The 138,252-nt window shown below is 55.7% G+C and overlaps 8 protein-coding genes across 13 annotated transcripts; 5 read left to right on the top strand and 3 right to left on the bottom strand.

Annotated features, from left to right (window-relative positions):
• Window positions 1-50,842: 50,842 nt before the first annotated feature.
• Window positions 50,843-53,541, top strand: CIMAP1A (ciliary microtubule associated protein 1A). Of its 2 annotated transcripts, XM_060017588.1 has the most exons (6): window positions 50,843-50,951; window positions 51,122-51,322; window positions 51,803-51,904; window positions 52,048-52,169; window positions 52,995-53,135; window positions 53,452-53,541. In XM_060017588.1, exons 1-6 carry the CDS (start codon window positions 50,843-50,845, stop codon window positions 53,539-53,541), a joined length of 765 nt encoding a protein of 254 aa, XP_059873571.1. The 2 variants fall into 2 exon arrangements, with proteins under 2 accessions (XP_059873571.1, XP_059873572.1); XM_060017589.1 differs by lacking the exon at window positions 52,995-53,135.
• Window positions 53,542-54,990: 1,449 nt separating this feature from the next.
• On the bottom strand, window positions 54,991-60,621 carry BET1L (Bet1 golgi vesicular membrane trafficking protein like). 3 transcript variants are annotated; one of them, XM_060019638.1, is made up of 4 exons: window positions 60,092-60,621; window positions 57,825-57,916; window positions 57,527-57,583; window positions 54,991-57,400 (listed from the first exon to the last, which is right to left on the bottom strand). In XM_060019638.1, exons 1-4 carry the CDS (start codon window positions 60,120-60,122, stop codon window positions 57,233-57,235), a joined length of 348 nt encoding a protein of 115 aa, XP_059875621.1. In that variant the 5' UTR covers window positions 60,123-60,621; the 3' UTR covers window positions 54,991-57,232. The 3 variants fall into 3 exon arrangements, with proteins under 3 accessions (XP_059875621.1, XP_059875623.1, XP_059875622.1); XM_060019640.1 differs by having other exon boundaries at window positions 60,116-60,621; XM_060019639.1 differs by lacking the exon at window positions 60,092-60,621 and adding an exon at window positions 59,123-60,015.
• Window positions 60,622-60,951: 330 nt separating this feature from the next.
• On the top strand, window positions 60,952-66,542 carry RIC8A (RIC8 guanine nucleotide exchange factor A). 2 transcript variants are annotated; one of them, XM_060019633.1, is made up of 10 exons: window positions 60,952-61,139; window positions 61,417-61,464; window positions 61,551-62,141; window positions 62,632-62,723; window positions 63,193-63,343; window positions 64,201-64,296; window positions 64,382-64,526; window positions 64,602-64,746; window positions 65,166-65,285; window positions 65,686-66,542. In XM_060019633.1, the coding sequence occupies exons 1-10, from the start codon at window positions 61,056-61,058 to the stop codon at window positions 65,804-65,806; spliced, it is 1,593 nt and encodes a 530-aa protein (XP_059875616.1). In that variant the 5' UTR covers window positions 60,952-61,055; the 3' UTR covers window positions 65,807-66,542. The 2 variants fall into 2 exon arrangements, with proteins under 2 accessions (XP_059875616.1, XP_059875617.1); XM_060019634.1 differs by having other exon boundaries at window positions 60,954-61,139; window positions 61,962-62,141; window positions 65,686-66,540.
• A 136-nt stretch (window positions 66,543-66,678) lies between these two features.
• On the bottom strand, window positions 66,679-83,723 carry SIRT3 (sirtuin 3). Of its 2 annotated transcripts, XM_060019637.1 has the most exons (7): window positions 83,629-83,723; window positions 78,870-79,055; window positions 78,555-78,787; window positions 76,759-76,859; window positions 70,869-71,030; window positions 69,480-69,689; window positions 66,679-67,907 (listed from the first exon to the last, which is right to left on the bottom strand). In XM_060019637.1, exons 1-7 carry the CDS (start codon window positions 83,709-83,711, stop codon window positions 67,878-67,880), a joined length of 1,005 nt encoding a protein of 334 aa, XP_059875620.1. In that variant the 5' UTR covers window positions 83,712-83,723; the 3' UTR covers window positions 66,679-67,877. The 2 variants fall into 2 exon arrangements, with proteins under 2 accessions (XP_059875620.1, XP_059875618.1); XM_060019635.1 differs by lacking the exon at window positions 66,679-67,907 and having other exon boundaries at window positions 67,919-69,689.
• Window positions 83,724-84,463: 740 nt separating this feature from the next.
• On the top strand, window positions 84,464-94,890 carry PSMD13 (proteasome 26S subunit, non-ATPase 13). Its single transcript, XM_060019632.1, has 13 exons — window positions 84,464-84,632; window positions 86,259-86,337; window positions 88,200-88,234; window positions 88,318-88,373; window positions 88,604-88,647; window positions 88,833-88,919; window positions 89,873-90,044; window positions 91,029-91,108; window positions 91,189-91,314; window positions 92,854-92,916; window positions 93,505-93,585; window positions 93,769-93,885; window positions 94,452-94,890. Exons 1-13 carry the CDS (start codon window positions 84,538-84,540, stop codon window positions 94,545-94,547), a joined length of 1,131 nt encoding a protein of 376 aa, XP_059875615.1. The 5' UTR covers window positions 84,464-84,537; the 3' UTR covers window positions 94,548-94,890.
• A 2,540-nt stretch (window positions 94,891-97,430) lies between these two features.
• NLRP6 (NLR family pyrin domain containing 6) lies at window positions 97,431-110,283 on the top strand. The gene is given in 13 exon segments (XM_060019747.1): window positions 97,431-97,448; window positions 102,319-102,425; window positions 104,725-105,005; window positions 105,253-105,289; window positions 105,564-106,417; window positions 106,420-106,656; window positions 106,659-106,766; window positions 106,769-107,309; window positions 108,174-108,263; window positions 109,305-109,457; window positions 109,536-109,561; window positions 109,564-109,702; window positions 110,145-110,283. Coding segments are annotated over 13 exon segments (2,730 nt in total).
• Window positions 110,284-112,685: 2,402 nt separating this feature from the next.
• PGGHG (protein-glucosylgalactosylhydroxylysine glucosidase) lies at window positions 112,686-120,255 on the top strand. The gene is made up of 14 exons (XM_060019630.1): window positions 112,686-112,960; window positions 113,204-113,487; window positions 113,806-114,016; window positions 114,093-114,528; window positions 115,360-115,479; window positions 115,918-116,049; window positions 116,268-116,379; window positions 116,587-116,659; window positions 116,752-116,888; window positions 117,029-117,162; window positions 117,289-117,384; window positions 117,459-117,556; window positions 117,631-117,842; window positions 117,945-120,255. The coding sequence occupies exons 2-14, from the start codon at window positions 113,229-113,231 to the stop codon at window positions 117,998-118,000; spliced, it is 2,076 nt and encodes a 691-aa protein (XP_059875613.1). The 5' UTR covers window positions 112,686-112,960; window positions 113,204-113,228; the 3' UTR covers window positions 118,001-120,255.
• An 860-nt stretch (window positions 120,256-121,115) lies between these two features.
• IFITM5 (interferon induced transmembrane protein 5) lies at window positions 121,116-123,139 on the bottom strand. The gene is made up of 3 exons (XM_060017587.1): window positions 122,807-123,139; window positions 122,368-122,656; window positions 121,116-121,761 (listed from the first exon to the last, which is right to left on the bottom strand). Exons 1-3 carry the CDS (start codon window positions 122,977-122,979, stop codon window positions 121,549-121,551), a joined length of 675 nt encoding a protein of 224 aa, XP_059873570.1. The 5' UTR covers window positions 122,980-123,139; the 3' UTR covers window positions 121,116-121,548.
• Window positions 123,140-138,252: the final 15,113 nt, after the last annotated feature.

The following is a 138,252-nucleotide window of genomic DNA, read 5'->3' as shown; positions in this document are numbered from 1 at the left end:
CCCTCACCTGCACCCTAAACCGTCCCCGTCCCCTAACCCTAACCCTAGCCCGAACCCTAACCCTAACCCTTCCCCGAAGCCTGACCCTCACCCGTCCCCTAATCCTAACCCGTACTCTAACACTAACCTGCGCCCTCACACGCACGCTCCCCCTAAAGCGTTGCCGTACCCTCACCTGGACCCTAAACCGTCCCCGTCCCCTAACCCTAACCCTAGCCCGAACCCTAACCCTAACCCTTCCCCGAAGCCTGACCCTCACCCGTCCCCTAATCCTAACCCGTACGCTAACACTAACCCGCGCCCTCACACGCACGCTCCCCCTAAAGTGTTGCCGTACCCTCACCTGGACCCTAAACCGTCCCCGTCCCTTAACCCTAACCCTAGCCCGAACCCTAACCCTAACCCTTCCCCGAAGCCTGACCCTCACCCGTCCCCTAATCCTAACCCGCACGCTAACACTAAGCCACGCCCTCACACGCACGCTACCCCTAAAGCGTTGCTGTACCCTCACCTGGACCCTAAACCGTCCCCGTCCCCTAACCCTAACCCTAGCCCGAACCCTAACCCTAACCCTTCCCCGAAGCCTGACCCTCACCCGTCCCCTAATCCTAACCCGTACACTAACACTAACCAGCGCCCTCACACGCACGCTCCCCCTAAAGCGTTGCCGTAACCTCACCTGCACCCTAAACCGTCCGCGTCCCCTAACCCTAACCCTAGCCCGACCCTAACCCTAACACTTCCCCGAAGCCTGACCCTCACCCGTCCCCTAATCCTAACGCGTACGCTAACACTAACCCACGCCCTCACACGCACGCTCCCCCTAAAGCGTTGCCGTACCCTCACCTGGACCCTAAACCGTCCCCGTCCCCTAACCCTAACCCTAGCCCTAACCCTAACTCTGACCCTTCCCCGAACCTGACCCTCGCCCGTCCCCTAATCCTAACCCGTACGCTAACACTAACCCGCGCCCTCACACGCACGCTCCCCCTAAAGCGTTGCCGTACCCTCACCTGGACCCTAAACCGTCCCCGTCCCCTAACCCTAACCCTAGCCCGAACCCTAACCCTAACCCTTCCCCGAAGCCTGACCCTCACCCGTACCCTAATCCTAACCCGTACGCTAACACTAACCCGCGCCCTCACACGCACGCTCCCCCTAAAGCGTTGCCGTACCCTCACCTGGACCCTAAACCGTCCCCGTCCCCTAACCCTAACCCTAGCCCGAACCCTAACCCTTCCCCGAAGCCTGACCCTCACCCGTCCCCTAATCCTAACCCGTACGCTAACACTAACCCGCGCCCTCACACGCACGCTCCCCCTAAAGCGTTGCCGTACCCTCACCTGGACCCTAAACCGTCCCCGTCCCCTAACCCTAACCCTAGCCCGAACCCTAACCCTAACCCTTCCCCAAAGCCTGACCCTCACCCGTCCCCTAATCCTAACCCGTACGCTCACACTAACCTGCGCCCTCACACGCACGCTCCTCCTAAAGCGTTGCCGTACCCTCACCTGGACCCTAAACCGTCCCCGTCCCCTAACCCTAACCCTAGCCCGAACCCTAACCCTAACCCTTCCCCGAAGCCTGACCCTCACCCGTCCCCTAATCCTAACCCGTACGCTCACACTAACCCGCGCCCTCACACGCACCCTCCCCCTAAAGCGTTGCCGTACCCTCACCTGGACCCTAAACCGTCCCCTAACCCTAACCCTAACCCTAGCCCGAACCCTAACCCTAACCCTTCCCCGAAGCCTGACCCTCACCCGTCCCCTAATCCTAACCCGTACGCTAACACTAACCCGCGCCCTCACACGCACGCTCCCCCTAAAGCGTTGCCGTACCCTCACCTGGACCCTAAACCGTCCCCGTCCCCTAACGCTAACCCTAGCCCGAACCCTAAACCTAACCCTTCCCCGAAGCCTGACCCTCACCCGTCCCCTAATCCTAACCCGTACGCTAACACTAACCCGCGCCCTCACACGCACGCTCCCCCTAAAGCGTTGCCGTACCCTCACCTGGACCCTAAACCGTCCCCGTCCCCTAACCCTAACCCTAGCCCAAACCCTAACCCTAACCCTAACCCTTCCCCGAAGCCTGACCCTCACCCGTCCCCTAATCCTAACCCGTACGCTAACACTAACCCGCGCCCTCACACGCACGCTCCCCCTAAAGCGTTGCCGTACCCTCACCTGGACCCTAAACCGTCCCCGTCCCCTAACCCTAACCCTAGCCCGAACCCTAACCCTAACCCTTCCCCGAAGCCTGACCCTCACCCGTCCCCTAATCCTAACCCGTACTCTAACACTAACCCGCGCCCTCACACGCACGCTTCCCCTAAAGTGTTGCCGTACCCTCACCTTGACCCTAAACCGTCCCCGTCCCCTAACCCTAACCCTAGCCCGAACCCTAACCCTAACCCTTCCCCGAAGCCTGACCCTCACCCGTCCCCTAATCCTAACCCGTACGCTAACACTAACCCGCGCCCTCACACGCACGTTCCCCCTAAAGCGTTGCCGTACCCTCACCTGGACCCTAAACCGTCCCCGTCCCCTAACCCTAACCCTAGCCCTAACCCTAACCCTGACGCTTCCCCGAAGCCTGACCCTCACCCGTCCCCTAATCCTAACCCTTACGCTAACACTAACCCGCGCCCTCAAACGCACGCTCCCCCTAAAGCGTTGCCGTACCCTCACCTGGACCCTAAACCGTCCCCGTCCCCTAACCCTAACCCTAGCCCGAACCCTAACCCTAACCCTAACCCTTCCCCGAAGCCTGACCCTCACCCGTCCCCTAATCCTAACCCGTACGCTAACACTAACCCGCGCCCTCACACGCACGCTCCCCCTAAAGCGTTGCCGTACCCTCACCTGGACCCTAAACCGTCCCCGTCCCCTAACCCTAACCCTAGCCCGAACCCTAACCCTGACCCTTCCCCGAAGCCTGACCCTCACCCGTCCCCTAATCCTAACCCGTACGCTAACACTAACCCGCGCCCTCACACGCACGCTCCCCCTAAAGCGTTGCCGTACCCTCACCTGGACCCTAAACCGTCCCCGTCCCCTAACCCTAACCCTAGCCCGAACCCTAACCCTGACCCTTCCCCGAAGCTTGACCCTCACCCATCCCCTAATCCTAACCCGTACGCTAACACTAACCCGCGCCCTCACACGCACTCTCCCCCTAAAGCGTTGCCGTACCCTCACCTGGACCCTAAACTGTCCCCGTCCCCTAACCCTAACCCTAGCCCGAACCCTAACCCTGAACCTTCCCCGAAGCCTGACCCTCACCCGTCCCCTAATCCTAACCCGTACGCTAACACTAACCCGCGCCCTCACACGTACGCTCCCAATAAAGCGTTGCCGTACCCTCACCTGGACCTTAAACCGTCGCCGTCCCCTAACCCTAACCCTATCCCGAACCGTAACCCTAACCCTTCCCCGAAGCCTGACCCTCACCCGTCCCCTAATCCTAACCCGTACGCTAACACTAACCCGCGCCCTCACACGCACGCTCCCCCTAAAGTGTTGCCGTACCCTCACCTGGACCCTAAACCGTCCCCGTCCCTTAACCCTAACCCTAGCCCGAACCCTAACCCTAACCCTTCCCCGAAGCCTGACCCTCACCCGTCCCCTAATCCTAACCCGCACGCTAACACTAAGCCACGCCCTCACACGCACGCTACCCCTAAAGCGTTGCCGTACCCTCACCTGGACCCTAAACCGTCCCCGTCCCCTAACCCTAACCCTAGCCCGAACCCTAACCCTAACCCTTCCCCGAAGCCTGACCCTCACCCGTCCCCTAATCCTAACCCGTACACTAACACTAACCAGCGCCCTCACACGCACGCTCCCCCTAAAGCGTTGCCGTAACCTCACCTGCACCCTAAACCGTCCGCGTCCCCTAACCCTAACCCTAGCCCGACCCTAACCCTAACCCTTCCCCGAAGCCTGACCCTCACCCGTCCCCTAATCCTAACCCGTACGCTAACACTAACCCACGCCCTCACACGCACGCTCCCCCTAAAGCGTTGCCGTACCCTCACCTGGACCCTAAACCGTCCCCGTCCCCTAACCCTAACCCTAGCCCTAACCCTAACCCTGACCCTTCCCCGAACCTGACCCTCGCCCGTCCCCTAATCCTAACCCGTACGCTAACACTAACCCGCGCCCTCACACGCACGCTCCCCCTAAAGCGTTGCCGTACCCTCACCTGGACCCTAAACCGTCCCCGTCCCCTAACCCTAACCCTAGCCCTAACCCTAACCCTGACCCTTCCCCGAAGCCTGACCCTCACCCGTCCCCTAATCCTAACCCGTACGCTAACACTAACCCACGCCCTCACACGCACGCTCCCCCTAAAGCGTTGCCGTACCCTCACCTGGACCCTAAACCGTCCCCGTCCCCTAACCCTAACCCTAGCCCGAACCCTAACCCTTCCCCGAAGCCTGACCCTCACCCGTCCCCTATCGTAACCCGTACGCTAACACTAACCCGCGCCCTCACACGCACGCTCCCCCTAAGGCGTTGCCGTACCCTCACCTGGACCCTAAACCTTCCCCGTCCCCTAACCCTAACCCTAGCCCGAACCCTAACCCTGACCCTTCCCCGAAGCCTGACCCTCACCGGTGACCTAATCCTAACGCGTACGCTAACACTAACCCGCGCCCTCACACGCACGCTCCCCCTAAAGCGTTGCCGTACCCTCACCTGGACCCTAAACCGTCCCCGTCCCCTAACCCTAACCCTAGCCCGAACCCTAACCCTGACCCTTCCCCGAAGCCTGACCCTCACCCGTCCCCTAATCCTAACCCGTACGCTCACACTAACTCGCGCCCTCACACGCACGCTCCCCCTAAAGCGTTACCGTACCCTCACCTGGACCCTAAACCGTCCCCGTCCCCTAACCCTAACCCTAGCCCGAACCCTAACCCTAAACCTTCCCCGAAGCCTGACCCTCACCCGTCCCCTAATCCTAACCCGTACGCTAACACTAACCCACGCCCTCACACGCACGCTCCCCCTAAAGCGTTGCCGTACCCTCACCTGAACCCTAAACCGTCCCCGTCCCCAACCCTAACCCTAGCCCGAACCCTAACCCTGACCCTTCCCCGAAGCCTGACCCTCACCCGTCCCCTAATCCTAACCCGTACGCTAACACTAACCCGCGCCCTCACACGCACGCTCCCCCTAAAGCGTTGCCGTACCCTCACCTGGACCCTAAACCGTCCCCGTCCCCTAACCCTAACCCTAGCCCGAACCCTAACCCTGACCCTTCCCCGAAGCCTGACCCTCACCTGTGACCTAATCCTAACGCGTACGCTAACACTAACCCGCACCCTCACACGCACGCTCCCCCTAAAGCGTTGCCGTACCCTCACCTGGACCCTAAACCGTCCCCGTACCCTAACCCTAACCCTAGCCCAAACCCTAACCCTGACCCTTCCCCGAAGCCTGACCCTCACCCGTCCCCTAATCCTAACCCGTACGCTCACACTAACCCGCGCCCTCACACGCCCCTCCCCCTAAAGCGTTGCCGTACCCTCACCTGGACCCTAAACCGTCCCCGTCCCCTAACCCTAACCCTAGCCCGAACCCTAACCCTAACCCTTCCCCGAAGCCTGACCCTCTCCCGTCCCCTAATCCTAACCCGTACGCTAACACTAACCCGCGCCCTCACACGCACGCTCCCCCTAAATCGTTGCCGTACCCTCACCTGGACCCTAAACCGTCCCCGTCCCCTAACCCTAACCCTAGCCCGAACCCTAACCCTAACCCTTCCCCGAAGCCTGACCCTCACCCGTCCCCAATCCTAACCCGTATACTAACACTAACCCGCGCCCTCACACGCACGCTCCCCCTAAAGCGTTGCCGTACCCTCACCTGGACCCTAAACCGTCCCCGTCCCCTAACCCTAACCCTAGCCCGAACCCTAACCCTGACCCTTCCCCGAAGCCTGACCCTCACCCGTCCCCTAATCCTAACCCGTACGCTAACACTAACCCACGCCCTCACACGCACGCTCCCCCTAAAGCGTTGCCGTACCCTCACCTGGACCCTAAACCGTCCCCGTCCCCTAACCCTAACTCTAGCCCGAACCCTAACCCTGACCCTTCCCCGAAGCCTGACCCTCACCCGTCCCCTAATCCTAACCCGTACGCTAACACTAACCCGCGCCCTCACACGCACGCTCCCCCTAAGGCGTTGCCGTACCCTCACCTGGACCCTAAACCGTCCCGGTCCCCTAACCCTAACCCTAGCCCGAACCCTAACCCTGACCCTTCCCCGAAGCCTGACCCTCACCGGTGACCTAATCCTAACGCGTACGCTAACACTAACCCGCGCACTCACACGCACGCTCCCCCTAAAGCGTTGCCGTACCCTCACCTGGACCCTAAACCGTCCCCGTCCCCTAACCCTAACCATAGCCCGAACCCTAACCCTGACCCTTCCCCGAAGCCTGACCCTCACCCGTCCCCTAATCCTAACCCGTACGCTCACACTAACCCTCGCTCTCACACGCACGCTCCCCCTAAAGCGTTGCCGTACCCTCACCTGGACCCTAAACCGTCCCCGTCCCCTAACCCTGACCCTAGCCCGAACCCTAACCCTAACCCTTCCCCGAAGCCTGACCCTCACCCGTCCCCTAATCCTAACCCGTACGCTAACACTAACGCACGCCCTCACACGCACGCTCCCCCTAAAACGTTGCCGTACCCTCAACTGGACCCTAAACCGTCCCCTTCCCCTAACCCTAACCCTAGCCCGAACCCTAACCCTGACCCTTCCCCGAAGCCTGACCCTCACCCGTCCCCTAATCCTAACCCGTACGCTAACACTAACCCGCGCCCTCACACGCACGCTCCCCCTAAATCGTTGCCGTACCCTCACCTGGACCCTAAACCGTCCCCGTCCCCTAACCCTAACCCTAGCCCGAACCCTAACCCTAACCCTTCCCCGAAGCCTGACCCTCACCCGTCCCCAATCCTAACCCGTATACTAACACTAACCCGCGCCCTCACACGCACGCTCCCCCTAAAGCGTTGCCGTACCCTCACCTGGACCCTAAACCGTCCCCGTCCCCTAACCCTAACCCTAGCCCGAACCCTAACCCTGACCCTTCCCCGAAGCCTGACCCTCACCCGTCCCCTAATCCTAACCCGTACGCTAACACTAACCCACGCCCTCACACGCACGCTCCCCCTAAAGCGTTGCCGTACCCTCACCTGGACCCTAAACCGTCCCCGTCCCCTAACCCTAACTCTAGCCCGAACCCTAACCCTGACCCTTCCCCGAAGCCTGACCCTCACCCGTCCCCTAATCCTAACCCGTACGCTAACACTAACCCGCGCCCTCACACGCACGCTCCCCCTAAGGCGTTGCCGTACCCTCACCTGGACCCTAAACCGTCCCGGTCCCCTAACCCTAACCCTAGCCCGAACCCTAACCCTGACCCTTCCCCGAAGCCTGACCCTCACCGGTGACCTAATCCTAACGCGTACGCTAACACTAACCCGCGCACTCACACGCACGCTCCCCCTAAAGCGTTGCCGTACCCTCACCTGGACCCTAAACCGTCCCCGTCCCCTAACCCTAACCATAGCCCGAACCCTAACCCTGACCCTTCCCCGAAGCCTGACCCTCACCCGTCCCCTAATCCTAACCCGTACGCTCACACTAACCCTCGCTCTCACACGCACGCTCCCCCTAAAGCGTTGCCGTACCCTCACCTGGACCCTAAACCGTCCCCGTCCCCTAACCCTGACCCTAGCCCGAACCCTAACCCTAACCCTTCCCCGAAGCCTGACCCTCACCCGTCCCCTAATCCTAACCCGTACGCTAACACTAACGCACGCCCTCACACGCACGCTCCCCCTAAAACGTTGCCGTACCCTCAACTGGACCCTAAACCGTCCCCTTCCCCTAACCCTAACCCTAGCCCGAACCCTAACCCTGACCCTTCCCCGAAGCCTGACCCTCACCCGTCCCCTAATCCTAACCCGTACGCTAACACTAACCCGCGCCCTCACACGCACGCTCCCCCTAAAGCGTTGCCGTACCCTCACCTGGACCCTAAACCGTCCCCGTCCCCTAACCCTAACCCTAGCCCGAACCCTAACCCTGACACTTCCCCGTAGCCTGACCCTCACCCGTCCCCTAATCCTAACCCGTACGCTAACACTAACCCGCGTCCTCACACGCACGCTCCCCCTAAAGCGTTGCTGTACCCTCAACTGGACCCTAAACCGTCCCCGTCCCTTAACCCTAACCCTAGCCCGAACCCTAACCCTGACCCTTCCCCGAAGCCTGAGCCTCACCCGTCCCCTAATCCTAACCCGTACGCTAACACTAACCCGCGCCCTCACACGCACGCTCCCCCTAAAGCGTTGCCGTACCCTCACCTGGACCCTAAACCGTCCCCGTCCCCTAACCCTAACCCTAGCCCGAACCCTAACCCTAACACTTCCCCGAAGCCTGACCCTCACCCGTCCCCTAATCCTAACCCGTACGCTAACACTAACCCGCGCCCTCACACGCACGCTCCCCCTAAAGCGTTGCCGTACCCTCACCTGGACCCTAAACCGTCCCCGTCCCCTAACCCTAACCCTAGCCCGAACCCTAACCCTGACACTTCCCCGAAGCCTGACCCTCACCCGTCCCCTAATCCTAACCCGTACGCTAACACTAACCCGCGTCCTCACACGCACGCTCCCCCTAAAGCGTTGCTGTACCCTCAACTGGACCCTAAACCGTCCCCGTCCCTTAACCCTAACCCTAGCCCGAAACCTAACCCTGACCCTTCCCCGAAGCCTGAGCCTCACCCATCCCCTAATCCTAACCCGTACGCTAACACTAACCCGCGCCCTCACACGCACGCTCCCCCTAAAGCGTTGCCGTACCCTCACCTGGACCCTAAACCGTCCCCGTCCCCTAACCCTAACCCTAGCCCGAACCCTAACCCTGACACTTCCCCGAAGCCTGACCCTCACCCGTCCCCTAATCCTAACCCGTACGCTAACACTAACCCGCGTCCTCACACAGACGCGCCCCCTAAAGCGTTGCTGTACCCTCAACTGGACCCTAAACCGTCCCCGTCCCTTAACCCTAACCCTAGCCCGAACCCTAACCCTGACCCTTCCCCGAAGCCTGAGCCTCACCCATCCCCTAATCCTAACCCGTACGCTAACACTAACCCGCGCCCTCACACGCACGCTCCCCCTAAAGCGTTGCCGTACCCTCACCTGGACCCTAAACCGTCCCCGTCCCCTAACCCTAACCCTAGCCCGAACCCTAACCCTAACCCTTCCCCGAAGCCTGACCCTCACCCGTCCCCTAATCCTAACCCATACGCTAACACTAACCCGCGTCCTCACACGCACGCGCCCCCTAAAGCGTTGCTGTACCCTCAACTGGACCCTAAACCGTCCCCGTCCCTTAACCCTAACCCTAGCCCGAACCCTAACCCTGACCCTTCCCCGAAGCCTGAGCCTCACCCATCCCCTAATCCTAACCCGTACGCTAACACTAACCCGCGCCCTCACACGCACGCTCCCCCTAAAGCGTTGCCGTACCCTCACCTGGACCCTAAACCGTCCCCGTCCCCTAACCCTAACCCTAGCCCGAACCCTAACCCTGACCCTTCCCCGAAGCCTGACCCTCACCCGTCCCCTAATCCTAACCCGTACGCTCACACTAACCCTCGCCCTCACACGCACGCTCCCCCTAAAGCGTTGCCGTACCCTCACCTGGACCCTAAACCGTCCCCGTCCCCTAACCCTAACCCTAGCCCGAACCCTAACCCTAACCCTTCCCCGAAGCCTGACCCTCACCCGTCCCCTAATCCTAACCCGTACGCTAACACTAACGCACGCCCTCACACGCACGCTCCCCCTAAAACGTTGCCGTACCCTCAACTGGACCCTAAACCGTCCCCGTCCCCTAACCCTAACCCTAGCCCGAACCCTAACCCTGACACTTCCCCGAAGCCTGACCCTCACCCGTCCCCTAATCCTAACCCGTACGCTAACACTAACCTGTGCCCTCACACGCACGCTCCCCCTAAAGCGTTGCTGTACCCTCAACTGGACCCTAAACCGTCCCCGTCCCTTAACCCTAACCCTAGCCCGAACCCTAACCCTGACCCTTCCCCGAAGCCTGAGCCTCACCCGTCCCCTAATCCTAACCCGTACGCTAACACTAACCCGCGCCCTCACACGCACGCTCCCCCTAAAGCGTTGCCGTACCCTCACCTGGACCCTAAACCGTCCCCGTCCCCTAACCCTAACCCTAGCCCGAACCCTAACCCTAACCCTTCCCCGAAGCCTGACCCTCACCCGTCCCCTAATCCTAACCCGTACGCTCACACTAACCCGCGCCCTCACACGCACGCTCCCCCTAAAGCGTTGCCGTACCCTCACCTGGACCCTAAACCGTCCCCGTCCCCTAACCCTAACCCTAGCCCGAACCCTAACCCTGACACTTCCCCGAAGCCTGACCCTCACCCGTCCCCTAATCCTAACCCGTACGCTAACACTAACCCGCGTCCTCACACGCACGCTCCCCCTAAAGCGTTGCTGTACCCTCAACTGGACCCTAAACCGTCCCCGTCCCTTAACCCTAACCCTAGCCCGAACCCTAACCCTGACCCTTCCCCGAAGCCTGACCCTCACCCATCCCCTAATCCTAACCCGTACGCTAACACTAACCCGCGCCCTCACACGCACGCTCCCCCTAAAGCGTTGCCGTACCCTCACCTGGACCCTAAACCGTCCCCGTCCCCTAACCCTAACCCTAGCCCGAACCCTAACCCTGACACTTCCCCGAAGCCTGACCCTCACCCGTCCCCTAATCCTAACCCGTACGCTAACACTAACCCGCGTCCTCACACGCACGCTCCCCCTAAAGCGTTGCTGTACCCTCAACTGGACCCTAAACCGTCCCCGTCCCTTAACCCTAACCCTAGCCCGAACCCTAACCCTGACCCTTCCCCGAAGCCTGACCCTCACCCGTGACCTAATCCTAACGCGTACGCTAACACTAACCCGCGCCCTCACACGCACGCTCCCCCTAAAGCGTTGCCGTACCCTCACCTGGACCCTAAACCGTCCCCGTCCCCTAACCCTAACCCTAGCCCGAACCCTAACCCTAACACTTCCCCGAAGCCTGACCCTCACACGTCCCCTAATCCTAACCCGTACGCTAACACTAACCCGCGCCCTCACACGCACGCTCCCCCTAAAGCGTTGCCGTACCCTCACCTGGACCCTAAACCGTCCCCGTCCCCTAACCCTAACCCTAGCCCGAACCCTAACCCTGACACTTCCCCGAAGCCTGACCCTCACCCGTCCCCTAATCCTAACCCGTACGCTAACACTAACCCGCGTCCTCACACGCACGCTCCCCCTAAAGCGTTGCTGTACCCTCAACTGGACCCTAAACCGTCCCTGTCCCTTAACCCTAACCCTAGCCCGAAACCTAACCCTGACCCTTCCCCGAAGCCTGAGCCTCACCCATCCCCTAATCCTAACCCGTACGCTAACACTAACCCGCGCCCTAACACGCACGCTCCCCCTAAAGCGTTGCCGTACCCTCACCTGGACCCTAAACCGTCCCCGTCCCCTAACCCTAACCCTAGCCCGAACCCTAACCCTGACACTTCCCCGAAGCCTGACCCTCACCCGTCCCCTAATCCTAACCCGTACGCTAACACTAACCCGCGTCCTCACACACACGCGCCCCCTAAAGCGTTGCTGTACCCTCAACTGGACCCTAAACCGTCCCCGTCCCTTAACCCTAACCCTAGCCCGAACCCTAACCCTGACCCTTCCCCGAAGCCTGAGCCTCACCCATCCCCTAATCCTAACCCGTACGCTAACACTAACCCGCGCCCTCACACGCACGCTCCCCCTAAAGCGTTGCCGTACCCTCACCTGGACCCTAAACCGTCCCCGTCCCCTAACCCTAACCCTAGCCTGAACCCTAACCCTAACCCTTCCCCGAAGCCTGACCCTCACCCGTCCCCTAATCCTAACCCGTACGCTAACACTAACCCGCGTCCTCACACGCACGCGCCCCCTAAAGCGTTGCTGTACCCTCAACTGGACCCTAAACCGTCCCCGTCCCTTAACCCTAACCCTAGCCCGAACCCTAACCCTGACCCTTCCCCGAAGCCTGAGCCTCACCCATCCCCTAATCCTAACCCGTACGCTAACACTAACCCGCGCCCTCACACGCACGCTCCCCCTAAAGCGTTGCCGTACCCTCACCTGGACCCTAAACCGTCCCCGTCCCCTAACCCTAACCCTAGCCCGAACCCTAACCCTGACCCTTCCCCGAAGCCTGACCCTCACCCGTCCCCTAATCCTAACCCGTACGCTCACACTAACCCTCGCCCTCACACGCACGCTCCCCCTAAAGCGTTGCCATACCCTCACCTGGACCCTAAACCGTCCCCGTCCCCTAACCCTAACCCTAGCCCGAACCCTAACCCTAACCCTTCCCCGAAGCCTGACCCTCACCCGTCCCCTAATCCTAACCCGTACGCTAACACTAACGCACGCCCTCACACGCACGCTCCCCCTAAAACGTTGCCGTACCCTCAACTGGACCCTAAACCGTCCCCGTCCCCTAACCCTAACCCTAGCCCGAACCCTAACCCTGACACTTCCCCGAAGCCTGACCCTCACCCGTCCCCTAATCCTAACCCGTACGCTAACACTAACCCGCGTCCTCACACGCACGCTCCCCCTAAAGCGTTGCTGTACCCTCAACTGGACCCTAAACCGTCCCCGTCCCTTAACCCTAACCCTAGCCCGAACCCTAACCCTGACCCTTCCCCGAAGCCTGAGCCTCACCCGTCCCCTAATCCTAACCCGTACGCTAACACTAACCCGCGCCCTCACACGCACGCTCCCCCTAAAGCGTTGCGGTACCCTCACCTGGACCCTAAACCGTCCCCGTCCCCTAACCCTAACCCTAGCCCGAACCCTAACCCTAACCCTTCCCCGAAGCCTGACCCTCACCCGTCCCCTAATCCTAACCCGTACGCTCACACTAACCCGCGCCCTCACACGCACGCTCCCCCTAAAGCGTTGCCGTACCCTCACCTGGACCCTAAACCGTCCCCGTCCCCTAACCCTAACCCTAGCCCGAACCCTAACCCTGACACTTCCCCGAAGCCTGACCCTCACCCGTCCCCTAATCCTAACCCGTACGCTAACACTAACCCGCGCCCTCACACGCACGCTCCCCCTAAAGCGTTGCCGTACCCTCACCTGGACCCTAAACCGTCCCCGTCCCCTAACCCTAACCCTAGCCCGAACCCTAACCCTGACCCTTCCCCGAAGCCTGAGCCTCACCCATCCCCTAATCCTAACCCGTACGCTAACACTAACCCGCGCCCTCACACGCACGCTCCCCCTAAAGCGTTGCCGTACCCTCACCTGGACCCTAAACCGTCCCCGTCCCCTAACCCTAACCCTAGCCCGAACCCTAACCCTGACCCTTCCCCGAAGCCTGACCCTCACCCGTCCCCTAATCCTAACCCGTACGCTCACACTAACCCTCGCCCTCACACGCACGCTCCCCCTAAAGCGTTGCCGTACCCTCACCTGGACCCTAAACCGTCCCCGTCCCCTAACCCTAACCCTAGCCCGAACCCTAACCCTAACCCTTCCCCGAAGCCTGACCCTCACCCGTCCCCTAATCCTAACCCGTACGCTAACACTAACGCACGCCCTCACACGCACGCTCCCCCTAAAACGTTGCCGTACCCTCAACTGGACCCTAAACCGTCCCCGTCCCCTAACCCTAACCCTAGCCCGAACCCTAACCCTGACACTTCCCCGAAGCCTGACCCTCACCCGTCCCCTAATCCTAACCCGTACGCTAACACTAACCTGTGCCCTCACACGCACGCTCCCCCTAAAGCGTTGCTGTACCCTCAACTGGACCCTAAACCGTCCCCGTCCCTTAACCCTAACCCTAGCCCGAACCCTAACCCTGACCCTTCCCCGAAGCCTGAGCCTCACCCGTCCCCTAATCCTAACCCGTACGCTAACACTAACCCGCGCCCTCACACGCACGCTCCCCCTAAAGCGTTGCCGTACCCTCACCTGGACCCTAAACCGTCCCCGTCCCCTAACCCTAACCCTAGCCCGAACCCTAACCCTAACCCTTCCCCGAAGCCTGACCCTCACCCGTCCCCTAATCCTAACCCGTACGCTCACACTAACCCGCGCCCTCACACGCACGCTCCCCCTAAAGCGTTGCCGTACCCTCACCTGGACCCTAAACCGTCCCCGTCCCCTAACCCTAACCCTAGCCCGAACCCTAACCCTGACACTTCCCCGAAGCCTGACCCTCACCCGTCCCCTAATCCTAACCCGTACGCTAACACTAACCCGCGTCCTCACACGCACGCTCCCCCTAAAGCGTTGCTGTACCCTCAACTGGACCCTAAACCGTCCCCGTCCCTTAACCCTAACCCTAGCCCGAACCCTAACCCTGACCCTTCCCCGAAGCCTGACCCTCACCCATCCCCTAATCCTAACCCGTACGCTAACACTAACCCGCGCCCTCACACGCACGCTCCCCCTAAAGCGTTGCCGTACCCTCACCTGGACCCTAAACCGTCCCCGTCCCCTAACCCTAACCCTAGCCCGAACCCTAACCCTGACACTTCCCCGAAGCCTGACCCTCACCCGTCCCCTAATCCTAACCCGTACGCTAACACTAACCCGCGTCCTCACACGCACGCTCCCCCTAAAGCGTTGCTGTACCCTCAACTGGACCCTAAACCGTCCCCGTCCCTTAACCCTAACCCTAGCCCGAACCCTAACCCTGACCCTTCCCCGAAGCCTGACCCTCACCCGTGACCTAATCCTAACGCGTACGCTAACACTAACCCGCGCCCTCACACGCACGCTCCCCCTAAAGCGTTGCCGTACCCTCACCTGGACCCTAAACCGTCCCCGTCCCCTAACCCTAACCCTAGCCCGAACCCTAACCCTAACACTTCCCCGAAGCCTGACCCTCACACGTCCCCTAATCCTAACCCGTACGCTAACACTAACCCGCGCCCTCACACGCACGCTCCCCCTAAAGCGTTGCCGTACCCTCACCTGGACCCTAAACCGTCCCCGTCCCCTAACCCTAACCCTAGCCCGAACCCTAACCCTGACACTTCCCCGAAGCCTGACCCTCACCCGTCCCCTAATCCTAACCCGTACGCTAACACTAACCCGCGTCCTCACACGCACGCTCCCCCTAAAGCGTTGCTGTACCCTCAACTGGACCCTAAACCGTCCCCGTCCCTTAACCCTAACCCTAGCCCGAAACCTAACCCTGACCCTTCCCCGAAGCCTGAGCCTCACCCATCCCCTAATCCTAACCCGTACGCTAACACTAACCCGCGCCCTAACACGCACGCTCCCCCTAAAGCGTTGCCGTACCCTCACCTGGACCCTAAACCGTCCCCGTCCCCTAACCCTAACCCTAGCCCGAACCCTAACCCTGACACTTCCCCGAAGCCTGACCCTCACCCGTCCCCTAATCCTAACCCGTACGCTAACACTAACCCGCGTCCTCACACACACGCGCCCCCTAAAGCGTTGCTGTACCCTCAACTGGACCCTAAACCGTCCCCGTCCCTTAACCCTAACCCTAGCCCGAACCCTAACCCTGACCCTTCCCCGAAGCCTGAGCCTCACCCATCCCCTAATCCTAACCCGTACGCTAACACTAACCCGCGCCCTCACACGCACGCTCCCCCTAAAGCGTTGCCGTACCCTCACCTGGACCCTAAACCGTCCCCGTCCCCTAACCCTAACCCTAGCCTGAACCCTAACCCTAACCCTTCCCCGAAGCCTGACCCTCACCCGTCCCCTAATCCTAACCCGTACGCTAACACTAACCCGCGTCCTCACACGCACGCGCCCCCTAAAGCGTTGCTGTACCCTCAACTGGACCCTAAACCGTCCCCGTCCCTTAACCCTAACCCTAGCCCGAACCCTAACCCTGACCCTTCCCCGAAGCCTGAGCCTCACCCATCCCCTAATCCTAACCCGTACGCTAACACTAACCCGCGCCCTCACACGCACGCTCCCCCTAAAGCGTTGCCGTACCCTCACCTGGACCCTAAACCGTCCCCGTCCCCTAACCCTAACCCTAGCCCGAACCCTAACCCTGACCCTTCCCCGAAGCCTGACCCTCACCCGTCCCCTAATCCTAACCCGTACGCTCACACTAACCCTCGCCCTCACACGCACGCTCCCCCTAAAGCGTTGCCATACCCTCACCTGGACCCTAAACCGTCCCCGTCCCCTAACCCTAACCCTAGCCCGAACCCTAACCCTAACCCTTCCCCGAAGCCTGACCCTCACCCGTCCCCTAATCCTAACCCGTACGCTAACACTAACGCACGCCCTCACACGCACGCTCCCCCTAAAACGTTGCCGTACCCTCAACTGGACCCTAAACCGTCCCCGTCCCCTAACCCTAACCCTAGCCCGAACCCTAACCCTGACACTTCCCCGAAGCCTGACCCTCACCCGTCCCCTAATCCTAACCCGTACGCTAACACTAACCCGCGTCCTCACACGCACGCTCCCCCTAAAGCGTTGCTGTACCCTCAACTGGACCCTAAACCGTCCCCGTCCCTTAACCCTAACCCTAGCCCGAACCCTAACCCTGACCCTTCCCCGAAGCCTGAGCCTCACCCGTCCCCTAATCCTAACCCGTACGCTAACACTAACCCGCGCCCTCACACGCACGCTCCCCCTAAAGCGTTGCGGTACCCTCACCTGGACCCTAAACCGTCCCCGTCCCCTAACCCTAACCCTAGCCCGAACCCTAACCCTAACCCTTCCCCGAAGCCTGACCCTCACCCGTCCCCTAATCCTAACCCGTACGCTCACACTAACCCGCGCCCTCACACGCACGCTCCCCCTAAAGCGTTGCCGTACCCTCACCTGGACCCTAAACCGTCCCCGTCCCCTAACCCTAACCCTAGCCCGAACCCTAACCCTGACACTTCCCCGAAGCCTGACCCTCACCCGTCCCCTAATCCTAACCCGTACGCTAACACTAACCCGCGTCCTCACACGCACGCTCCCCCTAAAGCGTTGCTGTACCCTCAACTGGACCCTAAACCGTCCCCGTCCCTTAACCCTAACCCTAGCCCGAACCCTAACCCTGACCCTTCCCCGAAGCCTGAGCCTCACCCATCCCCTAATCCTAACCCGTACGCTAACACTAACCCGCGCCCTCACACGCACGCTCCCCCTAAAGCGTTGCCGTACCCTCACCTGGACCCTAAACCGTCCCCGTCCCCTAACCCTAACCCTAGCCCGAACCCTAACCCTGACCCTTCCCCGAAGCCTGACCCTCACCCGTCCCCTAATCCTAACCCGTACGCTAACACTAACCCGCGCCCTCACACGCACGCTCCCCCTAAAGCGTTGCCGTACCCTCACCTGGACCCTAAACCGTCCCCGTCCCCTAACCCTAACCCTAGCCCGAACCCTAACCCTAACCCTTCCCCGAAGCCTGACCCTCACCCGTCCCCTAATCCTAACCCGTACGCTCACACTAACCCGCGCCCTCACACGCACGCTCCCCCTAAAGCGTTGCCGTACCCTCACCTGGACCCTAAACCGTCCCCGTCCCCTAACCCTAACCCTAGCCCGAACCCTAACCCTGACACTTCCCCGAAGCCTGACCCTCACCCGTCCCCTAATCCTAACCCGTACGCTAACACTAACCCGCGTCCTCACACCCACGCTCCCCCTAAAGCGTTGCTGTACCCTCAACTGGACCCTAAACCGTCCCCGTCCCTTAACCCTAACCCTAGCCCGAACCCTAACCCTGACCCTTCCCCGAAGCCTGAGCCTCACCCATCCCCTAATCCTAACCCGTACGCTAACACTAACCCGCGCCCTCACACGCACGCTCCCCCTAAAGCGTTGCCGTACCCTCACCTGGACCCTAAACCGTCCCCGTCCCCTAACCCTAACCCTAGCCCGAACCCTAACCCTAACCCTTCCCCGAAGCCTGACCCTCACCCGTCCCCTAATCCTAACCCGTACGCTAACACTAACCCGCGCCCTCACACGCACTCTCCCCCTAAAGCGTTGCCGTACCCTCACCTGGACCCTAAACCATCCCCGTCCCCTAACCCTAACCCTAGCCCGAACCCTAACCCTGACCCTTCCCCGAAGCCTGACCCTCACCCGTCCCCTAATCCTAACCCGTACGCTAACACTAACCCGCGCCCTCACACGCACGCTCCCCCTAAAGCGTTGCCGTACCCTCACCTGGACCCTAAACCGTCCCCGTCCCCTAACCCTAACCCTAGCCCGAACCCTAACCCTGACCCTTCCCCGAAGCCTGACCCTCACCCGTCCCCTAATCCTAACCCGTACGCTAACACTAACACGCGCCCTCACATGCACGCTCCCCCTAAAGTGCTTCCGTACCCTCACCTGGACCCTAAACCGTCCCCATCCCCTAACCCTAACCCTAGCCCGAACCCTAACCCTAACCCTTCCCCGAAGCCTGACCCTCACCCGTCCCCAATCCTAACCCGTACGCTAACACTAACCCGCGCCCTCACACGCACGCTCCCCCTAAGGCGTTGCCGTACCCTCACCTGGACCCTAAACCGTCCCCGTCCCCTAACCCTAACCCTAGCCCGAACCCTAACCCTGACCCTTCCCCGAAGCCTGACCCTCACCGGTGACCTAATCCTACCGCGTACGCTAACACTAACCCGCGCCCTCACACGCACGCTCCCCCTAAAGCGTTGCCGTACCCTCACCTGGACCCTAAACCGTCCCCGTCCCCTAACCCTAACCCTAGCCCGAACCCTAACCCTGACCCTTCCCCGAAGCCTGACCCTCACCCGTCCCCTAATCCTAACCCGTACGCTCACACTAACCCTCGCCCTCACACGCACGCTCCCCCTAAAGCGTTGCCGTACCCTCACCTGGACCCTAAACCGTCCCCGTCCCCTAACCCTAACCCTAGCCCGAACCCTAACCCTAACCCTTCCCCGAAGCCTGACCCTCACCCGTCCCCTAATCCTAACCCATACGCTAACACTAACGCACGCCCTCACACGCACGCTCCCCCTAAAACGTTGCCGTACCCTCAACTGGACCCTAAACCGTCCCCGTCCCCTAACCCTAACCCTAGCCCGAACCCTAACCCTGACCCTTCCCCGAAGCCTGACCCTCACCCGTCCCCTAATCCTAACCCGAACGCTCACACTAACCCGCGCCCTCACACGCACGCTCCCCCTAAAGCGTTGCCGTACCCTCACCTGGACCCTAAACCGTCCCCGTACCCTAACCCTAACCCTAGCCCGAACCCTAACCCTGACACTTCCCCGAAGCCTGACCCTCACCCGTCCCCTAATCCTAACCCGTACGCTAACACTAACCCGCGTCCTCACACGCACGCTCCCCCTAAAGCGTTGCTGTACCCTCAACTGGACCCTAAACCGTCCCCGTCCCTTAACCCTAACCCTAGCCCGAACCCTAACCCTGACCCTTCCCCGAAGCCTGAGCCTCACCCATCCCCTAATCCTAACCCGTACGCTAACACTAACCCGCGCCCTCACACGCACGCTCCCCCTAAAGCGTTGCCGTACCCTCACCTGGACCCTAAACCGTCCCCGTCCCCTAACCCTAACCCTAGCCCGAACCCTAACCCTAACCCTTCCCCGAAGCCTGACCCTCACCCGTCCCCTAATCCTAACCCGTACGCTAACACTAACCCGCGCCCTCACACGCACGCTCCCCCTAAAGCGTTGCCGTACCCTCACCTGGACCCTAAACCGTCCCCGTCCCCTAACCCTAACCCTAGCCCGAACCCTAACCCTGACCCTTCCCCGAAGCCTGACCCTCACCCGTCCCCTAATCCTAACCCGTACGCTCACACTAACCCTCGCCCTCACACGCACGCTCCCCCTAAAGCGTTGCCGTACCCTCACCTGGACCCTAAACCGTCCCCGTCCCCTAACCCTAACCCTAGCCCGAACCCTAAACCTAACCCTTCCCCGAAGCCTGACCCTCACCCGTCCCCTAATCCTAACCCGTACGCTAACACTAACCCGCGCCCTCACACGCACGCTCCCCCTAAAGCGTTGCCGTACCCTCACCTGGACCCTAAACCGTCCCCATCCCCTAACCCTAACCCTAGCCCGAACCCTAACCCTGACACTTCCCCGAAGCCTGACCCTCACCCGTCCCCTAATCCTAACCCGTACGCTAACACTAACCCGCGTCCTCACACGCACGCTCCCCCTAAAGCGTTGCTGTACCCTCAACTGGACCCTAAACCGTCCCCGTCCCTTAACCCTAACCCTAGCCCGAACCCTAACCCTGACCCTTCCCCGAAGCCTGAGCCTCACCCATCCCCTAATCCTAACCCGTACGCTAACACTAACCCGCGCCCTCACACGCACGCTCCCCCTAAAGCGTTGCCGTACCCTCACCTGGACCCTAAACAGTCCCCGTCCCCTAACCCTAACCCTAACCCGAACCCTAACCCTGACACTTCCCCGAAGCCTGACCCTCACCCGTCCCCTAATCCTAACCCGTACGCTAACACTAACCCGCGTCCTCACACGCACGCTCCCCCTAAAGCGTTGCTGTACCCTCAACTGGACCCTAAACCGTCCCCGTCCCTTAACCCTAACCCTAGCCCGAACCCTAACCCTGACCCTTCCCCGAAGCCTGAGCCTCACCCATCCCCTAATCCTAACCCGTACGCTAACACTAACCCGCGCCCTCACACGCACGCTCCCCCTAAAGCGTTGCCGTACCCTCACCTGGACCCTAAACCGTCCCCGTCCCCTAACCCTAACCCTAGCCCGAACCCTAACCCTAACCCTTCCCCGAAGCCTGACCCTCACCCGTCCCCTAATCCTAACCCGTACGCTAACACTAACCCGCGCCCTCACACGCACGCTCCCCCTAAAGCGTTGCCGTACCCTCACCTGGACCCTAAACCGTCCCCGTCCCCTAACCCTAACCCTAGCCCGAACCCTAACCCTGACACTTCCCCGAAGCCTGACCCTCACCCGTCCCCTAATCCTAACCCGTACGCTAACACTAACCCGCGTCCTCACACGCACGCTCCCCCTAAAGCGTTGCTGTGCCCTCAACTGGACCCTAAACCGTCCCCGTCCCTTAACCCTAACCCTAGCCCGAACCCTAACCCTGACCCTTCCCCGAAGCCTGAGCCTCACCCATCCCCTAATCCTAACCCGTACGCTAACACTAACCCGCGCCCTCACACGCACGCTCCCCCTAAAGCGTTGCCGTACCCTCACCTGGACCCTAAACCGTCCCCGTCCCCTAACCCTAACCCTAGCCCGAACCCTAACCCTAACCCTTCCCCGAAGCCTGACCCTCACCCGTCCCCTAATCCTAACCCGTACGCTAACACTAACCCGCGCCCTCACACGCACGCTCCCCCTAAAGCGTTGCCGTACCCTCACCTGGACCCTAAACCATCCCCGTCCCCTAACCCTAACCCTAGCCCGAACCCTAACCCTAACCCTTCCCCGAAGCCTGACCCTCACCCGTCCGCTAATCCTAACCCGTACGCTCACACTAACCCGCGCCCTCACACGCACGCTCCCCCTAAAGCGTTGCCGTACCCTCACCTGGACCCTAAACCGTCCCCGTCCCCTAACCCTAACCCTAGCCCGAATCCTAACCCTAACCCTTCCCCGAAGCCTGACCCTCACCCGTCCCCTAATCCTAACCCGTACGCTCACACTAACCCGCGCCCTCACACGCACGCTCCCCCTAAAGCGTTGCCGTACCCTCACCTGGACCCTAAACCGTCCCCGTCCCCTAACCCTAACCCTAGCCCGAACCCTAACCCTAACCCTTCCCCGAAGCCTGACCCTCACCCGTCCCCTAATCCTAACCCGTACGCTAACACTAACCCGCGCCCTCACACGCACGCTCCCCCTAAAGCGTTGCCGTACCCTCACCTGGACCCTAAACCGTCCTCATCCCCTAACCCTAACCGTAGCCCGAACCCTAACCCTAACCCTTCCCCGAAGCCTGACCCTCACCCGTCCCCTAATCCTAACCCGTACGCTAACACTAACCCGCGCCCTCACACGCACGCTCCCCCTAAAGCGTTGCCGTACCCTCACCTGGACCCTAAACCGTCCCCGTCCCCTAACCCTAACCCTAGCCCGAACCCTAACCCTAACCCTTCCCCGAAGCCTGACCCTCACCCGTCCCCTAATCCTAACCCGTACGCTAACAATAACCCGCGCCCTCACATGCACGCTCCCCCTAAAGCGTTGCCGTACCCTCCCCTGGACCCTAAACCGTCCCCGTCCCCTATCCCTAACCCTAACCCTAACACTTCCCCAAAACCTGACCCTCACCCGTCCCCTAATCCTAACCCGTACGCTAACGCTAACCCGTCCCCTCACACGTACGCTCCCCCAAAGCGTTGTCGTACCCTCATCTAGACCCTAAACCGTCCCCGTCCCCTAACCCTAGCCCGAACCCTAACCCTAACCCTTCCCCGAAGCCTGACCCTCACCCGTCCCCTAATCCTAACCCGTATGCTAACGCTAACCCGCGCCCTCACACATACGCTCCCCCTAAAGCGGTGTCGTACCCTCACCTGGACCCTAAACCGTCCCCGTACCCTAACCCTAACCCTAGCCCGAACCCTAACCCTAATCCTTCCCCGAAGCCTGACCCTCACCCCTCCCCTAATCCTAACCCGTACGCTAACGCTAAGCCGCGCCCTCACACATACGCTCCCCCTAAAGCGTTGTCGTACCCTCACCTGGACCCTAAACATCCCCGTCCCCTATCCCTAACCCTAGCCCGAACCCTAACCCTAACCCTTCCCCGAAGCCTGACCCCCACCCTTCCCCTAATCCTAACCAGTACGCTAACGCTAACCCGCGCCCTACCACGTACGCTCCCCCTAAAGCGTTATCGTACCCTCACCTGGACCCTAAGCCGTCCCCGTCCCTTAACCCTAACCCTAGCCCGAACCCTCACCCTAACCCTTCCCCGAAGCCTGACCCTCACCCGTCCCCTAATCCTAACCCGTACGCTAACGCTAACCTGCCCCCTCTCACGCACGCTCCCCCTAAAGCGTTGCCGTACCCTCACCTGGACCCTAAACCGTCCCCGTCCCCTAACCCTAACCCTAGCCCGAACCCTAACCCTAACCCTTCCCCGAAGCCTGACCCTCACCCGTCCCCTAATCCTAACCCGTACGCTAACACTAACCCGCGCCCTCACACGTACGCTCCCCCTAAAGCGTTGTCGTACCCTCACCTGGACCCTAAACCGTCCCTGTCCCCTAAACCTAACCCTAGCCCAGACCCTAACCCAAACCCTTCCCCAAAGCCTGACCCTCACCCGTCCCCTAATCCTAACCCGTACGCTAACGCTAACCCGCGCCCTCTCACGCACGCTCCCCCTAAACCGTTTTCTTACCCTCAGCTGGACCCTAAACCGTCCCCGTCCCCTAACCCTAACCCTAGCCAGAACCCTAACCCTAACCCTTTCCCGAAGCCTGACCCTCACCCGTCCCCTAATCCTAACCCGTACGCTAACGCTAACCCGCGCCCTCACACATACGCTCTCCCTAAAGCGTTGTCGTTCCCTCACCTGGACCCTAAACCGTCCCTGTGCCCTAATCCTAACCCTAGCCCGAACCCTAACCCTAACCCTTCCCCGAAGCCTGACCCTCACCCGTCCCCTAATCCTAACCCATACGCTAACGCTAACCCGCGCCTTCACACGTTCGCTCCCCCTAAAGCGTTGTCATACCCTCACCTGGACCCTAAACCATCCCCGTCCCCTAATCCTAACCCTAGCCTGAACCTTAACCCTAACCCTTCCCCGAAGCCTGACCCTCACCCGTCCCCTAATCCTAACCCGTACCCTAACGCTAACCCGCGCCCTCACACGTACGCTCCCCCTAAAGCGTTGTCGTACCCTCACCTGGACCCTAAACCGTCCCCGTCCCCTAACCCTAACCCTAGCCCGAACCCTAACCCTAACCCTTCCCCGAAGCCTGACCCTCACCCATCCCCTAATCCTAACCCGTACGCTAACGCTAACCCGCGCCCTCACACGTACGCTCCCCCTAAAGCGTTGTCGTACCCTCATGTGGACCCTAAACCGTCCCCGTCCCCTAACCCTAACCCTAGCCCGAACCCTAACCCTAACCCTTCCCCGAAGCCTGACACTCACCCGTCCCCTAATCCTAACCCGTACGCTAACGCTAAACCGGGCCCTCACACGTACGCTCCCCCTAAATCGTTGTTGTACCCTCACCTGGACCCTAAACCGTCCACGTCCAGTAACCCTCACCCTAGCCCGAACCCTAACCCTGCCCCGAAGCCTGACCCTCACCCGTCCCTTAATTCTAACCCCTACGCTAACGCTAACCCACGCCCTCACACGCACGCTCCCCCTAAAGCGTTGTCGTACCATCACCTGGACCCTAAACCGTCCCCGTCCCCTAACCCTAACCCTAGCCCGAACCCTAACCCTAACCCTTCCCCGAAGCCTGACCCTCACCCGTCCCCTAATCCTAACCCGTACGCTAACGCTAACCCGCGCCCTCTCACGCACGCTCCCCCTAAAGCGTTTTCGTACCCTCATCTGAACCCTAAACCGTCCCCGTCCCCTAACCCTAACCCTAGCCCGAACCCTAACCCTAACACTTCCCCGAAGCCTGACCCTCACCCGTCCCCTAATCCTAACCCGTACGCTAACGCTAACCCGCGCCCTCACACGTACGCTCCCCCTAAAGCATTGTCGTACCCTCACCTGGACCCTAAACCGTCCCCGTCCCCTAACCCTAACCCTAACCCAACCCTTACCCGAAGCCTTCCCCTAACCTTTCCCCTATCCTTACCCGTGCACTAACACTAAACCATACCCTAAAACGTCCGCTAACCCTCAACCATTTTCGTACCCTAACCTGTACCCTAAACCGTCTCCATTCCCTATCACTGACCCTAACCCTACCCTAACCCTAATCCTTACCCCAAATTATTTTTTTTTTTGTATTTTAAAAAATTTTTTTCTGGGGTTAAAACAAATTAGCACAACAACTAAATAAAACAGAAACTAACCTGAGTGCCCCTCAAATATCTACGTCTTAAATACTTGGTACTTCTGTTCTATTGACTGTTATGTAGCCGATAAAAATGTGAGAGCTAAGTCTGTTTTTCTACAGTGAGAAACATGATGTTCCACATGTAAGGAACACCTGGATGAAATGAGAAAGCTACACATTATGCTGGTCGTTTCAGGGAGTGGGAAAGGACCCATGTGGTAAAATATTATCTTTGCCTTTAATCTTTTTAAATTTCACTTGTTACAAAGAACTTGAAATATAATTGTACTTTTAAAAATTAACAATGGAAATTTGAAAGAAAAAAATATATGTTGTGTGTTTAATTACATTTCATAGAATTATTATCCCTGAATCATAATTCTGTTTGTACACCAGTATAGAGATTATTTCTTAATATTTAGGTGAGAACCATTTCCTTCTCTTTTGAGAATAATTCTGTAAACTCATTTCCAGTAATGGCATCTTCCCCAAATCAAAGGTTTAACAAGGCAGATGCAGGCAGAATAATCATGAAAACACAAAGCAACACAACAGCAACAAAAAATTTCTAACTTTCAATAACAGCTCAGTTTAGAACAGGGTTTATATCTTCAGAACAAAAGCATTCCTCCTTGACTTTCTCACCAGTCAAAATCTGTGTATTCTACAGAAAACTGTGATGTTATTCCCATAAAACTACCCTTTACTGCTTCTGCCTCCTTTAGATTTCCTAAGCACTAGTGTTTTAATGGACAGGTTAAAAACAAAATCCTAATGTGGTTTATTTATAATGTGTGTGTTCTTTGTCTTATCCTAGTGTCTAAAGTCTTCTCCATGGCTGGACCCCAAATAATATTCCTTTACGTGCTAAGTGATATCTGGAGAATGGGACAGGTTTAATAAATACCCTAACCCTAAACCATACCCTAACCCTAACCCATATCCTAACCCATACCCTAACCTGAACCCTAACCCATACCCTAACCCACACCCTAACCCGTACCCTAACCCTAACCTGTAGCCATACCCTAACCCATACCCTAAACCTAACCTGTACCCTGACCCTAACCCGTACCCTGACCCTACCCCTACCCCTAACCCTATCCCCAGAGCTTCTGGTGCCTAAGAATTTATAATGTTAACCGCCTGTTACCTCACCATCAACCAGAGAATTGTGCACCAGCTGATCACATACCCTGCGACACCCCTCCTTAACTTGGCCTTTAAAATTGCTTTGCTGAAATCCTTCAGAGAGTTTGGGGTTTTAGAGCACAAGCCACCTGGCCTCCTTGTATTGGCACTTGTACAATTAAGGCTGCACCTTCCTTCACCACACCCGGTGTCAGACTGGCTTTACTGCACTCGGGCAAGCGGACCCACATTTTGTTCAGAAACACTGGGGTCTCCCACGCTCCCACTCTCCTTGTGCCCCACTGACTGTTGTCTGCTCCTCCAGAGTCGTGTTGCAGCAAAAATAGAAATGAAGTTTTCCCTGCCCTGAGAACAAGGAAAACAAAGGGAACAGCGAACAGGCTAGAGAAGAAACATAACCTGGCCTGAAAGAGTTCATCACTCCTTGTTTTACTTTGTCACTCATTTGTAGTAACTAGATTTGTACTTTACAAGACTAACCTCACTCCATGACACTATGTAATTTACCTTTGGCACCCGTCATCCCTAACTCTGTGAGAGTTACATCCCCTGCCTCTCACTCCCTAACCTTATTATGTCCAGCACTTACATTCTATACGCCCCTCATAACAAATCACCCCCTATAGTTTTTGCATTTCAGAAACGAGGTCACCACCGATAAGCCAGAGGCAAACGGATGCAATTACCAGACTGCTGGACCCCAATTACCACACGGCCTGATGCCAACTGTGACTGTTTTGAAATAATGCAAAGGAAAGGAGGAATGCAAGACCTTCACTACTTTGATCCTTATCCTATACCCCGGACTGCGAGAGCCCCACATATAAAATCTTCCCTGATTTTCAAGGAGGGGATGCCCAGTTCTTGAGGCTCTAGCCAGCTGTGTCTTCCCTTCTGCCTGGCAGAAAAATAAAGCCATCTCTTTTCCTCCAAAACCTGTCTCCGTATTTCTGTTCAGCCTCGGTGCACAGGGAAGCCGAGATTTCGACAACAGTCTGTGGCCAGTTCCCACACTAATTCCCCTCTACGTCCACAGCCCTGGCCCAAGCCTGAACTTGTGCCTGGTTCCTCCATCAGGCCTGACAAAGCTCCCTGCCCGCACGGTGCGTCTCACATCCCACCCCAACCTGGTCTTTCTGAAGCATAAACGAGACTGACTCTCTCCCGCCTGTAATCCCCCAAATGTTTCCCCACTTTCGCTAGGGTATCTGCCGGAAGAGACATCTGCCAAGGCCCTGAGAGTCCCCGGCATCCCCACTAGGCTGCTGGCTCCTGAGCTCCCTGACAATGAGCACCTCAGCAGGCCGGGAGACACGGCAGGAAACCCCAGAACTGCTCACCTCAGGACTGGGCCGGCACTGCCACGGCCTGATCAGAGACAGCAGAGAAGGGTTCCCCAGCTGGGACACAAACTCTGCACTAGTGGCCTCTCCTTCAGCCATTACATCACCTCGAGTGACTTGAGGGAAGGAAGGACTGAAACACACTTGTTTCTTAAGGAGGATGGTATATGCTCAGTCAGGTCCCTCCAAATTCACATGCTGAATCCCTAACCCCCAGGACCCCAGGACGTGGCTGTATTTGGAGATGGGATTTTTAAAGAGGTGATCAAGGTAAAAATGAGGTCACTAGGGTGGATCCTAATCCAATAGGATTGATGTCCTACAAGAAGAGATTAGGACACAGATAGGCACAGGGGGAGATCATGTGAGGACCTGGGGAGAAGACAGCTGTCTAAGCACCAAGGAGAGAGGCCTCAGGAGAAGCCAGCGTGCACACACCTTGATCTCAGACAGCATCCAGGACTGGGAGATAGGTCTGTTACCCAAGCTGCCCTGTCTGTGCTATTTGTTACGGCGGTCCTGAGCAGACTCACACGCAGGGTTAACTCAGGCCTCAGACTGGACACAGCCCACTCTCCATCCCCCTGTATGTGGGTTACAGGAACCCCAGAAACTGAGGAGGGGGTCCCTGAGGGGAGGCACAAGATAGGAGATGCTAGGCATTAACATGGCTGCATTCATGTCAAACGTGCCTGAACTACATTCACACGAGATGGTTTTGTCCTGTACGTACATCGGCACCTTCAGTCTCAACTGCAGATCTTGGGCTTTACCACCTCCACTGAGGGCATTAGCTTCACCTGCTGTGCACCGTCTCCTATAGGATTTCCAGAACCACAAAGCATCGAAGCTTCACAGGCCCCAGAGTCTGTGCACTACCGTCCAGGTGACCCTCACAGCAGGGCCGTACAGCTGCCCATCAGAACCCATTTCCCTTTTTCCTGTTCACAGCTACCCTGCACCTCCCAGCCTTCCCACCCTTTACAGCTGGGGCGCAGTGTCTCGTGTTACCAAGGGGAAAGGGTGGAGGTGGTGAGGGCCTTGGCCAGCCTGCATCCTAGGACGGAGGACATGATGCCCTCCTGGTCACCCCACCCTGCTGGTTGGAGCCCTCACCTGGAAGCAGGGAGGAGAAGCAAGGGGGACAGAGCCTGGGACCCGACACCCACCTGCCCTGGACTCTCACAAGAAAAGGACAGAGACATCTCGAGCTCCAGTCCAGTTTTGGGAGACACTTCGTTCCAGCAAACAAACTTTGCCTTAAAAGTCAAGGTGCTTTACAAACCCCTCCCCAGCTGTCACAGAAAGTCAGCCTTCATCTCATCACACTTTTCTCAAACCCCAGCTCACGCTGAGACCTCCTCTTAGGTGATGGTGCTTCAGAGCATCCCCTTTAAAAGACCCCTGGAGTTCAGCTCTCCCAGCCCTGCCTTCAGTTTAAGGGAGAAGTTTCCTTGACAACCTTGTCAAACCTGCTCAGTTTCCTTGACAACCAAGCTTAGCAATCTCCAAAACTCTTCTCCTTCAAACATTCCTATTATAGGTTTGATGAGCCTAAAGAGACAGTGCTGTCATCATGTGCCAGAGAGTGACTCCTCCAAGCCCGTAGTTATTGGTTACATGATGCTATTGATGATGAAATCCCAGAAGAGCCAGCTTAGCAATATAACCATTTCTGGACTCGGCACTGGGTCCCTTTCCACGGACAGAGTGGAGTGGCTGTTTCCACGGACCCCGTGGTGGAAGAGCTCACCTAATGCAACCAGGACTTCATCCCTTCCAGGTTATTCCAGGGTCCTCATTCTCCCCAGACCACCACGGCCCCACATGCACCACCTACATGGCTGCTGTCTGTGCCAGTCCATACGGGACCTTGATAATCTCCTAAAAGAGTGTTATTTTATACACAGGTAATGGGTTGAATGCTGGCCCCGAAAGATGTGCCCCCCAAGAACACGGGAACAGGACCATATCTGGGAAAAGCATCTTTCTATATGTAGTTAAGGATCTCGAGGTGAAGTCATCTTGGGTTAGGGTGGCCCTCAATCCAATTGAGAGAGTCCTTATGAGAGACAAAAGAGGAGAAACACAGACATAGAGGAGAAACCACGTGAAGACAGAGGCAGAGACGGAAGGAATGCAGCCGCAAGCCTGGGAATGCCTGGAGCCCCCAAAAGCTGGAAAAGGCAGGAAGAACCCTATCCTGGAGCCTCTGGAGGGACTTCTGTCCTGCAACACCTTGATCTCAGATGTCTGGTCTCCAGGACTGGGGGAGGATGAATTCCCGTTATTTTAAACCACCCAGCTTGTGTCATTTTTTATAGAAGCCACAGAACAGTCACACAGACCCTGCTCTGTAGGATCCTGGAAGTGCGGGTCTCATTAAAGGCCGACAGAGGCTGGATTGCAGAACCCATAGAGTCAGCACTGGGCCCCAGAACTCCTAAAGCAGTGACTGGACACCAGAATGTTCAGGGGTCAGTCGGAAGCCAATCCCTAAGGATGCCGGCTGCACACAGCCTCCCCAGGATTTTTCTTTTTTTTTTTTTTTTTTTTTGCGGTACGTGGGCCTCTCACTGTTGCAGCCTCTCCCATTGCAGAGCACAGGCTCTGGACACAGAGGCTCAGTGGCCATGGCTCACGGGCCCAGCTGCTTCACAGCATGTGGGATCCTCCCGGACCGGGTCACGAACCTGTGTCCCCTGCATCGGCAGGCGGACTCTCAACCACTGAGCCACCAGGGAAGCCCCCTCCCCAGGTTTTTACGCCTGTACATGTTGGGGATAAGTATTTCCATCCTGATTCAGGACCTCTGATGTCACCGTTCACGTTGCTAATTAAGAACCCACTAGCTACACAGATGAAAACCTTATCAGAACACTTGCTCCAGTGGTAAAGAATTATGACCAACAGAGGTGGGGAATCATCTCCCATGCAACCAGAAGCCCCCCGCTGCAAGGAGCGTCCTCATTGCAGGGCTGGGGGATGGTGCCGAGGCATCTGTGAGTAAACGTGAGCTGAGCCCCAGGCCAGCTGCTGCTGAACTGTTCCCACCCTTCCCAGGTAAAATACCTGAATGTGTGCAAGGACTTGAAAGCCTAGAGAAAGGACCGTGGAGCCACACCAGCCACAGCACGCAGGCTGAGTTGGTGCCTGCAGGCCAGCCGGGATGGTCCTGGCCCCGGGCGCTCTTCTGGAAGCTTTCCATTTCCCTGCCTGACATACCCCTCCTGTCCCGGCCCCCACTGCTTTTCTCCTTCCTCACCTCTTCCCGGGGAGAAATTCCAGCTGCAGGTATGGGTGACACATCCTCTTCTTTAGCAGGTGGCAGCCCAGCAACTCCTGCGGAAAGTCCAGCAGAGCCCCACTCACACCAGGCCACCCACAGAGCCGTGGGCCCTACTGCCTCCCACCAGCCCAGCCCCGACACTGCTGACGGGGCAGAGAATATGGCGTCAGGCACAGCTGCAGGGGCTCTTGCTGCCTGGAGGGGTGTTTATATAGACGTCAACCCAGGCACACCTGGGGAGGGCTGGTGGGCTGGGTCAGGCTGCCCAGGTCAGCCAATCCTCGCCCCTCAGGGGCTCATAGCTGCAGAAAACGGGCCTTGCTGCACTGGCCAGGTCCAAGGAACAGGTGTAGGGTCCTCAGGGTCAGGATAGACACGGGGCTGCATCCCTGCTTGTTTTCTAATCATTTTTTATGGTCCATGAGTGGGAGACAACTTCAAGACCCTCTCCTAATGAAAGGAACCCAGGAGTCAGGGAGAGGAGGGGTGGTGGGTGAAAACAGAGGCCTGGTGCCCCAGCTGCAGTGGAAGCCTCTGGAAGACCCGGTGGAGGGAGGCCGCACAGAGTGAAGCCCAGGGTCACAGATCTGTCAGAGGTGCTGTTTGTTAGTTCAGGTCCTGCTCTGAGGTGCTCAGGGTCAGCTCTGAGCAACAGGTGAGCTGGGGGTGCTCTGCAATGAGGGCTACATGCATGGTTCCTGGGTGCCCAGCCTTGCTGGGTGCCTGCCCAGGTGAGCTCCATACCTGGGGAGGGGCCTGACCACGAGGGCCCCGTGGGCTGCTGGGTTCCTGCCCAGGTGAGCTCCGTACCCTGGGAGGGGCCTGGCCACAAGAGCCCCGGGGGCTGCTGGGTACCTGCACAGGTGAGCTCCGTACCCTGGGAGGGGCCTGACCATGAGAGCCCCGTGGGCTGCTGGGTTCCTGCCCAGGTGAGCTCCATACCCGGGGAGGGGCCTGGCCACGAGAGCCCTGTGTGCTGGGAGTAGGGCGTGTGTATGAGCGCCCTCTCCGTGCAGCCAGCACAGAGTTGCTTAGCAACTTCCCTGTGGGCAGTGCTGGGATGAAATGAGAACCAGGAGATGCCACAGGCCCCCTGAACCCGTCCATCTAGAGTGATGAGGTGAGTAGGCGGGTGCTGGCCACCGGGCTGCATGAGGGAGGCCCCACGGGTACCTCTTGTGTCTTCCACCTGACACCACAGAGGCCTCCCCAGGACAGAGAGCCTGCCTGGGGCAGGTGGGAGCTCCTGGTGACGCTGCAGGGGAGATGAGAGGGACGGACCAGGCAGGAGGGGGTGGGAGCCCAGGCAGAGCCATGGGGCTCGGGGCCGAGGGGGCCTTTCTGGGTCTGAGCTGAGAGTGGACGTGCAGGTGGTGAGTGTGATCCAGGAAAGCTGCCCTGGTGACGTGAGGCTGATCCTGCTTCAGAGTGACAAGCCTTCCGGGTGATCCCAGAACAGGACAGTGAGACGGATCCTGTTAGAAGAAGGTAAGTGAGTCCCCCCAGGAGGAGGCTCTGTGAGCTGGTCCCGGGAGGGGGTGAAGGGAACAGGCGTGGAAGCTGCGGGGAGTGGGCAGTCCCCCTGGGTGGGCGGCAGGTGCAGACCCCACTCCGTGCCCCCACATCTGTGCTTCCGGCTGGATTACTTGGGTTCTCGGAGCCTCAGCTTCCCGGTCTGCTCGTGGGGTGATGGTAGCATGGACTGACTAGTAATTTGCTCAGAACAGGGTAGGAAGGGGTCTAGTGGAAATTCCACAGAACACCATCAGTATGGGAATCGCAGGCCCTGTTTCCCGCAGGGCTGTCTTCAGGATCAGGAGAGCAAAGCCGAGCAGACTGGCAGCAGAGCCTGGGGACGGGCTCCATTTGGTGGGTCCCCCTGGTTCCCGAATCTCGGAAGGAGCAGCTCCAGCGGGCAGTGGCGGCTTCATCCCACACCTGGGAGCATCCAGACCTCAAGGCCCAGCAGCCCCGAGCCCTGTGTCTGGGCCCCCGGGAGGCAGGCGGGACAGGCCGGCGTCCTCCTCGGCCCTCTTCCTGCCCAGAAAATTCGGGGTCCAGGCCGTCATTAGGGAGAAGCAGGGATGGGGTGTCCCATGTGGGAACAGGACACAGAGCAGCTTGTGCACGTGGACGTGCACGCCGGGAATGGGGGTCGGTGGGACGCGGGCACAGGGAGGGGCAGGCGGTGGGCCTGAGGAAGCAGGGCAGGGCCAGGGGTCCTGGGAGGGGGTGCGAGCTTCGCCTGTGCCAGGCCTCAGACTCCACGGGGCTTCCCTCCCCTGGTCACTGGGCAGGAGGGGCCGAGCAGCACTGGTGGAGGGACCCCTCGTGTCCCCAGGCCCTGCCAGCATCAGCCCTCCAGGCTCTGGGTCGGGGAGTCTGAGGGGCGCAGGCCCAGCTGTGCCCACAGGGAGGCCTGGAGGGGTCGGGCGGGAAGCACGGGTGTGGTCTCGCCTGTGCGGAAGCTCCCGAGCCACTGTCCAGTGGGAGACCTCACCTCGCACGTGGGTTTCAAGTCCACAGCTCAGATCATCTTCTAGCCGTTTGGTTTGTTTTCTACACACAAAGTCCTAATATCTCCTATGTCCCCTGCCTGTGAAAAGGCACGTCTCACCTGGCACCAGGTGCTGCCTCTGGTCCCCCCTGGCTGGACGCCCAGCAGCCAGTGTCACCACGTCACGACTGTCAGCGGTGTCAGGCGTGGGGGGACGAGAGCACACGGTCCAGGCCCAAGAGGGGCCGTGCCGTCCACGGAGCCGGTGCTGTGGCTGTAGGTGTTCCCTCCCCACCCCGCGGGCAGAGACCACCGTCCCCTTACAGACTGTTACCAGGTGAAGTCATGTGGACCCTGCTCGGGCCCCAGCCTGCGAGGTGCTCTGCCCCAGCGGGGAAGGTTTCCTTTTCCCACGTGGGTTCAAGTAGGCAAAGAACAGAACCAAAGCCGAGACCAACACAGCACAGGCTCTACTCAGTGGCCAAAGAATGGAGAAGCGGGAACTGAGTTCACAGATCACCTTCTCGCCCTCCTGGAGAGAGAGGTTTAATTTTAAAGAGTAAAGACAGGGAGGAGGAGGGAGGCTAGTGATGGGATGAAGAGGCCTTCCGGGGAAGGGGCGGGGCTTCTTCCAAGGGGCTGGGGTACCACCTCCTTTTACCCGTTTCTGGTCCTTCATGTCCAGCCATGGCCGCCGGTGGGTGTGTCACCTAATATGCCGATATAGTAAATTCAACACGTGATGAGACTCGGGGTCTGTTGGAGGTCACATTTGTTGCCAGCCTGGTCCCAGCTGGGTCCATCTGTTTGTTTCTGGCTTCCTTTCTTACCTCTGGACCCCTTCACTTAAATACTTAGGTGAACTGCTGCTGAAGGTGGGGGTGCAGGACAGCCCTGTGAAAGGTGGGTGCACGGGGCTTGAGCAGGGCCTGGAGCAGCTCTGACAACAAGAGGAGGCTGAGATGGGCGGTCAGTCTGACGCCCGCCCTGGGACCTGTGGTCGGCATGTGGAGGCGGTCAGCCGGGGGCACGTGTCAGGGAAGGTTCTCGGTGTTCACACAGAAGATGTGAACGTGGGCCTAGATGCAGAGCTGCCTGCAGACGCTGCTACAGAAACCCCTGATTCTTTCCTGAGAAAACTGGTGGGCGGTCATTCAGGCAACAGGGCAAACAGCTTGCTCTGGAGGCTCTTGTGGGGAAGTGGGGACTTAGCAACAGGGGCTCAGCCTGCATAACCCCAGAAGCCCTCCCAGGACAGCTCCAGAACCGCTTCTGGAATGGCAAGGAGAAGTGGGTCTTCCACCTACTAGACGTGCAGGAGAGGGCTGTGGTCTGCAGGGCCGCCCTCACCTTCAGGTATCGGCTGGGAGGCTCACAGGACCCGGCACATGCTTGTGACTTGTGTTCTCACAGCTGAGATGGGTCACAGCACGCAGTAGGGATGCCCGGGGGGGACGGCCCCTGCTCCAGTCACCTCATGACCCTTCATGCCCCCTCCTTCCCTCGAGGGTCTCTAGGATGTCTCTTCCCCCAGCGATGAAGGGCAGAACCATGACAGTTACCACCCCCGTCCCCCCAGGGAAGCTCATTAGCGGCTTGGTACCCGGCTGGGGGCGGTCACGTGGTGTGCTCTGCCCTCACCCCCCAAAATGCCGGTGCCCAGAAGGGGAGCCGGGGTTCAGCACGAACCACATGGTTTGTACAAACAGCACAGGCGCAGCGGGCTGCCCCTAACGGGAGGCGGGAGGGTTTAGATCAGGCCAGGGAGCTGCTCACCAGCTGCGTTAGCTTCCCGGGGCAGCTGTGACAAACGACCACAAACGGAGGCTCAGAGCAACAGAAACATGTCCTGAGACCAGACGTCTGAGGTCAAGGTGTCCCAGGGCTGCGCTCCCTCCGGAGACTCCAGGGGAGGGTCCTGCCTGCCTCTTCCAGCTTCTGGGGGCTCCAGGCATCCCTGGGCTTGTGGCCGCATCCCTCCCGTCTCTGCCTCCGTCTTCACATGGTGTCTCCTGTGTGTCTGTGTCTCTCTGCTTGTCTCTTAGAAGGACACTGTCACTGATTTAGGGCCACCCTGATCCAGGATGACCTCATCTTCAGATCCATAACTAATTATACCTGCAAAGACCCTACTTCCAAATAAGGTTCCATTCTCAGACTCTGGGGGGCATGACGTGGACATAACTTCTGGGGACCCCCCCATTCAACCCACTATAGCACCCAGTTCCCAGATGCCAGCCGACCTTCCTCAGGACAGCATCAGGCTGGTGATGTTCTGTGTTTCCTCACGGAGTTGTCTCTTATTTCTTGTGGTAACAGTGAGGTTGGGTGGGGGCGCTTCTGGCTGACCTCCCGGTCATTCCAGGGACGATGCTGACGTGTCCTTCCCGGGAGGGTGCGAGCATGGCCAGGGCTCCCTGGGAATACTCCACACAGACCGCTCGGTGGTCAGACACCTGCATGGGCTGGACTGGTCCCTGGCACCTTCTACCACATCCACAGCCTGGTGGACTCTGTGTGGGCCTATGACCAGGAGGTGTGGACCGGCAGGATCGGTGGGGGCCCCCCTGCCTGCCATGTGGCCTCCAGCCCACCACAGACCCTCCAGTCCTGCCATGGACACCCCCATCCCATTAGCCCCCAAGAGGCCTTCTGGGAGGGGTGAGAACTTGGCCATGAAGAAGACAGGGCAGGCCCTAACTGCAGCAGGTGGAGGCAAGGACTGGGGGTGCTTGGCTATTTGTCCCCCAAAGACCCAGGATGTGGGCTCTGACTTGATGGGTCCACGTCCACCTGGGCTCACCTGGGGGGTCGTTGCAGGGATAGTGCATCCTTGGGTGATTTCCAACTCTCCCCACATCCGCCTCTCTCCCTGGGCCCCCCTGGGCCCATTAATAGTCTTTAAATAGTGTCTCTCATCCATGAGGCCTGCGTGGGAGATTTTAATATTGTGTGGGAGTCCAGCCACCGGCGCCCATGTGTCCTGTGTGTCCTGGGAGGGGAGGGAGCCTCGCTCTCACATTCCTGCCCCAGTGCACCTGGGGTCGGGAGCAGCAGACCCAGGCTTTGCTCTGGCAGAAGCTCCCTTTCTGTGAACAGGTCTTCCCCCACTCCCGTTATCCTCCCTGGAGACTCAGGAGGCCACAGCATCGGGGCACCTCCAGCACCAGGACCCCACCCTAGGGAATCTCTCAAGAGCCCGGACCAGGCCTGGAGGCGGAGGGGAGGAGGGAGCCGGCCGCTTCAGGATCCCCGGGGCTAGGATGCCTCCTACGCAGGAGGGCCTTGGACTCATCGTAACTACCACCCAGGGTCTCCCACCCCTCCCCTGGTAGGGGGGCCCTTCAGATTCCAGGGCCCCAAGATCCTCCCCACCGACTTCTGCCCCCAACTGCAAAGTCGGGGACCAAGAGACCCCCTCCCCGGCTTCTTTGTCCTTGGAGGCTCCCAGAATTCCCCGAAGCTGTTATACTCAGGGTTTATTATGGTGAAGGATGCAAGTTAAAATCAGCGAGGACAGGGGGACGAGCAGGGTCCAGCCTCCTCAGCTGTGGCAGCCCAGGGAAGCCCACCTGAGTCCTGAGGTGCAGGGTTTATTGGGGTCTGTCACGTCAATGTGGGGACCGCCATGTGCCTGACCTTGGCCTCCAACCCCCGGGGGGAATCGGGAAGCCCCACCGTGTATCACGCTGTCAGCATAGACCAGCCTGGAGCGAGGCCCACGGAGCACGGACACTCCCGTCAGACTCAAGGTGACCTCTGGAGCCAGGACAGAGGCCCGGCCTCTCTGTGGGCAGGTGAACCCACACCGCACGGGCCCTGGTGCAGTGCCCGTTCCGCGTGGTCAGCTGGGTGCACGCGGGTCAGCCAGTGTCTGTGTGTCTCAGCCTGAAACCACAGACCACGCTGCCCTGCTCTGCTCACAAGAGCGAGGCCAATGGAGGGACAACAGGGGTGGGAACAAAGCCGGGTTATGATCCAGCTGGGTGAGAAAGGGTCCAAGGAGCGAGAACCCGGCTGCCCTTGCCTGCTGAGCCGAGAGCTGACGTCCACCCTGTGGGCAGCCCCTCTCTCCACGTCCCGAGGTAAGGCTGCCTTTCCTGCACCCTGGGGCAGGGTCATGCCTGTGTATACAGCAGGACACACAGCAGTGCACGCAGCAGGCCTGACGCCTGCCCTTGCCATGTACTTGGGGGCTTGCTGAGGGTGGAACATCCCGACAGGACACAGGCCGACCCCGGGCAGGATGTAGGGGTGAAGCGTTTGGGAGCCTCTGGAGGGGATCCTCACCTGTCTGCACAGGTGGACTGAGGACACAGACCAAGGGTGGGCAGGCGGGGAGCCCAGGAAGGGTCCTGGGTCATCCCTGAGGCTGGAGGAGGGGTGTGGAGCTGGGGGTGACGACGGTGGGGACGAGGGGCTGATCGCCGGACAGTGTGGAGAGGGACCATCCAAGGCAGCGGGGAAGGTGAAGACTGTGCCGGATGGAAGGACGGAGAGACCAGCAGGCAGCGCTGTAGGGCAGGATCAGGGCTGCTCCCTGCAGGGCGGCGCCCAAGCCCCACAGGGCTGGAAACCACCCAGTGTCCAGCAGGCGGCGCTGTAGGCGCGGGATCAGGGCTGCTCCCTGCAGGGCGGCGCCTAGCCCCGCGCCGCTGGAAGCCACTGGTGTCCAGGCCAGACCCCCGCCAGGAAGAGAAAGGAAACCCTGTCTACACTGCTGAAAACACCAGTGCGGGACGTTTGCCCTCCTCTTCAGCTGGCGGGGAAACAGGCAAATTGAAGTGGAGGTGGGAAATGTGGGTGCTTGGAGCCTGGAGAGGAGGGTTCCTGAGGGGGTGAGGCCACAGGGTGCAGGAGAGGGACAGGGGGTGGGCAGGGGGACGGGCAGTGAGTGTCCAGCACTGGAGCACGTGCATCCTCGCTTGGGCCGGCCCCCCTCCCCCAAAGGCTGGGTCTATTAACACAGGGGACCCTGGAAGGGGGTTCGCTGTGTGGCTGGTTCACTGAAGCTGGGTGTCTGTGGGCACATGGGGCAGTCTTAAGCCCCTGTGAAGACATTGTTCTCTCCAGGGAAATGAGGTGGACACTCAATCCCTGATCTGTGGATGGTCTAGTCCTCTGGGTGTCTTGTCTCTTCTTGGGGGTCACTGGGGCTTTATCCTCACTCCGTGAGGTACAGGAGGGGAGGGATGCACACGCCCCGGGCTCACTGTGCCTGGGCTCCTGGGGAGGACCTCTCTGGCCCACATGTTCACAGCCCTCAGTCACCCCTGCTCGACACCCACCCTCCAGAGACTCGGTAAGAGGACCTGCCCTGTGAAACGCGGCGCCTGGGTCGGGGGGCTTGTGGGTCCCTTCTCAGATGGCCACACTCAGGTCTCGGGGTGGGGTGGGGTGGCCTGTGGCCACTCGCCGAGGTCACCACGCCACTGCAGCTCCTTTCTGCGGCCTGAGGTGCCCCATGGATGGCTGGGTGAGGGGGGAAGGTCGCCGTGACAGGGGTGTGTGGATCAGGAGTCCTGGGCCCTGAGTCCCTCCCCGAGGAGGAGTGGGGGTCATGCCCAGAGCGGGGGCAGCCGGTGATGGTCCTGGGTGTCAGCAAGCACAGCGCCACGCCCCGCAGGCCAGGTGTGGGATTCCTGTGGCCCCCGCACAGAACAGCAGACAGGGGGCGGGGTTGGGACAGGGGACACTTCCTCTCAGGCCTGGAGCCCGAGGTCAAGGTGCTGGGGGCCCGCTCCTCCACGGGTTCTGAGGTCAGTGAGTCCCAGGCCACTCCCAGCCCCGTCTCCATCTCTGCCGTCACATCGCCTTCTCCCCTGTGTGTCTGTGTCCAAATTCCCCCCATGAGGACCCCCCGCACACAGGTCAACCTGGGCAGCTCTGTGGTGGCCCATCTGCACACAAAGTCCCAATCTGAGGTCCCAGGGAGTCCATCTTCCCGGGGGGAGATGTGGGCGGCGGGGGGGCCTCCAAGGCCGGAATCCAGGAGCCTCACAGAGGAAGAGGTATCCTGACTCAGGGAGGACAGATGGACAGGCAGAGGCGGGAGGGAGGCCAAGTGGGCGGTCACCCCTGTCCTCTGGGGGATGAGGAGTCTCTAGAGGGCCGGGCTGGAGCTGGCGGGCAGGATGCAGAGGTCAGAGGCAGGCGGCCTGGTCTGGGATGTGTGGGGTCACATAGGGCAACCATAACCCAGTCCCAGCCCTAATGCTAACCCTTCAAACCACCAACACCAAGCCAAATCTAATCAAGTCACACAAATACGTCATAAAAAAGAAAAGTACAGCAGTACACCTCACAAATATAAACGCAAGGATCCTCCACAAAATCAGAGCAACACGAAACCAACAGAACATTAAACGGATGATGCCATAAGCAAGTATCTCCACACCGGAAATGCTAGGGTGGTCAACACATGAAGCCTAAGCAATGGGGCTTCCCTGGTGGCGCAGTGGTTGAGACCCCGCCTGCCGATGCAGGGGACACAGGTTCGTGCCCCGGTCCGGGAAGATCCCACATGGCGCGGAGCGGCTGGGCCAGTGAGCCATGGCCGCTGGGCCTGCGCGTCCGGAGCCTGTGCTCCGCAACGGGAGAGGCCACAACAGTGAGAGGCCTGCATGCTGCAAAAAAAAAAAAAAACTAAGCAATGTATTGAACAACTATAAAGATGTGAAGTAAAAACACATGATCGTATCAATTACTGCAGAAAAAGCTATAATCAAAATCCAGCGCTATTTCATGATACAAACACTCAAGAAAGTAGGAATAAAAGGAATTTTGTTCAATATGAAAAAGAGTAGCATACAAAGCCACAGCAAACATCATGCTCAATGTTAAAGACTGCAAGATTTACTCCTGAAATCAGGAACAAGGCCAGGAAGCTGGCCTCCACCACCGATAATAGTGTACTGGAAGTTCTACCCAGAGTTTTGAGGGAAGAAACCAAAGGCATCCATATGTGAATGGAAAAATTAAAACTGTGTCTATTCACAGAGCATAGGTCACATCATCTTACATATAAAACTACCTATAATCAGCAAAGAAATTATTTGAGCTAATTAAGCAAAGTTATAGAACAAAATATCAATTCATGAAAATCTGTCTTATATGTATACGCTAGCAAAAAATAATCTGAAAAAGAATTTATGAAAACAATTCCATTTTTAATAATGTCAACATCAATATTTAGGAGTATATTTAATCAAGGTACAAGACTTGTTTTATGTATGTAAAGTTGTACGTTTGAAATTACTGGAAAGTAAATTACTTTTCAAAACATCATGTATGCCAATAGCACGCCAGAAAAGCAGAGAAAACATCAAACTTCCATATAGAAGCCAAGCTTTACCCAGATCCAGTTCACCCAAAGTCCACATGTCATTTAGAGGCACTGGGGGAAGGTTATATTAGGAGCCACTGTCCTCCGTGTTGTGGACGACCTGGATACGGTAGAAACAGTGGGATTTTGGAATTCCAATTTTCCACTTCATTCCACAAAAAAACTATTAGAACTAATAAATGAATTCAGTAAAGTTGCAAAATCAATACACAGAAATCAGTTGCATTTCTAAACACTAATAATGAACCATCAGAAAGAGAAAGAAGGCAACCCTATTTACACCTGCATCAAAAAGAACAAAATACCTGGGAATAAAGTTAAACAAGGATGTGAAAGACCTGCACACTGAAAACTTTAAGACATTGATGGAGAAATTGAAAAACACACCAATAAATGGAAAGACATTCTGTTCTCAGGGGACGGAAAAATTAATATTGTTAAAATACCCAAAGCAATGGACACAGTGAATGCAATCCCTCCCAAAATTCCATGGTATTTTCCCCCAAAATAGAGCAACTCCTCCTAGTATCTGTGTGGAAGCACAAAGGACCCCAAATAGCCAAAGCAACCCTGAGAAAAGAGAACAGGCTGGAGGCATCTCCCTCCCTGACTTCACACTATGTTATGAAGCTACAGTCACCAAAACAGCGTGGAATTGGCACAAAAACAGGCACACAGACCAGAGCAACAGAATAGAGAGCCCAGAAATAAACTCACAGGTATGTGGTCAGTTAACTCACAAGAAAGGAGCCAAGAACATGCGCCAGGGAAAGGACAGTCCCCTCAATAAACGGTGCTGGGAAAACCGGACGCCACACGCCAAAGAACAACTCTGCGCTCTGTCTACACCACATACACAAACTGGCTAAAACCCACAATTTTCCACATCAGCTCCTTCCCCTCCTGGGTCCTCTGAAGATGGAGCCCCTCCGCGGTCAGCCACGCACAGGAACCTTCTCCCCACCTTCCCTCACCTCTTCTCCAGCTGCACTGCTTCCTGGCAGGTCCTGAGGGGACCCGGCTCCTGTCAGTGTCGATGTGACCCCACACTATCCCAGAGCTGAAGCCCTGGATGGCCCTGATGAGACCCAGATCCCATCAGCTGTGTACAAACCCAACTCTGAGTGTGGAACACGGGTCAGCAACGTGGGCTACACGCCCCCATGGGCCATCAGGGAAGTGCAGACCATGCACGCTCCCAGTTCAGCGAGACCCCACTCCCAGTGGGCAGATCGGCTACACACACTAGCCTTTGGAAATTCAAACTGAAATGCAGTCAAATACCCTGCCGTTGAAAGGATGGAGTTACAATTTACAGCCACTGTTCTCCAGATCCCAAGGAGTACTGAGACCATGCAGGGTTGCAATGAAATGCTATTTTCTTTTATTCATGGGAGCATAGCTGAGGATTTCCCAGTTTTGCAAAATATACCTTAGGGGACTACAAGACGGAACAGAGCTCTGATCACCCATACTTAATTATTCACTGTCAGTTTGTGAAATATCAAGCAAACAGCAAACCAATGCAGAACAGTCTCTCATGGTCGCAGTTCCCTAGGCCCAGAAAAGGAGATTCCCAATCAATGGCCCGTCAGTCAGAGACGAAACCAAAGGACCAAGCTTGAATCCAAAGGGGAGAAACCCAACCAATGCCCCATCAGACATGGGGCCAAACGACCAAGCCTTGGTCCCAACCAGTGCTCTGCAGTAAGCCAAGCCAAAGCAATAGGGAAGAACACCCTGGTGTCATCACACGTGAGCTCCATTCCCAGAGACGTCTCAACCGCCCAATGCAAGTCCTGATACACACAGACAACAAATACAACCACACAGACAAGAGATCCGATGAGGCGCCGTCCAAAAATTCCATTCCCACTCCCAGATGGAGGCCTCCAAACAGATTGGCCCGGCTCCTAAAAGACAAACGGGCCCAGAATGGTTCACAACAAGCCCAGGGAGGCTCACTGCTCGCAATGGAATGAACCCAGATGGAACGGGTAGAATTCCCAGGCTGTGCAGGGTGGAGTGAATCAGCCCCAAATGACACGGAGTGTGGACTGGAGAGCTCAGGACATTCCTCATCTCCAGACAGCCTTGGGCCGGGATGGTCAGTGTCTGTCAGGGAGAGTCCCTTCGAGTTCCCTGGAGCAAAATGAGCTCTGGCAGCCGCTGGGGACTCAGGGAAGGGGATGCCCCGGCTGGGGTCCACCCACCATGGATACAGACTCCTGGCTGGCTCGACAGAATTGTTGTCAAACCCAAGTTCATGTGCCCAACACACAGTGAGGACAAACAAACTGAAACGTCAGAGTTTGGAGCAGAGAAAGGTTTATTGCAAAAGCCAAGCAAGAGAACAGGTGGCTCGTGCTCAAAAAACTGGAACTCCCTGATGGTTTGGGGGGAAGAGTTTTTAAAGGCAAAATTTGGGGTGAGGGCTGCAGTGTGTGATTTTCTTCTGATTGGCTGGTGGTGAGGTAACAGGGTGGTGCTCCAGGATTCTTGTGCTCAGCCAGAATTTACCATCCCCCGCTGGTTGGGGGCCTTAGTTCCTGCAGAAGAACTCAGAGACCTATTGTTATGTACATCTCTCGAGGAGGACCCAGGACCCTGCCTTATGCTGCTCTATTATTAGCTGACTGCTCCTCCTTTATTTCTGTACGCCCTCCCCTCCCTAATTAGTAGCTGTTTGAATCTGTCCTTTGGAACTCTGGGAACGTCCAGGAGGCTGAAGCCTTTTTCCTACAAACAAGAAACAGGGGACATGGAGAGGCTTTTGTAGCCAGGAGGGCCCCTCCTGCTTGGTTTCAATATTTTTCATCGTAACTTGATGAATACAGTTATTGATAAAGATATATGTAATTTGAATATAATGATGATGATGTAAAAAAAAAGACTTTTTTTTAGCTTTATTACGAACAAAAATGTTAGCTCTAAACCATATAAGGTCTAGACCATTTTCCGATATGATAGTTACCCAGGGGAGGAGTCCTGCTAAGAGAATTTGACTACCGAATGAACTCTCAGTGTTTCTACAAGAAAAGCAGCCGTGTTCAGTCCTGCCTCATTAACAAGCGAATCAGACAGTCTGACATACTGACTTGTCTGATATCTTCAGTATTTAATAACCTTAGTTTTTCTGTCCCAGAACGGAATGTCACATATTTTCATGAGGGCACCTAAGGTCATAGGGCACAAGTAAATGTTCAAGAACTAGAAGAACAGAGCCTTTGCAGGTTGCGGTGATGAGTTCCATAATTTAACAAATGTGATCTTGGTATTTGCACGTCTCTGAAAATTATGAACCAAACACGTTATGAATTGATAGAACCCGGTGGGTTTTTTTTTTTTTAAGAACATTTTGACTGTAATTTTCCATCAGAACAAGATCCATGACTAGAACGTTAATGAATGCAGAATCTATTTGTCCCTCCCCGTTAGCCAAATGCAACCTGAAGACAGAAGGCTGGGAGCCTCCTGGGGCTCAGGGTGAGATAAAGCCGAGGGGAGCGTGGTCTGAGGACCACGGGGAAGCCTGCAGCACTAGTGCTAGGGGGTGGCTTTTGTTGTGCTGTGTTCTGCTTCCAGATGGGTGACGTTACAGCAGGAGTAGATGCTGGTGATGTTACCGAGTCCAAGCTCGCTCCGCTCACCGCACGACAAGCCAGTAAATCGGAGACGAGGCGCGGAGGCAAGGAGCACGACATCATTCGGAAAGCCTGCAGACGGAGAAGATGGCGGACTCGGTGCCCCCAACCATCTTATGAGGGATCTGGGTGCCACTTTCTTTTATAGGATCAGAGAGGGAGGGGCGGTGAGGAAGTAAAGTCAAAAGGACTATCAGTCTTGCAAAACGGGTGAGGGGATGTGTTACTTTTTCTTTCTTGCGGCCATTCACAGGTAGGCAGGGTCAGATTGCCTCCCTGTGAGCTGAACAGAGGCACTTTAACATTCAGGCAGAGGGTTCCCTGAGGCAGGCCATTATGTATGGCTATAGTAACAAAAGCAACGAAAAGCAAAGGTTAACGTCAAAGAAACAGATCCAACATGGAAACAGAATTGGCTCTTCCCTGTTACACTGAGAATGATGCAGTAGAGATAAAAACATGATACTGCAGAAAGAGATGACAAAGCCTTCATGTGGGGAGAAGTAACAGAGGAGGGTTGCCATTGGTATGCGTGAAGACAGGTCCTCTCTTGCAACAGGAAGAAACACAAACCTGGAAATGAAGGCAGGGTGATAGATTTGGTGATAAGACTATGTGTAGTTTTTTTCTGACCTATTCAGTTTCTGAGGCCCAGAGGGTAAGACAGGAGGCGCAGTGTGACAATAGCCATCTCAAAGTATGAGAGGACACCCATCCTGGGAATCTAGAAGTCGTGGGCAGCACTAAGACCCCACCCAAGGCGAGGTCTTGACATGAGGTCAGCACACCCTGCTGAGTGGGCAAGTGGAGAGGAAGAGGTGGAGTTATCCAGTGTCGGGGGAGAGGGTGGGACAGGAAGGGGGTTTGACCGTGAGCGAGGGAATGTTCTTAACCACGGTGCGGTAGATCCAGGCCAGGTGGACTGGATGTGGGTAGGACTGTGACGGTTGGCCAGAGCAGTTCCTGAGTAACTGCTGCGCACCAGAGGCAGCGAGCTGAGGGAAAGGACATGGCCAGAGGCAGGGGCACCTGCAAAAGAAATTGAGCAGGGAGTGCAGTTATTGGTATTGCAAAGACCAGGGGATAACCTTGACGGTGACTGACTGAAGCGGGTGGAGGGCAACACCACAGGAGGGGAGGAGGCCAGGGGAACGAAGGTCAAGGTGTGGGGTGGGCTAGGTATGTGCATAGCAGAGTCACCAAGAATGGTACCTGGAGGAGTGAGCAGAGCAAGACAGAACTGAGGCTCAAATCCTCAGCAACCATGAGAGATTGTTGGGGATTCCGTAACTGACGGCGCCTGTGAAGGGCTGCAGGAGCAACGTTCAATAGCATGTGATTCCAGGGGCCCGGCGTTTGGGGAAAAAGAGAAAGCGCAATCCAAACGTAGTTAAGGGGGGGCACCCAGCCCACCTCCAGGTGGGGCAGCCGTGTTGTTGCGGGAGGGGGCGGCAGATCACTCTCAGAGACTGAGACTGTCTTTGCCAATAGTTTATTCAACACAGGTTCACGCGGGAGTTACAATAACTGCTCAAGGATAATGTCTCTTTACAAGAAGGCAATAAAGACATAACATAATCCAAGCAAGCGGCAGGTTAATTACACTGTTGTCCCACACAAGGGGAGATGACAGGAATAAAGTCCACATTTAGTCGAGGTGTACCTTTTCTGTGAGATTCTCGAGAGAGTCGGCTTAACCAGCCAGGAGCCGGCATCCAGTGCCCTGTTGCTAGGGAGTGACCCTGACACAGCTCACTTCATTCTTAAATCAAAACAACTTTTCTTCCAAAAAAAACTGTTTTTGGTCTTGGTCATAAAACAACTGGTGGATTAAAACAACTTCACTCAAGTCATAAAAAAGTGCATTTGAAATCATATCAAACCAACACACAGCACTCTGGAGACTGGGAGAAAAGTGCAGAGGAAGGGGAATAAATGCTGGGCGGGCGGTCTCCACTGGGGCCAGAGGGATTCAGAAGGGCAGATATCCAGGCCCTGCCGCCGGAACCCCGCTTCCATGGGTCTGGACTATGTCACAGCCCAGGGACAGCGCCTTTAAACATCTCTCCAGGTGGCCCAGCAAGCAGCCAGAGGACCACTAAGTTAAAGAAGATGATGTGGGTCCATCAAAGCATAATCAGAGCAAGGCCTGTCCCACTGACCAGAACCCCCTGGGCCTTTGGGGACGGGGAGGGGCTCAAATTTGCCGAAAGCAGTCTCACTCGTGAAGCCACAGTGCTTTGTTACAGATGACCTCATTACGCGTTATTTCTCCTACATTCTTGGAATTGTGAGCAGAAGTAGGTTATATCGCCCATGGATTTCCTTTCATGTTAGCAAAGGGGACTACAGACTACTTGTTATAAACAGACACTCAAGTGGACGAGAGGCTCTGAGTACTCAGAGGACACAGGACAAGGGTCTGTGGTCTGTGACAGACTCAGGGACAGCTGGGGGCAAGTGAGGGGCAGGGTGACAAGCAGAGGCAGGGTAACCGATCCGGACAAGGTTGATCTGGAGGTGTCAGTACTGAATGAGGAGCCCCTGGGGGCCAGGTAGGGCCTGAAACCCTGGATCCTCACAGGGGCCCTGTGGAGAGTGGGCCTGTCCTGCAGGATGCCATTGGCCACCAGGTGGCAGCATGGGACAGGAGAAGAGGGCCCACGGCGTAAAGGCCAGACTGCAGCACTGCTCTAGGGGCCGTCTAGTCATGGGCCCAGGTGTTGCAGCCCCCTTTCTCCATCATAGCACTGGACTGTCTCCCCCAGATCCTAGACTCCCCCAGGCTGGATGACCACAGAAGGAAGCTGAGCCAGACTGCAGCCCCTCCTCACTTCCTGCAAGTGACTGTAATCCCACCAGGTCCCAGAGACGGCCCAGCTCCTCGCCCCTCAGTCACTCTCAGGCCCACCCTCCATCCCCTGGAGGCTGCTGCCCACTTCGGGCCTCCTGTGGCCCTGGGCCCATCTCCTACCGCCCAGATCTGCAGACCCCAGGAAGTCCCCCACCCCTGCCCCAGTGGAGACCTCCAGGCTGTCTCAGGTATCAGAGCCCAGCGCTGGCCCACAAAGCATGCTGAGTGCAGGGGGGATCCCTACCCCGAAAGAAAGGCCTGGGCCTAGCCCAAGAGCCTGCCACTCTCAGCCGCAAGCCAAGCGAGGCCAGAGGCCCTCAGCGTCCCCAGCCACACCACCCTTCCTTGCTGACCAGGCTCCCGTCGCCCCCTTACCTCTGTGCACTCACCCCAAACGTTTGCCAAGCACCCCTCACACAGCACCCCAGGCCCCTTGCTGCTCGGCAACCACTGCTGGGCAGGGGGAGAGGACACACCCTCGGCTGCCCCACCGCGGCTCGCACTGGCTGCGTCCTGACGGGCAGGTCGGACCCGCCCCCGGGACAGGTGCCTGTGAGGCGGAAAGCAGGCCCAGGCGGCTCCTGAGGAGCCTGCGCGTCCGCCGTGAGGGGGGGCGGCGCCCTCCTTGCTCGCTACCCGTGCTGAGTCTGTGCGCTGACAGGTGCTTCCAGCACATTCGGGGGGCTGGTGTCGGGGGAAATGGGCGGGAACGTGGGAAGCCAGAAATCCAGGCACTGGGCCCCGCAGTGGTTGGTGCCCACCTTCCCAGGCACCCCAACCCACCTCCATCACAGAACACAGATGTGGACAATGACCCTGTTGCCCTTGGCGACCCCAGTCCCCAGGCAACCCTACCCCAACCCCAGCCCAGCTCAACCTCTCTCCCAGCCCCTGTGTCACCACCAAGCCCAATGTCACCAACCCAGCCCAGCCCAGGCTGACCCTGACCCCGATCCAAGCTCCAGGTCAGCCAACCTCACACGGAGGGGAAATTCCACTGAGTCAGAGGCTTGGCTTTCCTTCCTCAGCGACGCTAGGGAACCCAGAGGGGAAAGAGGCCGCTGAGGTTAGGGTGACGGGAGGGGTCTGCGGGCAGGTGGAGCTGAGGGATGTTTTGGAGGAAGATCTGGGGCAGGTGAGGGGGACATTGATGGGGAAGGTCTGGAGACCGCTGAGGTTAGAGGTGGGAGGTCTGGGGGTGGAGCTGGAAGGAGTCCTGACCTGGCCTCATCTCATCCCAACACAGGACTGGCCACGGGGGAGGACAACAACGAGTTTTTCATCGACTTCCTGCAAATGCTGCTGGTGGGGTCTGCAGAGGAGCTCTGTGAGGGGCCCCTGGGCAAGTACGACGTCAGTACAGATGCCAAGGCAGCGGTAACCAAGCTCAAGTCCTGCACAGATGGCCTGCAGCCCATGCACAAGGCGGAGCTGGTCAAGCTGCTGGTACCGTGGCCGGGGGGGCACCCCACTCCCTAAAGGCCTGCAGCCCTAGCAGGACCCACAGTCCTACTCCTCAGGCCCTCCACCAAATGCCATAGCCCCTCATCACCCACCCAGTGCAGCAACCCCGTACCCCAGCACCCCACAGACAGCCTGACCTGCCTCAGCCAGCAGGGGTGGACATCCCAGACCTCATTGCCTGCAGAGCAGCCCTCAGCCTCCCCCTACATGCACATACATGCATACGCACACGCTCACACCTGACACACACACAAATGCAAACACACATGAGCACACCCCGCTTCCCCAGCTGCTGGAAGGGGACCGGCTGCCATGTCCAGAGCCCACCGTCCCCCCAGAGGCTGGCCTGGGCCTGTTTGCCTGATGGAGCCGTGGCTCTCTAGTTACTCATCACCGGGCACGGGAACCCCAGGCCTCTTGGCCCACACGTGTCTGCCTCCCGGGTGCAAGTGCTGGGCAGTCAGGACGATGCCTAGTGGACCCCAGATGTGGCTCCAAGCAGCCGTAGGACCAGCCGCACAGGCAACCATGACGACGACACCCCTTCCACTTCCCTGTGCATGAATGTATCCTCAAGCCAGCCAATCAACAAAGCCTCCTGCAGCTCAGCCTCCGCCTCCCATCTCTCCCCACCCTCAGGCACACAACTACAGGCTCACACATAGGATCATGTGAGCGGAGCACACACGTATAAGTAACCCCACACAGAGGGCAGACCCACCAACAGAAATCCAGGCAGACGCCCTTGTAGGCAGGTGGACAAAGCAAGACAGACAGATAGGCGAGACATGTAGATGCAGGGAGGCATCAGGACACAAGAAGGCCTGCGGAGGCAGAGGTCGGGGGCAGGGGCTCAGAGCGGGGAAGGGCAAAGAGCCCCAGAGAGAGGAAGTGGCCAGGGCTGAGGGAAGAGGCTGGGTGCTGGCGCTCTGCATCTGAAGGTTATCATTTTGAGACAATAAATGTGCACAATATACACATGACACGGGTCCAGGGGATTGAGAAGTCACCCAAGGAAAGAGCCGGAGCCCCAGCCGGAGCCCCAAGAAGGACATGCTAACGAGGACACTCAGGGTCCGACGGGCGGGCACAGCCAGCGTGATGCAGGAAGGAGAGCAGGGTCAGGGAAAGGGCCCTCAGCAGAGCAGCAGCTTCCGATGCCAACTCCTGCCCCCACCCCAAACCAGGGCAGCCCTACTGCACCCTGGATCCCAGCATCCCCAACAGCCAGAGCCTTCTTGTGCCTCAGTTTCCCCAGCTCAGTCCTTCCCGGGGGCAGGACTGAGGAGGTTCAGCTCTGCCCCTGAGGACCTTACTCCTCGGCCACTCGGACTCTGGGTCCCATGGCCTCACCGTCCTAGTCCAGGACCTAGTTGTCCCCTTCCTGCCCTCTGCGCCTCTGGCCTGCACCCTGCAACAAGGAGCAAAGACCCGGGTCCCGAGCCAGGCATGGGCGGGGGGGCGGGTTCCACGGGCTGAGGCCATTGTCTCCATCACACGGACAGTGATCTAGAACCCACCACCCCACAGAGCCACATTCTAGAGCTCAGGGGCCGGGCCCCTTCCCCAGTTCTCGAAGCCCCCAGGGGGAGAGGAGAGAGAGGGAGAGGCCTTCCTCGCCATGCTCCTTTTCTGGGACTCCCTGGCACCGAGGCCAGTGCGACGGGATTGCCTCTGAGAAGGCTCGGTCCATAGGTTGCTCTGAGCATTTCTCCTGGACTAAGGAGGTGAGGGCCCCTCCAGAGCAGACCCCGGCTCAGCCCACGGCACAGTCTCACCCCAGAAGTTCCCCACCTTTGCCCACTGCTCCTTGCCCAGTCACGTCCAGGGTCCTCTGAGCCGGAAGCACCTGCGCAGACCCCCTCAGAGCCACTGTGGGGTGGCCCGTGAGCGCTGAAAGAGACATGGGCTTGTCCACGAGGCTCTGAGGCTCCTCCCCTTGCGGGGGGACGGGTTGGTGCGGCAGAATCTCCCACTGCTCTGAAGTCTGGGCCTCAACTCAAGACCCCACTGAGGAGGCTGTGGCCTGCAGTTCTGCCCCTCAGTGGGGGCAGAGGCAGTGATGGGGGTGGAGGGCCCAGGCCTCCTAGCACCTTGTCACCCTTCCATCCGTGGACAGAGCCAGGCATGGCGGAGGAGGCATGGGTGGGCACCTGGAGGCCCCATCGCCCCCGGGGACCCATCATGGCCCTCTACAGCAGCCCCGGACCCAAGTACCTGATTCCACCCACCACAGGTAAGCGCTTGGGAGCCTGGGAGGGGGCAGGAGCCAGGTCTGCGGGGAGCCCGGGGATGGCCAGGGCTCATCCCTGACTCCCAGCCCATCAACCCCTCTGGGGTCAATGGGGGGTCTGGGGGAGAAGGGCAGGGTCTGGCTCCAAGCTGCTCAGAGCCCCTGCCCCACAGGCTTTGTGAAGCACACGCCTGACAAGCTGCGTGCACCGGCCTACAGCTTCCACGGGGCCCCCATGCTCCTGGCAGAGAACTGCTCCCCGGGGCCCCGCTACAGCGTGAACCCCAAGATACTGAGGACTGGCAAGGACATCGGCCCCGCCTACTCCATCCTGGGGCGCTACTGCACTAAGACCACGCTGACCCCCGGCCCTGGTGACGGACTCTGGCCCAGCCCCAGCCCCGCCCCGCCCAACCCTGCTGGTGGCCACTGCAGGCCTGGCAGGGCCAGGGTGTGAGGGGTACAGCCATCCTCACCCTCCTGACCCACCTTTCTCCTCATGAAGGGATACCATCAGGCCTGGAGGTGGAGCTGTGACACCACTGCAGCCTCTGAGACCCTAGTGCCCTGCTCTGACCTGGGCCTTCCTTGGCCAAAGTCACCGCACCAGGCCCAAGTCAGACTCGCCCTCCTTCTCAAAGCAGCCCCTGCCTCCCCCCAGCCCCTGCAGCCAGCATTTCCATCATGGACACCCGTGCACAATCCCGGTCGCCACTCACTGGGGCCCAGAGGCCCCAGGCCTGCGACGTCGCAGGTCTTCCTAGAACCGCCCGAGCAGGGCCGGGCACCTGTTTGCATCTGCTGGATGGTCCTCCCCGTCCCAGCACCCACACCATTCCTCCCCCCACCCTCAGGCCACTACTTTCCAGAGAAATCTACCAAGCATGTGTTCGACTCGGCGCCCAGCCACTCCATTTCTGCCCGAACCAAGACCTTCCGAGTGGACAGCACCCCAGGTCCGCCATAGCCCCGATGGCCCATGGCTGACCGGGTCGAGGATCCCGGGCAGGGCGGGTGAAGGGGTCTGGCCTGATGGGGGTGGAGACTCCGGGCACAGGATTCCGTCCAGCCAGAGACTCGGCACTTGTGCCCCCGACAGGCCCCGCTGCCTACATGCTGCCCGTGGTGATGGGGCCCCACACTGTCGGCAAGGCCTCCCAGCCCGCCTTCTCCATCAAGGGCCGCAGCAAGCTGGGCAGCTTCAGTGACGACCTGCACAAGGCAAGGGTCACCCGGCTCGGGCAGAGCACTGCTTACCCCTAGAGAGACGGCCCTCGGGCCCCTTCCCCCAGAACCTAGGACCCACCAGCCTGACCCCCATCCTCCCGAAGCCCCTCAGCTCCTTCATCCTCTTGGAGCCTGCCACACGTCTGTCCCCACCCCCACGGGTTTACATCCCAGAGGTGAGGAGGGGCAGACAGTGGACGAGGACGAAGAGGCCGAGGCTCGGCGTGGAGACCGATGGTGCTGGGGAGAGACGAACACCTCAACACCCAGTGTGTGGGTGCTGCCTGAGTGGGGTGCCGCCTGAGGGGCGAGGAGCAGTGTGAGACACGGTGGCATGCAGGAAGAAGCTGAGAAGAGGAGAAAAATAAGCTGTGACATATTTGGGGGAGGAGGGTTCTGGCTGCAGAAACAGCCAGTGCAAAGGCCCTGAGGTGCTTGTGTACCCGGGAGCTTGGGGAGCCTGGGGAGACTGGCAAGGTGGCATCACAGCACCGCTGACCTCACCAGCCCAAGGCCCTTGAGTCCGCAACTAGGAAGAGTCCTCTCTCACACACACTCATGGAAGGGACAAGTCTGGGGCTGGCACAGACTGGGGTGTCATTGCCACGGCCAGGCTGAAGGGAAGGTGACATCCCACACAGAGAAGGGCCCCACAGCACTAGGGTACTGTCACATGGTGTGGCCATCGTTTGGAGACAGAAGAGTCCCCTGACACACAGTGACTTGGGGCCTGAAACCCAGGGTCTGATGCCAGCCCCTGCCCTCTGGGGTCACACGCCCTGGCAGGCCGAGCCTGTGCGAGCCTCTTTCACCTCCCAGACCCCAGGTCCCGCAGCCTACCGCCAGACCGATGTCCAGGTGACCAAGTTCAAGGCTCCACAGTACACCATGGCTGCCCGAGTGGAGCCCCCGGGGGACAAGACCCACAAGCCAGGACCAGGAGCCCACAGCCCTGAGAAGGTCTGGCAAGAGTACTGCCCCGAGGGGTGGGGTGGGGACGGGTCTGTAAGCCTACAAGGGTCACGGGGGCCAGGCACCATGAGAACACTGTGCGTTCCAGCACCAGCCTTCCCCAGCCGGCAGGCTCTGGGTCCCCAGTGTCCCCAAACACTGGTGACGGTGAGCGCTGCCGAGTGTCACCACACACCAGGCTCTGAGAGGGGCTTCCTGCTGGTCACCTTGACCGGCGGTTTAGGGGGTACAGCAGCCCCAGTGAGGGCAGAGCCTGCAGGGTGGGGGCAGGGGTGCCGGCCCCTCACAGCCTCTCCTCTCCCAGGTGACAGTGACCAAGCCCCGCGCCCCGATCGTCACCTTTGGCATCAAGCATTCTGACTACATGACACCCCTGGTCGTGGACGTGGACTAGCCCTGGCCCCGCCCCACCCGTCACGCTAACTAAGCCTCTGCACATCATGTCCCCCCAACAACAGAGTCCCTGAGCTGAGGGCTTTGGGCGGCTCCTCTACCAGCTGGGCTGCAGCCGGCCTGGCCCTGCAGGGCAGAGCATGCTTGCTCGGACAGTTGCGACCAGCTGTTATTTCTATGCTTTCCCATTTGCTAAACGTGTTTCCTGCTGTGCCCAGATATACAATAAATCACGGATTCCGTTAGCGATGGTTTGCCTTGAGGGACGATTAACATTTTCCAGAAAGGGGCCCCCACGGGCGATCATGCCAGCCCATGTCAGGTCCCATCCTAGCTTCCAGGGCCTGGGGTCTGAGCAGAGAGGAGGGCTCAGGAGCATCAGACGCTGCTATGCCTGCCCTTCTGATTCTGCCTTGAGCGCTGCCCTCCGCACCTTGCTGTATCCTCCAAAGACGGTCACATCTGCATTCGTCCCTTCCCGTGTGGTCCTCTCCCTGTGTGACTGCCTCTCCCCTGCTGAGATGGGGTCTGTGTCCCTCCCCTGGAATCTAGAGCCTGTGACCGTCCTGAATAAAGTGATGCTACGTGACTTCTGAAGCCAGGCCATGCAACATACAAAGAAAACAGCTTCTGCCTGGACGTCCCTCTTCTCTTTGCTCACTGTCACACCAGCCACCATGTTGTAAGGAAGCTCAACACATGGCAACACAGTGAACCCAGCTGGGCCCCCAGCTCACACCAGCAATGACCTATAGATGTGTGTGAGCCTTCAGCAAATGGCAGTGCCAGTCTCTTGTCTCCAAACGGAGACCTTAACATCACAGGGACAACTATCTCCGCTCTGCCTGTCTCAAACTCCAGCAGTAACCATGAGACATAAAGTATTACTGCAACTTTAAGTGACTACATTTGAAGGTGATCTGTTAAACATCAAAGATAATACGGGAAGCATAAGATCTGTGCAGGGAAGGGGGTGTCTGAGCTGTGATGAAGAGGGGCATTTCCAGAGGATGCCCTGGAGTCCAAGGCCAGCCTTGAGGAATGAAGTCTAACCTTCACCCCAGCCCTGGGCAGGCAGCCCTGTCACCCCCGTGGGACTGTGGGCTGCAGCTGCACTAAGCATAGTACAGCTGCTGACCCTCACTCAGCTGTATCCGTGTCAGGCTACTTGTTCTAAACACCTCACCTGCATCCCTTTAATCCTGAAGAGGTAATGCTATCATCTGAGTCACAGAAACTTGCGCAAAGGAAGGTCCAGCAACAGGAAGTGGCAAGCTCACGTCTGCCCGCCTGAGGGGATGAGTGAGGAGGGGAGAAGGGACCCAGGAGAAGGAAAGCAGCAAAGTCCAGACCATTGGTGCCCACGGCCAGTTTACGGAGCAGAGCCAGTTCCAGACCAAGCTATCTGAAGCCCCCAAGGAAATGAAAACACCAAAGGCTTGGGGTTTACTTCATCACGAAGCTTTTTATTCCAAATTTTGATTGCTAAATGTGTTGTCCGTGAATTATGGGGTAGAACCTGGCAGTTCACCCTCACCTGGCACAGAGGGAGGCTCCAAGTCCTTCTGTTTATGGTCTCCGGGATCAACCTCGGCAAACCCCACTTACCCACAGGATTAGGCGCTCAGTGTACAGGGCTGAGCAGGGAAGGCCACACAGGAACCCCTGCCAACGCAGCGGCAGCAGGGGTGCCCTGCTCCCTTCAGGAATTCACCTAACGCAATGAGAGTAGGAAGCAAGAAAGTAAACCAGAGAGAAACTAGAACCCAGACCCCCAAATAGGTGGAAGGGCTGCGAAGAGCCGTGGAGGCGGAGAGGTGGGGAGGCACAGACGGAGACCTGAGGAGAGAACACAGCAGCCGGTGTGCCACCCTGAAGGCAAACCCTAAATTCCTGGTCTGCCTTGGCAAGACAAGGGGGCACACCACATAAAAGCATCTGCGGGGGGAAGGCTGCCATGGCTGAGCCACGTTCTCAGGAAGCAAGGTTAGCAGGCCCAGACAAGGTGGGGGCCACGGAGCTCAGGTCTCGGTGTATCTGCAGGGCCTGTGGCAACCAGATGGAGACACTGCACAGGCAGCAGCTGTTGAGCTTGGTGGCCAGAGGACGAAGCCCCGCGCCAAGGTTCAGTGTGAGGTGAGAAGCAGGCGAAGCCAAAGCCGCAGCGCACAGGGCGCTGGGGGTCAAGGCAGGACCAGAGACCTGCGAAGGAACGTCCAGGAGGACAGGGCAACAGCCAAGCCCCAGAGACACGGAGACAAGCAAGGCAGTCTCACCGGGGGAGACACAAGCACACGCCGGACGAGACGGCGCACTCAGGTCGCAGGTACAGCGGAAGAGAGGGCACCAAGGCAAGCGTGCGAGGTGAAGCCAGCCTGCTGGGCGGAGGACGAGGGGAGGCGCAGCAGCGGCACCAGAGGCGCGGTGCCCGGGGCCAGACACCAGCAACGTGGGGCAGCAGATGCGGCTGGCGCAGGTGACCGCGCGTGGCACGAGCGTGCGGGGAGGCGGACGGTGAGCCAGTAGCCCTCAGGGAGTAAGGGGGGCTGACTAGGAAACCAGAAGGTCGAACAAGGGCAGGGAAGGACACAGCCGGTGACTCGTTTCTTATAAGCGTTTTTTGTGAAGACAAGGATACTGAGGTCTCAGTGGGGTAAGAAGCCACTAGTCTGGCTCGGCCTGTGGTTCAGTTCGAGGTTCGAGTGAGCAGGGGACTGACCGAGTGGGCGCTGAGGGCCCAGGGAGAGATGGGCAAACACCGCAGTGGAAGGGCCAGGCTTGGTGGAAACTGCCCGCTGACCCTCAGAAACTAACCTCTAGGTCCTATGAAGAGTCCTTACTTGGAAGCCTCCTGTCTATACCCACGAAAGTCCCTCCTCACACCCTGCCTGACTCTGAAATGCCAGATAGACTTGTTTCCAGAGATCTGGTCTCCTGGAAATAGATCTCTGGTGCTCTGGGTAGATCTTGAATCGTGAGAAAGTATCACTTTCTGCACCTGGATACATGGCCGGGAGATCACCAGAATGTGAGCCCCATGCTTTCAGCGAAGGCTGCAGTTCCCAACTCCATCCACAACCCCTGCCCTTCCCTGAGGGTCGGGCTTCAGCTGTGGGACTGGAAGGCAGGAAGAGGCCTCCCGGCAGGACCCTTGACTTCCACTGGTCCACGGATGCCCAGCAGCTCTGGGCAGGAGCAACTGCCATCTCTGGGTTGAGAACACTCGGCTGAAGGTGACAGCGATGATTTGAGGTTCACCGCCACACCCCCTTCCTATGTCAGCTCCAAGCATCTCAAATACCAGACGTGGCCTTATCCAGACAAGAACAGCGTAGAAGAGCCTGGAGATGTTCAGAAACCCGAGGGCCAGGGGAAGAGCTGCTGTTCACAGGTGACCGTGTCCAGGGTTCCCAGCTGCTCTGCTTGGACCTGACTCTGCTGGGGCTTCTAGCACCCAAGGTGGCAGAGGAGGTGGGCCTTGGCTACCCCGTGAAGATGGGCCCCTTGCACACGTGGGACCAGCTAACACAAGCTCACTGGGTCAGAGCCTCCCAGCCACACAGGAACAAGATTCCTAAGCCACAATCATCGTTTCAAAGGAGTATTTTGTCGTTAAGTTCTCTGGCTCAGGACGCCAGGCAGAGGCGAACCATGCTTGCCCGAGGCACCCGCAGAAGCCAGCTCCCACTGGCTCACGTCCTTGGCCTCGACAGGAGGTAGGAGAGGATGAAGAAGACCACGATCAGGCCCACGGCCATACCACACAGAAGCTTCCGGTTGTCTCGCCCAGACCGTGCCATTGTGGAAAAGCGCTTCACGCTCCCCGTGAGGAGGCCCGTCACACTCGTGAAATCTGTGTCCTGAGGAAGGAATCCCATCATCATCACACAGGGGCGGTGACCCCACAACACACACACATGTGGGGGCTGCACAGCAGGCGGTGGGGAGCAGAGGTGACCGTGACACTCGCAAAACACGGGCCTTACCATGCCGCCCAGGCTCTGGTTCTGGTCTTCCACGTCCCTATCAATGTCCAGGGCCAGCTGGTCAGAACACAGAAGAGGCAGAGTCAGACCAGGACAAACACAGTGGACAGCACCTGACCCCCAGCAAGACCAGCAGAGGTCAGGAGATCCAAATGCCACCTGGGCCGCACACAAGTGAGTGTGCCACAGACGGGACAAGGATGATGGAACTACCTGAAACCCTTCCAGGTTTTCACCCTCCCTCCGATACCCCCTCCAGGATGCTAGGTGGAGGCAAAAGGAGAGCACCACCACTGACCGATTTGAGCCTGGTGACCTTGGAGGCCAGGCTGTCAGCCATCCGCTTGTTCTCCCGGTCTAGAATCTCCTCCACAGCGCCGGGGCTCTGAGCTGCAAGTAAAGACAGAGGTTGAGGGCATGCATCCACCCACGAGCATCCCCTGCACCTCAGCCCTTTGTGGCCTCAGGGCTCTCACTCCAATCCCATCTGGCCCAGTCGGGTGTCCGGAGGTACTGGGCCCTCCTGAGCCTACTGAGCAGGTCCCGCCCTAACCCAGGATCCAACACGTGGACTCCACACACAAGACAGACTGTATAAACAAGTGTGCGTGAGCACACGTCCTGTGTACTCATCCAGGCTGGGATGCGTAGGCACCTCCAAAGGGCTCAGTCCAACCAGCACTTTCTGACATTCTGTGACAGAACCTGTACCATCCCTCCATGGATATCACCAGCGACGTACACAGAACCTGTTCTCAGAGAAAACCAGTGAACTCTGGTAAAGCCTTAGGAAAGCCTTAGTAACAAAGGTTGAGACTGATCCCAAGAGCAGGGCCTAGGTCTGCTCACTTCTGCACCCCACACAGGGCCTTGTATGACACCCAGAGCATGGTGTTTGCTGAGACCTGGCCCACGACAGGGGCTGGGCTTGGTGATTTAAAATTACCATCCTATCGGGTGGGTGACAACTGCCTCCCCCAAAGTTCAGAGTGCATATCTGCCTTGGCCCAGAAACCTCAATGAGACTCATCTAATAGGAGCACAGCCCTAAGAACCACGAATGTGTACAGACCCCAAAATTAGAGGCGTTAGCGTTCTACCAACTCCTTGTATCCATTAATTCCTTAAAGGTCACAACAGCCCAGCGAAACAAGCAACAGCATTCCACTTGGCAAATGAGAAGAGGGGCTCCCAGGGGGCAAGTGGGGCACCCTGAGCCCGAGTCCGTACGCGGCCTGCTTGGGCCCTCTCATCACGCGCAGCCCCCACTCCGAGGGGGCTAGCCTCCGGGACCCGTCGACCAGGCGGCCCGGCCGAGGTCCCGGACAGAACCATCTCGCAGGGGTGGGGACTGCGGGCCTCCGGACCCAGCAGCTTCACGGAGCAGCTGGGCAGGACCGCCCACAGGGCCCCAGGGATTCCTCCACCGTGCTGCTGGCTGCAGCCCGGCCGCCCTGCCCCGTCGCCGCCCGCCCCGAGGGTCTCCCGGACGAGGCCACCCAGCGGGATGGGGGGCAGGCAAAGGCGGCTCCTGCGGGCAGCGGCGTCGGTGCCGGCGGGCCCCGCCGCCATCCGCCTCGGCTCTCCCGCACTCACCACGAGCCCAGTCCGCCATCCCGTACAGCTCCGACCCGGGGATCCGTCACCGGCTCGGCCACAACCTCCTCTGACGTGGCACACTCCCGGGAAGGGGCTTCCGGTCCCGCCCCTTCCGCCTCAGGGCCTCCGACTTCCGGCCGAGGTCCAGGCCGCGGGGGTGCGGCAGTGGGAAGGGAAGGATCTGACGTTTCTTCCACAGCTTGGCTTGGGGATGGGGCGAGCCCTTTGCTTTTGGGACCCCTGGGTGGTTAGTGTCTTTAATGTCAATTAGGGTGCCGACAAACACTCCCGCAGCCATTCCCGCCTAAGGCGGCTTCAGGTCCTAACTGTGAAGAGCTCACGGGCCCTTTCCCAGGCGAGAGAGGCTCCTCGCCGCGACCCCGCCCGGGTCCTGAGGCCCGACCCGGCCCGCCCGGCTGCGGTGCGGCTAAGAAGCGGACTCGGTGCGAAGGCCGGCTCCAGTTACTGCCGGCGGAACAAAGTGGAGATCAGTGCCTAGAAAGTGCCTGGAACCAGCGAGCAGTGCAGAAGTCGCAGGGGTGAAGCACTCCGAAGAAAACAAGAAACCAGGAAGAGGAGTGGGAGCGTAAGGGGAGTGGGGACGGTAGAAGTCAGTGCTTCTTGACTTTGCACCCGGGCACTGACAAGGGGCCTGACACAAAGTAGATACTCAACAAAGCCTTCTTGCCCAGTGGATGGACTATAAGTTACCACCCAACGTAATGGAGCATTTGCTGTGTGTCATTTAGTCCGCCTGACAATCCACTGAAATGGGAACTTTTATCATCTCTGCTTTTCAAGTAGTAAACTGAGTCCAGGCCAGACCAACAGGTGTGCCTGCTTAAACAGCAAGGAAGTCACCGCACATGACCAGGCTTTGCCTTCATCCTGACCTCCCCTCCCCACTCTCCCCTTTCTCTCAGCCACAACAATGACGTTTCTATCTCCCACCACGGCCATTCCCACCTTTGTACTGGTCACTCCTTCTACCTTCCATGACCTTCTTTCAGATCCTTTCCTGGTTCACTTCTTACCAACCGGTCTCAGCAAAAATGGCACTTCTTCAGGTCTCCCTGCAGTCCATCAAGCCCCTTTTCTTATTCGATCACAACACTATGCCTAAAGTCGTCTCGTTTGCCCGTTTTTCTTGGTCTTCACCTCTGGCACATAAGCTGCACGAAGGCAGGGACCTTTGGGTCCTGTTCACCCGCATCCCGGCTCCTCGCATGCAGTAGGCACTCAAACGCCTGGTTAGAAACCAAGTGGTCCCGGGGTTGCAAAATCCTTTCCACCTCGGCTTTCTCCTGGACATCTCATTCGTTCTGTGCATCAAGAGGAGTGTTGGTGTTCGTGTGATGGAAGGGTGGGGGGCTGAGGTCCTCTCCTACAGGGAATTCCGGCCTAAGAAGCGAGGCTCGCCGCTCGGTTCAGGGGCGATTCGGGCCCAGAGGTCGGACGATCACCGAGTCGGATCTTGAAGCCCAAGTTCACTTGGCGGCAAAGCCTTCGGGTCCTGGGGGGGGGGGGGGGGGGGGCTGTTCCAGGGCTCGCCACTTTAAGGCGCGCGCGGCCCAGACTACGCCGCGCACACCCTGTCCCGGCCTTCCCCGCGCGCCTCCCAGGCCCCGCCCCTCGGCGCCGCGCACGCCTCGTCCCGACCTCCCCCGCGCGCCTCCCAGGCCCCGCCCCGCGGCGCCGCGCACGCCTCGTCCCGACCTCCCCCGCGCGCCTCCCAGGCCCCGCCCCGCGGCGCCGCGCACACCCTGTCCCGGCCTCCCCCGCGCGCCTCCCAGGCCCCGCCCCGCGGCGCCGCGCAAGCCCGGTCGTGGCCACCCCAGTGCGCCGAGCCTGGGCGGGGCAGGCAGACGGAGGCCGGGAAGCGTGAAGCGAGGTGCTTCCCGCTTTCCCGGCGCCGGGTCCCGGGCCCGCCATGGAGCCCCGGGCGGTTGCGGATGCCGTGGAGACGGGGGAGGAGGACGTAGTTATGGAGGCTCTTCGCGCATACAACCGGGAGGTGAGCGGGACGTTTAGGGAGGAGGTGAGGCCGGGTGGGGTCCGCACGCGTGGCCGGCGGCGGGGGCGTGAGTGGTGAGCGTGGCGAGGGGCTGAGGGTGGAAGGGAACGCGGCGGGGAGGAGCGCCAAGTCTCTGAGGAGTTGCTGTGGGGGCTGGTGTGTGGGGCTGGGGCGCCATCTGTTCCGAGCGGTGCCTGCGGCCTCAGGTCCCTATCCACGGAGCCCGGGTTCTGCCGCGGTGGGCCTGCGCCTTCTGAGCCTCTGGGTCTCTCTGCAGAACTGCCAGAGTTTCACGTTTGATGCTGCTCAACAGGAGGACAGGAAGGTGGGTGCTCAACGAAGGGTAGAGGGGCAGGGACGGGTGTCCCAGGTAGAGGAGCCTGGTGGAACCGCTCTTCTCCCTGCCCACAGAGACTGGCGGAGCTGCTGGTCTCGGTCCTGGAGCAGGGCCTGCCACCTTCCCGCCGCATCATCTGGCTGCAGAGCATCCGCATCTTGTCTAGGGACCGCAGCTGCCTGGACTCATTCACCAGCCGCCGGAGCCTGCAGGCACTTGCCTGCTATGCTGGCATCTCCGCCTCCCAGGGCTCGGTCCCCGAACCCCTGGACATGGATGTTGTGCTTGAGTCCCTTAAGTGCCTGTGCAACCTTGTGTTAAGCAGCCCCGTGGCACAGGTGCTGGCGGCAGAGGCGGGTCTAGTGGTGAGGCTCGCAGAGCGAGTGGGGCTGTACCGCCAGAGCAGCTTCCCGCACGACGTCCAGTTCTTTGACTTGCGCCTCCTCTTCTTGCTAACGGCACTTCGCGCCGATGTGCGCCAGCAGCTGTTTCAGGAGCTGCAGGGAGTGCACCTGCTGACCGAAGCGCTGGAGCTGACGCTGGGAATGACCCCTGGAGAGAGGCCCCCTGAGCTCCTGCCTCCCCAGGAGACTGAGCGAGCCATGGAGATCCTCAAAGTGCTCTTCAACATCACCTTCGACTCCATCAAGAGGGAAGTGGACGAGGTGAGGGCTGATCTTAGCCTGTGGGTGGGGTATGACAACTTGGACGTTTCCTGGACGTGCTGCTTTGCCAGGTACCTTCAAATTTCTCCACGTCAGACCAGGAGGAACTCTTAGCCTGTCAAGAGAAGGCAGGGAGATGCCCATCCGGGACAGGGCCCTCAAGGAAGTTTTCTCAGGGCGGTGGAGAGCATAACTGGCTCTTGCAGCTTGGCAGGAGGGCTGTTTGGTGGGGGGAGGCTGTGAGAGACTCTTCACCACGCCTCTGTGAGCATGGACCTAAAGCGCAGAGCAGCTCCAAAGGGATCCGTCAACGTTCTTAGTCAGGAGGGTGCTCTTCAGGTCGCGTGGGAGAGGACAGCATCCAGGTGTACAGTAGAGGTGTGTAATTAGCGCGCGTGGGCTTGCGGTGGGCCAGACGGTAGAACCTCAGCTGGCAGCGATGGGGGCGAGCGGGGCTCTCTCTCACAGGAATCTTTCTCTCTTTGGTCAGGAAGACACTGCCCTTTACCGGCACCTGGGGACCCTTCTGCGGCACTGCGTGATGGCTGCTGCTGCTGGAGACCGCACAGAGGAGTTCCACGGGTGAGGGTGGTGCCTGTCGTGCGGGGGGCGTTCTGCTCGCAGGTCTCCCTGGTGGTTCCTAGCTCTAGTCTTCTTTCACCTGGGTGAGACGGACGTCAGTGTGTTTCCGGGGAGCTCCGGCATTTACGGTACACAGCTAGGACAAGAGCTGAGAGTCCGGGGACAGGAACGTGCCTGGGGACTTTGGGTAGCGTCACGGACAGTATGGTATCTGTAAGGCAGCACGCTGGTTCACGTCCATTGTTGCTAACCTACGCATAGGCAGGTTCTGATTTTTGACTGCGTTGCTTCGACCCAGATGTGCACTAGGTCGGCCGTTCGCAGGGAGTGTTCCCCTCAGCTCTGGTACCTCGTGCTGTTGCTCAGGCCCCCAGCGCTGGTTCATATCGTGGCCCCAGCAGGTGGTGGCAAGCGTTGTACCTGGGCTCGGGGATTGGATTTACCAAATGCCCCTTTCATCTGTCCCCAGCCACACGGTGAACCTCCTGGGGAACTTGCCCCTCAAATGTCTGGACGTTCTTCTCACCCTGGAACCCCACGAAGGCTCTTTGGAGTTCCTGGGAGTGAACATGGATGTGATTCGTGTTCTCCTCAGCTTCTTGGAGAAGCGTCTGCACCAGGTGGGCAGGGGGAGCTGCTGTGGCTCTGGTCCAGGCTTTCCCGAGCAGCTGTGGTCGCTGCGTTTTTGTAGTCCACGCTGGGAGGTGGAGATCAGCCCCCCAGTGTGATTCAGGTGACGCTCCAGCTCCTCCACGGTCCGGCCACGCAGGAGGCTGGACCCTTCTCCCTGAGAAGTATACGGAAACAAGTTTTCAGAGTCTAGCAAAGGACTCATTTTCTTAGATTTCCTTGTGGGTCTTTGAGTGGCCCTGAGAAGCCCGCCCACCCGTAGTCCCTGCTTGTGACCCTAAACTCAAAGTGTCACTGAGCACAAGCAGCCCTTGGTGACGAGCATCGGCCGTGCCTTGGCGTCCCTAAGGGGACCCATAGGGCCTTCAAGCCAGAGGCTCCCTGATTCCTGCGGCTGCACCCCAGGGCATTGGCCAGCCAGTGCTCTAACCAGCCCCCCTGGCGTTCGCAGATGTATCACGCAAGCCAAAGAGATTCTGTAGGGCCCCGGGGAATCCATGTTGCCTGCGTGCCCTGGGAGCTGGTTTGTGTTCTGGCGGTGTGCTAACAGCTTGGGACACTCTGTTTTCCCCACCATTGTGGTGTAAAGGGAGGGAAGTGAGACTCAAAGCAGTTGAGTGATTTGTCTCAAGTTGCAGGGCATGCAAATGGCCCTGAGTTAGGGTCCACGCCTGTCCTTTTCGAAGCTCACACAGACACCCACTGCCCTCTCTTAGCCCCTCAGCTGGGGCCCCTGTGGCGGGGCCTCGTCCCGAACGCCTCCTGCCAGGACCATCTGGTGCATGTGCCTAGCTCCCCTGGCCTCGAGTCAGATGGGCGCAGTCCAGTGACAGAGGCTCCTCTGCAGACGCACAGGCTGAAGGAGAGTGTGGCTCCCGTGCTGAGCGTGCTGACGGAGTGTGCCCGCATGCACCGCCCCGCCAGGAAGTTCCTGAAGGCCCAGGTACGGGGCAGAGGGGCCGCGGTCAGGCCCTGGTCAGAGACCCTGGTCGTTCCAGGCCTGGGCTCAGGGACAACTACATCCCCAGGTGCTGCCCCCGTTGCGGGATGTGAGGACCCGGCCCGAGGTGGGGGAGCTGTTGCGGAACAAGCTGGTTCGCCTCATGACGCACCTGGACACCGACGTGAAGAGGGTGGCAGCCGAGTTCCTGTTTGTCCTGTGCTCTGAGAGCGGTGAGTCGGGGGGCCAGCCCCTCGCCTGCCCCTCCCCAGCCACGTTTGCACACTGACCTGTGCCCTGCCCTTCAGTGCCCCGATTCATCAAGTACACAGGCTACGGGAATGCTGCCGGCCTCCTGGCTGCTAGGGGCCTCATGGCAGGGGGCCGGCCTGAGGGCCAGTACTCGGAGGACGAGGACACGGACACAGACGAGTACAAGGAAGCCAAGGCCAGGTGTGTGCCCCCCACATCCTCGGGCTGCCCTCACTCGGCCCCCATTCCTATTCCCACACCCATTTGGGCCCGTAGGGTGGGCAGGACAGGGTGACCAGCAGGTAAAACCTTATAGAATCAGGCTGCTGTTCCCAAGTGACATGTATTCTGACATCAGGGTGTTTTGTTGAGAACACCGGCTGAAGGGGGCCGAGTAGTGCCGGGGACCAGGTGGTCCAGACGGCAGGAGCTGGTTACCTGCTGCTCCAGGAGGGAGGGCTTTTCTGCAGTTGCCTCGCCTTCTCCGCACCCAGGAAAATGGGTTTCTTGCCATTACAAGCCCAAGCAGGAAGAAAAGGAACTCCACTCACCCCACACAGCCTTCTTTTGTCCTGCAAAGTCACTGATGCGTTCCCCATGCTCCCTCTCTTGTGAAACAGCATAAACCCAGTGACTGGAAGGGTAGAGGAAAAGCCTCCCAACCCCATGGAGGGCATGACAGAGGAGCAGAAAGAGCATGAGGCCATGAAGCTGGTGAACATGTTTGACAAGCTCTCCAGGTATGTGGCCTGGCAGGAGGGGCCCAGCGCTGGGACAAAGGAGAAGGACCCACGTCCTGTCTTGCGAGCCGCAGGAAGTGGGATCAGAGTGGGGGTTAGGTTCTGGCAGGGCTGCGTTACTAATGTTTGAAATCACCTGTCTTGGAGGAAATTCTCTAGCCAGGGGTTAGGGCTGAGGTCAGTATTAGGTCCATCTTTACAGCTGATGAAAACTGAGGCCCAGAGAAATTAAGACACTGCCTAAGGTCTCAGAGCTTAGGTAGCAGTCAGGATTTAGGCCTGACTGAAACAGTTCCCACCCAGGCTTCCCCAGTAAACAGGAGCAGCCTGGTGGAACAGAAGGTCGCAGCCAGGGGTGAGCAGGACCCCTGCCCTTCCCTTCCACGCCTTTTCCCCTCAGGCACAGAGTCATCCAGCCCATGGGGATGAGTCCCCGGGGTCAGCTCACATCCCTGCAGGATGCCATGTGCGAGACCATGGAGGGACAGCTCTCCTCGGACCCTGACTCGGACCCTGACTGAGAACGGCTGCTCTTCCGCTGCCCTTCAGAACTGGTGCTGCTTCCAGAGGAGTCCTGGGGGCCAGGACCTGGGGAAGCCACATCCCTCCCTCCAACTCGGAGACCCTTTTCTCTTTACTCCCACACTTCTATTCGTGATTTGCCTTTGGTCCATTTTCTTCTCTTTAGGGCTGCGAGGGTCTTGTCCTATGAACTCTGGGAACTCAGCCTTGCTTTCCGCAAATGAAGTGGTTTCTTTTATGTGTGCCTGAGGGCAGGGCTTAACCGAAGGCAGAAATGTACGTGGGTTTGGGAGGGCGGGGGCTGAGTGAGGCACAGCACGTCCACAGCTGGCATCAGGCCCAGAGCTGGTGTTGGGCAAGCACCACCTTTCACAGGGGAAAGAACCTGCTGGAGCTTTATATGCTAATGCCAGAAACACACAAGGTAGGATCTGCTGTTTTTGTCCCCACTGAGTGCACGGCTGGCAGCCTCTTGCATTCTCGGTCCTGGCTCAGTGCCCAAGTTCTCTGGTTGTGACAGTTGGGTCTCAATCCTTCCCACTGGTTTCAACCATAAATACATGAAGGAAAATGTCTCTCCTGAAACCATAAGTCTAGATTTCTGTCATGCACCACAGAGCTTCACAGAAACATTATTCTGGAATAAAGAGTTCCAGGCAGGGATGTTTGTGTGTGAATACATGTGCAAGATACCAAGTAAAGGCACGTTAAGCAGAAATAGAATCATGTTTTTCTTACAATTCAGCACTTTTCCCAGGTGCGTATGCGTGTCTTGTTCTTTTTTTTTTTTTTTTGCTGTACGCAGGCCTCTCATTGTTGTGGCCTCTCCCGTTGCGGAGCACAGGCTCCGGACGCGCAGGCTCAGCAGCCGTGGCTCACGGGCCCAGCCGCTGCGCGGCATGTGGGATCTTCCCGGACCGGGCCACGAACCCGTGTCCCCTGCATCGGCAGGCAGACTCTCGACCACTTTGCCACCAGGGAAGCCCGCATGTCTTGTTGTTGAAGAGTGAGGCCACCAGGTCTCCTGAGGAGTCTGTCGGTGAGATCTGCTCCAGCCCAGGGGCCCAGTGGGGAAGACAAGATGCCAGGAAGGAGAAAGCACTGGGGGCAGGGTTGGGGCAACCCCAGAAGAGGCCTGTACAGAAGCAGGGAGACCACAGTATGTTCTGCCCAAACAGGAGTGTGACCTGAGCACAGGTCAGGGAGCTAGGCGAGGTTTCCAAATGAGTACTGCCTTCTGTCTTAGAGGTTAATTCTAGCAGCATTACTGGAAGAAGGCCTGATGGGGGCGAGGAGAAACAGGGAGACAGGAAGCTGCTGGAATGGTCTGGAACAGATGAGTTTCTGGGGGTTGATGTGAAAGGCATCAGGGTCGAGTGAACAGGATGGGATGACCTTCATGAGGGGTGCTGGGTGCTCTGAAAGTCCCGTGGACTTGAACTGGAAGAGGGCACTATGCCCATCTCCGAGATGAATCAGGGACAAATGTTCTCAGTCCTCGGGTGGTTTCAGTAGAGGAGAGACACCCACACACCCCCAAGCTCCCCTTTCCACGTTCATCTTCCCTTTCAGGAGACAAAAATGAAGGGATGCCCAGTTTCTCTATTAGTTTACTTCATGCCAGAAATGAAGGACAATCTCTAAAAATAAACCTACTAAAGAGGCCACCGCGCTAGAAAACCCTAGTGCATTACCTGGGACCCAGGCCCACACTTGGGGTGTGACTGGGGCTGCTCGACCCACGTGGACAGATGCTAAACCTGCCCTTCAGATGGGTCCAGTCTGGGGTTCCAGGTTGTCTGAGTCCAAGAGGTTGACCATCAGAAGAACGCTTGTGGCATTAAGAGCTTCAGCGAAAAGTCAGGCCAGGCAGCTCCTGCACATCTGTGGCTGGGGTGGCCCCGAGTGCACAGACTCATGACCTGGGAAGACACTCCAGGGGCAGCCTCAGGTCGCATGTTCTGGTTCAGCCAAAATTTGTAAGCGTGCCCGAGCTGTTCTTCAGGCAGAGGGCTCGTCAGAAGTGGGCAGTGGCTCCCGTGTAGCCCTTTCTGGTGTGAGGAGCAGCCCTCACTCTCCTAATTTGTCCCAACCATCAAGCTGGAGCACAAAGGAGAGAGGAAACTGGTTATCTGAAAACATACCTGGGCACATCTCAGGGCCTGGAATTGAATTATTTCCTAAAACGGAAGCTTTTCTGTCCGCAAATGCTGCTGTTCAACCAAGTTAAGACGATGCCAGCAGGGCTGGGCAAAACTGGGCGGCTAAATGGAGGGCTTCGCTTAAGTAACCAGTCGAGATGCACTCAAGTACGTTCACTGTTTGGAAAAGTAATCCAACTTAGACTTCAGCTCATCCCTTAGTGTTTATTCTTGGACAGCAACTCTTTTAAAATAAGTAAACCCCTAAAATCGTAACTTTACACGAATTTCTGTGGAACTAGAAAATAGCACAGGTCAAATCCTATAGGACTATAATTCTAAACGTCTATAGAGGCTACTTGACTTTGTCTTGCTGTTATATGGAAGTAGGAAGTCAGCCACCCAAGGCTCCTGTGTAAGCTGCCAGGCGGATCTGACCAAGATCTCTACTCCCCTGTGAGCAAGGCATCTGCTACGGTTCCTCTCGAGGTGTAAAGTGTGAGCATCCGTATTAGCCGGACTCTGCTTCCATTAAGCGACCCAGCAACGTGACTTTAACATTTGATGGTCTTTATTTCCTCCATATAATGAGATGAGAAATGGCACCGTCCTACATCTTATCCCTAAGAGCCAAACTCTGGATTGAAAGGCAGTGATGTCTAATATCATGAAAACAATATAACTGCAAAGTCTTATATCTTTAAAAAGCCTCATATTCTTCTTGCTTTGGTTCAAATTGGTAAGAAATCAGGCTGTAGCCAGAGGCTGGGGGCTTTTGCCAGTGGAGGTGAGAGGAAAGGGCTGACTCATGGCCCTGAGTCCTGAAGCAGCCACAGCCAGAAGGTGAGAGGTTTCCCGAGATGGCAAGAATATAACTTACAGCATTCTAGTGAAGTCCACTTCCAGCAGTGTTAAACCTGGCTGTCATCATAAATAATCCTCTTTGAGACAACTGGACTTAAAATGCTTAATGCTGCCCCCTGTAGAAAAGAACCCCTCACATCAAGGCTACACGTGCTAACTGATTCTCATGGGAAACTGCATCTTCTGTAACCTCACTTGTTCATAGGAGGTTTGACAGCTAGAGAGATCAAGGCTCTCTGACTTTCTACGCTCAGCAGATGATACGTCAACTCCTCTCACTCTGATTATCTCCTAAAAGCATCATCCCACACAGGTTCAGAGAACTTCAGAATCACATCTTATCCTGGAGTGCTCCTTCAGTTTAGGGTACAAAGACAGCTGAAGTGTGACGACTGCAGAACGACAGCCCTGTCTGCCTAGACCCTCATCTCCACTCTGCCACTCAGCAGGAACGAAGCATCAGTTTCTTCATCTCTAAACAGAGGTATTAAGAATCACAGCACCCGATTCATAAGCACATAGATGGCGCCAAACAGTGCCTGGTACAGGGTTAACAGCAATATTACCTATTACTGTTACTGTTTTAGCCAAAGAGGGCGCCACTCCAGGTTGACCAGACCCCAGAGTAGAAGAGATGGCCCCTCCCGTGACTCTCAGCAGTCCCTACCTTTCCAGTTTCCCGCCGGATGAGGTCCCGCATCTCCTCCGTCCAGCCCAGAAGCTCCACCAGCCTTTTCACACCGTGAACCACGTCCCCCAGCTGGACCACATCCCTGCCCCGAGGATGCCTAGCCAAGGACCCCACCAAGTCCCGGTTGATGAGCAGTCGGGGCACCGAGCTCCTCACGGCCTCAGACAAGCTGGCGAAAGGTTCCACCTGAAAAATTGCCCAAACGTGAGGAGCACAGTGCCCGCCCTCCCAAGCCCTCGGGACCTTTCTGCCACAGCCCCTGCAGCCTCGGAGGGACAGCACAGACTGACAGTGAGACCTTGGGTATGGAGAAAACCCAGCATCCGTTTCATTTCTTCAGTAGCACTCCCACCGCTGGGTCTCGATGCCCTTGTTCCCCCAGCCCAGCCTGCCTCTCACCCACGCCCCCTTTCTCTTCCGCCATCTCCTGGGGCCTGTGGGTCTCCCTGCTGAAGTTCATGCACACCACCTTACCTGCCCTCCTCATCCACACTCACCAGTGACATGACAGCTCGTCTGTCTGGTCTCGCTCCCTGAGAGCAAGGGCCCGGCCCCTCACAGAGGGGCCGCCACTGAGCGGGTCCTGACACACACACTGCAAGAGGGCCTGGCACACAGCAGGCAGGTTCACTGAAGAAACACACAGCTCTGGGCCTGACTGGCTGGGGCCCCAGGCACAGGTCTTTCTGGCCCCTCTGCCCCTTGGCGCCTGCGTCCAACCAGACGCAGCCCATTTCAGGGTCCCACACGCCCTTCAGAAGTCTCCTGAGCTTCAAATCCGGAGGCACCTCCCAGGCCCCTCAAACACACGTGTGCAGGACTGCACTCAGCATCCCTGATGCAGATTCCCCTCCCCAGCAAAGGCCCTGACCCCCACGAAGAGACAGACACCTCTCTCCTCGGTCCTCAAAGTGACGCCAGGCTCCGAGTCCAGCCGTTCCCTCTCTGCCGTCTCTCATAGCCCCGCAGTCTGACTGTGCTCAGCCTCCTGGACATCTGCTCACTTCAGTCCCTGTCCCCACGTCTCTCTGGTCCCGAGGATGACCAGCTACATCCCTGGTTTCACTGCCTCTACACAAGGTCGGTCTCTGTGATACGACCTGGGAGACCTGCTCCCGCCTCACGTCTCCCACACCCCTTCCCCTTGCGCACTGTGCCCACCTGCACTCTGGATACCTCCAACGCTGAGCATCCTCCCTGCTCCCCATTCTAGGCCTGGAACACCTCTGCCTCCTCGCATGTTGAATCCACTCATCTTCCAGAGGTGTGGCCCCAGAGCGTCTGTCCCACCAGCCCCACCTCCTCTGCCTCGTCCCGCCAGCCTCCTCCCCACATGTCTGTGCACCGCAAGGCCTGCTGACAAACCTCCAGAGAGGTCCCAAGGATGAGCAGCAGGTCTGCCATGGGGAAGTCAGCCAGATGCAGCAGGAACCTGTGGGGCAGCATCTCCCCAAAGAATACGATGTCGGGCTTCACAACGCCAGTGCAGACCGGGCAGCGTGGGACCGTGTCCACCATCACGTCGGCCTGGGGTGACACAGAGAGAAAGGGGGCCCAAGGAAGCTGTCACAACACACTTTAAACGGAAAAGGCAAAACCAGCTTCTTATTGAGAAACTGCCAAGCGTTCCACAGCCGGGACAGTAGCACAGTGAAGCCCTGTCTGTAATGAAGCCAGCTTCAGCAATTGCTGACACTCTGCCGGTTCATATGGCACCCCAGAGTTTGGGGAGCTTGCAGTATTTGAAAGCAGATCATGGACACCATACGGTATCCAACGCACTGAACACTACGCTCTGCACCTGGGGTGCTTATCAGAGACATGCAGGTGCTGAGGAAACACAGCTGAACTTGGAACAATACAGGGGTCAGGGGCACCAACCCTCCGCACAAATGAAAATCTATACGGAACTTAGAGTTAGTTAACCCCCTGTACAGATGGTTCCTCTGTATCTGTGGTTCAACCAACCATGGATCAAGTAGCCCTGGAGTACACATTTATTGAAAAAAATCCACATATGAGTGGACCCACACAGTTCAAACCCGTGTTCAGAGGTCAACTGTACTATTATATAGTCCTCAGAAGTACTCTGTAGGCATTTGGCCAACAACAGGCATTATTCAATCTGTCCCTGATTTTAGCTGAAGTGATCCTGACATCATCACCTTAGCCCTGAAGACATTCAGGTCGGCTTCAACTCACTGGCTGGAGTTATGAGTCACAACATTTTCCACAGACTTCCTCCTTGCAGGCCAAGGTGAAGCAGATGTAAGCTATTATTATATCCTGCTACACTTGGATTCATGCTTGGGCTAGACATTAGAGGAGGAAACTAAGGAAAAAGACACCTGGCTTCTAAGATAAACCTTTACAGCTAATGGGATTTGTTTTTGCAGGCAGAACCCAGTAAGGAGCAGCAGAAACAACAGACAAAAGAGATGGGCTGGTCAACGACTTCAGATATTCGCAGATACAGATTAGAAACTATATTATGGGTAAATTTTTAAAAAGACAGGCTTGAAATATCTATTGGAGATAGAAAGCTATACAAAATAATGTCATGGATTTGAAAAAGAACCAGATAGAACTTCCAGTAATAAAAAGTAGAGTATCGAAAATTAAAGCTCAGTGGAAGGGCTTTATCCTCTATGACAGAACAGAATATTGATAAACTGGAAAGTAGATCAGGAGAACTCAGAATGCAGCACAAAGAGGAGCAGGATGGGTGTAGAAAAGAGCCGCCAAGGGCTGCGGACAGTGTGAACCCGTCTCAGAGGTGTTTCACCCAAGGTCCACACAGAGAGGACACGACATGGTGGGGCAGTCACTGTCTGAAGGGATCATGACTGAAGATTTTTCAGCAAAAATGAAAGATATCAAACCTCAGATTCAGAAAGCTCTACAATTTTTAAGCAGAATAAACAAAAGGAAATCCATACGGAGACAAACCATAGTAAAGTGCAAAACTCCAAAGAGAAAAGTTTTTTAAAATATGCAGAGAATAGATAGCAACAGACTGATTCTAAAGTTGATATGGAAAGCAAAAGACTCAGAATAGCCAACACAATCTGGAAGATGATCGATGAAAGAAAAATATGGTAAGTCAGGCTTCATTAAAATTAAAGACTTCTCCTCTGTGAAAGACAATAAGAGGATGAGACGACAAGTCACAGACGGGGAGAAAATATGCAAAAGACACATCTGATAAAGAACAATAAGAAAATGGGCAACCCAGTTAAAAACTGAGCCCAAGACCTCACCAAAGAAGATATACAGATGGTAAATGAGCATATGAAACAAGTTCAACATCATATGCCACTAGGAAATTGCAAATTAAACAATGATATTCCACTACACACCTATTAAGAACGGCCAGAATCAGAACACTGACAACACCAAGTGCTTATGAGGATGTGGAGCAACAGGAACTCACATTCACTGCCGCTGGGAATGCAAAATGGGGCAGCCCCTTGGGAAGACACAAACTAAACACAGTCTTACCATAGCATTCAGCAATCACGCTCCTTGGTATTTACCCAGAGGAACTTATGTCCACATAAAAACCTGCACATGGATGTTTATAGCAACTTTATTCATAATTGCCAAAGCAATCAAGATGTCCTTTAGTAGGTGAATGGATAAACAAACTGTGTTACATCCAGCAAATGGAATATTAGCCTAAAAAAAAAAAGTGCTTATCAGGCCATGAAAAGACATGGAGGGACCTTAAATACATAATGCTAAGTGAAAGAAGCCAGTGAGAAAAGGCTGCATATTGTATGATTCCAACTCTATGACATTCCGGAAAGGACAAAACTATGGAGACAACACAAAGATCCGTGATTGCCAACCTAAATGTCCATCAACAGAGGAATGGATAAAGAAGATGTAGTACATATACACAATGGAATATTACTCAGCCATAAAAAATAACAAAATAATGCCATTTGCAGCAACATGGATGGACCTAGAGATGACCATACTAAGTGAAGGAAGTCAGACAGAGAAAGACATATATATGATATCACTCATATGTGGAATCTAATTTTTTTTAATGATACAAATGAACTTATTTACAAAACAGAAACAGGCTCACAGATTTCAAAAACAAACTTATGGTTACCAAAGGGGAAACGTGGTAGGGAGGGATAAATTAGGAGCCTGGGATTAACATATACACGCTACTATATACCAACAAGGACCTACTGTATAACACAGGAAACTCTACTCAATATTCTGTAATAACCTATACGGGAAAAGAATCTGAAAAAGAATGAATATATGTATATGTATAACTGAATCACTTTGCTGTACACCTGAAACTAACACAACACTGTAAATCAACTACACTCCAATAGAATTTTGTTAAAAATCAGTGGTTGCTAGGGGTTGGGGGCAGGAAGGGAATAGGGTGACTGATCAGTGGATACAGGGTTCTCCTTTGGGGCGATGAAAATATTTCGGAATTAGATAGAGGTGGCGGTTGCACGACACAGTGAATGTACTAAATGCCAACAGACGGCACACCTTCAAATGGCTAATTCTACGCGATGCGAGTTTCACCTCAATAAAAAACGAAAGACGGGGTCCTGTGCCATGTTGGTATTTCAGAATTTCATCTGTATTTAAGATTTTCCACCCTATCTTACTCTACTTTAAAAAACCCATTCTAGGGACTTCCCCAGTGGTCCAGTGGTTAAGAATCCACCTTCCGCAAGGATATACAACGGAGAAAAGACAGCCTCTTCGATAAGCGGTGCTGGGAAAACTGGACAGCTACATGTAAAAGAATGAAATTAGAACACTCCCTAACACCATACACAAAAATAAACTCATGGGGCTTCCCTGGTGGCGCAGTGGTTGAGAATCTGCCTGCCAATGCAGGGGACACGGGTTCGAGCCCTGGTCTGGGAGGATCCCACATGCCGCGGAGCAACTAGGCCCGTGAGCCACAACTACTGAGCCTGCGTGTCTGGAGCCTGTGCTCCGCAACAAGAGAGGCCGCTGTAGTGAGAGGCCCGCGCACCGCGATGAAGAGTGACCCCCACTTGCCACAACTAGAGAAAGCCTTCACACAGAAACGAAGACCCAACGCAGCAAAAATAAATAATTAATAAACTCCTACCCCAACATCTTAAAAAAAAAAAAACTATTAAAAAAACCAACTGTATATAAATAAATAAATAAACTCAAAATGGATTAAAGACCTAAATGTAAGACCGGACACTATAATACTCTTAGAGGAAAACATAGGAAGAACACTCTTTGACATAAATCACAGCAAGATCTTTTTTGACCCACCTCCTAGAGTAATGGAAACAAAAACAAAAATAAACAAATGGGACCTAATGAAACTTAAAAGCTTTTGCACAGCAAAGGAAACCATAAACAAGATGAAAAGACAACCCTCAGAACTGAAGAGAATATTTGCAAATGAATCAACGGACAAAGGATTAATCTCCAAAATATACAAAGAGCTCATGCAACTCAGTATCAAAAAAACAAACAACCCAATCCAAAAATGGGCGGAAGACCTAACCTAAATATACATTTCTCCAAAGAAGACATACAGATGGCCAAGAGGCACGTGAAAAGATGCTCAACATCACTAATTATGAGAGAAGTGCAAATCAAAACTACAAGGAGGTATCACCTCACACTAGTCAGAATGGCCATCATGAAAAAATCTACAAACAGGGCTTCCCTGGTGGCGCAGTGGTTGAGAGTCCGCCTGCCGATGCAGGGGACACGGGTTCGTGGCCCGGTCCGGGAAGATCCCACATGCCGCGGAGCGGCTGGGCCTGTAAGCCATGGCTGCTGAGCCTGCGTGTCCGGAGCCTGTGCTCCGCAACGGGAGAGGCCACAACAGTGAGAGGCCCGCGTACCGCAAAAAAAAAAAAAACCCATTCTAGGATAAAGATGTGGTGTATATAGATATATACAATGGAATATTACTCAGCCATTTAAAAGACTGAAATAATGCCATTTGCAGCCACATGGATGGACCTAGAGATTATCATACTAAGCAAAGTAAGTCAGAAAGAGAAAGACAAATATCATAGGATATCACTTATACGTGGAATCTAAAATACCACACAAATGAACATATCTACGAAACAGAAACAGACTCACAGAGAAAGAGAACAGACTTGTGGTTGCCAAGGGGTAGGGAGGTGTGGGAGGGATGGATTGGGAGTGTGGGATTAGCAAATGCAAACTATTATATATAGGATGGATAAACTACAAGGGCCTACAGTATAGCACAGGGAACTATATTCAATATCCTGTGATAAACCATAATGGAAAAGAATGTGAAAAAGAATATATATATGTATAACTGGTCACTCTGCTGTACAGCAGAAATTAAACACAACATTGTGAATCAACTATACTTCAATAAAATTAAAAAAAAAAATTCTATTCCCAAATATTCCCAGAAGTACACAGAGGTGTAAACATGGGTATCATTACTGTATTATTTTTAATAGTAAAAATCACAAACATCATAATATATCCCACAACAGGTGAATTGCTAAATGGAATGCTCTATAGTTACTAAAAACAGTAAGTAGAGCTGTAGTTATTGACACAAAATATCCATGAAATTTTGCTCAGTGACAAAGCATGTTGCACATTAACCTTAATGACCCCATTAATGAAAAAAAATTGTAACTGTGTGTGGGTGTAAGTACCCAGAAGTGTGCATGTATGTTTGTATATACGTATCTTTCTTTTTTTAAGGCCTGGAACATTATACACCAAACTGTTAAAAGTGGGCTACAGGAACTGGATGAAGGCAGATTCATTTTTCCCTATATATTTCTCTATTGCCTTATTTTTTTTTTAATCTGAAAAGATCCTATGGCCCAATAAGTTTATATTTACAGGTACTGGGAGTTAGGACTTGCACATTTTTAAAAAACTGACGTACAGCTGGTTTACGATATTGTGTTAGTTTCAGGTGTACAGCAGAGGGATTCGGTTATACATGTGTCTATATATGTATGTATACATATTCTTTTTTATTCTTTTCCCTTATAGGTTATTAAAGCTATTGAATGTATAGTTCCCTATGCTATACCGTAAATCCTTGTTGTTTGTCTTGCCTTAATTTTTTCCAAGTACATATTAAAAATACTTTCCTAGTATTACTGTTCTGTTGTCCTTCCGACATGCTGCTTATGCAACGCCGCTTCTCCAGCTTACCCCCAGTGAGAAAGGCAGAAGGGAGAGAACTGTCAGTGTGACAACTCACCCAAAAGTCCTCCCCTGGGAAGGGTCTTCGGCAGACGGTGCAGGTGGCAGAGGCAAAGGATCCATGAGCTTCAACGAGCTTTGAGGCAGGGATGCCAGACGCTGAAATTCAAACCAAAGCTAAGTGCTGCTGCCCCCAGCTTGGGCGGAAGCCCCTTAGTGTAACCTCTGGGCTGAGCAGGCCCTCCAGGAGTCACTGCCCTTGGTGGAAGCCCGACAGCCCCGCCTCTGTCACCTACAAACGACACCCACTGATCAGAATAACCTCAGGGGTGAGGCTCCAACATGGAGCCGAACCACAGTTAAAACAAAGCCTGTGAAAACACAGTAGAAAAAACATTTAAGTCCAGATAAAAGTACACCCAATACTAAGAAAAACATTTTCTATGCTACAGACACCTAGTAAAAGTGAGAAAATATTATAAATACATTTCCAAAAACCTGTAGAAAAACAGACAAAAGGTAACTTATCATGAAGTTTTTGTTATCACCGTCAGCTCTGGAAGACTGTAGGTACACAGACCTGGTCCTAGCTGCAGTGGTTTCCCACTGTCCTCACTGTACATACGCCGAAGCTCACAGCCACACACTCCCGCCTTCCCACAAGGCCTGCCCTGCTGCAACTCCAGGAGAGAGACTGTCCCCATGGGGTATTCACGGCTGCCTATGTGGTTCCAAGCTGTAGAGTCCTTCTAGCAAAGAAACATTTTCCTGGAGTCGAGATAACTCCATTTTTCGAATCACAACACACCCACAGCCTGGCTGAGCTGCCGCTGGCTTGCTGAGAGTTGCCTGTCAGCACCTGTCAGCGTCACTGCACGTAAGAAGAGGCCCCGGCAACTGCTTCTCTAGGGTGCACGGCCAGGGGTCTGTATGACAGTATGACCCATGAATCACTGGTTGTGGCCGCCACCTAGGCAGTCAAGAAATCACCACACACTGAGTTTGATGAACTTAAGGAATTATGAGTGATTTCTCTGTGTGACAATATCATGGTTGTGTTTTAAAAGTCTTTATCTTCTAAAGATATCCATTGCTAGATTTATGTATTAAATTTATGATGAGAGGGATCTGCTTCAAAATAGTTGGGGGTGAGAGAGAGGTGGGGTAGGACACAGATTAAACAGGACTAGCCATGATGAGGTGATGAGGACATGAGGATTCATTACATTCTTCTCTTCATTTTTGTGTGCTCGGAAAATCCCATAATGAAAACTTTAAAAAAGAAATCATTAGGGGACTTCGCTTGTGGTCCAGTGGTTAAGAATCCGCCTTCCAATGCAGAGGACATGGGTTTGATCCCCGGTTGGGGACCGAATATCCCACATGCCGCAGGGCAACTAAGCCCACGTGCCACGACTAGAGAGCCTGTGTACCGCAACTACTGAGGCCACGTGCTCTGGAGCCCGTGCGCCACAACTAGAGAGAAGCCCACGCACCGCAACAAAGATCCTGTGTGCCGCAACTACGACCTGATGCAGCCAAATAAATAAATAAATAAATATTTTAAAATATATACATATAAAAAGAAAAGAAATCAACGGATCAGAAGCTCCCAATGTCAACTTTAGTTCCATCCCAAACTCACAGCCCAGAAAATGGGTCCACCAATGAGGTCCCAACAGTGATACTTAAACACACAGAGGACATTTTTTGGGGGGACAAAGGCAAAACTTTTTGGCTCAAAATCAGTCACAAGGATGGGGAATAAGCACTGGGCCTCAGCCCTACCCAGAAACAGGCACCTGAGCCTTCCCTGAAGGAGTGAGAAGATGTGAGACAGGACGGAGGTCTCACCTCTCTCAAGCCCATCGATGTTCTGTGTGTAGAGCCGCAGAAGCAGCCCCTTGTCATGGAGCAGTCGCAGGAAGTAGTGAGTGGCATTAGGCCTATAGTTCCCAGGGTACAGCTCCTTGGCAAAAGTGAAAAACGGCTTGGGATCGCGAAAGAAAAATGAGAGCTCAAAAATGGCCTCGGGGTAGGGGATCTTGTACTGCTGGAGGTTGCTGTAGTATCCGGTCCCTGGAGATCTGCAGAGAGAAGCAAGAGGGTCTGAGCCCTTCAGGAGAGAGCCCCAGGCAGCCAGGGAGGTGCATGGGGACTGCACGGCACCTGAAGTCTGGGACGCCACTGGGTGTGCTGATGCCGGCCCCCACCATGACCACCACCCTCTGGCAGGCTCTGGTTTTAATCAGCTCAGCAATGTCCTGCAGGAGAAACTTCTGACTGTGGCCTCCGCTTCCAGAGACACTTGAGGCACCGGCAGAAAAAGATATGGGCCTTCCTCCACCTGCAACACTGACAGGAAAAGGAGAGCAGTCACGTAACCGATGATAATCCAGTTCATGCTAGCAAGAATGAGCCATGTCTCCCCTCCCCAACCCCACCACAGAGAATGGCCGCACACTTCCCTCCTGCCCCCCAAACGACCACCTTTCTCACCATGGATAAAATACAAACTCAGAAATCAAGACGTATTTCAGGTTAATAGCAACTGTGCAAATAAGGAAAGTATCATTTCACAATTCCTGTTATCAAAGGCTGGTGCTGAAGACTAAGCTCGAGCCAAGGGCGCCCCTTTGCGGGGTCTCCGGGGATACTCTCTGCAGAGCCACACACCTTAACATACCTGGGACGCGGCAAACACTCAGTGACATTTGAAGAAAGTTAAACATCTCAGACTTTACACCAAATATTACCAGGATGATAAGTGGGTTCGAGAGACCATTCCAAAAACAAACATTCATATCCTAACAGTGAGCGATTCAAACTGCTGCAGAAACTGCAACGTCCACAACTACTCAGGAGGCTGCTCATGTTACATGGCAGCCAAACAAGTCACAGAACCCAGGCAAGGCAGTGGGCAGACTGGACCTCGGGGTCTCCCCGCAAAACTCCAGAGACCAGGAGCTGAGACGCTCTCAACAAGTTTAACGGTCAGGGGTGAGGGGCTCTTCCACACACAAAAAGAGCAAGACACACAATAAACAAGTCACAGGCTTCGGAGAGGCATCAGGACTCAGTAAGTGACTCCAAACCCAGGAAAGCACCCGGAAGAAGACGAGGGCAACACAGACAGCACAGAGCCTGGAGCGACACCTGAAAAACGTTCCACTGAAGCAAGTCTGCAGCCACTGGGGGCGCGCAGGCTAGAGACGAGTGCGGGCCTGAAGGCCTTCTGGGTTTACTGATCTGCTCTCGGGGCCCTCATCTGGCAGCTGCCTGAGCTGCACAACTTCATCACCGCCTGGCATCACTCTGGCAGCTCACCCAGAGTTCAAGACGGCCAGCCCCACCACACAGGGCACCTTCCTCACACCCCAAGGGCTGGCAGCTACCACACCCATCCTCCAGGAGAAGGGCCTGATGACCCGCCTCCAGGACATCGCCCTCCACCCTGACAGGAAAAGAGATTAAACCAACTGAAACGACAGCCCTCCCCAAATGATTGATAAATCTAAAGTGAATACAGACATAAAAACAGGAAACAGAGTATTTATTTTACTCATTTGTGATACAAGCAAGAAATAGGCACGCTAAAAGCACATCTTTACATACAGGTCAGGACAACCCAGAGCTTATCTTCCAGGAGTGCGACCCTAACTCACTCCCTTGTTTGCTCTGTCTTTGGTTTTTCTCTTGTTCCTGAAAAATCTGCACAGACCCACCTGCTTACACACGGCTGGTGAGGTTTGCCCAGACGCCCTCTGCCAGCCAGAGCACCCTAACATCTTAGCACAACACACCCCGCCCCAGTGATGGCTTCAACCCCGCTACTCCCTCTCACAGACCCCTCCTCTCCTGGTTCTCGTATACACCCTAAACCCAGCTCCTTTGCCTGAAAAGACCTTTTTCCACCTCAGCGTGTCCAAAGTCTCCCAGAGTCAAGGCCACCTCCTTCATGAAGCCACTGATGAACCCAGTGAGAAGTCACTTCGCCCTCCTCTGAAAGGTGACAGTGCTGGCTCCCCCTCCTCCCTTTAGGGTGCCTGTCACCCCTTCCCTTCCTGCACTCTCACACTCCACTCTGGGGTAAATGACAGTGCAACTCAGGGGCTTGCTGGCCACTCAGTCCATTTGTGATGCCTCTCCTGACACACAAAGCATCATCTTGGTTTTCCAAAGAACAGACCTCAGAAAGGTGTGTGATGAGAAAGAGGAACGTGGCAAGGGAAGGCAGGGCCGAGGGCACCAAAAGGAGAGGCACAGCCCTAGCTCACTGCCTGTCTCACCAAGTCGCTCAAGCACCCTGAGCCTCAGCTGCCGAAGCTAAAAGCAAGGGAGCCAGAGACGATTCCTACAGTCTTTTGAAAAAAATCCATAGCTGTAAACCTCCCAGCAGAAAGTACAGGAAATAGATGCAGCAGGGAAAACAATGCTTCCCCACTCCTCCCCAGGCTCTTGCAGAGAGGCCCCTAGATTCTGAAGAAAGTTCTGCTGCATCAAAGACTTGCATAAAATCACCTGTGAAGGCAGCTCTTCTGAGTGCAAAAGTCAATGAAATCTCCAAAGAGGGTTTTCCGATGAAAACCAGTCAGATGGTTAGGAAGGAAAGAGAAGGTTCTGGTTCCAACCACAGCTATTAAATGCCCCCCTGCACACAGCATCAACAACATCTATTCACCTAAGGTCCTCACCCAAACATTTACTGAGCTCCTCCTAAATGCAAGTTATTATGAGAAATGCAAAAGGAATGAGAGGGAAGTTGTGATACTGTGATTTATAATAAATATATATTTTGGTCTCTGTCCCAGAACTCTCTGAATTTCCTAAGAGCAACGGGAGCATCTTTCGTTACAATATTTGGCCTTTTGGCCTCAGTTCCTAAAATCACTTCAGAGCCGTGAAGGTGAAATGGGTGTCTTGTTATTCATAACAAGCCTCTCACAACTACACTGAGTTTATGTTAATGAGGTGACCATTGGAAATCCCCTAAGGATGGGGATATAGTTGCCAGGGGGACCGACCACAATTAGAGGGTTGGAGCCTCCATGAAAACCCAAAAGGAGGGGGTTCAGAGAGCTGCCAGGTTGGTGAACCAGAAAGCTTCCACGTGCCAGGTCCTAAACTCCACAGGGACAGAAGCTCCTGTATTGAGAACCCTTCCAAACCTCGCCCTATATACATATCTCTCCATCTGGCTGTTCATTCATATCCTTTAATATCCCTTATAATAAACCCGCGATCTAGTAAGTAAACTGGTTTCCTGAATTCTGTGAGCCGCTCTAGCAAGTGAATCCAACCAGAGGAGGGGGTCGTGGGAACCTCCGATTTGCAGTCAGTTCGTCAGAAGGACAGGTGAACCTGGATTGGCGGCTGAAGTGGTGTCAGTCTTGTGGGACTGAGCCCTTAACCTATGGAAGCTGGTGCTATCTCCAGGCTGACAGAGTCAGAATTCAGTTAAATTTGACACCCCGTCGGTGTCTGTGGAAAAGCGGAGAGTTGCTTGCTGGTGTTGAAAAAATACCCATGTTGTAGAAGTCATTACCAATGTTGAGTGCCTACTTGCATGCAAGGTATTACTCAGGGTACTTGATGTGTATTTCTCATCTACATCAGTAAAACGTCTGTCGCTGAAAAACACCCGGCAGAATTTTGCCGAATGTCTAGAACATACTGAATGACTTAAAGTATATGCTACATGGAATGAGAGTTACTGGGAGTAGGGGTGCTCTGAGGGGCAAGCATGGGTGCTGCCTGGGAAACGGCAACAAAGGACAATTTCTTATAAGAGCCCTAAAAAGGCACAACTTCCAACTTGCAGACAGCCTGTGCAAACGGACTGCTCCTCGCAGGCACCCTCCAGCCTTCTGCTTGATGGTGGGAGCAGCGGGTGGGGAGAGTGGGAGCAGGGTTTACTGAATGATGGCGGTCTCCTGATCAGCACCTGGTGGCCCGGGTCACTGTTTAGCCATGCCCCACCCACACAACTGCCTGCAGATTCTGAAACTGGAATAAGCTCCATGGAGGCAACAGTTCGTCTGACCCCGGCTCCATCCTAGCATCTAGAACAGTCTGGTAGATAATGAGTCCAATTAAAAGTTTCTTGGATGAAAGAAAGACTCCTCCTTGGTATTTCTTTATGAAACTCTTCGATATTTTTGGTAGTTGTGTAAGAAGGCATTAAATGAACGTACCATTATTTACGTAAACACTTGCCCATTAGTGGGCATTTAAGTTAGTTTCCTAACTACTCTGATTAGCAACTATGGGCCTTAAGATTTTTCCACTTGTAGGTTCAGTTCCTAGACAAGAACTCAAAATGTGCAATTATTGTGTATGAACCTGTGAAGGGGTATGAACATACGCTGGTGGGAGTATTAACTGCACCACCTTTATGTGGGGCAATAAAATGTAGACGCAGGAGTTCCACTACTAGAAATTTATCCAAAAAGTGAGGTACAAACGAGGTTATTCAACACAGCATTATCTGTAATAACTAAAGATTAGAACCCATTTCAACAAGAGACTCGTTAAAGTATGAAACATCCATATAATGGAATTCTACAGATTAGTATAAAAGGCTCAGAAAACATTTGTTTAGAATGGAAGTAACTCCAAGACATGTTAAGTAAAAAAGGACAGGTACAGAATAGAATCTAACTAAAAAGGGGGCGGGATGTCAAGAATAAACAAGTAATGTTGCTTATACACGCCCAAAATACCCCGGGAAGAAACGAGAAACCAATGCCATGGGTGTCTCCGGAACACCCTTCAGGGCCGCGTGAGCAGGGACTTGCCATTTTCAGGTCCTCCAATCGTCCCGCCGACCACGCAGGGGGAAGCCTGACTCCCCCGCTCCCCTGAGCGGGTCAGTCTCCGCCCTGGGCCCCGCCCGCCACCCCCGCCGCCGCCGTCACCCGGAACAAACCAAGGCCGGCGGGTCCAGGGCCGCGCACCTCCCAGGCCCCAAAGCCTGAGGGCGGGAACAACTGAACAAGCCCACAGCGCCATGTTCCTCCAGAGCCCGCAGCGTCAGGCACCCAGGGGTCACGTGCGCGCTCCGCCCCCGAGCACGCCCCACCCCCGAAAGTCCCTCCCCTGCAAGGCCTTATCACACCCTCGCGCTCTCTTTCCCCACCTCCAGCGCGCCCCGCCCCTCTCGGTGCACCCTCGCCCCGCCCCAGCGCGTCCTTACCACACCCTCGCGCTCTCTTTCCCCGTCCCCCAGCGCCCCGCTCCCGCAAGCCCTTACCACAGCCTCGCGCTCTCTTTCCCGGCCCCGGCAGCCCAGGTGGAGGTGGACGGAAGGTGGGGCCGGTTTCCTAGTCTGATGATCTCCCTCCTCTGGTACCCGAGACCAAACCAGGAACCTGCATTTCTCTACCCTCGCTCCCAGCTTTTTTCAATTGAGATGGCGATGATAACTAACACTTTGGGAGTGCTTTCTATGGACAGGCATCATATTTATACTTAGTCCTCGAAAGCCACTACTAGGAAGGTAGTATTGTTATCATCCCACTTGAATCGGGAACACTGGGTCACAAAGGCCGAGGCCACACAGCCAGTCGATGGCTGGTTCGACCCAGGCGCCCGTACTCTTCAACGCCAGAGTAGCGCGGCCAGCTGCCAGGGGATTCCGGTACAAATCTTGAGGAGAACTCTGCCCGAAGGAAATAGGCACGGTTACCATGACAACCAGGAGCGCCCCACGTCGCGTATGGCGTTCCCGGCCTGCCCCGCGCGACGCGGCGCCGGAAGTGAGTGAGCATTTCTGGCAGCCCTACCCCGCGGCCTGGCCGTCCCCGCAGTACCGCTGTCCCGGCGTCTTCCTCCCGTCATGAAGGACGTACCCGGCTTCTTACAGCAGAGCCAGAGCTCCGGTCCCGGCCAGGCCGCCGTGTGGCACCGTCTGGAGGAGCTCTACACTAAGAAGTGAGCCCCGAGCCAAGGGGACCCGGGCGTTCTGGGATGGGAGAGCGACACGGAGTGGGTACGGGGGAGGCCCGGGACCTTGATGGACTGAGGGCGCTCAGACCCGTGTGGAGAGAGTGGGGACAGGCTAGACCGAGGAGGTGCGCTGAGGACCCCGGAAGGCAGGGCCGACGAGGGAGGGGGTGACATCCCACAAGGACCGAGGAGGAGAGCCATAGGCTGGGTTTTGGGATCTAGGGTTCACTGCCTTCCAGACCGAGGGGCTGTGACTGAGGCTTCGAAACTCCCCTTCCTTCTGGTCTTACGAAAACGGTTCAGGGCTCTGATTTTACCTCTTGATTCCCGTCAAACAAGCAAAACACCCTTTCGGGGTCAGGCTGCCATACATTTTGTATAACAGATACCGGTGTCTTGTACTTAGCTTTGTCATAGTGGCACTGTAGCTACAGTTGTCTTTCTCGGCAGTCTGGAGCAGATAACCCAGAGGCCAGTGCAGTTTATTTTTTTTCCCCCCGTTGATTCTGCCTCAGGTTACACGGTGGGGTGCAACCACTTCTCCCCTCTCCCATGGCCCATACTTTTTATTGCATTTCATGTTGGGCTTTGTGCCCCTAGAGAGGTCTCAGTTTTGCTTAGAAACGGTGAATTTCAGAACAATTAAATTATCAGTTGCTGAGCAATAACCTCTTTTTAAATGAATCGAATGAGTTGCTGGCATTGGTTTAGTGATGTTCCATAGAAAAATACACCTCTTGTAATACCTCCCTGTTAACAACCCTAGCTTTTAGCATAGTGCCTTTCACATGGATATTCAGTATGTGTTGGTTTTTTTGTTTCTGTTTTTGTTTTGCGGTACGCGGGCCTCTCACTGCTGTGGGCTCTCCCGCTGCGGAGCACAGGCTCCAGACGCGCAGGCTCAGCGGCCATGGCTCACGGGCCCAGCCGCTCCGCGGCATGTGGGATCTTCCCGGACCGGGGCACGAACCCAGGGGACTCCCAACCACTGCACCACCGGGGAAGCCCTCAGTATGTGTTTTGATGATGTTCAGCAGCCTTCTGCTATTAGCAATTTTTGAGAGAAAATTCTTAGTTTTTGGCAAATAGTTGCATGTGTAGCACTTTGTATTTTTCAGAGCATTTTATCTGCACTCTTAGAAATTAGCCTTTGGTTTCAAGTGTGCTATGTCATTGTTCTAGAGGCTTTCTGTATTAGCTCATTCAGTCCTTCATCCCGTTTAAAGATGAGGAAGCTGAAGCTCAGTTTAAGCTCCTTCCCTGAGATACTCAGCTAATAGGTAGAAGAGCCAGGAGTTCAAATTAGGTATGTGTGATTCCAGAGTTCTTGTTTCCAGTCAAGCCTCTCAACGCTTTGAGGTAGTCTGGAAAGGTGTTCTCCATTCATAGCTGAGGAAACTGAGTCTTAGAGAGGTTAAGTGATCTCAGGGTGACATAACCACTGAGGGGCAGAGCCAGGGAAAGAACTCAGCTTTAAAACGCATCCGCTTTAGCATTCTTGTATTACACAGTAGAGACTGGTTGGTATTTGTTATTTGATAGGACCATCAAGGGTGAAGATGTCTGTGACTGACGCTAGGTTATAGGTCTTAAGAGCCTTGTGTTTTTCAGGTTGTGGCATCAGCTGACACTTCAGGTGCTTGACTTTGTGCAGGACCCATGCTTTGCCCAAGGAGATGGTCTCATTAAGGTAAATGATTTGCCATGCTAGGTCAGAGTATATAAATGTGTTCAAGTACTTTTTAAAATAATAGGTGGGCTTTACAATAATAATATCTATAACAATAAGCCTATTCAGCCACCACTTTTTGTCAGGTGCCGTTCTGAGTGCTTTACACATTTACTCATTCACCTGTAACAGCATTGGGAGATAAGTACTACTGCTGTCCTATTTCTGTCCTGTTTTTTTTTTATGTAGAGGCAGACACCAAGAGATTAAGTGACTTGCCATAGATCACAGCTAATAAGTGACAGAAGAGGATTCAAACACAGACATTCTGGCTCCTTCTAAAATCCCGACCTAAAATGCTCTCTCTTAGCATGCCCCTGTATCTTATTGTTTATAGATTTTTTTTTGTTAATTTATTTGGCTGCGCTGGGTTTTAGTTGGGGCATGAGGGATCTTCGTTGCCACGTGCGAGATCTAGTTGCAGCATGCGGGCTCTTAGTTGTGGCATTCGGGATCTAGTTCCCTGACCAGTGTTCAAACCCGGGCCCCCTGCACTGGGGACGCGGAGTCTCAGCCACTGGACCACCAGGGAAGGTGGACAACTGTTATAACTGCCGTCACTCCTCTTCCCTCTCCCCCACTGACGCTGCTTGTTTGCCCGAACGCTTTGTCCTGGGCAGTGTGGAGGATGTGCTTCACTGGGGGACAGGAGGCTTGGAGGGGGAATGCTGCTTAGTATCATGCTGCCTCTGTAATAGAGCACTTCTAGAATTTTGTCAACAGAAAAATACACTCTCTGCCCCAGCCTTTCCCAGATCCCCTGACAAACCCACCCCACCCCAGATTTGTTCACTGGTAGCCTACTCTTTGAAGTCTTTCCTGACATCTCTCCTTGTTGTCTTTCTCTTGGATTCTGGATGAATCAGAGGAACTGATTCATGCATTGGAACTGCAAGCTAGTTCATAATGGTAGTTTGAATTATTGGCCCTGAGTACATTACTTTAAATGTGCTCACAGTGAAGCTTACCACTTTGTTATTCCACCGTCTGGGCTTCTAAGATTTTCTTGTGGTTTATATCTACCAGTTTGACATTTTACAAGTTCAGAGGAACTTGTAATCGTCTGTAAGTCTGGAGATTTTGCTGGGCATGCTGTCTTCTGGAATATGTGGGAAAATGATAAATTAGAGCTGTCTTGATATTTGTTCCCTAAGGTTCTGTATCATCGTTATGGATAATTCATAATTGTTCGTCTCTCTTCTTTGGCTTCTTGTCTTTAAATCACTTTCTACTCATAGCAGAATATTTGCAACCTCTCTCATTGGCTGCTCCAGCTATGTGCTTTCTTCTTTGCCTTTTAACTCACAGTGTTGTCACTTATTTGTTTGCAAGTCTCTCTTCTCTACTAGGCCAGAAGCTCCTTAAAAGCTCAGTTTTTGTCTTGTACATTCTCTGTCTGTAGTGCCTAGCAAAGGGTCTGAGTAAGTGCTCAAATGTTTGCTGAATGGCTAAGCTATTTGATAATGGGACGTAATTAGCCTGCCACCTTCTGACCTCTGTCAGGTTAGTGAACCTTTCAGACTGATAGTCTGTTTACTCAGCATACTTTGGAGGACGAATAGAGAAGTTGGTCTTCGGGAGATTCTCACAGGGTAGGGTTCTAATTCCCAAAGCCAGAAAAAAAAAAAAAAAACCATAGCTTTCTTCAGTAATTGATTGGTGATCATTTATGTGAACTTAATAAGCCCCAATATGGGTCTTCTGTCATTCAGCAAACATTTACGCAATGCCTGCTGCGTGTGGGCATCATGGTAGTGTCTGAAGTTTTGCTTTTGCCGAGTGAAAGACGTCCTGTAATTACTCTCCATGTTTTGGTTCTACAGCTTTATGAAAACTTCATCAGTGAATTTGAACACAGGTAAAACTCTTTTGTCAGTTTTTGTTTTTGAAAATGGATACGTTGATATTTGTTGACACTCAAAGATGTGGTTTTTATTTCAGGGTGAATCCTTTGTCCCTGGTAGAAATCATTCTTCATGTAGTTAGACAGATGACTGGTGAGTCTCACTTTGTTTCATAAAGGAATAGATCCTAATGGTAATTTAAATGATCTTGAAGTATAAGTTATTTGAACTTTTGCATTTCAGTAGAAAATGTAAAATTCTAAGTTTTGTATTTTACGGTCTAAACTAAAGATTATCCCACCTAAAAATGTCCTGGTTGGTCGAAACTAATCTGTAAAGATACTCTGTTGGTGGTTCTTCTGACTCTGTTCTCTCTTTTCTAGATCCTAATGTGGCTCTTACTTTTCTGGAAAAGACTCGTGAGAAGGTAAATGTGAAGTTTGAGCCAGATCTTTTAAAATATGTTTGACTTATAGTTTGTGTCTGTGCTTACTGTTCACAACTCTAGAGACCAGTGTGTCTCTAGTCCTGCAGGTTAAATCAGTGTACAGATACCTTCCTTGTTAGTCTGCTGCCCACAGTTCTGAGGCTCCCTTGTTTCTGATTCTTTAGGTGAAAAGTAGCGATGAGGCAGTGATCCTGTGTAAAACCGCAATTGGAGCTCTAAAATTAAATATCGGGGACCTACAAGTTACAAAGGTGAGATTGCCGCAGTACAGACTATCGTTGTTTAAAGTTGTAGGGGGCAAAAATCCTATTTTTCTTCTTTATTTATTTTTAAATAATTTTAAATTACAAGAAAGTTGCAAAAATAGCAAAAGAACTCTCCTCTACCCTTACCTCAGACTCCCATTGTTGACATTTCACCACTTTGCCTTGTTGTTCTGTGTGTATGTGGTTTTTTTTTTTCTTTTCAAAACCACTTAAGAATAAGTTGTTGATACGACGCCTGTTGCCCTTAAACAGAGTTCTCCCCTGTGTGACCACAGCACGCCCATCCAGCAGGAGCCCACACAGCCTCCAGTGGTCCACAGCACGTGGGTTCTCGCCATTCACCATTGACCCAGCCCTTTCTGCTTCCTAATTATCATTGTTGAAGACTCCTGTCTGTGTTTATGCCTTTCTTACTTTCATTTTAGTGTAATTTTGGGGATAGGTGTGAATATGGATAGCAGACCAACTTCTGTGGTCAGTGCATCATACAGACACTCCCGACGCGCCATCCCTTCAACACTTGGCATTTTCAGCTGCTCAGCTCTTACTGATCTGTTGAGATGAGATGGTGTCTCACTGAAAGTTTACTTTACATTTCTTGATTACTGATTACCACTCTGCTCACGTCTCCACTTCTATAAATTGCCCGTTTTATCTTTTCTTTTGCCCATTTTTTTGTGTTGCTTATCTTCTCTTGATTTTTAAGAGTTTTTTACTTAGCCTTGGTCATATTCCCCTATGGGTTGCATGTGCTTTAAATATCTTTTCATAGTCTATAGCTTGTCTTTGTTCTTTTTTCTGTGTTTTGGATGAACTGAAGTTTTCCATTTTAACATAGTCAAATTAGTCATTTGTGGCTTTTGCTTTTCATCTTGTCATATGTTACTTGAAAAATGTTTCAAGTTACAAAGAAAGGCAATTTCACTTCCTGTGTGTAGGAAACAATTGAAGATGTTGAAGAAATGCTCAATAACCTCCCTGGGGTGACATCCGTTCACAGTCGTTTCTACGACCTCTCCAGTAAATACTATCAAACAATCGGAAACCATGCATCCTACTACAAAGATGCGCTGCGGTTTCTGGGCTGTGTTGACATCAAGGATCTGCCAGGTAACGTGGCCAGAAAGTCCATGTCACACGAGGAACTCACTCACACGTCATAGCAGCTGTGACATGCCTGAGGCAGCCAATCTCAGGAATTATTCAGATGTGTTCATTCCTTTTAGAAGAAAGTCCATGTGGTGGGAAGAGTTGTTTAAGCTTCGTTTCTGCATTGTATTTGTCTTCAGCGTTTAATTCAGGTGAAAGTGAGGCTCGCACCTCCTAGCCCGTTTACTGCCCCTTCTCCAGGTCTCTGTGTTCTCTGAGTCAGAGGCCTCTGTGAGAAGGACAGTGATGCAGGTGCCTTAACCTCTCGCAGGATGGAGGGCACGGTGAGATCCCTGAACCTGGGACTCTTGTCGTAAAAAGTGAAATGCTGGACCCAGGGGAATAAATTATGGAATTTTCAAGGGTTTGAGGGTGGAAAGAAAAGTGGCCAGTGACTTTTGGGAAAAGTGCAAAAGGAATATGTGTTTAGAAAAGAAATGTAGCCTATTTCAGCATATTTTAGATGTTTTCCACAATATACTGTTGAAGCTAAGGGGACCAGCAACTCCTAAAATTGTTAGTACAGTTTCAATTGCTGCATCTCAAGAAAAATATATTGGAAAAAGCAACTAATGTGTCAAGAGAATAAGGGAACAGAGTTCTAGTCAAAAGAAGCTAAATGTGGTGGCTTGAAGGTAAATAAGAAGTGGTGCTGCTTCCCACGCAGGCGAGGGGATGAGGGGCACACCCGCCAGGCAGCAGACAGGCTGAAAACGTATAGTTCGGTGAGGATAAGCAATGAGTGCCTTTCCCACAAAAGCCATTTATGTGGTTCCAGGTATGATCTAAGTCAATCCAATACTTTACAAGAGATGGCTGATCATAGGGCTTTGTAATACAACCATTGCACAGAACAGTGTCTTTACATTTTATGAGAGACTCCTAAAGCCAAACGGGACTGAGTCTCGTGCCTGGCGCGTAACCGGAGCTGTGTTGTTGCCGTAGTGTCTGAGCAGCAAGAGAGAGCTTTCACGCTGGGACTAGCAGGACTTCTTGGCGAGGGAGTTTTCAACTTTGGAGAGCTGGTAAGTGGGCCTGGGGTGCAGATTCCTTAACACAGGGGACACTGTGACTTTTTGTCAGCTGACCGTCTCCGTCCTCACAGCTCATGCACCCCGTGCTAGAGTCACTGAGGAACACTGACCGGCAGTGGCTGATTGACACCCTCTATGCCTTTAACAGCGGCAATGTAGAGCGATTCCAGACTCTGAAGACCGCCTGGGGCCAGCAGGTCAGTCACAGGCGGGGCTGGCGGAGTTCATCCGTGTGTCCGCTGTCTGTTGAGCGCCTTCCCTCTACACGCCACTTTGCTCTCATTGAGCAGGTGGTTCGGTCGCTGATTAGTTGCTGTGGTAACTCAGTTACTGTGGCAGTGCTCAGGGCCACAAGCAGAGAGAGCTTCCCCTGTGTTGGGTGGAGGGGGTGTGACCGAAAGCTTCCCCAAAGAAGGACTGCTCTGTGTGTGACCTTAGGAATGAGTAGGAATTAGCTAGTGACGAGTATGGAAGAGCATATGCCCAGCAGAGGGAGAGGAAGCTTTCCGCATGTTGGCAAAGTGAGACAGGGCGCGTGGGGCTAGAGCGCGTGAGTGACTAGAGAGTGGGGAGATCATGGGGTGGGGAGGGGACAGGAGCAGAGGTGCGGGGAGTGGGGGGAGAGGGGTCTGCATGGGGGAGGGGCCGGGGAGAGGGAAGGAGCCTGTGTTGAGTGGGAGTCAGTGAGGAGAGCACTTAACAAGGATTTGAAGTTTAACAGTAAGGTTATTCTTTTTAAATGAAATTATTAGAAGCAAATAATTACTAAAATGTTAATGGTGATAGGAATTATGGTTGTGTTATAGTCTTTGTACTTTTCTGGAACTTTCCATCTTCTCAAAGTTCAAGGTGAACTTGTAGGACTCACACATAAGGGCACAGAGTAGATAACAATGGGCTGTGAAGAAAGCAGATGCAGCCAGCCTAACGAGGCCTGTGTGTTGGCGTCTCAGGAAGGTGTGCCACTCAGAAAGAAAGACGGCTGGCACGGAGATGTCAGGAAGAGTCGGAACTTGAGAGGTGCTTGCCAGCAGTATCTGTCCAGGCAGCAAGAGCTCGTTCGGGGGAGGGGCCCTTTCTGAAGAGCTTGACTTGTCCATGGCTGTAGCAGAAGTGTCACTGTCAGGGCTGCCCGTGTCGGGGTCTGAGCTACTAAACGTCTGAGTCAAGGAAGCCGCTCTCCACGGTTTGGCTCTGTGCTCAGCAAATAGCCTTTAGACACAACTGCAAGGAGATTGTACAGGTTGTGCAGAAGGTGCATTCTGGTTCTCATGACAGTGCCACTTTTCGTGACAAATTAGTAACTTGCTCTTTCAGTTTAGAATAAGTCTCCGGAACTCCAGCGGTGTGTCCCTCAGAGGCCCCATTGACACCCAGCTGACTGAGCAGGCAGTGCACCCAGACCCGCTCAGGCGTCGGCTGTGCCCTCCCCGCCTTTCCTCGCGAGGAGCCCTCCTGCAGCACCTGCATACACCCTGTGGCCCTGCCCCCTGGTGTTGGTGACAGCAGCACAAATCCTACCTTGTAAACTCCTTGTCTTGGAAAATCCTTAGGCCTTCAACTAAGCACTCTTCTAATGATTTCCTGAGAAAAGTGAAGTTCGGATCCCGTGAAGCAAATGATGAGCCTCAGTGATCTAAAGTGTTTGGACCTGCCCAGTTTCTTTTTGTTCAGTTGACGGCTGTAGAAAGAATTTCAAAGCCAGGTCAGGTAACTGGTACCCTTTCGCTTTGCAGCCTGATTTAGCAGCCAGCGAGGCCCAGCTTCTGAGGAAAATCCAGTTGCTGTGTCTCATGGAGGTAAGCGAGGCCCCGCCCACTTCCGGGCCCTCGGGGCGCAGCCTGAGCTGGGCTGCTAGCTCTCCTGTCCTGCACCCTCTCCAGCACCTTTCCTCTTCCTCTGCCACCACTTGCTTTTTTAGTTTGTGTTTGGCTCTCAGCTTAGATGACGCCGCCTCCGAGAGGTATTCCCCGACCACCTGCGCTACGGGAGCTGCCACCTCATTGCACTTGCCGTTCTTTGCATGCTCATCCGGTTTCCCACACTAGAATTTAAGCTTCTTGAGAAAAGGGACTTTGTGTTTCTAGTTCCCCATGGAATCCCCAGCTCCAGGTACAGCCCTGGCACGTGGCAGCCTCAAGTACTTGTTCAGGAAACGAATAGTGACTCTTGTAGAAAACTACCATAAAGCGTGCTTCACCTTCTTATCTAGGAATTGAAAGCTTAGTGAGATAAGATATATGACTAATATTAAGAAAGTTTTAGTATGTGTGGTACTGATAAGATCTGTATTTTCAGAGCACGTATTGACAGACATATCCCTTATCAAGCAGTTCTCTGACAATCTTTTTTTGGAAAAATAGTTAATAAACAAAAATTTTTTTCAGATGACTTTCACGCGACCTGCCAATCACAGACAACTCACCTTTGAAGAAATTGCCGAAAGTGCTAAAGTCACCGTGAACGAGGTACAGAGTTCTTAGACTCGGGACGTGCAGCAGCAAAGCTGCTCCTCGGGGGCGGTCAGGACTCCTGTGTGAGATCACAGAAAGGAACTGCTCCTCGTTCCCCTCGTGTTTCACAGCTGGCGGGGTCCGCAGGTACGTGCGTGTTGGCACCAGGGTGTCTTACACGACCCCCTCTCTGCACAGGTGGAGTTGCTGGTGATGAAGGCCCTCTCGGTGGGGCTGGTGAAAGGCAGTATTGACGAGGTGGATAAGCGGGTTCACATGACCTGGGTGCAGCCCCGCGTGTTGGATTTGCAACAGGTGATGTGCTTGAAATACATAGTTCAGCTTTGCGGGTGTTTTGGGTTGTATCTGTGCTGCCTTTGTTTCATTTGGATGGAAGCCATTTAGGAAGAAAGCATTATTAGACAGGAGATTTCGGAGAATGAATTACTGCTCTAGGGACTAAGGGCTTTTCAAAGAACCTAATTGAATGCAAGCTTGAGATTTGAGCCCTGCATTTAAAGCGTATTGTGACAACAGTGCTGGTTGTGCTGATGATGTCTTTTAATCTTTAATTTGGTGCTCCGATCAAATACTTTCCTGGTTCCGTGATTTGAGCTCATATCCATCTTATTTATATTTGCTGGAAATTTAATCCTGTGGCTTTCCTCTATTCTTGCCTGTTTTCTTTCATGCAAGTTTTTCCTCATGTCCTTCTGATAGAATTGGCTGGGATAATCCCATCTCACACACCCCGCTTTCCCAGCTCTGATGTCCTTTTTATTAATGCTGCCCGAAAGGATTAGCTGGAAATTTAGGACTGCCCCGTCAGGTGCTGTGATTCCCAAGGGCCTTAACACACGTGTGTCCTGGTTTGCCCTCAGATCAAGGGGATGAAGGACCGCCTGGAGTTCTGGTGCACCGACGTGAAGAGCATGGAGATGCTGGTGGAACACCAGGCCCACGACATCCTCACCTAGTCTCCCCTGCCCTGACCTGTCTGGAGAGGTGTTTCACGGCTGATAAAACTGGCAGCTGAGAAGACCTGCCTTTAATTGGGGGTGGGGGTGGGATTCAGTTTGGAGTAGGGACTGTTGTTCTTGCTGTGAAGACTGTCACAGAGCACTGTCATCGATGGGGGTGCCCAGCCACAGGCAGACGCCTCCTTTGTGGCTGTCACCATAGCCTGCAGTGGGGAGGAGCCGCCAGGCTGAGTGATGAGGTAGCAGGATGTGGGCCCCCCGCCCCCGGAGTCACAGGGGGTAGCCCTAGTGTGCAGGGGGCCCACTCCAGGGTTGGCCTCCATTACATCACCTGTGTGAACATGTTTTCCAGCGTGGTTTGAGAATGTTTCTATAACTAATGCCTTGCTCTGTCCTTTTCGTGGTTCTGTTTCCTTAGGCTTAGCGTCCAGGTCAAGCCTATGCCTAAAGTGATGAAAAAGCAGGAGATGGAACCTAGGGAGGGCCTGGTGGGGATTTGGCCTTGGTTTTCCTCACCCTCTGCTCTGAGGAAAGGGCATCCCTGCCCACACAGGGCACAGGGCAGAGCCAGAGCAGAGGGCGGTGGGCACGGCAGCCAAGGAAGCGAGTCCTGCCTTTATTGTTGCTCAGAGAGACGTGGTGTCTAGTCCTTCTGACAGGTGTCTACCCCATTGCCACCTAGTTGGCAGCTTCTGTGGCCTCAGTGCCCGGGTGCTGACAGGAACCAGCCCGCAGACAGCCGGGCGCTGGGCGTCGGGGCGGGCGGTGCGGGGTGGAGATGCACATACACAAAGAATCACCAAGGAAACGTTAGGAGGAAGGATGGTTTAATCCGATCTTCCAGTCTGGGCCTGGAGCGGTGACCGTGAAGGCTTCATGCTATGGAGCTCTTCTTGTAGCTCTCCAGGTGGTACATGACCCAGCCCGCGGGGATCAGGAAGCCGAGGAACATCACAGAGAGCCCGATGGCCTGCTCCTGCGTTGAGAAAACGCATGAGTCCACTAGGCCCAGGCTGACTGCCTCTGAACCTGGGGCCTAACCAGAGCAGGGTGGAGAGCTAGACAGGCTGCCCTGGACCCTCGGCCCAGCCGTGTTCACGCCGTCTGCCCCAGACAGACTTACCGGGTGTCAGGTGGAGAGACCTGCGAGGTGTGAGCAGTGACCCCTGCGGTCATGAGGGAGGACAGCCTACTGGGCTCCAGTCTGTAGGTGGGGCCTCTCATCACAGCCCCACCCCCTGCCCAAGAGCCTGGCCTGCGCCTGGGCCTTGAACTCCTTCCCACCAGGCATTACATGCTCCCTTCCGGTCACCTGCGGACTGCGTGTCAGGCATGTGTTAAGTTGCTGAGTGGCGGTCCTGTTTGAAAGCCTGGGTGGGATTCCCTGTGTGTGTGTGTGCGTGCGCGCGCGTACGCATGCATGCATGTGTTCAGAGGCCGTCCCACCCGCCACCCTGTGTTCTTTCTCAGTGACTGCACCCTCAGAGCCAGGCTCTGAAGCACTAGCTATATTTCACCTTCATTGTTTCTTCCTGAAACAGCCTGGACCAGTCGCCCCACCCCTCCCCCAAGTGAATCAGACACCAGGTTGGAGACCAATCCTTCCTTTAGACTTTCACTCCCAGAGGTTTCAGAGCGACGTTTCCAGAACAGGAAACGTGTTCAGTCCTAGTCCTATGACCTTGGGCAGATGACCTTCTAGACCTTGGTTTGTTTATGCTTAAAATAGAGATAGTTGTTGACTCTCCTGGAGCTCCAGGGTCACAGGTTTGCATTTTCACCTGTACTCTCACAGACCCTCAAACCAGCCCACTCTTCCCCTTTAACGGGTTGTAAACGAGATGCACTGAGCGCCCTCCAAGCCCAGCCGTCAGCACCACTGTTTGCCAGACGGCAAGTAGGGGCCTGAGAACAGAGAGCCTCCCACCCCCCAACTGACTCTGCAGGCTGCCTTGGGAGTCTGGCCTGCAGGTGATGGCTGCAGGGACCCCTTTCTTGGACTTGGGACACTGTTCCAGCCAAGGGAATGAGACCTAGCACCAGAATCCCCTCTACATGCAGGCCTGAGAGGACACCCCTCTCCCCTCTGTGTCCTGCCCCAAACCCACCTCATCCTGAGAACATCTCAGGACTGCCCACTCCCCCTGCCCAGGTCAGGCCACCCCCCCCATCCCCGCCCCCCATGCCCCACTGCCTTGGCGGGACCTACCGTTGGAGAAGTGGGTGTTCTGGCCGGCTTGTCAGAGATGTGTGCCTTGGGGACCACCCAGCCCCCCAGGGGTGCTTTCAGCAGCCTGACGGCGGGAGCCAACCTCAGCATGCTTGCGGGGCCGAGCTCCTCCCTAGCCTAGTGAAGTCCCGGTGTGTGCTTGGCGTGGCCTCTGCTCACTTGCTTGTTGGGGCTTTTTATAGCTCAGGGAGGCAGCCTCAGCTGTCCACTCCTGTCACAGGGCTTGGCAGAAGGAGACCTGCTTGGAACTGGGAGAGAAGGGGCCTCAGACCAGCAGCCTCCAGGCCCAATCCCTGCTGTGGCCCCTCTCCACCCGATGCTGGTACCTGAGCCTGGGAGCCCTTCCCTCATGTTTTCATGTGTTTTCAGGTCATGCAGGCCCTGATCAAACGATGTCTCCTCAGACGTGTCTTGTTTTAGCTGGCGTGTCAGCCCCACAAGGTCGGGGACTGGTGTGTTCACCACGGAGTCTTTGGGGCCTAGATCAGGTTTTCAATGTTGGATGGATGGATGGATGGACGGATGGACAGGTGGGCAGCTAGGAGGCTGAGTGGAGCCGGGGCTCTATGCCAGGCATTGGGTTAGACTGGAGGAATGCAGAGTTGAATCAGACATGACAGGAGACTGCGGGATCACACTCCACCGTCAGAATGACTAAGAGGTTATCGGTGAGAGTGATAAAGGCCACATCCCAGAGCGTGCTCCTCGGCTGTCTCCAGACCAGATCAGCGTCGGGGCGAGCCCAGGAGCCAAGCAGCAGCAGGACATAATGACCACGTCAGTCCTAAGCCCCCAGGCTCAGCCACAGTCTCCATCCTCACGAAGGATGATCACACCCGAGTCAGCCTGCTGGCGAATCGGTGATGTGACTACATTCCGCAAGGAACACCATCTTACCTTGCCCTTCCCTAGAAACCACGCTTGTTCTAAATGCGGGACTCGCTTCTGGGCTCCCAGCCCCGCCTTCCAGGGCCCCAGCCTGACCGTCTTCCTGTGACTTGGTTTCCCAGGAAGGAGCCAAGTCCTGGGAGGCCAGAGGTGGGAGTGTGTCCTGAATGTTAATTCAGCCACGCTGGGCCTCGGTGCCAGCCTCAGGCTGTGGGGGGCTCTCCCGCTCCTCTCGAATAATCCCTTCCGCCTGAACCTTTAATTATAGCTTTGGGGTCCAGTTGGGGATAAGGCTGTGGATCAGAGGGTCAGTCACCCGGCCTGCGGTGTTTCTTCTTTCACAGATAAGACCTCCCGCCCCCTTCACGCAGGCCTGGTTCTGAGGCAGGCCTCCTTCTCCACCCATCCCGGCTTGAGTGGGGTGGGCGTGTAGGCAGGGGTTGGGCAGCAGAGTGCCCACTGTGCTCCGGGGTGTCAGCCCCAGTCTAGCAAGCAAGGCCCTGGCCAGCCCAGCGCTGATGGGTGAGGCCTGGGTGAGCACCAGGACCGGGGAGCTGGGGGCCGCCCTCCAGGGGAGAGAGACTTCGCAGGCCTGTGCTCAACCTAGCCACACCAGCTCCAGCCCCTTCACGTCCACCTCCCTCCCACCAACCTTTCCAAGCGCAAACCTGCCCTGCTCGCCTCCCATTCATGCAGCTTCTGGGGCTCCTACCACCCATGGCAGTCCGCTTCAGGCCACACCCCAACCAGGTTTTTAGTCCCCAGAACCAAACTCTCTGCAGATCCCTGCTGCCCGCACCCACACCCAGGCTGCCAGGGGTGGGAAGCCTGGCCCAGCCTCTCCCTCATGCCCACAGCCGTGCTGACCACCCCCCCAACCAGAGTGCAGCCCTGTGTACTGGACCAGCCTTCTCCACTGGGGTCTGCCTTTTCCTGGAAAGAAAACGATGTGCCCCATGGAGAAAGCAGTGGTGGCCAAGTGGCGGTCACATTGAATAAGGTAGTGAAAGGCCCTGGGGGTGCAGGGTGGGGACGAGAGCCCCCTGTAACAGCTGGACAAACTGAGCCATGGAGAGGGAACAGGGCTTGGGGCCAGCCAGGCCTATTCTGGCCTGTCCTGGACAGGTTAGGGTTAGCAAGAGCTCTCCAGGGCTCTGGTGGACAGAAGTGTCCCTCCTTCATCCTCAGCACGTATGAATGGATCCAGCTCTGATCTAGATCTAGACCCTAGACCTGTCCCTGCTGCCCATGGGTGGGGAGAGGCGGGGATGGGGGGTAGACCAGCCACCGTGCACACCCTCCCCTGCAAAGCTGCGAGGCCACCTGGAAGGTCTGGGGTGGACACTGTGGACACATGGCACCGCCCTGTGTCCACACTCGGAACCACAGAAGCTCTTGAAGAAAGGCACTGACCGTGTGGCGCCGCCCTCTGCAGCAGGCATCTTTAGCGTCAAGGACCCAGAAAAAATGCACCCAAATGCAAACATTCGCATCTTACTTTTATCGCATTGGAAATCTACTTTCACCACATAAAACGCGGGTTCTCAAAGTGTGGTCTCTAGACCAGCAGCAGCAGCATCACCTGGGAACTTGGTAGAAATCAGTTAGAAACTCCAGGGTGGTCCCAGTCATCTGTTACAAGACGTTCCCCCACCCGGGGAATTCTGATGCACAGTCAAGTTTGAGAACCATTTTCATGTCATATAAAAACTTTATGCTTCATAACTTCATTCAAAACTAAATGAGCACTTTCCGAAAAATTAAAATCTCATCCAGGTTGCAAAACTCAGCCCCCTCCTTTAATCTAGAAAAACACACTTCCACTCAGTACTTCTTAGGTTTTGCAGAATTTACCGAAACTGAAGCTCATGGGTAGAGACTCTGCGAGAGGCGGGCTGCCCCCTTCCTCCCCCCTCCGCTTTGCATGCCCCTCCTCTGAAACTCAGCTTCTACCCTCTTCATACGGGACGTGCCCACAGAGAAACATGGAGCCAGTCGGTAGGGCATTTTCACAGTTCTCTCGGTGTGATGGTTAATTTTATGTGTCAGCCTGGCTAGGCCATGATGCCCAGTATTTGATCAAACATTGTTCTGGGTGTATCTGTGACGGTGTTTCTGGGGGAGATTAACATTTGGTGGACTGGGTAAAGCAGGTTGCCCTCCAAAATGAGGGTGAGCCTTGCCCAATCGGAGGACTGAATAGAACAAAAAGTTGACCCTCCCATGAGTGAGAGGGACTGCTGCCCAACTGCTTAGTCTGGGACATTGGTCTTTTCTTAGCTTCAGACTCAACGGAAACATCAGCTCATGTAGGGTTTCAAGCCTGCCGGCTCTCAGGACGGAGCTAATGGTCGGGTGTCCTGAGTCCAGCTCTCCAGCTGCAGCTCTCAGGACTTCTCAGCCTCCATAACCATGTGAGCCGATCCCTTATAATCAATCTCTACGCATATCTATATCCTGTTAGTTCTGTTTCTCTGGAGAACCCTGACTAATACAACTGTATGCTACACTTGTCACGATCAATGAACCAATATTGATACATCATTATTAAGTAAATAAAGTCCATACTTTATTCATATTTCCTCAGTTTCCCTCTGATGTCCTTTTCCTATTCCAGGACCCTATCCAGGGCCCCACATGACAGTCACTCGTCACATCTCCTTAGGCTCCTCTGGGCTATGATAGTTTCGCAGGCTTTCCTTGTCTTTGGTGACCTGGACGGTTTTGAAGAGAACTGTTCAGGTATGTCATAGGGTACCCCTCTATTGGAACTTGTCTCCTGTTTTTCTCAGGATTCTCTGGGGTTATGAGGTTTGGGAGGACGACCACAGAGGTAAAGCACCCTTCTCATCACATCATGTCAAGGGCACAGACTATCAAGGGCACAGACACATCAGTATGGACTCATGGGTATTTGTCTTATGCCTTGGATTATAATCAATAGTACTTCATTTTGTTGCTCAAATGTTTCCAGACTTGGTGTTGGGAGTTCTTTCTTTTGGCTTCTGTGTCCCTTTGGCATACCCTTTTCATTACTGAGTTTTTTGGGTTTTTTTTTTTAATTTGTTTTGAACACTTTCTTACTTACTGGCACTGTAAAATGCTCCAGACTCTCCTTGTATACTTTCTGCCCCAGTGCTAGAATAAGCCAAGGAACCCTGGTCCCTTTTATTGGTGAATGGCACTAGAAACCAGGACCCGGGCACCACGTAGATATACAACATTATGCACCTGTCAAAATTCATAGAACTTTACAGCACGAAGAGTGAACATCAATGTCTGCAAACTAAAAATACCACTTGGGATGTCAGGGGATCCAAGGGTTAACACAGTGTATGTCATGAAAGAATCTAACCATATTACACATGTACGAATGAATCTCAGGGAAGGGAGTGGGGGAAAGGTGGTGACTTAAGTAACTTCAGAAATGAGTGGAGTCTGGGACTTCCCTGGTGGTCCAGTGGTTAAGAATCCACCTTCCAATGCAGGTGATGTGGATTCGATCCCTGGTTGGGGAACTAAGATCCCACATGGCGCGTGGCAACTAAGCCCACGTGCCGTAACTGCTGAGCCTGGGTGCCACAACTAGAGAGAAGCTGGCGTGCCGCAGTGAGGAGCCCTCACGCCGCAACCAAGACCAGACACAGCAAACAATAAATAAATACATAATATTTTTTAAAAATGAGTGGAGTCTGTAAGAATAAAGGCAAAAGAAACTGCAAATAAGCACTGTACTCCAGGTTATAAAGTAGTTTCCCATGGGGGAGTGTGTGTGTATGTTTATATATAGTTTTATATAAAATAAATATATAGGGCTTCCCTGGTGGCACAGTGGTTGAGAGGCCGCCTGCCGATGCAGGGGACATGGGTTCGTGCCCCGGTCCGGGAAGATCCCACATGCCGCGGAGCGGCTGCGCCCGTGAGCCATGGCCACTGAGCCTGCGCGTCCGGAGCCTGTGCTCCGCAACGGGAGAGGCCACAAGAGTGAGAGGCCCGCGCACCGCAAAAAAAAAAAAAAAAAAAAAGAACTCACACTGTGGAGAGAGAAAAGTGAATGTGCTTTTAGGAGAAACAGCCGCGGCCTGTGTGCGAAATCCGTCTGCGCAGCATCTCAGGCTCAACGAGGGGATCAGTGAGGGCCGCCCTGGGTCTTCAGGATGGGGCTGTGGCCAGGGGCCCCGTGATGGCCCAGCGCTGTGCAGGGCCAGATTCTGTCCACAGCTGAGCTCTAAAACATCTGCTTTTGCGGTCTAGGCTGCTGCTTTCCCTGGCAAAGCCCCCTCTGCAGAATCCCAGCGTGTCAGAGGAGCTAAGTCAGGGGCAAGTCGAAGCATCTGGGACCCCACACAGGGCTCACAGGGCTCTGGCAACTGAGGCCAGACGTTGCTCAGGGCTTGTCTCCAGGACCCTAACTCTTCGGAGACCCTGCCCCCTCCTCTGCTTTGCTGGGCGCTGCCCACACTGTGGTCTGGAGGGAGGGTCTCATCCCTGCTCTGGGCCTGGCCCAGGTGGGGCTGCTCCAACACACCAGGCAGGCACACGGCTCCGTCCTCTCAGGCCTCTGTGGGAACAAGAGAGACTTGTTCACGTTCTTTAAAAAGCACAGAGTGCCCCTCCCACCAGGAAGTGTGCTGGCGGTGTGTCCTTCAGGCTCTCCCGTCACCCATCCTGCTCTGTGCCCGGGAGGCTGCCCATGTGGAGGGCAGCAGCAGGAGTTTAGGAGCAGGGAAGAGCGAGGAGGGCGCCCTGGGGGAGGTGTGAGTGCGGATAAACAGAGCCTTCCTCGCCTTCTCCCTGCGCCTTCCTCGGGGAGAGGTGGGGACTGTCTGTCTTAAATAGAAACAAAACTCGTAGGTAGAATGGGAACCTCTGTGGACCCTTTCCTCCTGGGGAAGGGGCAGCAGAACAGAGGCTCCCAGGACTCTGGGTTCCCTCCCCAAGGGCAGCTCTCAAGGCTCCTGAAGGAAGCAGGACTGAACACAGGGATGACCTGTGGAGCCTGAAAGGCAGTGATGATGCCGCAGCCCCTGTTCTTGCAGACACACTCTCACAGAAATGCACACTCAGAGACATACTGTGTTCGCTTCCTGTGGCTGCTTAGCCATTACTACAAACTCGGCGGCTGAAAACAACACACATGTATTCTCTTACAGTCGTGGAGGGCAGAAGTCCAAAGTCAGCTTCACTGGGCTGAGGCCCAGGCGATGGCTCAGCCGCTCTCCCTCTGGAGGCCCCAGGGGAGAATGTCTTCCTTCCCAGCTGAATCTCCAGCTTCTAGGGCTGTGTTCCTTGTGCTCCTTGCCTCGTGGCCCCTTCCTCTATCCTCAAAGCCTGCAGCCTGGCCTCTTGCCTCAGTGTCACACTGCCTTCTGCCTGTGTGCCAAAGCGCCCTCTGTCTCCATCCTATGACACTTGTGATGACATTCAATAATAACTATGCAGGATAATCTCCCCATCTCAAGATCCTGAATTTAACCACACCTGCAAAGCCCCTTTTGACGTTTCAGGGAACATTCACAGGTTCCAGGAACTAGGAGCTGATATCTTTGGGGACTATCGTATAGCCTACCATAGATACGTTTACGCAAACACAGTGTTAGGGTGGCCACACCAGCAGACACAGACATACACACACACCCACATCACACACAGGCAGACGCTGTCAGTAGAAACCCGCGTTCCTGGGGTCCCACGCGGTCACCCATCAGTCACACACATGCCTCACGTCCAAAGCTCTTCCCATCAGCCTGCTTAAGCCAGGTTTGGGAGGCCGCAGAGCACTTCCCTGTCCCATTTTCTCCTGGCTCCCGGGTGACGGCCTTCCTTTCCCCAGTGACACTGTGCATGTCCCTCCTTTGCCCCCTCTACCTAGGAAGCCCTTGCTCACCTCTGCCTTCAGAATTTAACCAATCTTGAGGCCTTAAAGTTTAAGGTCTTGTTCTGAGCCAGCCACCTCCTCCATACAGCCCACCTTGCTCTGCAGTTACCTCTCACAACCATGCCTCGCTGCCACACCCCATGGGTTCTTAGAGAACGTGAACTGAATAAAGGAACAGTAGAAAACCAAAGGTCACTGAGCAGAGCTCTTAAACACCGGTCGTGCGAAGGTGCCACGGTGCCTGAGTTTGGGAGCTTGGTGACTGTCGGACAGACATCTCAGTGTTGGCCAAGCTAGAGCACCTGGGTCTGGGGCATGGACGGGGCCAGACAATGCCCCCAGGCTATGGCTCCAGTCAGGCTAGGGAGGGGTCGCCTCTCTGATCCCCACCTCTGCCCCTGAGTGCTAGACCTCGGGGCCAGACTCTGGAGACCAGCCAGAGGCTCCCGCTCTGGGTGAGTGCGGCTGGCCTCAGCCCTCTGGGTCCTCCACCTCCCCCTGCTGCCTTCCTGGGGCTTCACGCCCCGTGTCGTTCACACATCCTTCCTCCGCCGTCCCCCAGCCTCAGTATTCTAGGGACTCCATCCCCCCAGAGGGCATCTGTGGAGTCTGTCCTCCACCAGGGGCTCAGTCTCTGCCTCTGGTGCAAGGCCCTCAGGCTGGGCCTCACCAAAGGGCCCAGTGAGCACGGATGTCCTGGGCAATTCCGGAACACAGCCTGGACCAGGTGGTGAGTCCAGCTCCCTGCTGAGGCCAACTGCTCCGGGCTCCTGGGTAAGAGAACGGAGGGAAAGGAGGGAAAAGCAGGAAAGGGGAGAGCACAGGCCCTGGTAGACATCTTATCTTGGACGTTTGACCTGGATGCGTGGAAAAGAATGAGCAGAAAGGTAGGTGCGGAGCAGGAAGGCACCCCCTAACTCTGGGGTCAGAGGAGGCCAGTGCCCGCCCAAAGCTTTGGAACGCCTTGGAGCGAAGTCCTCCGTAGGGGTGCTGGGAGGAGAGGACGACCCTCCCGGTAGAGCGCCATTGAGCGTTGGCCTGGAGCCACCTGGATAGATGGGGGCCGCGTGTAAGCCCCTGCCGCTAGTGGGCGCCCGGGGCTGGGGTCCGGAGCGGCGGGGAGGGGCCGGAGTCACCGGGGCACGGCATGCGTGCTAACCCCGTGCGCCCGCCCTCAGCACGGAGGCCCGCGCTGCCGCCGCCCGGGAGGTGCTCCTGGCTGCGCTTGAAGACCTAAGCCAGGAGCGGTTGAAGCGCTTCCGCCACAAGCTGCGGGACGCGCCGCTGCACGGCCGCCGCAAACCGTGGGGGCGGCTGGAGGGCACGGACGCCGTGGACCTCGCGGAGCACCTGATCCATTTCGACGGGCCGGAGCGCGCGCTGGACGCGGCGCGAAAGACCCTGAAGAGGGCGGGCGTGCGTGATGTGGCGACGCTGCTCAAGGAGCAGCGGCTGCGGAGTGAGCGCGGGGTGGGGCTCGCCAGGGTCCCCGCCCTCCGTTCCCTCCCGCCTGGGCAGAGTCCTGGCCACAGGCCTCCATCCTTCCACTTCCCCAGAAAAGCCCCGGAGCTCTTCCGGCCTGGGCGCGCTTCGTCCACAAGTTCGCGGGCCCCAGGGCTCCGATCCTGCGGGTGGCCCCGACCCCTGATTGCGCCCCTCCCCGCACCGCACAGTCGGCGGGGCCTCACAGCAGTCCTCCCTTCCAGGGCTCGGCCTCAGCTCCTAGGCGCTGCTCTCCGCGTCTGATAGGTCTCTCTCGGCGGGAGGCGCAGGCCCCGAGCTTTCCGGGCCTTGAGCCCTGGGTTTGGAGTACGAGTGTCCTCGAAGTCACTCGGAGGTTCCTGACAGCTGGTCCCAGGGAGGAGCGCGGATGGGAGGGGGACTGTGGCGCAACAGGGGAAACTGAGGTCTGAGCCCGGCGGGGAGGGAAACAGGCCCCTGAGAGTCGGCTGACACAGCCCGCCTCCTCCTCGACCCCCTGTTCCCCTCTCCTCTGTCCGGCCCTTCCCTGCCCCCAAGAGTACAAGAAGAAATACCGAGAGCACGTGCTGCGGCAGCACGCCAAGGTGAAGGAGAGGGACGCTCGCTCCGTGAAGATGAGCGAGCGCTTCACCAAACTGCTCATCGCCCCCGATAGCGCTGCCCTGGAGCACGAGGCTCCGGGGCCCGCGGAAGAGCCGGAGCTGGAGCGCGCTCGGCGATCCGACACCCACACCTTCAACCGCCTGCTCGGCCACGACGGGGAGGGCCAGAGACCGCCGACCGTGGTGCTGCAGGGCCCGGCGGGCATCGGCAAGACCATGGCGGCCAGGAAAATCCTGTACGACTGGGCGGCGGGCAAGGTGTACCACGGCCAGGTGGACTTCGCCTTCTTTGTGTCTTGCCGCGAGGTGCTGGAGCGACCGCGCACGTGCAGCCTGGCCGACCTGACCCTGGACCAGTATCCCGACCGCAACGCGCCGGTGCGGCAGATGCTAGCGCAGTCCACGCGGCTGCTGTCCATTCTGGACGGCGTGAACGAATTGCCGGCGCCAGGGCCCGCCGAGGCCGCGCCCTGCACAGACCCCCTTGAGGCCGCGAGCGGCGCGCGGATGCTGGGCGGCCTGCCGAGCAAGGCGCTGCTGCCCACGGCCCGCGTGCTGGTGACCGCGCGCGCCGCCGCCCCCGGGAGGCTGCAGAGCCGCCTGTGCTCCCCGCAGCGCGCCGAGGTGCGCGGCCCCTCCGACAAGGACAAGAAGAAGTACTTCTACAGGTTCTTCCAGGACGAGTGGAGGGCAGAGCGTGCCTGCCGCTGCGCGAAGGAGAATGAGACGCTGTTCTCGCTGTGCTTCGCCGTGTGCTGGACCGTGTGCCCCGTTCTGCGCCAGCTGCTCCAGGTCCTGACCTGTCGCGCACCTCCAAGACCACCACGTCCGTGTACCTGCTTTTCATCGGCAGCGTCCTGAGCTCGGCGCCCGCGGCCGACCGACCCCGCCTGCAGGAAGAGCTGCACAAGCTGTGCCGCCTGGCCTGCGAAGGCGTCCTCCGGGGCAGGGCGCAGGTCTCTGAGAAGGACCTGGAACGACTGGAGCTTTGCGGCTCCAAAGTCCAGGCGCAGTTTCTCAGCAAGAAGATGTGACAGGCGTGCTGGAAACCGAGGTCACCTACCGGTTCCTCGACCAGACCTTCCAGGAATTCTTAGCCGTGCTGTCCTACCTGCTGGAGGACGAAGGGCTCCCCAGACACCTGCTGGCGGCGTAGGGGCACTTCTGCGGGGGCACCCGGAGCTGCGTGGCCACCTCGCGCTCACTACGCGCTTCCTTTTCGGGCTACTGAACACAGAGAGGATGCGCGACATCGAGCACCACTTCAGCTGCGCGGTTTCAGAGCGCGGGAAGCAGGATGTCCTGAGGTGGGTGCAGGATCAGGGCCAGGGCTGCCCTAGGGTAGCACCAGAGGGGACCGAGGGGACCCAAGCGCTCCGGGGCGCTGGGGAGTCAGAGGAGGAGGAGGGCGAAGAGCTCAGCGACCTGCTGGAGCTGCTGTACTGCCGGTACGAGACGCAGGAGGGCGCCCTTGTGCACCAGGCCCTGCGCGGCCTTCCTGAGCTGGCACTGGAGTGAGTGCACTTCAGCAGAATGGACCTGGCCGTCCCGAGCTACTGCGTGCTGTGCTGCCCGGCGGGGCAGGCCCTGCAGCTGGTTAGCTGCAGACTGGCCACTGCCCAGGAGAAGAAAAAGAAGAGCCTGATGAAGTGGCTACAGGGCAGCCTGGGAGGCAGCTCGTGAGTCCCCAGAGCAGGGCGGCCCTCTCCTGCAGGCCCTCTGTGTGCGGCATATGTGCATCTTATGCACTGAAGTGTCCATCTGGGCCTGGGGAGTGTGTCCAGACCTGACGCCTGCTCCCCAGAGGAGAGGCACGACTTCAGGCTGGTTTTCCCACCTCCTTGCAAGGCAGCTCCCAGGGTGTCCTCACCATGCCCCGCACCTCAGCACCCACATCCGAGGCAACCCTCCCAGCAGCCCCCCAGCCACCACGATGCCTTCTCATAAGTCCTGGCGTATACCACGCCCTCTGTGCCCTGAGCCTTTGCTTCTACTGTTCCCTCCACCCAGAATACTGTTCACTGCCTATCCTCAAAGCCTCTCCAAGCCATCCCAGCTGGCCTGAGACCATTTTGGCCTCAGAAATGCCTCACTGACCACCGTATGCCATGACATCTGCCCGTGCCCATCTCCTCCACCAGACCCTCTGCTCCTCCAGGGGCAAAGCTCGTGCCGTTGTTTCTGTGCAGTTAATTCCAGCCCAGCACCTGACTCAGGTGCTCAGCATCTGTTGGGAGAATGAATGTCAGGACGTTGACAGGGGCTGGGGCTGCCCACTGCAGGTGCAAGGACAGGCCTACCTGGTGTGTGCAGGTGACATGCCTCCATGGGACTCACATAGACAGCTTCAGTGGGGAGGTACTTGTGGTCACAGTTGAGTGGTTTCACTCTGGGCTTGAGATGAAGAGGGAGGAGGGTCCTGGCCCAGCTTGTGGGTGAGGGCAGAAGCAGCTCCAATACCTCAGGACCATAGGAAGGAGTCCTTTGTGGGAGTGAGGGATTGGAAGGGGCTGGGGCCTTCACCTTCCTTTCTCTCTTAGTAGCTCTCGAACCACCATGAGAAAACTCCTGGGCTCCCCACTGCATCCACTCTGTGAGTGGACCGACCGACAGTGTGGTCTGAACACCCTGATGTGAGTGAACATGCCCCCAGCCCTTCCCCTGGAAGGGATGCAGAGCAGGACGCCCTGGGCAGGGACAGAGGTGTGGCCCTGTCTGGGGATGGCTGAGAGGACAGGCTGAGAACCTGTGGCCTCTGGTGTCCCTTGCTGGGGTCGACAGGCTCTGCCCACACAGGACAGAGGAGGGAAGAGGGGATGGGGGCAGGGCTCCAGCACCAGCTTAGGTGCTAGTTAGGACAGAGGGCTTGGCCCCAGTCTGAGTGGGAAGCAGAGTCCAGCTGAGCATCCTGGGGGAGGGATAAAGAAGGCCAGACCGTATTTCCCTCCCCAAGGAAGGCTGCTCAGTGCTATTGTGAACTGCTGGGCGGTCCCTCTGGATTCTTACAAGCAGATATGGAAGGCGTTCAGGGCGCGGGCTCTGAGGCCTGTCCGCCGTCTGAGCTTCAGTTTCCTCCCCTGGGAAATGGAGCCAGTAGCTTCCACCTCAGAAGGTTGATGTGAGAATTAATGAGGCAGTACTTAGTACATAATCTTTCCAAGGACTGTTCACCACCACCAAGTAAGCAGAAAGTAAGAAAGGCTGTAGGAACTAGTACCGAAGGGGCATGTGGTGAAACAGGCACAGTCCTGTGTCAGTGGTGACACAGGGTAACTTAACTTGGCATAAACGTCAGGAGCCGAAACAGTGATCAGCTCACTTGGCCCATTAGTTCTGCTGCCCGGCTAAGTGCGTGAAGATGTTCCTCGCAGCATTGTTTATAATGCCCAGCTAACTAAATGAGCTCAGCCCACCTGCACTTGGTGGGTGACTATATGGAGTTAGACATATTAAGAACAAGGTCTCTTATTGGCTCATCCAGAAGCTGGTGGAGAATGCCCTGAGGGAAGAGGGGAGTGCAGTCCAGCAGGGACACACATGGTGACAAAGGGCAGGAGAAGCTCTGTGGGGCCCAGGGAGGCAGGTGTGCAGCCAGCACGTCTGCAGACTGAACCTCAGCCCCCAGGGAGTGGGCAGCTTGCACGGCTGGGGACCCACGTACCTCCTGACCACAGGCTGTCCCGCTGCAAACTGCCCGACTTGGTCTGCAGAGACCTCTCTGAGGCCCTGACGGAGCTGGGCCTCTTCCACAGCTGGCTCAGCGAGGCCGGCCTGCATGCGCTGAGTGAGGGCCTGGCCTGACCCCAGTGCCGGCTGCAGACACTCAGGTGAGGGCCGGCCTGGAAGGGACCAAGGGGGAGACGGGGGCTCCCATGGCAGCTCCTGCGGTCAGCACTGCCCGCGAGGGTGCAGCAGCTGGGCCTCCAGGAGGCTCCCAGTATGTGTTTGGCCTGCTCCAGCAGAGCCCAGCGCTGACTACCCTGGACCTCAGTGGCTGCCAGCTGTTGGGGACTATGGCGACCTAATTGTGTGCCGTCCTGCAGCTCCCAGGGTGCCGCCTGCAAAGCCTCAGGTGGGGGCAGCGCCGGGAAAGGTGCGGGAACACAGCCTCTCCACCCTGGCTTGGGGTGGGCGCCAGGGGCTTCCCCCAGACCTCACAGAGGAGTCCCGCCCAGGGCCCTCCCGAGGGACCCTGCTGAAACTCAGCCCCTGGAGACCCACCCCCTAAATCCCTGGCCCCAGCCCTGGGCTTCAGCCACTCCGCCAGACCAAATGTCCATCTAGTGTCTGGTGCACATGGCCACAGTCTGGACCGGCACGCTTTCACTCCCCTGAAGGCTCTGGCCCCTAGGCCCTACCCGCTCCCCCAGCCTCTGACAGCCCCCTTAGTGGCTGCCTCCCGTCCCTGTGTGCCTTCGGCCTAACCCAGGTCAGCAGCTCCCCATCGCTGCCTCCCCGAGCCCTGGCCTCCTTCCCCCACCAGCTCCACTGCCGTCCTCTGCACACGGCTACAGTCTAACGTCCGTGGAGCTGAGCGAGCGGTCACTGCAGGAGCGGCGGGCCGTGGGGACAGCAAAGGCGGGACTGGCCGTCACCCACCCAGCATTGGACAGCGACCCCCAGCCTCACAAAGGGCTCGGCAGTGACCCCTGAGGCCCTGGGGGAGGGCTCTAGTCAGCCCTACGGAGTAGCCCTCCCCACTCCAAGGGCGAGAGGTTGGTGTTCTCTGCTGTGGGCAACTCTTGAGCCTGAGGGGCCCTGGACAGGCAGGTGGGAGACCCAGAGAGACACGGCCCCTTACCTGCTCCTGGACAGCCCCCGAGACCTCCCCACACCCTGGGGACAGGTATGTCTCTGTCCTCCCCACCAGGAGGAGGGGGTCCCCTCCCCTAACCCCACTGCTGCCCCACCCACGTTCCTCTTCTGGGACCTCCAGCCCTCCCATTGCAGGCGCCCCTCAGCAACAAGGGTGACGCTGAGCGCCCCCGGGAATTGAGGACCTACAGTGTGTTGGCCTTTACCTGGTGCAGGATGACCCATTTGCTGATCCTGTGCCCATGCACAGTATGGGCACCCAGAGCCCGCTACTCGGCTCCAGCCATAGGGCATCAAGCAGGGGCTGACCCGTGGCTGAAGGTAGGTGGGTCACCGTCCCTCCTCAGGAATTTGGGTCTCAGCATTAGGAGTGAAGCCATCCCTGAGGCTGTGTGGTCTGAGCCCAGAGGTGTCCACTCGCTGTCTGAGGACTTCAGGAACAGGCCAGAGGAGAGTGGACAGGAGCAGTAGCCCCTGCTCCGGATGGGAGCTGTGATGGCGCATGTGGTGGGCAGCGCCCCCCTGCACTGATGATAAATTCTCCTTGGGATTTGTTTTTGTCGGTTTCTGTTGCCCTTAGCCAGGCATCCTAACAGGTGTTCATACTCTTTCCTTTGGTCCCCAGCCCATCTCAGTGGGACAGGGTTGTAGCCCCCGTTTCCTGGGTGAGCTCAGGGGAACACCCTGATGCAGGAAGCTCTGACGTGAGGCTTGGCCTCCATGGGCAGGGCCAGCGACTGACAGCCCCCGAATCCTGAAGTCTTCTCTGCTCAACCCTGCTGGACTTGGCCAGCTTCTGGGACCCCAGTCAGCCCCTCCACTTCCCCAAATTCCCTTCCATAATCCAGTTATTCATTCCACAGAACAGACCAAAAATCCCTGCCCTCCTGGAGCTGGTATTCTAGGAGGAAGGGAAAGCAGGGGGCTGGGGGGATGGAGCCAGTGGTTTCCTCTTACATGTAAGTAGTCTGGGAACATCTGGTTGTGGACGAGGCATTTGAAAATGGAAGGAAGGGAGGGACCAACCCTAAGGATGTCCTGAAGAAAAGGCAGTGGGATGGCAAGTGTAAAGGCCGCAAAGGGGCCTGTCTTGGTTGGCTGCTGCTGTAACAAAATACCATACACCGGGTGGCTTGTCAGCAAGATAAGTTTATTTCTCGTAGCTCTGGAGGCTGGGATGCCCAAGGTTAGGATGCCAGTCAACTTGGTGTCTGGTGAGGAGCCTCTCCCTGCAGATGGCTGTCTTCTGGCTGTGTCCTCACGGGGTAGAGAGAGGGCGAGCTCTCGGGCCTCTTATAAGGGCAGAAATCCCGTTCCTGACAGCTCGTGACCTAATTACGTCCCAAAGGCCCCACCTCCAAATACCATCACACTGGGGATTAGAATTCAACGGATTGGTTTGGGGGGATCACATTCAATCCATAACAAGGAGCGAGCTTGGTGCAGAAGCAGCAAGGAAGCCAGGGTGGCAGCAGCGGGATGGGGGAGGGGCTGAGGGCGGGGAGGCGGCCCTGGGTAGCTTGTCCTGCCGGTGAGGTGGGCACCACTGCAGGCTGTGAGAACTTGCCCACTCCTGGGGTAGTTGTGGCTCTGGCTCTGCTGACAAGGGCTGTGGGGCCAGAGCAAGGACTGCACTAACCCAGGAGCACGGCCTGGTGAGAGCGGGCACGCCCTGGAAGGGGGACGCGCCGGTGGATGTAGGTGGGGGGACAGCGGGCCTGAGCAGCGGGATGGGTGAAGTCACCACGGCCTGTGCTGGGCAGGCCACGGCAAGGGCAGGTTTCAGGGACACGTTGAATTCGAGTGTCTCTGGCTGGGCGAGTGGTCAGAGCACAGTCATTCGGGTCAGACCAGGGCCAGAGAGACGAGGTCCAGACAGCCCCAGGGCCTGGAGCCTCCAGCGGGGCAGGGGGCAAGTGGGTAGAGGCTGAGAGACGAGGCTGGGAAGAGCCAGAAAGTGGGGCGGGGACAAAGGAAGGCGGGGCTCCAGGAGGGGGACCTGCCTCACCTCTCCGGGGCGGACGGGGGTTCAGGGAGAGAGGCACGACCCGGCGGCAAGAGAGGGGACACCTAAGCCGAAACCCCGCCCCTCTCAGTTCCACCCTTGGAGAAGACTCAAGGGAGAGTTGGAGCTGGGCTCCTCGCAGCCTCGCAGGCACGACTGGTCGAGGCGGCCCGCCCCGGGGGTGGGGACGTTCCATCCGGCCCGCGCTGCGCGCCCTGGGGCGGGGACCGCGGGGCCTTCCGGTGACAAGGCCGCCCCTGGCTACTTCTCCCTCCGGTCCGGCGGCCACCCGCTGGAGCCGAGGGACGCTGCTGGGCTGCGGCGAGCCCCAGGGACGCGGCCGACGGCCCGCCTGCCCCCCAACCCCCAGCTGCTGCCGGCACCCCACCCCGTACCCAGCCGGCCTCCTGGAGGGTGAGGCCCGCCGGCTGAGGCCTCCTCCCTTCCCGCCAGCTGGACGGCTTCGAGGCAGTGCGCCCGGAGAGAGCTGGAAGGGACTGAGGCCCTAAGGTGGGAGTCCGGGGCCTCTGCTGTGTCCCTGGAGATCAGTATTGGGGGCGAGGGTCTCTGAGGGTTGAGGGTGTTTCCTGGGGTGGCTTGAGAGTGGGGTTCTGGACAGTCGGGGCTGCCCAGGTGGGTCACACACGTCCCTCCACCCGTGGGGGCATTAACCAGGTTCCAAGGCAAGCCTCAGGGTTTACAGAAAAGGGAGGCCCAACCAACGGTGGGGGCCTCTGACTCCCCCTTTTGCAGGCCCCTCCGCTGAGCCAACCTTGCCATGGAGGATGCTGGCAAGGACGCCACCAGATTCACTGCCCATTCTCTGCCCAGTGACCCCCGGCTCTTGGCCACCGTGACCAATGCCTACTTGGGCACACGCGTGTATCATGAGACACTGCATGTGAGCGGAGTGTACAATGGGGCTTGGGGGGATACGCACCGGGCCATTCTGCCCAGTCCCCTCAATGTCCAGCTGGAGGCCCCTGCAGGATCAGGAGAGCAGCTGACCAAGACCTTTGTCCTGGACACTAACACAGGTAGCCACTGCCTGACCTCCCCCTCCCCTCCGCCATTGTTCCAAGTGAGTGGGAGACCCGACAGAGGTTCCATCGAGAGGATGCCGACTCCCAAAGAAAAGGAAGCTCTGAGAGGCCACTTTGTGAGGCCTTCAGCCCGACGGGCCTCCTGGGCTGGCAGGAGCTGGCGGCGCCTGTGCAGCTGTCGCTCCCCAGACAGGGCATCTGGGGCTTGGAGGTGACTCCACTCCCCGCCGGCAGCTTTGGGACTGTCCTCGGCGGCCCTGAGTGGGGTGTGCGAGTTGTCCTGTCTTCCCCTCCCCACCCCCGCCCCGCCAGGCTCCTTTCTGCACACCCTGGAGGGCCCCAGCTTCCGGGCCTCCCAGCGCATCTATGCCCACCGCACGCTGCCTCACGTCCTGGCCTTCAGTGTGTCCATCACCCGCTTGGCCACAGGGAGCTGGCCCATCACCGTGCTGCTGCAGTCAACCTTCTCCCCAGAAAGCCCGGACCTGGACCTGCATCTGGGTCCTGACTTCCAGGGAGCCCGGTGAGGAGGGGGCGGGGGGCCGGCTGGGTAGCCCGAGGAGGGAGCCCGTCCCTGAGACACAGCCGTCCTGTTGCAGGTACCTGTACGGCCACACACTCACCCCCGAGCAGCCTGGGGGGGCACAGCAGGAGGTGCACATGCTGTGGACGCCGGTGCCCCCAGCCTTGACCCTTGGGGAAGGGGAGGAGGATGGGACGTGGGAGTTCCTGACGGTGGTGGGTGGCAGCCAGGCCGAAGCCCAGGCCTGCCTCGCCGATGCCCTGCAGCTGCAGGCCAGGCGCACTCTCTACATGGCCCACGCACAGGCCTGGGCCCAGCTCTGGGCAGGCTGTGGCCTGGATGTGGAGGGGCCCCTGCGTCTGCGCCAGGCCCTGCGTGGAGCTCTCTACTACCTGCTCAGTGCCCTGCCCCAGCCCGGGGCCCCAGGATACGTCTGCCACGGCCTCAGCCCAGGCGGCCTCTCCAACGGGAGCCGTGAGGAATGCTACTGGGGCCACGTCTTCTGGGACCAGGTGCGCGCCACCCACCCTTAACGCACACCTGCTGCAGAGCCGGCTGTACACAGAGCTGCTGCCTCTATCCTGCATGGGGTGGGGCTGTGGTTGGGGAGGCCCAGGGACCGTGGCAGACGGAAGGCTTCCTGGAGGAAGTAGTGTCTCGGCTGAAGGCTGTGTAGGCATTTGGTGAAAACGAGTGATGTGATTCAGGCAAGGGAACCAGAAGGTTCAGAGGCCCAGAACTGAGCAGGTGCGGCATCTGTGCAGGGCATCTGTGCAGGGGGCCCTCACCGCTGCAGGAAGAGCGGTTGTAGAGGGGGCTGAGGAGACTTTAACTGGGGAAGGACATGGGCAGCCGTGGGCTCTGGGAAGACCCCTGTGGCTGCTGAGTGGAGCGAGGGTGGAGCGAGGTGAGGCAGCCAGGACCGGCTGCCGGCCGGGCTTGGGAGGGTCCGGGATGCTGCTGCACATTTCCTGATGCCGGAGAAGCTGCTGCTGTGCTCCCTTCACAGGTGAGGCTCAGAGAGGCCGAGCTGCTCACTCTGGGTCGGCCAGCTAGTGAGCAACAGAGCAGGCACCCCCCCACCCCCACCAGGCTGCCCACACCCAGACTCTGGCCTGAGCCCTGGGCAGACGCAGATGCCCGCTGGGGACCAGGTCTGAGGATCATCTGGGCTGGGGATCGGACTGTGGGGTTGGCAGGCAGAGGGCCCAGGACAGACCCAGATGAGGCAGGAGAGGAGGGAGCTGGGTGTGGCCCGTGGGGAGAGAGGAGTGAGAGCGCCAGGATGAGGGGCCCCTCGGCTGTAGCGCCAGGACGAGGGGGCCCCTCGGCTGTGCTCGCAGGACCTCTGGATGTTCCCCAGTATCCTGATGTTCCACCCGGAGGCCGCCAGGGCTCTCCTGCAGTACCGCATCCGGACGCTCGGTGGAGCCCTGTACAACGCCCAGAACCTAGGCTACCAGGTGAGGGGGACTGAGCACCTACCCTACGGGGCCCCCCCAAGGGCTGACGTCCCATACCACCCCCCAGGTCTTCATCCCTCACCCAGCCCCCTCTGTGGGTGTGGCTGGAATGTCCTGGATTCTCATAGAGGCTCTGTGGCATCCCCCAGCCTGTACTGTACGTGTGGGAACAGCAGCCTGACCGGGACCCCGCAGGACGTCCCCTCACTGCCCTGCCCCAGGGCAAGTACACAGTGGAAACGGGGCAGAAGCCACCTGGCCCACGATGGGGCCACACAGAGGGCACTCAGAGCCCACAGGCCCCCACGAGGTCACGCGGGACAACTGGTGCCCCCGCCTCTGTCTGCCCTCCATGGCTGAAGGCTGAGAGCGTTGAGAACCGGGGTGGGCTACCCCCGGCCCCCCGAGAGCGGAGTCAAGTCTACTCCAACCCCGCAGGGAGCCAAGTTTGCCTGGGAGAGCGCGGGCTCCGGCCTGGAGGTCTGCCCTGAGGCCATTTATGGGACCCAGGAGATCCACATCAACGGGGCCGTGGTGCTGGCCTTCCAGCTGTACTACCACACCACCCAGGTGAGGTGTCACTGTGCCACCACGTGTGACCTCCTACCTAGCGAGGCCACGCCCTCCACACTGCCATGACTTCCTGTCCGGCCGGTCCGGTGGAGCATCTCAGAGCCAGGCCTTCACTTCTGGGCACTCAGAAGGGTAGGCGTTGGCAAGAAATGCAGTGACCAGTGGGAACTAGAATCACAGCCACGGCCTCTGATGCACCACCTCCTGCTCTCCAGGACTTGCAGCTGTTCCGAGAGGCTGGGGGCTGGGATGTGGTCAGTGCCGTGGCTGAGTTTTGGTGCAGCCGCGTAGAGTGGAGCCCCGGGGAGGAGAAGTTCCACCTGAAGGGTGAGAGCGTGGCCATGGTGGGAGGAGTGTGGATGACGGGGAAGGGGCAGGGGGAGTGGATGGTCACAAGTGGGGAAGCAGGTGGTGCTTCTCAGTTCAGCATGTGGTCACCAGCACCTGATGCTGCCAGGCCCACACTGGCGACTGGCATCAGGGGCAGGTCCCTAAGACCCTGCACTGAATACCAACTTGTACTTATGTGCCCAGGAGTCATGCCCCCTGACGAATACCATTCAGGGGTCGACAACTCCGTGTACACCAATGTCCTGGTCCAGAACAGGTCAGATCCAAGAACCCGCCCCACCTCCACCATGCAGGGGGCCAGCCAGGAGTGCAGGGCTGCAGCCCACCTCTCCCCATCTCTACTCCTAGCCTGCGCTTTGCTGCTGCCCTGGCCCAGGACCTGGGTCAGCCCGTCCCCAACCAGTGGCTGGTGGTGGCTGATAAGATCAAGGTGCCCTTTGACCCGAAACTGAACTTCCACCCTGAGTTTGATGGGTACCAGCCTGGTGAGTGGACTTGGAGCTCCTTCAGGGCCCTTCTCCCCTCCCACAGGACCTCGTGTCCGCCCTGGATGCCCCCTTTCCAACAGGGCAGCCCCTGCCCTCCCCACCTCACCCCATCAGCAGCATCTCCCCCCTCCCCCCAGGAGAGGAGGTGAAGCAGGCAGATGTTGTGCTCCTGGGGTACCCCGTCCCCTTCCCCCTGAGTCCTCAAGTTCGCAGGCAAAACCTGGAGATGTATGAGGCTGTGACGTCCCCCCAGGGCCCTGCCATGACCTGGGTAAGGAAACTGCAGGGTGTGGGGTGGTGGTCCCCAGGGCAGCCCCGGCCCTGCCCCACTGGTCTCAGTCTTCCTTCCCCCTGCAGTGGGCCTCACCCCAGCGTGACCTCTGATCTCTGTCCCCAGAGCATGTTTGCAGTGGGCTGGATGGAGCTGAAGGACCCCGGGCGGGCGTGGGACCTCCTGCAGAGGAGCTTCGCCAACGTCACGGAGCCCTTCAAGGTCAGCCTGGCCAGAGCCTCGACCTACACGCCGACCACGCCCACCTCCTGCACTGACTGCTTTGCCCCCTGCAGGTGTGGACGGAGAATGCAGACAGGTCGGGTGCCGTGAACTTCCTGACAGGCATGGGGGGCTTCCTGCAGGCGGTGCTCTTTGGGGTCACAGGATTCAGGTGAGTGCAGTGGCAGGCAGAGGGCAACCACCTGCCGCCACCCGCCTCCTCACAGAACCTTCCCCTCGCCGCAGGATCACTGAGGCCGGTTTGACCTTCGACCCCATGTGTCCAGCGGGGATCTCCAGAGTGTGCGTTTCTGGCATCTCCTACCAGGGGAGCAAGCTTGACTTTTCCTTCTCTGAAGGGTCTGTGACAGTTGAGGTCACTGCCCGAGCAGGGCCCTGGGCCCCCCCGCTGGAGGCTGAGCTGTGGCCATCACAGAATCGGCTCCCCCTGTCCCCAGGTAGGCCGCCACTCCCAGACCCACCCAGGGGTCCAGGGCACGTGACCCCCAAGGTAGCCCCCAGTGTGTGCCCTCACCCCACAATGCTTCCTCTCCCTGCAGGACACAAGGTCTCCTTTCCCTGCTCAGCTGGCCGGATACAGAGGTCACACCTGTAGGAAGCAGGGGCAGCAAGTTCTGCCCCAAGAGTTTCCTGGGAAGATTGTTTGAAGACATTAAGCATCTGCGCAGAGCCCACAGGACCCCCTCTGGGACACCCTTGGGCCCTCCAGCCCCACTGAGTCCCCCCCGCCCCCCGCCCAGTCCTGCCCCCTCCCCCAAAACGACCAGGGCTATTGGCTTCAGGGATGTCTCTCAGGTCCTCCCCCCGGCCACTCCCTCTGCGGGTGCCCCTGCTGGCTGCACCCCCCCCCTCCTCAACGCCCTCCCAGCCTGCCGCCCCCTCCCACCCTCCTCCACACGGCAGCCAGGCTCACGGGTTCCAAGGAAAGTCTGGACTCTTTGGCCCAAGTTCAAGACTCTGCCTCTAGCCTGAGACCCTCCCCAGCCTAACCCCCCATAGATGGTCAGCTTTCTTGCAGCCTCACACAGCATGTCTGTTCCTGCCCTCCCTCAGTGCCCCTTCCCTAGGACCCCACAGGGTGAGGTGGGAGAAGGGCCAGCGGTTCTGCGAAGACAGAGGCAGATGCCGGCCTTGATGGGGAGCATGGCAGGATGAGGGGCGTGGGGGAGACTCAGTCTCCTGTGGGATTACTTGGGACACCGCATCGCAGCTTCACAAAGGACCCTTCTGTGTCACATGAGGGAGCATCAGGTATGGCTGGGTCCAGGTGCTCCTGGGCTGTTGTGAGCACTCGGCATCCTCAGTCCTTGGGTCCTCTTGCCTCTGGGCCACTTCAGTCAAGTCGGATGGTCTCTGTCACATGCCTTTCCTCAGCCAGGAAGGCAGGGGAGTGGGGTGTGGAGCAAGACCCTGCATTTCCTCTGACCAGCCAGAAGGACTGGGGCCGGGTGTGCGTGAGTTCCAGGCCATGGCCCTGGGCCCACCTGTCCTGGGCAGGCTGCCCTCAGCCGAGGCTCTGCCCACTGTCTCTTCCTGGGCTTCAGCCCCTCAGTTGGCACAGCAGACTTGGGTTTCCCCAGGGTGAGGGGAGATGGTGTCTGCCATGGAAATCCTGGCGAGGGCCGAGCCTGCTGCAGCAGATCTGCCTGAGGAATGGGCAAGCTTTGTCTGCTGTGAGGAGCTGGCGAGCTCCCTGCTGAACGTGAGGGTTTCGTAAAGGATCAAGTTTCCCTTCCACGCGGCTGGGAAGCACAGTCACTTGCTCGCGCAGAGCAAGTAAGCGAGTCCCGTCAACGTCTGCGCCCCTCCTTCATCTGCAGACCGTGCTCTCTGTTCTCAGTGGAGAGTTAGCCCGAGTTCTCCAAGAAGCAGACACCAGGCAGACAAACTGTGATGGACTGAAGCCCCATGAGGGAGAGAGGGAAGGGGGTGGCTGCAGGGAGTGTGGCCGAGCTGCAGACCAGCTCCCTGAGGGCCTGTGGCCTCAGAATGGATCCCGCGACTTGGTGGGGCTCCCCCAGGGGCCCACAGGCTCTCGCTCAACCGGTGGCAGTGCCGCAAAGGCCCAGGCAGGTCTGCTGAAGCACAGCATGGTGGCCAGGGACTGTCCCCATGAAGCAGACATTTGCCTTTGCAGCCCTGGAGCCAGATGTGGGCACAGGCATCAGGTGGGGGTGGTAGGTGGCCCTTCACCCACAGGACTGACGTAGCTTGATACGTGTCGCGTGTGTGTGCCGTGTGTGTGTGTGCGCGCGCACGCACACCTACCTGTGCCTGTGGAGGGGCAACCCTCCAAGGGGCCGTGACGGTGGCAGCATGTGTGTGCTGGCCTGGCTGGTCCGGCCCATGACAGCCAATTGCCTGAACCTGACCAGGGTCCTTCAACCTGCCCAGGACACAGGCTGGAAGGGTTTCTGGTGACCTTCTGTGCCTGGCTTGACCGCGTATTCTCCGTCCTCAGCAACTGGGCAAGGGCTGGACAATGTCTGCTCCCCTCACCAAATGTGGAGACCAGAAGACCATCCCCTGCTTGGAGACATGTACCCGGCTACACACAGGCTGACCCCTGCTCCCAGCCTCTGTGTCCAGCATGGGTTGGTCCCTTCCTGGGCCAAACCTGGAGCTCAGTGTTGGAACGCCGTCTCCATCCTAGTCCGAGCGCTGGCCTTGTCCTTAGTCCAATGTAGGGCCAGTGCCCAGGAAGGGGCACTGCTCCATCTCCACCCCAGGCCCCGGCCAGCACAACCTCTGCCTCAGGGGCTGGCTCAGAGCAGCGCACACTCAGCAGGGGGCTGGGGTACTGCCGGCCTGCGGCCGGGGCTCATCTCTGCTGGCACGCTTTAGAGACAGCTGGACCAACTGTTGGCCGTCACAAGAGGGGGGCTACTCTGGGGGCTCCAAGTACAGGAGCTAGACAGAGACCCACGCCCCCAGCCCAGGCAGGGTGGGCAGGCAAAGGGAGGGAAGGGACCATGGGTGGGGTATTCAGAGCCCTGAGCCACCCTGTGGTTAAGGCCCCTGCAATTAGCCTGCCCTGTCATTGGCCCGGCCACAGCAAGGCCCAGGGGCCTCACCCCCAGCCACACAGGGTGTACGTGTGTCTTTGGCAGCCCCCACTCTGCCAGGCTCTGCTGGGGCTGCCGGGGGGTTACATAAGGGAGGTAACTGATGCGAGGACGTGCACCCGCACAGAGGCACTGGGAAAACGCCCTCGCACCCCACGCCTCCCTTTCTGTACAATCGTGCGTGTGCACAAGGTGCTCCTGTGCACCTGTGCGTGATGGACGTGTGCACGGGTGACGGCGTGACCATGTCTGTGTGCCTGTGTGTCTGTGTCCAGCCCCACTGATCCAGGAAGGAGGGAACCCACTGCCGGGACAGATCAGAATTAAAGGGACGCAGGGTCACAAGGACAGAGTGACCCAAAGAAGGAGGTCAACACAGGCCCAGCCACAGACAGGAACGTGCACGGCAAGGACAAGTCTCACTGGTCAGGGACTCCCCTTAGCACGTGTGCACACACGCTGACTCGGGGATGGGCAGGCACGTGGACGCAGAGACACAGCACACACATTCTGAAAGACAGGCCGCTAAACCACAGAGCGGCAGAGATCAAAGCCCGACTTCTCAAACTTCATTCTAAAATACTCAGGCACCTCCACCCAGAAGCCGCAGGCCGCCCAGTGCCTGAGCAAAGGGGACAGTCGGGGCACCAAGCCGACAGGGCAGGGCGTCCACCATGGACGCTGGGGGCAGTCCAGGGGGATTTGGCTGCAGTGGTCCCTAGGGTAGCTCCCCTCAGGAAGATACCCTCCCCCACCCCAGCCAGGAACAGTCCTGGAAGGCACTTTCTGGAGCCAGGCGCTTTTAATTGTGAAACTGAGGCTGAGCCTGGCGGCTGGGGAGGGAGGAGCTGGCCTGGGGGCGGGGGTGGGGGGCGGGGTTAGGGGACTGGGGGCATCGATCGAGGTGAGGGTAAGGCCCTGGGGTCCCTGTGGAGGATCTTCAGGGTCAGTGTTAGGTGCCCAGGCTGGGGCTGGAGGGTGGGCCTCAGGCCCGTAGGCAAGTCAGGGTTCCAGGCGATTAGGATGGAGCCCCTGGGGTTGGGGTCCCTGGGTCAGGGCGGGGACAGGGCCCCGCCTGTCAGTCATAGTCTGAGTCGTCGAACTTGGTGCTGAAGAAGGCGGCGGAGCCCTGGGCCAGCCGGGACAGGTGCAGGGCGCCGGTCACCACCAGCACCAGCAGCAGCAGAGGCGGCACCAGAGCCCACACCGTGGCCAGGATGTTGTAGCGCTTGGCTTTGGAGCCGAGCCGGCGGGCTGCTTCCAGATCTCCAGTCACCTTCTGGTCTCGGGCCTGCGGGCCAACAGCAGGGCCAGCTCTCTACACCTGCCTGGGGCCTGGGTGGGGCCTGCCACCCGGTCCCAGGCAGCCGCTGGGTCCACACCTTGGAGGACCCGAGCTGGACCCAAAATCTAGATGGAGGGGTGTGGCCTGAGAGGATATTGCCCGAGCTCCACCCACTCCCTTCACTGTCCCCAGCTGGGCACATGGGCTTGGCCCGCCCAGGGGGCCTTGGGTCATCAGGGGCTCAGCCTAAAGTGGGGCTGAAAGGAGACCCTGCATCCTCCCACTCCAGCTATGGACCCAGTGGCGCTCCCAGGCCAGCATCAGCCTCCAAGGACCTCCGAGGGTAGGGAGTTCTCAGAGGTGCTGAGAGCGTTTGATGGAAGAGACGCCCTTGGATAAGGCCCCATCGACCCTGGGCTCTTCGGGACAAACTAGACCCCCCATTTCGGTTTTATGAACAGCACCCCAGCCTCAGTGGAGAAGCCCTCATGAGGGAGGGGCTCCCACCACCGTCAGGCTGACGGATGGCCCCGTGGATACTCCTGCACCCCAACTTGATAAGCAGCCCCCGTGAGATGCTCTTGGGCCCCCTCGAAGCGCCCCAAGGCCCACCTTGATGGAGTAGGCCAGCGCCAGGAAGCCGAGGCAGCACAGGTTCAGGTAGAGGGTGCTGAACACCGACCAGATCAAGTGGTCTCGAGGTGGGGGTAGCGGCGCCCCCAGCGTGAGGGCCGTGTGGGCGGTGCCGTCGGCCTTGTTGGGCGTCGGGGCCCGGGGGTCCTCGCGGGGGTACGACGTGTCCATGGGTTCCAGCGCCGTCTCCTCGCTCAGACTCCTGCTTCGAGGGTGGGCGCCCCGGCCGCTTATAGTCCCCGCCGCCGCCCGGCTGACCGGCCCGCCGCTAAATTTAACGACAAATGACAGCCCGGGGCTGAGCGGTCGCCCCGCCCGCCCCGCCGCCCGCCGCCCCGCCTGCGCGAGCCCACCCCCCAACCCCCGCAGAGTCCCCCTCCCCCCCAGAAAGCCCCGCTCCCCGCGGAGAAACACTGACCCCGTAGAGGCTGGGGGCCGGTGCGGGGCCACCAGAGCCCCTCCTGTCCGGGTAGTCCAGCCTAGGGAGCCCCCTGCAAGGCTGCTGGTGGGGCCATGCGGTGGCTGCGGTCTGCCCCTCAGAGCCCCCGCCCCCGCCGACGAAAGGAGGCGGACGCACCAGCTCAGGGCCATGGTGGGTGGGCCGCTGCCTCGGCTTGAGGGCAGGGCTAGGCGGGGCTCCTCAGGACCAGGGCTGCTGAAACCACAGCCCCTCTGTCCCCAGAACTGCCCGCATCACCTGGTCATCAGTGCCCACCCTACCGGGTGGAAAAGAACAATGCTCAGGAGAGAACAGCGGGGAAGAGGGAGAGCGGGGGTGGGGGGGGTGGCCTGTTGGGGGACCAGCTGTGACCTGGACTGTTACTGTGCGGGCGCTACAGTGAGCTCTCCAGGGCCTGCTCTGGGGACTGCCCTCCTCCCTCCCAAGCTGTCAGCTGCTTCTCAGGCTCCTTTGCTGGTTGCTTCTCCTGAATCCAGAGCTAGGGGGCTGGGAGGGCGGGGCTGAGCTTGTGTCCGCACCCCGGTCTCATCTCCCTCCAGAGGGCCCAGCAGCCTGTTGGCTAAAATGCCATCTATGTGCCCGTCAATCACATTTATGTCAAAGGGCCAGATTGCCGTGCTCCGCGGAGGAGGGCTCCCAGGGTCTCCAGCCTAGCCCCTCAATAGGAAACCTCAGGCTCCCCCAAAGCTTCTGTCTGAGCTGGGACTCCCGTAGCAAAGTACCTGGACTAGCGGCTCACAAATAATAGAAATTTATGTCTCACATTTCTGGAGCCTGAAGGTCTGAGATCAGGGTGCCAGCGTCGATGGGTGCTGGTGAGACCTGCTTCCTGGTTGCAGAGGGCCGACTTCTCAGGGCTCCTCACTGGTGGAAGGAGCTGCGAAGCTCTGTGGGGTCCCTTTTATAAGAGCACTGACCCTACCATGAGGGGTCCACCCTCATGACCTAACCACCTCCTAGCACCGTCACTTTAGAATTTCAGCGGGGGAGGGGGACACAAGTGTCCAGTCCACTGCACCCTCTGCCCGGTCTCTGCGGGCACAGCTGGTGGCCGCTCCACCCGGCCAACTGCTCAGGACAAAAGCACTGGCTTACGCCTGCACCTTCTGCCGCTCACACCGGATCCATTTGGTCCCACCTTCCAGAATGTGCAGAATCTCACCCCCGCTGTGACCTCTGAGACCAAGCCACTCTCACCTTCTCCTGGGTTAGCGGGCCCCCCTCCTCGGCGTTCTCACTACTCCAGCCAGAGTGATCCTGTTACAACAGAAAACAAGTTGTGCCCCCTGCGCCCCCCAAGGGCCCCCACCTCACTCCAGATCCAGAGTCGCTGCAGTGGCTCACAGGCCCTGCAGGGTTACTCCAGGCCACGCTCCTGGACTCTGAGAAGGACATTGAATAGGGAGGCTCTTTGTGTGCAACCCTGAAGAAGGGAGGGAAAGAACAGGGTGGGCAGTAGAAGCTGAGCTGCAGTAAGGCCCGGCAAAGGCCTGAGCTGAGCCCGCAGGAGCTCGAGCCGCAGTAAGGCCCGGCAAAGGCCTGAGCTGAGCCCGCAGGCGCTCGAGCCGCAGTAAGGCCCGGCAAAGGCCTGAGCTGAGCCCGCAGGCGCTCGAGCCGCAGTAAGGCCCGGCAAAGGCCTGAGCTGAGCCCGCAGGAGCTCGAGCCGCAGTAAGGCCCGGCAAAGGCCTGAGCTGAGCCCGCAGGCGCTCTGGAGCTTGGAGGACGTTTGAGACGCGCCCAAAGCAGGGCGACGTTCTGCTCACCGTCAGCTACCAGCTCTGCTAGGCCCAGTGGGTCACGGTGTGATGTGGCCCCTTCTCCAAGAGACCCAGGCCTTGGTCACCGTGACCGTCTTGGGGCAAGAGTGCTGCACTTGGCCATTTACCATAACACTGGGCAAGAGGGGGCCCAGTGTGGAGCATCCCTCCCTCCTCCTGCGGACCAGAGTCAAGTGGCCCTGCCTGTGACCCAGGCGTGGGAAACAAAGGGGCATCCAGAGATCGTAGGTCAACGGCACCTTTTTGTGTCGCCTGAAGGAAGCTTTGGGAGACAGAACTTCTGAACCCACAAAGCCCAGAGCAGCAGGGCTGGAGAACGTGAAGGCACCAGTGGTCCAGGAAGTGAAGAGGCAGAGCTGCCCGGTCCTGCCCTGGGGCCCTGGGCCCATGTACTCTACCCACAGCCACACGGCACCTCCTAACGGCCTTTGACCTGAGGGCTAACTGCGGCCAGGAGGGGTGCCCACCCTCTGCTTGGTGCAGTGGGGTGGTAAGGTGTGGGACGTGACTGGCAGACCTGAGCCTGTGTTCCCATCCCTGGGGATGACATATGACGTGGACTCCTGTGCAGGGTCGGTGCTCCGAGTTCCTGAGGGCTACGCGCTGCCCCTCTGGGGACAAGGGTCCAATGAAAGTAACTCGCTTGCAGCTCTGCCCCTCACCCCGGTGTTCAGGCCACTCCTGATTGGGCTGGAGTGCAGGACCCATCCTGTGGCCAGCCGTCTCCCTCACACTAAGCTGACCAATGGAGAACCGGGCTGGGAATTCTTCCTTCCCCATCATCTGGTCCCAGAGGGATCCCCCTGCAGCCCCAGGTGTGAGCAGAGAGACGGGCCTTGGGAAGCAGTGGTGGATGACACAGGGTCAGGACAACCTGCTTGTTTGACCTGGAATGTTGCACGTCCAGCCTTGAATGCATTTTGCTGCTGGACTAAACTGTCCACGAAAGACAAACACACAAGGCAAGAACTGTAAGTTTTATTAACGGTGTTACTGAGGACTATAGCCTGGGAAGCAGCCTCTTGGTGCCTCTGAGAAACTAACAGGAAGAACAGACCTGGCACCACCTCCCCCAACACCCATTCTTCGGCCCATGTAGTCCATCGCTTTCGTCCCCACACGCCAGGAGTTAAACAGTAGAGAAATGTTGTTTGTTCCCAAATAGCCCATTAAGTTCCCTGAAGAACGTTCCCATCCCACGGTCCTGGGTTACTTATGGCCATTACTTGTTGTAGATAAGTTTGCTTTCAGCCTGGAAACCTTGCAAATAAGCAGAGATAAGACTGTAAAGTAAAAATAACTGCTAAGGACTTGAGGATTTGCAGGCGCCTTGTGATCCAGCCTGCGTGAGCAAGCAGAAGAACGAAGCAATGCTGCGCTTCCTTGAAGGCCAGGTGGCTCTGAGAAGTCTGCAATCTGCCTTCACCCTCTAATCTCAGATGGTTCTTTAGGAACCATCTTCTTGGTTTGCTGGCCTCTGATTAAAGTCACTACTTCTTCCCCATCACCTTGTCTCTTGCCTCATCAGCCTGTCGTGTGGGAGCAGCGCGAACTTGGACTCTGCACTCGGTAACAGAACTGCTCCGAAGAGGTAGGGGAGAAGCCAGTGCACGTATGGTTTTAGCTAGGAAATGCGTGCAGTGAAGCACACAGCTCGGTAAAAGGTTCCCGAGAGTCACGAGGATCAGACATCTCAGTTAACGATTTTAGTGCTTTTCTATATGAGAAAATGCAAGAAATTGGGTTCATTAAAATTTCTTCTTGGGACTTCCCTGGCAGTCCAGTGGTTAAGACTTCATCTTCCAATGCAGGGGGTGCGGGTTTGATCCCTGGTCGGGGAGCTGAGATCCCACATGCCTCGGGGCCAAAAACCAAAACAGAAGCAATATTATAACAAATTCAATAAAGACTTTAAAAATGGTCCACATCAAAAAAAAGTCTTAAAAAAGAAAAATTTCGGGCTTCCTTGGTGCGCAGTGGTTGGGAGTCCGCCTGCCAATGCAGGGGACGCGGGTTCGTGCCCCGGTCCGGGAAGATCCCACATGCCGCGGAGCGGCTGGGCCCGTGAGCCGTGGCCACTGAGCCTGCGCGTCCGGAGCCTGTGCTCTGCAACGGGAGAGGCCACAACAGTGAGAGACCCGCATACTGCAAAAAAAAAAAAAAAAAATTTCCTCTTGCGATTACCCTGCCTAAGGGGCCTGGTTTTCCAAAGCACAGACAGCCTTTTCGTCCTGTTCTTCATCCTGAATTGCCCTCAGGGTGAGCTGTCAGTCAGAGACTCCAGTGGCTAATGGCCTGATCCTTGTAGAACTGGATGGTGGGCAACAGTATTTGTTTTACAATTTGCCCCTCTTGGTCATAAATTTAACCAAGGTTTGGGAGGCATGTCATGACCATCCGCCCCATGGTGCCCAGAGGGCTCCATGTGCTATTGCTGGACCAGGCCCTGTCAGAGGTGTCCGTGAAGTCTCTGGACCCCCCGTCACTCTAGTCTGTTACAGTCCAGAAAGTGACTCTCCCGTGTTACTTCTTCCCATATCTAGAGTTACATTATTACGATCATTGTAACCTCATATAGAACTATATATTTGGTAGACTATTTCAAGTTGCTTAGTTATTATTTTTGTTGGAAGCTCACTTACACATTGGTCAATACAAGAAACAACAATCTTGTAGAACAGGCAGAAGACAAGTGCTATAGCTAGTAGCATTAATAAAATCGTAAGTAAGAAGTTAGGCCAAGAATTTCCATTAGGTGTGGCCGAGTGTACTCCCAGTCGGCTGACAGTTTGCTCTGAACCAATCGCTATCTTTAGGGGTAATGACATATTGGCATTGTTCATAAGACAGCCCAATTTCCTAGTGTCATCAGGCTGATGACCCTTAGTATGATTTAATTGTTCCCAGCACAAGGGGACCCTTAAACTTAAATGACTGTGACCTGGTAAATCTACCCCATAACTGAGGGAGGGTCCCTCCTAATAAGCAAGTGATTATGGTTTTTGACTGAAATTTAGCTCACTGCTCTGATTGAACTCGAGTAACTTTTAAAGAAAATTCATATTTCTGGCCAGGGTCAGAGCAAGTATGATTAATTAGCCAAGTGAGGGGATCCCACCTAGTAATTCGATAGTGGCCTGAACAGAACTATAATTTTTTTCTTCTAGAATAGATCTCCTAAGGACCATTCAGAGCCAGTCAGAGCCGCAGGAGAAATCCACCAAGATAACCAGATGTACTGAATGTAGTTAATTGACCATCAACCCAACAACTGGATTGACTTTAGAACTCTGCATAGGACTGTGCCCATGATAGGAAAACATTCGATTCATATGCAAAAGTTCAAGAAGTTAAGAAAACACTATAAATGATCATATGGGTCAGGTCTGGCATCTTGGGCCAGCTGCCTACTTCTGATGTCACCTTCTTCTTGTCCCCGTGTGGGCATGGTTTCTCTTCTGATTGAGCATTGTTTTTTTTGTTGTTGTTGTTGTTTTTACATCTTTATTGGAGTATAATTGCTTTACAATGGTGTGTTAGTTTCTGCTTTATAACAAAGTGAATCAGTTGTACACATACACATGTTCCCATATCTCTTTCCTCTTGCGTCTCCCTCCCTCCCACCCTCCCTATCCCACCCCTCTAGGTGGTCACAAAGCACCGAGCTGATCTCCCTGTGCTATGCGGCTGCTTCCCACTAGCTATCGGTTTTACGTTTGGTAGTGTATATATGTCCATGCCGCTCTCTCACTTCATCCCAGCTTACCCTTCCCCTCCCCGTATCCACAAGTCCCTTCTCTAGTAGGTCTGTGTCTTTATTCCTGTCTTACTCCTAGGTTCTTCATGATTATTTTTTTCTTAAATTCCATTATGTGTGTTAGCATACGGTATTTGTCTTTCTCTTTCTGACTTACTTCACTCTGTATGACAGACTCTAGGTGAGCATCGTTTTAAGGTGAGTTTGAGATCAGCAGTCCTCTATAGACCAGTCAGTCGGGTGCAAGGGCCCTTTGTAAATGGGAAATATGAATCCAAGAACTAATTCCCTTCAGTCTTGCTGTGTGTGAGCTAGTTAAGAGCACCCGATGAGGGTCCTTCTATCTGGGTTGGAGAGAATCCTTTAAATGATGTCTTTTCCAGTGTGTGTAATCTCCTGGTTGCAGGTTATGGGGCATCTGATGTTCATCCAAAGAGAGATTATTGTGATAAGCTTCAGAAACAAGCTTAGAGTGTCCTTTTAATAATTTAATTAAACCTTATGGTAATGCAACACAGTAACAAGGAGCCATCTAGGCAGTGAGTCTCAGGCAGTAAATACAAAACCTCAAAGACAACTAACACTAGAACTTAATATCCACTGAAACAAAATTTTTTTCTCTCTAAAATTACCCTCGTTTGTACAAAATATAGCCAAATTAAGACTAATTTGCTTACAAAATAAGCCTGGTTTCAATAAACATGACCTGATTATTTACATAAGTGTAATTGATGCTATAGGCTCTTCTAAATTGGCCTTGCTGGAACTTTTTTTTATTTTTTTTATTTTTGGCTGCCTTGGGTCTTCATTGCTGTGCACAGGCTTTCTCTAGCTGTGGCGAGCAGGGGCTACTCTTCGTTGCGGTACATGGGCTTCTCATTGCGGTGGCTTCTCTTGTTGCAGAGAACAGGTTCTAGGCGCGCGGGCTTCCGTAGTGTGGCACGCGGGCTCAGTAGTTGTGGCCCACGGGCTTAGTTGCTCTGCAGCATGTGGAATCTTCCCAGACCAAGGATCGAACCCGTGTCCCCTGCACTGGCAGGCGGATTCTTAACCACCGTGCCAGCAGGGACGTCCCTGCTGGAACTTTTTATAAGGAATCTCAGACTGAACTTTAAAAGTCCTCTCAAGGCCATGAAAATCACACCAAACAGTTACCATCAGCTTCTGCCTGTAATACCTGTAGATTGGGGTAGACTCTTCTCTTCTCAAGGTCCCCCAAGATATCTTGAAATTCCTGCACCTGCCAGGAGGTGGCCTTCCTTATTCACCTGATAAGACTGCTAGGAACCCCGTAAACAAGGCACCAGGCTGTTTTCCCAAGGGACTTCAGGCTCCATGAAGTTCACCTTAGTCCTTTAAAGCTGTGTGGTCATATCTGATTCTGATTGCATATTGTCCAATATGACATTTCAAAGCCAGGTTAATACAGCCAGTGTTCCCAATTGTGTCTTGTTATAAGGAGAACATATGCTTTCTGAACTTATCCAAATAACTATATTGCCATGAAAATAAGAATACTCACTAGAAGTTTCCAAACTCTGGAGGGATCAGGTAGAGAGAAAAGATAAATGATTCAGTTCTGCTTACAAAGGTATAATTTACCAAATCGCCATAAGTCATAGCAACCTTCAGGAGAAGGGTTTCCTTAGATCTGGAAAACAAAGATGAAAAACCAGTAATATTTCAGACAGAAAGTCATAAAAGTTATCATTCAGCCTATGTACTAATTCCTCTTGATCTTGACCTTCTGTTAACAGCTTTATGAAGCCATCAGGTTTTTCGTTAGAATTCTGTCATTTCTTGCCCAGTTCAGTGGTATGACCTGAAAGTTATCGGAAATTTTTTACCTTCAGATTTTGTCCTATGCTTTCCCCTTTTCTCTCTCTCTTTAGAAGAAAATTACTTTCTTTTCCCTTAACAAAATGCATTTCCATTACTTACACTTTCTTTTTCCTTGCATACAAAGATGTTTTCCTCATTAATTTTTAGTAGTTTAATTACATTTTTAATTAGAATCCTTAACCTTTAAAAACCTTAATTTCTAGTGAGACCTAAGAAGTAAGCAATTATGAACTTTTACCTTAGCACTCTGTAAACTGGCAAATTTATAAATATTATTTATAATTTCAAAAAATGTGTGCTTTCTTATAGAATATGCCTCAGTATGGCGCCAAACATATCTACTAATATCTTTAATTCTTCTGTAAAAGGAAGCCTATGTTTTGTAATTAATGTTTCAGTATTTTATCTTATTTGGAAATAATAGAGACATTCAATAAATTTTCATCATGTAACTTTATTTAGCAAAACTCTCAAGTTTCAAGTTATCAAAAATCTGGTAAGTAGACATATCATAAAACCTAATTATTCTTAAAAGGTTTATCTGAAAGCTCTTACCCCATTTATATCTCTTTAATTCACTTGTTCCCAACAATTATGTTTAGATGACCCATGAAAACTTCATGAGACATCAGAACAAGTCAGCCGTCATCTGAAGCTATTTTTCTTGCTGACAAATTTTGTAACAGGGGTAACATAAACTTATCTGACTTTTAGTAAATCTAGGTACAATAAAAGTAGTATACTTAGTGTTGATGACTCTAAAGACATGTCTGTATTAATTAAATGAAACAGACAAAACTTAATACTGAATATTAATTTAATACTGGATATTTCCCTGATCACTTAGCATGAGATGCAGTTGGGTTAGTTTCTATTATATTTCTGAGAATTTATGTAAGCACTTAACTTCTTTTAAGTCAATTAAATAGAGCTCATTTACAAATTAAATTTGAAAATACCACCTGGAGGTAGAAACATTTATAATGTACATACATTCAGATAGACAGAGATCTCATCATTTTCATTTTAAAACAGTCATGAATCAGGTATTAAAATATAAAACTCACTAGTTTATAAATAACAGTTGAAATAGACTAAGTCTACTTGCTTGAGTTTTTAAAAAGGCTTCTTCCCTTCCCCCTTTTTTCCGTTAGTATCAGGACCTGGAGATGGCCCGGATATGTGTTCCCTGACCTGGTAGAACATTTATATCTCAAAGGCACAGGGAGAGAAATGCAAGCTTCTTCTAGAAGGACTTTTGTTCCCTTAGGGTCAGACTTCTGAAAAGATATTTTATCAAGCCAGCTTTCTCTAACTGCTTACGCGAAGAACAGTTTTGGAATGCTGAAAGAGCTCCATCTTGGCCATTGCAGGGAGAGATTTTTGTTTCCCATTTCATGGTCAGCTGAGATAAAATTGCTGTTAAAAGCTCTGTGTGGGTTGGCGTGCTATCTGTGAGCTTAACTCCTTCAGGTGTTACCACCGAGCCGTTTAGCTCTCTCACGTGTCTTGGTGTCTCTCTCTAGCAGTCTAAAACCTGAGCACCGGATGGCCAATCCTTTTGTGCGCATCTTCAGACGAGTGAGTTGTTTTTGTTTTTTTGCTTAATGAGAGGCTGTCCCTTTGGGACCGCTGCATGGTATGAAGATCCCACTCCACCACTCCTGTAACTTTCTCAGTTGCCTGAGAAAACAAAGCCATAGCTGGCTGGGAGAAGCTGGGTCCCTTATCTTTGGAGCTGAAAGCTCTCCTGTGATATCGTCACTTTCATTCAGACAAACTTTGTTAAAGTAGCCAATTCAAGGAGAGACACAAGGCCAGCCTCCTACCTAGTCACCCAGAGTCTAAACCTTTTCAGGGTCTTTCAACTGGGGAATCCAGGTACCCCTTCTTCAACTTAAGATCAAAGAAAGAGCTACTCCTTATAAGGAGGACTTTAATAACCACCAGATATTGTAAAACTCAGGATTGCCAACCAGGATGGGAGACCTGAGACTCAGGAGAAACTTACCCATTCCCCTGACTCACCAAGGAGGTGGATGGGCACAAGGGGCCCTCGCTAGTACCAAGGCTGCCTATCCTCTTGGAGTTCAGGCAAGGAGAGACGTCTGCTCTGGGTCCCTTCGTGGTCACCCAAACTGTCGACTGAAAGAAAAATGTACAACGAAAGAGCTATGAGTTGAGTTTTATTCAGGGACCTTACTGAGGACTATAGACTGGGAAACAGCCTCCCAGTAGCTCTGAGAAACTACGAGGTAGGGGAGAAGCCAGTGTCACATGGTTTTGGCTGGGAAGTGCAGTGAAGCACACATCTCAGTAAAATTTCCTGCTAGTTCCGAGGATCAGATATCTCAGTTAATGCTTTTAGGGCTCTTCCATGTATGGGAATGACAGGGATAGAGTAGGATAGTTACACAGGTAGTCGTACAAGTCCCACCAGGGAATTATAGACAGAGAGGGAAACCTAGGGAACGTTGGGAGACCACTGTAGGTTAATGATCACTCAAGAAAGCTATCGGAACTTGATGGAACGAAGCAGTCTTGCTTAACTATAAAACCATAAATAAAAGTATGAGATATGCCCAGGTCATTAAGTGAAAGAATGAGGCCTGCATTCTGCTGGTGGAGTTCGGCAAGATAATGATCCTTAGGACCAAGGACAGGAACTTAAGGGAAAGATGACGTTCCAAAGTAGGAGACCTTCATTATAGGGAAACCTGAGATGATGCAACATATTTCAGTATATGTTACCACCCTTCTGCTGATTTGAATGAGCGCTATGACAGTCGTAGTTTGACCTCATAAGGTCAAACACTCTCCCGCCTGATACGAAGGAAGAGCTAGTGACGTCTACTCAAAGAATGAGGAAGAAGGCGGTCTTCCCCCGTCCCCGCTTCCCTTTGGTTATAAAAATGTAGCCTGCTTAATTCTTGGGGCAGAACCCCCTCGCCTGCCCGCCTGTATCCCTCACGAGCGTCCTGTATTAGTAAGTCCATCACTTTGCCTCTCACTGAATTCCTTCTGTGCTGAGCCTCAGTAAGTCCAGACACCAGGTGAGTGATTCTAATTAAGAGACCGTGGGCTCAAGTCCCAACCTGAGGTGCACAGTTTCAGGAAGATACAAGAAATTGGGTTCATTAAAATTTTTTCCAGAGATTTCTCTACATCCAAGGAGCCTCCTCCTGACCTTTGTCCCGAACTCCTTTCAGGACGCCCTGTTGGTCCGCAAGTGCCGTGGCTGACAACCTGAACCGTGTAGCGTTGAGTGGTGGACATTCTTTGTTTCACAAACAAAGCTCTGTTTTGGTGGGTCTGACACAACCCTCCTACGGCTGGCAGATCTGCCACGAGGTGGCCGGGTGGCCATGTCCAACTTTAGAGACAGGACAGGAAAGACCGCCTTCCCCAGACCTCTGTCCACACACCCTAGTCCCGGGCCCGGTTGATGTACGTCTGGCACAGCAGCTGCACTTGGACTCCCACAGCTTAGTCTGCCGCGGCCCCGAGTCTCCACCAACTCCATCTGGGTCTGGGGCCAGACAGGTGAACGAAATGGAGGTTTGGTGGGGGTGACACCCCTGCACCCTTTAGGCTTTGAGGTGGCTTAATTTCTGCTTCACTCCCAGTCTGGGATACAGTAAGTCCCTTACATACGAACGAGTTCTGTTCCAAGCGTGTGTTCATAAGTCCAATTTTTTCTAAGTCCAACAAAGTTAGCCTAGGTACCCAACTAACACAATCAGCAATATAGTACTGTACTGTAGTAGGTTTATAATACTTTTCACACAAATAACATATAAAAAACAAACACAAAAAAGAAAAGATTTTTTTAAAGACTTTAAAAGATTTTTAAACTTACAGTGCAGTCCCTTGAAAAGTACAGTAGTGCAGCACAACAGCTGGCATGCAGGGGCTGGCATCGAGGGAACAGGCAGGAAGAGTTACTGACTGGAGGAGAGAGAGGTGGTGGGAGACGGTAGAGCTGAAGAGTCGTCAGCAACAGGAGACGGAGGGCGAGCTGCACTTTCACTCACGCCTGACGCTGATGGCACAGGCTCTGGTTCCTTGCTGGGTTCAACTCTATCTACCCTCTTGAAAAAAAGATCCAGTGATGTCTGGTAGCTCTTTTTTTCTTATCATAGGTGACATGGTAGCACTGGATTACATTCTGAACGGCTACTGAAACCTTCATGTACTGTTCTATATTCAGGTCCTGTGCCTCAAAAACTAACAGTGCCTCCTCAAATACAGAAAATCCCCTTGCCATTTCCTGCGCTGTGAATCTCTTCCGTTCTTCAGTTACTTCTTCCTCTTCTTGTCTCTCTTAGTCCTTTCTCTGGGCCTCCAATTCCATCAGGTCTTTGTTAGTCAGCTCCTCGTGATGCACAGCAACAGTACCGTATGGTACAGTACGCAAAAGCACCACCACTTGGAGAGGATGCACGCACATGACAATGTACGCCAGACACGTGACCTAACTTACGTGACTGGATATGCGAACACACCTTCGCATCATTTTAAGTTCGCAACTTGAAGATTCTTATGTAGGTGACTTAGTTATTGGTTTTGATTTTCCTCCCTGCTGGGGTGGGCACTGGGGAGCAATTCCAGTGTCCCCACCAGCCAGCCCCATGACCGTGGCTCCTACCCAGAAGCCACTGATCCCACGTGAGGATGTGCCGAGCACCACTTGCTTCCATTCCCATTCCACCCCAAGGGTGGGAAATGCCCGGACGGGGTCGGGCCCCACTCAGAGTTTGATTAGGGCCTGGAGCCCCCTGATTCCTTAGCCCCACGTGCCCTGCGTGAAAGGGCAGCCAAGTGATACTTTGCCTGTTGAGTTATTGTGATTTATATTAAGAAATATGTATTCAAAAATAAAAAAAAGAAAAAGAAAAAAAAAAGAAATATGTATTCGACCTTCTTCCTGTTTCTTGCAAAGAACTCCTAAAACTCTTACAATTTCCTAAGTGATGAGAGTGACAAAGGTATCTTCGTGTGTAATGAGGTGACTTTTGGACCCCACCTGAGGATGAGCACTTCTCAGGGGAACCAACCATGTGTTTAGACTGTTGGAATTCTCAGTCCCAGTCTCCAGGCCTCCAGGGAGAGGAGAGGGGCTGGAGGTTGGGTCAGTCACTAACAATCTATGATTTACTCAATATGCCTGTGTAATGAAGTCTCCAAAACCCCCAGAAGGACAGCGTTCCAAGCGCTTCCAGGGTGGTGAGCACATGGAGATGCCTGCAGAGGGCAGGGCAGCTCTGTGCCCCGTCCCCCATAACTGCCCTGTGTGTCTCTTCCCTCTGGCTGTTCCTGAGTCATATTCTTTATAATAAATAAGTAAAATGTTCCTCTGAGTTCTGCGAGCTTCTGTGGCAATCAGTTGAACCCAAGGAGGGCCTCGTGGGCCCCTCTGGTTTACAGCCGGGGTCAGAAGCCCAGGTGATAACCTGGTGTCTGAAGTGGCCGGGGGGCTGTCCTGTGGAGCTGAGACCCTAGCCTGTGGGATCTGGAGCTGTGTCTGGGCAAACAGTGTCAGAATTCAATTGAACTGAGTAGAATTCTCAGACACCTTGCAGGAAGCCCCCTCCCCCTCCACACACGCACACATTGAAATTGGGTCCAGGAACCTATTAAATACCAAAAAATTCAACGGTGAAAATTCGAAGATCTAATTGGCTTTACTGAATGATTCACGAATGGGGCAGCATCCCATCCAACAAGTGGAAAGGAGCTCCAGTGGGCTTGCCAACTACAAATCGGCACTCGCCGTCTGCCTCTACGAGGGTTAGATCACGAGCCACTGAAGCTGCTGACTTCCATTCAACACCCCCCGAAAGGAGTTCAGGGTGGAGACCAGGAATGAGGCCCTCTGTGCTCTGGGAAAAACTGGCAGGACAGGTCTTCAGATAGTTAGATACTTTCAGGAGATTTTAGGAGCCCTATTCTTGCATCTCCTCATATCTAGAAAAGCACTAAAATCCTTCAGGGTGACTCTGTTCCTCGTGACCAGCAGCAAGCCTCTGCCAGAATGCGGGCTTGACTGCACGCCGCCCCCACCAGCCCTTCACTAAAGTCGCATATAACGCTGACCTTCCCCGCCCCCCCCCACCCCTTCACTAGAGTCGCATATAACGCTGACCTTCCCGCTACCTCTTTGGAGCAGTTTCTCAGAGCTGTCTGGGATGCTGTCTCCGGGCTGCAGTCCTCATTTTGCCCCAAATGAAACTTCACTCGCAACTCTTCACAGTGTGCATTTTTTTCCATCGACAGGCTACAAAAATGGAAAAGATTTTAAAGGCAAGACAAGGAAGTCATAAACAAAAAAAAGTCTTAGATAATTTAGATTTCAGGCTTAAATAATTCACCTATGGGGGGAGGGAAAGGATCTTATTGGGGTTTCCTCCTAATACTGGCCAGGAAATTCCAGGTTGACTGTCTAAAGGTTACTCTCCCGGGGAAGGTTGAAACTGCAATTAGGTTGGGTGTTAAGTCTTGGTTGGCTGGTGTGGGGCTTAGCACATATGACTCCATTTGGGGCCTGTTGTTTCTTTTTAACAGTCCCCCCTTTTGCTCAGACTCTCAGCTTAGCTGGGAGATGTCATCAACATTTAAGGCATTAGCACTACCCCCAGCTACCGCTCTGAAGATCCTTCCTGTGATGTTCACAGGTCACAACTTCAGATTCCAAATTTTTAAGAAACAGGTGAACTTTGAACTGTGTCTGGAGGCACATTTCTGGTTTTCCAAAGATTTGTAAGATAAGGACACTTGTTTTTAATTCCTCAAAGAACTGGGTTGCAACTTAAATGACACCATAGGTTGATCCACTCATAAATCCTTTTACAAGGGCTTCCCTGATGGCGCAGCGGTTGGGAGTCCGCCTGCCAATGCAGGGGACACAGGTTCGTGCCCCGGTCCGGGAAGATCCCACATGCCGCGGAGCGGCTGGGCCCGTGAGCCATGGCCGCTGAGCCTGCGCGTCCGGAGCCTGTGCTCCGCAACGGGAGAGGCCACAACAGTGAGAGGCCCGCGTACCGCAAAAAAAAAAAAAAAAAAAATCCTTTCCCAAGAGCTTTAGGAGGTTTTTCCCTTCCTCTTGGTAGATTTAGCTTAGGGGAGGAGGCCTAAAAAATTTCTATCAGGCTTTGAACATCAGCTTCCAATATAGTCAAATTTCTGATCCTAGTGTGAAGTTAAATTCACATTTTATGGCAAGACAAGAAAACCTTAAACATAAAAAACTTTCTCTGCCCTCTGGCCTCCTCTCTCCCTGCACTGCGCATCGTGTATCGACATTACGCATCAACCAACCTCCCCCAGCGGCAGAAATATTGGTTCAACCATAAAGAGCAATATTCACCCGTCAGCAAGGCAGCTCCTTAAAGATAACACCGCTTCCTGACCTGGTAAGGGGCCACGCTGTCGCTTAGCTCTGGATCGCGTAACTGTCGATAACGCGTCATTTAACGTACAGCGCTCTTGTCTCAAAAAACTTATGTAACTGTGCCTGGACTTCTAATGGGCAGAACAGTTCTCTGTACTTTCTGAGACGTTCTTCCCAGGATATAAGCCTCAAATTTGGCTCAAATAAGACTTTCCATTTCTTTCTTAGTTTGATTAATTTTTCATCGGCACTAGAGTATCCTTTTAAATATCTTGTCAGGTCTCAGCCAGGACAAACAGTAAATATTCCTGACACTGTCAAACAACGCCATGGACCCAAGAGGCATCCTCAGAGAAGGTGTACAGGTTACCACCTCCCCAAGATCCAGAGTCACCCTCAAAGACAGCCAGAAAAAGAGCTGACAACATGCATGTCCCAGGCAGGCAGAAAGCCAAGCCCCCCTCCTAGGACACAAAGTGAGACGAGCAAGAAGACAACGGCAGTCCTTGGGGGAGAAAGATCCGTAATCTGTAGGTCTGGTTTGGAAAGGAAGGAACACCATGACATTTTGTTTTCCTCTCTCGACCGGGCAATAAAGACAAAGACACAGGAGAGCTGACTCTGCTAAGAACCCTCA

This window comes from Delphinus delphis, chromosome 8, assembly GCF_949987515.2.
Source record: "Delphinus delphis chromosome 8, mDelDel1.2, whole genome shotgun sequence".
NCBI classification, from domain to species: Eukaryota; Metazoa; Chordata; class Mammalia; order Artiodactyla; family Delphinidae; genus Delphinus; species Delphinus delphis.
The sequence above is the reverse complement of the archived record's forward strand: the minus strand, read 5'-3'. Positions and strand labels throughout refer to the sequence as shown.

Coding starts and splice junctions, on each gene's coding strand:
- PSMD13 (XM_060019632.1), top strand. CDS start 84,538: ATGAAGGACGTACCCGGCTTCTTACAGCAGAGCCAGAGCTCCGGTCCC. Junction 84,633..86,258: donor GAGGAGCTCTACACTAAGAA/GTGAGCCCCGAG, acceptor TGTGTTTTTCAG/GTTGTGGCATCAGCTGACAC. Junction 93,586..93,768: donor CTAAAGTCACCGTGAACGAG/GTACAGAGTTCT, acceptor CTCTCTGCACAG/GTGGAGTTGCTGGTGATGAA.
- BET1L (XM_060019638.1), bottom strand. CDS start 60,122: ATGGAAGGTAGAAGGAGTGACCAGTACAAAG. Junction 57,917..60,091: donor AAGGAGTGACCAGTACAAAG/GTGGGAATGGCC, acceptor CTTTACTTGCAG/CTCAGAGCCCCGGCGCTGTG. Junction 57,401..57,526: donor ACCAGAGCCTGGGCGGCATG/GTAAGGCCCGTG, acceptor TTCCTTCCTCAG/GACACAGATTTCACGAGTGT.
- IFITM5 (XM_060017587.1), bottom strand. CDS start 122,979: ATGGCCCTGAGCTGGTGCGTCCGCCTCCTTTCGTCGGCGGGGGCGGGG. Junction 122,657..122,806: donor CGGCCCCCAGCCTCTACGGG/GTCAGTGTTTCT, acceptor CGTTAAATTTAG/CGGCGGGCCGGTCAGCCGGG. Junction 121,762..122,367: donor CGCTGGCCTACTCCATCAAG/GTGGGCCTTGGG, acceptor GTTGGCCCGCAG/GCCCGAGACCAGAAGGTGAC.
- PGGHG (XM_060019630.1), top strand. CDS start 113,229: ATGGAGGATGCTGGCAAGGACGCCACCAGATTCACTGCCCATTCTCTG. Junction 117,557..117,630: donor TTTGGGGTCACAGGATTCAG/GTGAGTGCAGTG, acceptor CCCTCGCCGCAG/GATCACTGAGGCCGGTTTGA. Junction 117,843..117,944: donor TCGGCTCCCCCTGTCCCCAG/GTAGGCCGCCAC, acceptor CTCTCCCTGCAG/GACACAAGGTCTCCTTTCCC.
- SIRT3 (XM_060019635.1), bottom strand. CDS start 83,711: ATGGCGCTGTGGGCTTGTTCAGTTGTTCCCGCCCTCAGGCTTTGGGGC. Junction 78,788..78,869: donor AGTGGCGTCCCAGACTTCAG/GTGCCGTGCAGT, acceptor TTCTCTCTGCAG/ATCTCCAGGGACCGGATACT. Junction 76,860..78,554: donor CATCGATGGGCTTGAGAGAG/GTGAGACCTCCG, acceptor TTTGAATTTCAG/CGTCTGGCATCCCTGCCTCA.
- CIMAP1A (XM_060017588.1), top strand. CDS start 50,843: ATGGCGGAGGAGGCATGGGTGGGCACCTGGAGGCCCCATCGCCCCCGG. Junction 50,952..51,121: donor CCTGATTCCACCCACCACAG/GTAAGCGCTTGG, acceptor CCTGCCCCACAG/GCTTTGTGAAGCACACGCCT. Junction 52,170..52,994: donor TCAGTGACGACCTGCACAAG/GCAAGGGTCACC, acceptor TTCACCTCCCAG/ACCCCAGGTCCCGCAGCCTA.
- RIC8A (XM_060019633.1), top strand. CDS start 61,056: ATGGAGCCCCGGGCGGTTGCGGATGCCGTGGAGACGGGGGAGGAGGAC. Junction 61,140..61,416: donor TTCGCGCATACAACCGGGAG/GTGAGCGGGACG, acceptor GTCTCTCTGCAG/AACTGCCAGAGTTTCACGTT. Junction 65,286..65,685: donor ATGTTTGACAAGCTCTCCAG/GTATGTGGCCTG, acceptor TTTTCCCCTCAG/GCACAGAGTCATCCAGCCCA.